Source organism: Protopterus annectens, chromosome 15.part0, assembly GCF_019279795.1.
Source record: "Protopterus annectens isolate FY-2018-M chromosome 15.part0, PAN1.0, whole genome shotgun sequence".
In the NCBI taxonomy this organism is placed as follows: domain Eukaryota; kingdom Metazoa; phylum Chordata; order Ceratodontiformes; family Protopteridae; genus Protopterus; species Protopterus annectens.
In genome coordinates, this window is record NC_056749.1 from 208031425 (window position 1) to 208175603 (window position 144179).

The following is a 144179-nucleotide window of genomic DNA, read 5'->3' on the forward strand; positions in this document are numbered from 1 at the left end:
CGGAATGGAGAACAGCAACAGTTATTTCTCTTCACAAAGGTGGCCTAGCAACAGACAGAGGGAATTGCAGACCCATAAGCCTGACAACCTCATCTGTAAGGCCATGGAACATATCATTATGGACGTCATAAATAAAGACATAGGTGACCTCCAAACCCTTGATCCTACCCAATCTGGCTTCATGAAGGGCAGATCCTGCCTCTTAAATCTGGTTGATGTCTTTAAAAAAGTGACCAAGGCCATTGATGAGAGCAAATCTGTGCACACAGCATACCTTAACCTGGCAAAGGCTTTTGACACAATCCCACATTCAGGCATTAACGATAAACTTAGCAAACTGAATGTAATCCCCTTTGTTGTAAGATGGGCTGCTAATTGGCTCACAAACCGAACACACACTATCAAAGTGGGTGGCTCCACATCAACCAGTGCTGGGACCCCTACAGTTTGCTATTTACTTCTCAGAAGTTCAGATCAAAACTAAGGGGTTGTGGCTGACCAAGCTTGCAGATGACTGCAAACTAGGTGCAATCATTGAATCATCAAATGATACCAGTATACTCCAGGAGTGTCTCACGCATACCAATGACTGGTGTATTAGTCACGGTCTCAAAGTGAATGCAAAGAAATGCATCATCATTCCCTTCAGCACAATGTCCCTTCACACTATCAAATCAACAACAATACCCTAAGTACCCATGAAGTGGTAGGGGACCTGGGATCACAAGTTGACTGTGACCTTAATTTTGACCACAATGTATCTACTGTAGTAAGGAAAGCTTTCTATGTAGCATGCTTGATTGGTAAATGCATTACCTCGAGAGCAAAAGATGTTATAACCCCCCTATACTTGGCACTTATCCTGCCCATAATTGAGTATTTATAATGCCCTGTTTGGCATGCACCATACTAAGCACCTGCAGCAATTAGAGAGACCACAGAGGTTTCTAACAAAGCAGATCAAGGGGCTCCAGCATGTGCCTTACACAGACTGTCACTATACTCCATATTTTATAAACTTCTTAGGGGAGACTTATGCATATCCATAAATCAAATGGGACTCTGGTTACTCATTCCAGGGATCTATATATGTCCTGTGACTTAAATAGGACATGCTGGAGGGACAGATTTATCTCTCAGCAACTGCCATGTCTTTGGAACAAGCTACCAATTCATGTGAAACAGAGCACCTCTGTGACACTGTTCAAGAGGAAGTTGGATGAGTGGATGGGATACCATAAATTCTTACCAGGAATAGAGCATTGAACCTTCTTTGACTTGGGCGGTCCTCACTAAATGCAGTCTTGGGTAATGACTAACATTTCTATGCTATTACATTGGGATGAAATGGCTAGGCTTAAAATGACCTGCTCTGCTAATTATAATACTTAAAAGAATTGGCTTTGGAGAAGGGTCTATACTTTTCTTATGGAAGATAAGACCTGCCAAGTAATTTCTGACCAATCTCCTGAGATATAGCAGTCCTTAAATTATGAATTCTTTCTCCACTCATCAATGACTTGCCTCTTGAACCATCTCAATTGCAAATTGTACCAGATGCTGACAGCCTGCTCATTTTCAAGCCTGGAGGTAATATAGGAAGCATTCACTTCAGATGAAATTATATATTAATACTTGTTTTGCAAATTAATCTCACAGTAACTACTAAAAAGACTGCTGTCATATTGTTTAGAACAAAACGTGAAAACTGAAAGGACTTGCATCTAAATTGTTGATCCTTCAGACTTATCAATCCCCAGCACATTTGAACAAAAGTACATTGGCTATGTTAAGGGCCAATTGTATAATTTAAAATTCATTCTCACAGTACTGTAAAATAGGTTACCAACCAAACTACTAATGCAAAAATAAGTAGTCTTTTTTTACTTTTTAAGAACATTTTTAAGTCTTTAAATTGTTGAGACCAGAAGAGACTTTGAAATTAATATTTATTCATTCTAAAACTCAAATACTCACTCCTAGTTAATTGAGGCTAGAAGGGAATGTGGAGTTTACTTTATCTAAAACTCAAGATACCCACTCCTACTGATCAATATAAATTTCACTTAAAATACATAATGTATATTTGTGCCCTTTTATTGAGATGGTCTGGTTTTATTTGTCCTATAGTTATCCCTTATAGTTTATTACACAGCTGTTCTTTAATGTATTCTGTATGAAGTATTATTCTTGCTAATAAATTTATAGTCTGCTTTCTCTACCCTCAGTCATGTATCTTGTTTTGTTATCAATGTGTCATGTACTTAAAGTAAATATATGTCTGTGGTGTACTGTTTGTCACAGCTTGGGATTTTTTTCCCTGTTGCTAAGATGAAACAGATAGGACAGGAGCAATATTAAAGAAGCCTGTATATATTTTATAGAACTCTTCATTTGTACACTTATTGTAACCTTGTAATATTGTATTTCATTAAAGCAGAAAATACTCATACTCAATAGCATAGAGGTTTGTATAACTTTATAGTAATTACATCAGTCATGCTGAATAACCTTTTAAAAAAGTAAGCCCAGCCATTCAGTATTGCAATTTTCTCAGTGTACAATGAAGTTAGGTAGTTAGTTAGAAACCTGCTCGGTTTGCCCTGCAGGCTCACTCTGATCTCCTACCCAGCCCTGCCAATTCCCACTCATCCCCACTACCTGTACATTTATTATTATCACACCTCCTATGCCTACCAAGCCGCGGTGGTATAGCAGTAGTGTTGTTGCCTCACAGCAAGAGGTTCTCCTGTTCGATTCACGTCTCGAGTGCCTCCTGTGTGGAGTCTGCATGTCCTCCCCGCGGTCGAGTGGCCTCCGAAAGACATGCGTGAATGGGCATGCCTTCGCTGAAGGTTGGGCGTTGGGCTGGCAACTCGGCACCATAAAAAAATCTACTGCCAATCATTAGCGGACTGGAGTTCTGCTATGGCGACCCCTAACCGGGAAAAGCCGAAAAGACAAAAAGACAAAAACACCTACTACACCTACCAGCCTTGCTAACCTCCCTCACCTGTCTTACATTACTTCCTTACCCCTGCCATGTCCCACCTTCACATTCCACAGCCACTTCCCAACCTACTTCCAAACGATCTTTCATCTCTATAACACATGGCCTCTACTCTTCTAACCCAACCATGCTATTCAAACACAAAATCCTACCATCCCACATTCATCTAACTCACCCCTCCAACTTCATCCCAAAAAGTCCACTCCTCAAACTCTCCATCCACATTAAACTACTGTGGTGGTGCTGCTGTAGCATTGTCGCCTCACAGTAAGACGCTGTCCAGTTCGATTCTCAGCTAGAGCGTCTTCCGCGTGGAGACATGCGTGAATGGGCGTACCTTCATTGAAGGATATGCATCAGGGCTGGTAACTCGGCACGTAAAAATCAACTACCAATCATTAGCGGACCGGAGTTCCGCTGTGGCGACCCCTAACCGGGAAAAGCAGAAAGACACAACAGCATTCTCATTCTCCACCAAATGTCCCTCTCACTCTCAGGCGACATCCATCCCAATCCTGGACCCACTCCCACCACACAAACTCCCCTCCCACACTCCCTCAGACACTCAAATCTATTCACCTTACTACACTCAATGCCCAAAGCCTTTGAAATAAAATCACTAACCTCCTGCCTGGCTCACCCACAATCACCCTGACCTAGTAGCCATCTCAGAGACCTGGCTTAAACCCTCCATAAAAGACAAGAAAATTCTTCCACCTGGCTACCAAATGATTCACAATGACAGACTTAAAAAAGGTGGAGAAGTAGCTATTATCTACTCCTCTATCCATACAGTTACTCCATACTCCAGTCATATCCCACACTTTGCCAAAGCTGAAATTACCATAGCTCTAATAAAAATCAATAATCACAAATCCATATGTATTGCCACCCTCTATATGCCTCCAGGCAACAATATACCTATGAATAACCAAAAAAGCAACAACTAGTAACCCAAAAAGTCAAATGATATCCAAGATGAACGAAAGCACTTCCAGAAGTTTGTTTCACTCAATTTAATATTGCACGAAATATAGCAGCCACAAGCAAGACGTTTTCAACCACATAATTGTCCCCCTTCACATTCCTTAATATGTCTGTATAATGCATTTGTTTCTCTATTTCTCAAGATATCGTAAATGTGTTCATAAATTCTCTTCCTCAGGGCCCGTTCCGTCTTTCCTACGTAGAATGAACCACATTGCTTACACACAGCCAGATATACTACCCCTTTTGTCTCACAATTATGGTAGCCATTACTTCTAATAATCTCACCCCTATTAGGTATGTTAATTTCATTGACATTCATCATGTATCCACATTGATTACACCTATTACATTTGTAACTTCCTTTCCTTTTTTGTCCATCAATAGTCACATTAGTCTGTTCATTGTTGTCAAAACTAAATTTTGGTTGTGACTCTAATATTCGTTTCATATTCCACGAGTTTTTATATACTATTTTTGGAACTAGTTTGCTCATGTTTGTTATATCAGAAATAGCAGAAAATTTGCCCCATTCCTTTCAAAATATCTCACTAATTCTCATATTAGAGGTATTATATTCCATAATTAGTGCTTGTTCATAGTTATCCTTGGTTTCAATGTTATTAGATGAACAATTGGCAGAATTACTATTTATTCCATCTCCTTTGATAGGTTTAAATCTAGTAGTTCTACCTATTTCTACCTCCATTCTTATCTTCCTAACAAAATCACTAGGATAACCTTTCTCTTCGAACATTCTTTCCAGAAACTCACATTCTTGTCTGTAATCTTCACTAGAACTAGTCATCCTACTACCCCTCACAAATTGTCCCTTGACAATGTTCTTTTTACAATGTGAGGGGTGTGCACTAGTAAAGTGGAGAAATGAGTTACAAAATGTGTCTTTCCTGTAGATTTTTGTTTCAAATTCTTTTCCAGTTTTATATATTTCCACATCCAAATACTGTAATCTCTCTACTGAGGTATTATAAGTAAATTTCAGGAAGTTTGTAGTATTGTTTAAATATTCATAAAATTCTTTGAATTTTTCCATACTATCCGTCCAAAAGATAACTATGTAGATAAAAAAGCGGTGATATAAAGTCCAACATCCTTTGTACTTGGAATCTAATATGAAATCCTCCTCCCATTTGGCTAGTATTATATTAGCATATGTGGGGGCACATGCTGCCCCCATCGATATGCCTTTAGCTTGTTGGTAGTACTCTCCATTGAACATTAAAAAATTGTATTTCAAAACCATTTCTACCAAACCTACCACCATAGTTTTTTCTGAATGTGTCAGTTTCCTGTCTCTGTAAACCATATCTTCAAACATGCTTAAACCTTCATTGTGTGGGATACATGAGAAGAGGTCAATTACATCTATGGTGATAAAAATCAAATTGTCTTGAACTAGTTCTGGTGTTATACATTTTAATAAGTCCCACAAATCTTTTAATATATATAAATTTTCACTACATATATGTTTTACCTTTTTATCCACCAATTTAGCTAATGGTAATGTCTTAGACCCATCCGCTGAGACAATAGGTCTCAGGGGAGGGTCTTCCATATTTTTGTGGATCTTGGGTATCCCGAAAATGATGGGCGTTTTGGGTTTAGCCACCTTTAAAAAATCAAATGTTTTCCTATCTATTATAGCTTCAACCAACATATCATAAAGTAGGCTGTCTATTCTATAATAAGCTACATTCATTTCATTTAGTGAGACTTCTGTATATCTAGCTGTGTCGTTAAGCATATCTTTCATCTTTCCTTCGTATATGATATTATCCATAATCACAACCCCTCCCCCCTTATCAGGTTTCATTATTCTTACTTCTTTATTCGTTCTAAGTTATTTTAAAACTTCATTTTCTTGTTTGGAAAGATTAAATTCAATTATATTTTCATCGTAAATTAATCTAATTTCCTTTTCCAAAATTTTTTCAAAATTCCTGATTTGAGGGTGCAAAGGGGGGTTGTATATACTCCTACGTATAAGAGACGAGCCCTGAGGAAGTGAATCCATTCTACTATCTTCAGAAAACAAAATCTCTAAATTAATTTTCCTAAGAAACATTTTCAGGTCTATGATAGTGTTAACCATTTCTCCTTTCCCAGAGGGAATAAACTTGAAACCCTTACTTAATAGGTCAAAATGATGTTTTTTGAGCACAATATTACTAAAATTGTAGATGGAAAAATTGTTGCAAGTATATTTGATACCACTATTGTGTATGATATCTGATGTTAGTTTGTTAACAGGGGTTGGGTGAGTAAACTCTAATACCTCCCTCTCCCCCTTCTCCCCCCCATTTCTGAAAATTCTGAAACCTATTCTGTTATTCTATTCTTAAAAAAGGTGGAGAAGTAGCTATTATCTACTCCTCTATCCATACAGTTACTCCATACTCCAGTCATATCCCATACTTTGCCAAAGCTGAAATTACCATAGCTCTAATAAAAATCAATAATCACAAATCCATATGTATTGCCACCCTCTATATGCCTCCAGGCAACAATATACCTATACTAGAAGATATTCTCTCCTGGCTTTCCTCTACCATTAAAAATGAAACAACATCCTAGGAGACATGAACATTAACTGGGTCAATATAAACTCAGAAACCCCATCTAAGACAATCAACCTCTTCAACTTTACCCAGCTCATAAACTCTCCCACCAGACCCAACAAGGATGGGACCTCTGGCACCATAATTGACTGGATCTTAACATCCCATCCCAACCTTATTTCAACTGCTGGAATCCTTATAGACCCACTCAGTGACCACCTACCTGCCTTTGCTGATCATCACCCATCTCCTCTTCAAAACCAGCACCACTACCTTCAGACTCATAACCTCTCCCACTTCAACCCTCAAACTTTTTCTGAATGTCTAAAACTTACTGACTGGACCCCCCTAAGAACGCTACCCCTCAACACTGCCACTAACTACTTCAGTGAAACTTTCTTACCCCTACTCAACAACCATGTTCCTCTAAGAACCAAACATGTTAAAGCTATAGCCTCCCCCTGGCTATCAAAAGAAACTATACTAATCATGTTCCAAAGAGGCAAAACATGGAAGCAATACCAAATAAACAAAAAACCTAACACCCTACTTGAAGTCAAACAACTCCAAAACACCATAAAAAAAACTAATAACCAGAGACCACAAAGTATACTACTTCACACTTCAATCTAAGTACTCTACCAACCCTAGAAAATTCTGGGACACAATCTCCTCTCTCCTCCACCCTGGAAATAAAGATAACCCCTGTTCCAACCCCAATCTTACCAACCTCAAAACTGCCACCAATTCAACTCCTCCTTTGTTGATTATATAGATAAACTATCCTCCTCTTTCTCCAACCCACCCCCCCAACCCCAAGCCCACTTGCCCCACCCCCCACACCCCTCTGACTACAAATCTTCTCCCTCCACTTTTAGCCTAAAACCCATCCCCACAGGTACAATAAAAAAACTTCTCTACCAGCTAAAACCTTGCTGCAATGCACCTGACAATCTACCATCAACTTTCCTCAAAATTGCTGCAGATAGCATTGACTTTCCCTTCTCCATCTTTATAAACCAAGCCATCCAAGAAGCTTACGTCTCTTCTATGTGGTGACATGCATACATCAGCCCTCTACATAAGGGTGGTAAAAACAATGACACCACCAATTTCAGGCCTATTGTCTTCTTTTCCCCACTTTTTAAAATCCTGGAAAAATGTATCTATTCACAACTATTGCCATATCTAACACACGACAATCTTTTCTCCCCCACTCAACATGGATTCCGCCTGGGCCACAGTACCATGACTGCCCTCCTTTCCTTCCTTGAGACCATTAACCAAGCACACGACTCTGGCAAACTCATATCTACCCTGTTCCTCAATCTATCCAAAGCTTTTGATACCGTCTCCCACCCCATACTCCTATCTAACTCTCCTCTCTCAGCCGCTCTGCCTCCACCATATCCTGGTTCTCTAGCTACCTCTCTGAATGACAACAAGCCGTGCAATGGAAATCCTCAACCTCTTCCTTCCTACACACCCCTACTGGTGTTCTCCAGGGTTATGTTCTAGGTCCCTTACTCTTCAATATATTTATCAAAACTATCACCACACCATCCCTGATTCATCACTTATCCAATATGCAGATGATTCAACAATCTGCTCAGCTTACTCTCTCACCAATCTACTTCTAAAAACCCAATTAGCTTTCTTTAATACAGAAACCTGTATGCAAAGCAATCACCTGGCCATGAAACCCTAATAAAACCAAACTGATGATTTTTTTCCCCTTCTAGAAACTCCCCTATCAATACAAACTCATTCTCTACACTCAGCCAGAACCACATCCCCATTGAAATTGTGTCAAATACTAAACTGCTCAATGTTATCATTGATGAACACCTAAACTTTGGCACTCATATCCAAACTACCATAAAAAAACACCAAAAACTAGGACTCCTGCACAGACACAACTGCTATCTCACCCCCTCCACTGGAAAAACCCTTGCATCATCCTACCTTCTCCCCCCCTTATGTATGGTGCTCCTCTACTAACTAATCTCCAACTCAGCCTGCAATCCAAACTCAAATCCTGCTACAGTGTTTTTGTCTTTTGGCTTTTCCTGGTTAGGGGTTGCCACAACAGAACTCTGGTCCGCTAAAGATTGGCAGTAGATTTTCACAAATGCTGAGGTGCCAGCTCGATGTCCAACCTTCAATGAAGGCACGCCCTTATGCATGTCTTTCGAACACCACCCAAACTTATGGAGGACATGCAGACTCCACCCAGAAGCCACTCCCTGCACTCCAGCCGAGAATCGAACGGGAGAACCTCTTGCTGTGAGGCAACAACACTACCGCTGCACCATAATATCAGCAAATTTGCTACCAACTCAAAAAACTCATCCCACCACTGCGACTCTCTCCATACCTTGAAATGGCTCGAACTACCCAATTAGCTAAGCTTTATTAAAGTTACCACTGCCCACAAGCTCATCTTCAAATCTTCCTATTGCCCTTCTCTCGCTGCCAGCCTAACCCCCTATATTTCTAACCGCTAACTCAGATCAGAAAACCAAATCCTGCTGCAAATATACAAACCCTCATGACCCCCTGGCCATCTCCTGCTAGCTTGCTCCATATCTAAACTATGGAACTCTTTACCTCCTTCCCTGCTCAATACCCCTAACCACACCAGCTTCATATCTCTCCTATTCTCACATCTTACTTCAAAATGGACATGCCCATGCAACTCTCCTACATAAATCTCTCCACTAACTATTCTAACTCCCACCCCCTACCACACCCAATTCTCTTACCACTACATTGCCTACTACTACTTTCCACTACCTACAAAGGACAGTCTCCTGTTGCACTGTGGCTAACCTTGTTAGATCTCTTTTTATATCTAAAACTATGATTTAATTACATATAATATGTACTATAATTGTGTACTTACAAAAACTTTCCACCACTGTTTTATTATCTGTATTTCCTTGCAAGTATTATGCCTCATATATATTACACTGTATTCTCAGATTGATGTAACTAATCACACTGCTTTGTATATATTTGTAATTTACTTAGGATCATAAGTAAGAACTAGGCTATCTGCCTGAAAGTATCTATAAGCCTAGCCAAAATGTGTTGGCTTTTGCTACCCCCTTAGATTAGTTCCCTGTGCCTCTGTCCAGCAGAGCCATTAGTTCCCTGTGCCTCTGTCCAGAAGAGACACTGCAGTGATACCCGGGATAAATTTTCTGTTTCCCATCCACTCATCAAGGTTTCTCTTGAAGAGTGTTAATGAGGGGCTCTACCTAGTGTAGATTGGAATCCTGTTTCAAAGCATGGGGAGTCTCTAGGACAGGAATCTATTCCTCCAGCATGTCCTATTTATTGTTGCGGTGAGGTTTAGATCCCTAGAGCATGTGGCTCTTGGGGATTTGATTTTTTTTTAGGTGGAGCATGTCCATCAATTCTGGGTTGGACATGGCCTTGTATGTCAGGCAGAGATCACCTCTGAGTAAACGATATGCAGCTGAGTACAGCTGGAGTTTCTTCATTCGGGCTGCATAGGGCATCTGTTTGAGGCCAGTAATCCTCTTGGTGAGGTACTTCTGTGGTCTTTCCAGCTGTTGCAGGTGTCTTGTAAGGTACATCCCAAATGGGGAGTTGTACTCTATGATGGGTCTGATGAGTGATGAGTAGAGGGGCACAATAACCTCTTTTGTTCTAGATGCAAACCCTTTTGTGATTAGGTGGGCCACATAGAAGGATTTTCTAACCACCTTGGCACTTTGTTGTTTGTCATTGGAGCTTTTCTCCCCGTGCTCTTCTTGGCCCAGTAGACTTCCCCGGTCAACAAACTAAAATAAATAAATACATTAATAAATAGTTTTATGATTTGATGAGTTCTAACCTTAAATTTCACATTTCTGTTAACATTTTAGGAGCTGTGGATTCTGAAAAGGGCTCACTGTTCATGGTAATTGCCCTCAGGACAGTTAATTATAGTAACAGGGAGAAAAAAAATGTGATTCAGAGACAGCCACGGCTGCATTAAGTGATTGCTCATTATCAGCTCACTACAATATTTCCTTGAATCACACACTAGCCCAAACTAGTGCTGTCAAAGATAATGGTAGAAGTATTTTCCCGACTGACCCAAGAATTTGGTTGTCAAATGCATCTCACACATACACACTCACATTCAGACACCTGTGCATACACACACACACACACACACACACACACACACACACACACACACACACACACACACACACACACACACACACACTAACCCATCAATAAACAAGCCCCCTCACAGTCAATGACACTCATGAAAACACTACCCCATTCACTCTTACATGTACGTGTGTCTGTATGCTTGAACATTCACGCACATGCATGCTCAAGCATACGTACAAACATACATACTTACACACTACTGATTCCTTACCTAATCTTCTGAGTGCAAACACCCATGCAGATGCCTGTGAGTTTTCTACAGTTGCTCCAGTTTCCTTCCACATTCTAAAACACATGCAGTAGGTGGATTGGGCACACTAAATTTGCTATAGGTGTTTGTATGGGTTTGTGTGGCATGGAAAGACAAGAGTGGCAGAGCTAGCCACCCACTGTGGATTGAAAATGTGGTTTAGATATTTGTCAGTATTGGTATGACAACTCAACCCCATGCACAAAAATGGGAAGAAGGACTTATGGATGGAGGAATGCATGGATGGATAAAGGAGAGACAGACTACATTGTGGAAAAAATATAATCTAGCTGCAAAACAAAAGCATGTCAGTATTTAAGTTCTCCACAATGCATTTAGAAGCAAAATTTACATTGTAGTGAAAACACATTACAATTTTGCAGATGCATCAATTCTGCATAAAAGAAAAGCTGTATAATTTTTAATTTCTGACATTTCTTGATAAACATCGTACAAGCTGAACTATATTATTCCAGTCAGCAAGGTACAGTTCTCATACTTTTTGGACATGTATAAAAGACTGCCATTGGAGGCATTAATATTCTGGTCTGACTGTGTACCACTTGGCATTGCTGCATACGAGAAATGTCAGTAGCTTTATGATTTTCTTAACTTTCTTAAACATGCTGCTGGAGTACTTTCTAAATCTGATAGGTATGGATAATTTGAAAGTCTTATGGACCAGGTAAACAGTTATAGATGAGGTCACACAGCAGTTCTTGCAGTTTCCGCAGTATGAGTAGGCTTATTTTAATTAGTTAAAAGCCTACAGCATTAGAACTCTTTTCAGGTGTAACACAGTCTGCTGACAACTTTATTTTATTTTACATTGGCAGTGCTTGTAGCTAAACAGAAAAATGCACTGCAGTATTCAGATTTTGTACATTCATATGGTTGGAGGGAGAGAAACAGTATATTACTTCTAATCATAATGGCTATGCTAATCAAATTTGCATTGAAATATTGTACTTCTTATCTTTGTGATTGAGGAAATTGTCTTACAACCAATATAAACAAGCTTGGGGGAGCTTCAGTGACTGGAATGTTCTTCAATTAATATTGATTCATAAATCAAGTTATCATCTGTTGTCCTCATATGCTCCAGCAGTCATGGAATTTATTGAATCTCAGTGAGTTCTGCATTGTGTTCAACTGTATAACAAATCATACTAAGTACAGTGATTTAAGTTGCACATAATAAGAATAAACAACTATAGGATGTTTGCACCAATGCATATTTAGCTGGAGCTACAAATCTTAATTAATGTAAACTTTTCATAATAAAGTATATATATATTTTAATATTATGTGCTTGTATCAGGACCTAATTCTTGTTTATCAATTCAGTGAATGTTTTTAGCAGTTTAACTGTTTCTGCTAAGACTATATTATTAGAGTATATTAATCTTTGAAAAATTTTCGCCATGACTAGAGAGTAGCAGTATTATCAAAATAGGTACCCTTAGGCATTTTTCTCAAAAGCTCTACTGGGTCCTTGATTTATATATTTAGACCATTCATTCATTCATTCATTAATTAATTAATTAATTAATTCATTCATTCATTCATTCATTCTTTTAATTATTGAAATAATTGATTTTAAGTTAATTACATTTCTAGACTGGGCTGTACTTAAAAGCATAGCCTTTTTCCACTGAAGGACTGTTAACAACAGTTCTAAAAATACAGAAGAACTAATTGTAAATCTAAGAATCAAACATTTAGCATGCAGAAAAATCAAATGAAGTACATATGTGCAATATAAAACTAAAGAAAGATTATTCTTTCTTTTTTTATTACTAAATTTTTCTAAGTTAGTTAACAACAGGGAATAGTTCTAAAGATAAACTATGTTTCTAAGTAAAATCTACAGTCTGCTGTGACATATCAACAAAAAGAAAATATTTTAATTCCATAACTTTTAACTAAACTAGGTTAGAAACATTTTACAGTGTATTTTCAGGTAACCTAATAGAGTGCATAAAATGAAAATGGAGTAACAAAAAATAATGCTAAAAAATTAAGTAACAAAAATTAGGGTGACTCATTTCCAGTAACTAGAAAACAGACATGATAAAATAATGATTTATATGTGGTAATAACTCATAAAATACAAGAAGCAAAGTTTTCCTCATGAAATGCATATGCAAGTTTCTGAGTAAATTGTGAATAGCACAGTATCAAGCTATCCCACGTGAGAACGTAGTATGTGAAGCTGGAAACAAAATATGTGCTTAGTACAGTAGCAGCGAGAGATGATTAACAAAATGAGTAGAACTAGTACCAGATTAAGGAAGAGGCAAGCAAATCGTACTTGGCTTTTGTGAAGGACTTTTGATAGAAAGAGTGGTTTTCTATCATTTGCCTTGTTGTTTTGGAAAGCATGCCTCAGATTCCAGAAAAGTAGCTTTTAAACAGCCTATGTCTGTACATACGTTGCTCTTTTGATATTTCAAGCAGGCAGATAGTTTTGGATTTAATCTCCTTTTATGGTTCATGCAAGGCCAAGAAATTAATTATGGCTGAATTACACAGCCATGCACATGCCTGTCTCTTCTACCTTGATAACTTTTAGGCTTAATGATGTTAGGAGCTTTACAGTAAGGGATGGGAGTTTCCTTGAGAGCCACAACTTGTATAATAAATAGTACTTTGAGCCATTCCCTCTCCCATTCCAGCCAAATTCAGCCTGCTGGCTTTGCAGCAGCAGTTCAATTCACTTTTGTTGGGGGTTCTAGTGCAAAAGACTGCATGATAAAACCTTTTCTGTTAACAAGGACATGAGTTTCGTAGATTGTTTTTAACAGGTATAGCCACATTGTGTTATTCCATCTAATGTTTTTGCTGTTTTCTTTTGTGGGATGGTACAGAGGAAGGGGCTAATGAATTTTGTTTTGTGAACAGTTCCACTGAATTCTTGGATTTTACATTTACACTGAATACGAATGAGGTGCATTTATTGTATATACCACTATTACTATTTATGAAAAAGGATTTATGTCCAATATGTTTAGGAAACCTTTAGCAGTACTTGTATGCATAATAAGAGTTCACACACATTTCTGCTAAAGAAGGGTTTGGTCAAAGGTCAGTTCATCTATCTAGCACTTATAATTTCCAGAAGGGAGATTTTTAACAAAGGAAGGAAAAAACTTGAAAATGTATTTATTTATAGAGTTTATCTCACAAAGATGGTTAGGGACATTAATAATGAGATTTTTGAAAAATGGGGAAATGTATATAAATCACTGCTAAGTGTGGGACTTATGGCTACAACGAAGTCCAACTTTAATGGGAAGGAAATAATGTTGGATTATATGCCATTGGATACAGTTTTAGCAGCTGAGTGCAACTCAAACTCATGGGTTATTAAGAACATTATTAGAGAGAATTGGCGCATTTTTAAATCAAATGAGGGGACTTTTAAACTAGTGGGAGAAATGGATATAAAACAGGAATTTTGAAAGATTATTTGAACAAGTTGGTAGCACATTTGACAATAATAAGAACAATAATAGTGGCTCCAAAAATGTAGTAGTTGTTCCCAGTGCTATTATATTTAATCAGGCACCATAATTACATTAAAAAACTTTAACAAGAACAAGCTACATTTATTTCCCGGGAACTGTAGAACAAAAAAGTGTTATCTACATTGCCAAGTGTAGCACCTGTTCATGTTTTATATAGGAAAATTTGAAAGGGCCTTTAGGAAAAGAATTTATGAATATGTAAAATAATATTGGAAGAAGCAGACCAGGATCCACAAATGGTCTTTATTAAGTGCTTTTGTTTTCTAAAATAAAAAACTTCATCAGAATAAGGCAAATACAAAGACTCATCAGCTGACCCAACTTATATAACACTCTTAATCACATAGGTGTTGATTGTCAATCCACTTAAAGGTATAAGCCTCTAAAACACATTCACACTTACACACAAACAATAAATATACTCCCTAAAAAGTGCAGAATAACGTCTACAATTTAAAAAAATGATTTCATTACTAATAAATATTAATGCAGATAAATAACACATAAAACTGCATACAAAATTATGGAGAAATTATGTAAAGATATAAAAACATTGTGAAATTTCCTATAGATATACTTAAATATCTAGCACATAATAACTGCATATTGTTTACATATAGCCCTCTGCCCTCAATCTAAGTATAGAGCTAATGGAAATATTGCTATTGAGACCTGGTTGTTTGGTGGCATTGGTCCTCATCTGCCACCTTAATTCATACAAGTCTAGAAAATCATTAACTGGACCCCCCCACCCCCCATTTTTACCTGTTCGAAAACTGTGAATTTAAAGGTATGACCCTCATTATTGTAAATATGCACAGCCAAAGTATTTTTCAAGTCTTGCTTTTTAATATGGTAATAGTGCTGATATATCCTACTTCTAAGGGCATTAATAGTCTTACCAATATAAAAACTTGGACATGACTGGCAGAGAGCAAGATAAACTACAGATTTACTACTACAACAAAACTTCTTTTTGTGGAAATGTTTACCATAATTTGGAATAACAATCTCCATGCCCTCCATAATATATTTACATTGAAGACAAAAACCACATTTTGACATCCCCCCACCCCTAAATTCGTATTCATATTTATCTCCAGCATATTCTTGAAGGTAATATCCTTCTGATACATAATCTTTGGGGCCTTCCCCAAAATTTCGACATAATCTTGACTAGTGTAAAATAAATTCCAATTATGTTGAATGATCTGGGTAATATCACTAAATTGCCTGTTATACTTAAAAATAGCTGACCTTTTAAAATCAATTTCAGCCTTGAGAGCCTTAAAAGTACTCTCATTTTGAGAAATACCTTTTCCAAGTTAAGGGAAAAGGTACCCCCTTTTTCTTTAATCTATTACTACTTGTAAAATTTGATCCAAGAAGACTTCAGGGTACCCTCTTTGTAAAAGCATGCCCTTCAATACTTCAATTTGATGTATAAAATCATCCCATTCAGAAATCAAACGGGCAAGACGAACAGCCTGGCCCTTTACCAATGACTTTTTCTGGTGTAAGGGATGAAAACTATTAAAATGTAGAAGGGCATTTGAATAAGTAGGTTTCCTAAAAATTGTAGTACTAAAATCTTTTTTCTCCACATTTTTCCTAATTGTGATGTCCAAGTAATTTATCTCATCATTCCCTATAGTGTAAGTAAAATCTAAGAAATCTGTACTATGCTTTATATAGGATAAAAAGTTGTTAAGCTCCTCATTATTTCCATGCCAAAAAATAATAATATCGTCCAGGTACCTACCATAGTACTTCCAATATTGGGCATACTGGCTGTTAAAAATAAATTCTAGTTCCCAAAAGGCCAGGATGATATTGGTTTTTGTCTTCAATGTAAATATATTATGGCGGGCACGGAGATTGTTATTCCAAATTATGGTAAACATTTCCACAAAAAGAAGTTTTGTTGTAGTAGTGAATCTGTAGTTTATCTTGCTCTCTGCCAGTCATGTCCACGTTTTTATATTGGTAAGACTATTAATCCCCTTAGAAGTAGGATATATCAGCACTATTACCATATTAAAAAGCAAGACTTGAAAAATGCTTTGGCTGTGCATATTTACAATAATGAGGGTCATACCTTTAAATTCACAGTTTTCGAACAGGTAAAAATGGGGGATAGGGGGGATCCAGTTAATGATTTTCTAGTGTTGTATGAATTAAGGTGGCAGATGAGGACCAATGCCACTGAACAACCAGGTCTCAATAGCAATATTTCCATTAGCTCTATAATTAGATTGAGGGCAGAGGGTTATATGTAAACAATATGCAGTTATTATGTGCTAGATATTTAAGTACGTCTATAGGAAATTTTACAATGTTTTTATATCTTTACATAATTTCTCCATAATTTTGTATGCAATTTTATGTGTTATTTATCTGCATTAATATTTATTAGTAATGAAATAATTTTTTAAATTGTAGACGTTATTCTGCACTTTTTAGGGAGTATATTTATTGTCTGTGTGTATGTGTGAATGTGTTTTAGAGGCTTATACCTTTAAGTGGATTGACAATCAACACCTATGTGATTAAGAGTGTTATATAAGTTGGGTCAGCTGATGATTCTTTGTATTTGCCTTATTCTGATGAAGTTTTTTATTTTAGAAAATGAAAGCGCTTAATAAAGACCGTTTGTGGATCCTGGTCTGCTTCTTCCAATATTATTTTATTTAGTTTGCTGTTCCGTTTATTTGTTTTTGAATTTATGAATATTTGTAAAATCTGAAGAGAAGGAATATTAATAATATCCTATATAAATATTCTGTGGGCAGTCTGAATTCTAAGGACTATAAATTTGTGATCGTGGAACAAGTCCCACTTCCAAAAAGAGGTTGGCGGGAAAACATAATTGAACACAGGAAATTAGTGTGCAGTTGAGATTAGATGCCAATACCCCTCCTGGGTTGAATAATTTTATATCTATACTGTCTGTGTTAAAAATACACGCAGCAATGTTATTTCAAATTTAATTTAAATTTGTGTATGTTTCTTTGTGGGGGTTATAGTTGGTGCAGCTATAATGAATGTGTTTGATGAATTTACTAGGATACTAGGAATTTCATTATATATTTTCCATACAATTATATTATTGTATTATTGTATTGTATTTCTGTTATCAACTATTAATCTTATATATTTTCCTGTGTTGGATATACAACAGTTAACTTTGCATTGAATTTTCTCTCTATATGGACATGTTTATTTTTTATTTATATTTTTTTATGTTTAAATGTTGGAGTATGTACCTTTCTGAAGTGTTCATTGACCTGCCTGTCTTTAAACAAGGTTGCTGGAGTGGTAGAATTAGTTCTAAAGAAGTTAATGAGATTTTTTCACTGAACGAAAGTGATCATTTTGTGGTTACACTGAATGTGTCTTTTACTTGGATACACCATTTTGGTTTTCATGGTTTGAATGATGGGGATGATGGAGACAGTTAACCTCAGGTTATGAGGGGTATTTCCCTTGGATAATCTGCCAGCAAAATAGGGGAAGAAGTTCAGACTCTCAAGGTTGTTGACAAGGAGAACTATTAGTAGTAATGAACAATGCTGGGCATGAAGCGAGTTTGCCTTGGAAACGACTTGAAAGTTGTACTGTCTGTTTGGTGAATAAGTTAAACATCTGCAAATATTATTTGATGTGGTATGATGTAAAGTCACCTTCTTTTTGATGCAGCTCAAATTATTGGCAGTCCATAATATAGTTGTGGTAAAGGGAACTTGTAACCTAGAGTTGTTTTTCCCTTCTGGGAGGAGAAAGTCAGAGACTGCCTTTCTTTAGCCTAAAAGGAGAACTTGTGTACTTTAGCTGAGTTTTTTTGGATATGATTTTGAATGTTAAAAGTTACATCTAGCCAAATGCCCAGGTATCATAGGTTCATAGCTTCATAGATAAGTCTACCCTTGTGGGCGATTTTAAGCTCACCAAATTTCCATTTTGGTGGTTGAATTAACCTATCCCATTTTTGTTAGATTTGGCTTACCCATCCCATGGTGGGAAGGTGTTTATTTTCCCTAGTGAGAATATCTGTGATTATACCACAGATAATTTGAGGGGATCCATGCATGGAATAAAGCATTTAGGAGCTGCTTCTGAAGAGTAGTATTACAGGGGACAGTCCTGGGGTACATTTTCTGTTTACCATCCATATATCCAAGTTACGGTTGGATATGAACAGAGATAATTTGTTTTTATTCATGGATAAGGAGTCTGTTCCAGAGCAGTGCTATCCTGTGCAGGATAAACCTATCCCTCCAAATGATTCTGTTAATGCTGCAGAAGAGGTTTAAATCCCAGAACCAAGTATTTCTGCTCCCATTTGACTTGCTAATGTGCAATAAATCCACCAATATTGGGTTGGAGGATGGCTTGTATTCCAGACACAGGTCACCTCTTAGCAGTGTGTAGGATACCGAGTATTGTAACATGGATTTGAGTCAGTCTATGTAGTACATAGTTTAGGCCATGTATCCTTTTACTAAAGTCTCTCTTTGGGTATTCTAGTTGTTGCATGTGTCTGGACAGATGCATGCCAAAGGGGGCATTTTTTTTAGTGATTAGCCTAATGAGAACTGAGTAAAGTTGGACAATGACATCACTAGATCTAGACACAATCCCTTTGTTTATAACCTCTACAGTATCAAAAGACTTTCTTCACACTAGCGCACACTTGTTGGTCAAATGTTAGGTCACTGTCCACATAAGTTCCCAAATCCTGAACAACTGTGTCAGTTCTTAGGGGCATACTGTCAATTTAGTAGTTTCCCATGGTAGATGACTTCCCAAAGGATACAATAATGCATTTAGGCATTTACTTTCAGTTCATGATTTTGGCACCAGTTATTTATTTGGGACCAACTTCCCTTCAGGATAGCTAAGTCCTTTGAAGATTCAATGACTTTTACTAGCTTGCAGTCATCTGTCAACGTGGTCAGCCATAGCCCTTTGGTACTGGCTTTTATTTCAGAGAAGTAGATGTCAAACAGGAGAGGATCCAGCACAGAAACATGGGGGGACTCCATTGGTGATTGGTCTCTGTGGAGATAACATTTCCTATTTTAATTTTCTGCATCCTATCTGTAAGCCATTCGGCAATCCAGTGGGTGACATACAGATTTATTCACAGTTTATTTAGATTTTCTACTGTGCCTGATTGGGGGATTTTGTCAAGAAGCTTTGGCCAGGTTGAGGTATGTTTTATTTATGTATTTATTATTTATTTATTTGACATTTGTTGACTGGGAATGTCTGACTGAGCTTGCGCCCTTTTTCAGCAGAGGCCAGAGGAGAAAAGCTCCACAAAGTATTACATACACCATAAAAATGTTTACAAACAATACAGTATGCATGAGGTAATATAAACATGCATTATAATGCTTGGATTCACAATTGTAACATGAGAGTTTAAAGGTGTTATTTACAAAAAAGACAATAAAACCAAATGTTAAAGTCTTTCATATATCTCCAATACATAATGACTCCATCATATAGAGAGGAAGTAATGATAGTTAACTCAGAGTTTAAGAAAAGAGTACAGAAAGTACTGTATATCAAATTCTAGTTCTTACAGGCAACAGCATGTACATCAGTAATCAGAAGCAGAGGGGAAGTTGACAGAGAGAGCAGGTAATAGAAAAATTATGGCTATGGATAAAAGAGGGAAAATTGGAGATTTTGTTAATTTGTAAATAGGGGAGGACAGTAGTAGTAGTTAGAATCAAGTGAAAACATACAAATTGAGAAGGAGATGTATGCAAAGAGGGTCAGATGATTAATTTCACAGTGGCTGTGTACAGGAGCAAGTCCAGGTATTTGTAAAGTGAACTTTTAGGGCAGTTTTAAATGGGAGGGGCTGTGTAATAGATCTGATTGTTAAAGGTAGCTTATTCCAGTGGATAGAGGGAAGATAGTTGTAGAGGGTTTCACCAATTGATTTTTTAAGTTTATAGATGTCAAGAAGGTTTTGGTGGGTGCTTCTAAGTTTTCTGGTTGGAAGGTAGTAATTTAAGATGTTGGAAATGTTAGGGCAGAAGGAGGGTTTGTAGAGGATGGAGTGGATAATATTAAGTTGATAGAAAAGAAGTTGATTGGGGAACTCAAGCTAATTCTGTGTTTTCAAGGCCAGACAGTGATGGGATTTAAGTTGAGTGTTGGTGGCAAATCTAGTTATTTTGAGATATGTATTTTCCATCTTATTCAGTAGTGTTGCCTGTAGGTTAGTGTGGATTTGGGAGCCATAGAAGAGATAAGGTAGGAGATAAGCAACAGAGAGTAATCATCTTGCCTTTGGTGTGAGATATCTTTTGTTACTTTATAGTAAGCCAAGCTTTTGGTTAGTATTTTTGATACAGTAATTTATATGAAGGTCGAACTTAAGTTTATCATCAGTTATGACCCCTAGTAGTTTGGTATGGGATTCAACATTGATGGTGGTGTTGTCCAATGAGGTTATAGTGAAAACTGAGGTGTTATGAGAGTGTGATTTAGGCAGGAATAGAAGCAGTTTAGTTTTCTTAGCATTGAGTATTAGCTGGCTATTGGTTAGCCAGGTCTCAATTTTTGTGAAAGTTTGATGGGTTTTGGAAAGCAGGTCTGAGAAATAATCAGAGGAGGTGATGACTGTAGAATCACCCACATATTAGATGAGAGATGAGTTGGGGCAGGATTTATAAAGATTGTTAGTAAAAATATTGAATAGAAGAGGTTCTAAGATGGACAGTGTAGAAAGCCATCTAACAGATTGTTGCCTACTGGACAGGTAGCTGCTGAACCAAGAGATAGTGGATGGGGGACAGGTTAAGTTCTGTTAGCATTGCTTTAGTGACTTTTCAGAAAAATCCACCAGGTTGAGAAAACACGAACGTGCCCATCTCTGGCAAATCTAAACTGAGATGGGTCCAGTGTTTGGAGGTACCCTATGTCCTTCTTAATTATTTCCATGATACGTCTTTCCCTGGCTTTGCATATGAGGCTGGTCAGACTTGTGGATGTGTAAGTCCCTGGGTTTGTGGAAGGTCCTCCCTGATGCAGGGGGAATGACTGTAGCGGTTCTTCATTCATTTGGTACAAAACCTGTAAGGAGGCTGAGGTTGAACAGTGTTACTGGTGGGGGGCTAAATCATGCTTATAGCTGGAAGTGACACAGGTTCGGGTATATCTTGAGGGACAGATGGAGTATCTAAATATTTCCATTGTTTCAATAGGCTCAAATTTGTTGAGATGAATAGTCCAGTATTTGGTACTTCTGCTAATTTATGGATGGTGCATCAAGGACAACTAATAAATCCCTAATTTATGGATGGTTCATCAAGGACAACAAATAAATCCTACATACTGGAGAAGGCAAGAATATAGCTTCCCAATTATATTGGAAGCAACTGAAATAATGTTCAAATTACATTTTGCCTACAATTGGAGCTGCCATTTATGTTAAACCTAATTAAATACAGTCTATGTACTGTGTCTGAACTCCATTAACTTACTTCAGTAAAAGTGAAATGAAAAATATATATACTATACTCTTCTCTTAAATACATGCTTCCTGGCTTCTCAATATTTTACTTCTCCTTTAGGATCTTTTTCTAGTTTTGCATCTTTCTTTTCTTCAGCTGTAATGTCTCCTGTTTAAAAATACAGTTCCTCTCCTTACCATAATCACTTAGTTTTCAGTCCTTCCTATGCCATCAATAACTTCCTCCTGTGCTCTTTCTCACGTTAACCACAACACTAAAAATATGCATTTGTGCAAACACATGCATATATGTATGTATATATGTGTGTGTATGTATGTATGTATATATATATATATATATATATATATATATATATATATATATATATATAGATATATATATATACACACACACACACACACACACACATATATATATATATATATATATATATGTTTCTTGTTATTGTACTACTTTCTGTGATGACTAAAATGCTTTGCTGTATATACTATCTGTCATTATATCTGTAATACAGAAATTACAGTTTTGATTTAGATCACTACTACAAACAACTTTGGCATTTATTTGTTTTTTAATATTAAAATTATAATTTATACATACAGTGGAACTTTTTACCCTAGGCCTCAACGGAAAAGGCACTATTTTTAGTTCAATTGTACTATGTACTTTAACAAATGGCATGAATAAATGCATGTATCAATTACTTAATTACTCAGTGAATTAATAAATAAATGCAACATGATCCTAGAGGTAATCAGTTTCAGGTTGACAGCTTTTACCAGCATACAAAAAGATGCATTGGGGCTATTCAGTAATCTTGCTGACAAAGAGAAACATATTCAAGAATTCCATCTCCAGGAACTTACAGGAAGTTAATCAGTTTTTCAATTAAAATAACCATTTGCAATGATTTTACTGGATCAACAAATTATTATTATTAATAACCTTAAATACATTTCCATAAATCCTCACAAATAATAGTGGAATGAGGTTTGGCAGCATATAATTTCTCAAACACATATCCTGAAAAAGCTGCAATAATGTAATGCCATGTAACAAATGTCCTGCAGGGAACTGTAGTCAATGAGATACGTTTACAAATTGGTGTAAATTATCAGATAACATGACTTGTATTAGGAACGAATGAAACTGCATCATACACCTGGTTTAACTCATAGCAAAGCCATTTACTTTGCAATGACTTTCAATGATAAATACACATGTGCAGTGAAACTATGAGAGAATGAAGGCTGCTCTAAGCCAGGGCAGCCATCCTGATTACTTCAAGCCATTTTGCAAAAAGGAAACAGAAATGCTGCAACATTTAAGAGCAATTAGTGTTTGGGACATGCAAGCATGTAACTTTGATGATGGTAGAAGGTCTGTGAGCAGTTATTGCAGCTACCACCTATGTAGCTGTGCACTGCCTTGAATTATCCTCTTGCCTGAGTTAAGCATGCTTCTCTTGCCACACACTGGAGCTGTACACCTGCAGTGCATTCAAGGACATCATCTCCCACTCTGTCAAGCAGTGTTCCCTTAAGTCAGTACTCAGTATTATACTTAGTATTATAAGTCAGTATTCCCTTAAGTCAATACTCATTATTACATTTAGTATTATAAGTCAGTATTCCTTTAAGTCAGTATTCAGAATTATACTCAGTATTATAAGTCAGTATTCCCTTAAGTCAGTACTCAGTATTATAAGCCAGTATAGACTTAAGTCAGTACTCAGTATTATACTCAGTATTGTAAGTCAGTATTCCCTTAAGTCAGTACTCAGTATTATAAGCCAGTATTGCCTTAAGTCAGTACTCAGTATTATACTCAGTATTGTAAGTCAGTATTCCCTTAAGTCAGTGCTCAGTATTATAAGTCAGTACTCAGTATTATAAGTCAGTATTCCCTTAAGTCAGTACTCAGTATTATACTCAGTATTATAAGTCAGCATTCCCTTAAGTCAGTACTCAGTATTATGTTCAGTATTATGTCAGTATTCCCTTAAGTCAGTACTCAGTATTATACTCAGTGTTATATGTCAGTATTGCCTTAAGTCAGTACTCAGTATTATACTCAGTATTATAAGTCAGTATTGCCTTAAGTCAGTACTCAGTATTACAAGTCAGTGTTGCCTTAAGTCAGTACTCAGTATCATACTCAGTATTATAAGTCAGTATACCCCTAAGTCAGTACTCAGTACTATAAGTCAGTATTCCCTTAAGTCAGTACTCAGTATTATAAGTCAGTACTCAGTATTATACTCAGTTTTATAAGTCAGTATTCCCTTAAGTCAGTACTTAGCATTATAAGTCAGTGTTGCCTTAAGTCAGTACTCAGTATTATACTCAGCCAGTATTATAAGTCAGTATTTCCTTAAGTCAGTACTCAGTATTATACTTTGTCAGTATTAGAAGTCAGTATACCCTTAAGTCAGTACTCAGTATTATAAGTCAGTGCTCAGTATTATACTCAGTATTATAAGTCAGTATTCCCTTAAGTCAGTACTTAGTATTATAAATCAGTATTGCCTTAAGTCAGTACTCAGTATCATACTCAATATTATAAGTCAGTGTTGCCTTAAGTCAGTACTCAGTATTATACTCAGTCAGTATTATAAGTCAGTATTCCCTTAAGTCAGTACTCAGTATTATACTCTGTCAGTATTATAAGTCAGTATTCCCTTAAGTCAGTACTCAGTATTATACTCTGTCAGTATTATAAGTCAGTATTCCCTTAAGTCAGTACTCAGTATTATAAGTCAGTATTGCCTTAAGTCAGTACTCAGTATTATACTCAGTCAGTATTATAAGTCAGTATTCCCTTAAGTCAGTACTCAGTATTATAAGTCAGTATTGCCTTAAGTCAGTACTCAGTATTATATTCAGTCAGTATTATAAGTCAGTACTCAATCATTCTCCTTCAGCTGAAGTACATAGTCCCTTCTATATCTCCTCCTTTTCTATCCCTACATTTCCTTTTAACCTCCTAATTGACATGTGGAATTGTAATTGTGTCTTCATCATATCACTCTGGTTTTCCATCTCCTCTGTTTGCAACATCTGAATGTTTTGTTTATTAAATCTCTTTCCAGACAAAGTCCTGTCATTCCTTTCACTGCTTTGGTAATGCAGCATTACATACTTTCTGTTATCTTAGTCACCATTCCCCTCTGTCATTATCAGAACAGGGTATAATACTGTGGATATGGCTTTCCAGTTCTCTGTTCCATGAAAAGATGACGTCAGCATCATTGAAATCCATTATTTAATGTACATACCCTTGTATCCTTTTAAAGATTGTCATTGGTATTTTTATTGCAATACAGGATTCAGCCTTTATAGCACTAAAGGCTTAACCTTATTTTTGTTATCTAAGGGAGCGACCCTCAGGATGCAACAGATGTCAGTGTAAAATGCCATCACCATCAGGGATTTCTGAATTCATTGTAGTTTCATCCATAAAACAAGCTAGTGTTGCTCTTCAATCCTAATGTGAAAAATAAATAGCAAACGAAATATAACGCTTTAATCCTAGTGATGCCATACTATTTGCCTAGTTTTCCAGAAAGTTCTCAGTACACAACTAGACTTATAGTGTGTCTGTTTATTGGGCTATAGATAATACTTAATCTTTTCAATTTTATATTATCTGATATGAGTTTTTGAGTAGCTAGACTGCATTTAAAGACTTTGTGTGTTTCAAATGTTATAGTTTACATTTTTGTTAATTATGCTTTATCTGATGTTGAAGCTTGCTGTTCATTTATATTGTCTATAAGTATTTTGTAACAATTTATATAACTGTAATGATGAAAATGTTATGAATGAATAACAAATAAATGAACTCACCTGCTTGGGTGTGTGGCATAGAGGAATAAAGCTCTGACAACTAACATGATTTAGACAACATAAGTTTGAGAAACAGCTTTATGCTGGAAGACATACTCATGGGAGGATGAAAGTGAATGACTGACACCAACTCACTCACCTGATCATTACCTTAAAAACAGAGGCTTGCATGTCGCCAGAATGGCAGGACCAAGAATTTAGGGTTAGTCATGCCAAGTAAGTGATGGCAGCCCTTATTATAAAGTAGGTTGTAACATGTGGATGTATAGTGAAGGTACAAGAGGCTGCATCATGTCAAAAGTGCTCTCATCAGCCTCCTGATATGGGTTTATGACCTCAGTAGAAATTCCATCACTGCTAGTGCTAGCATGCTGGTAAGGTCAAAAATTGCCTTCATGGCTGCTTGGATGTTGGTCTCCCACCTCTATAATGGGGATACCCAGCACTGTGGTGCAAAGGTATTCTAAAGCAATGGGGGAGGGCTGATGCTCAGCACTTATGGCAATATAAAGCATATAGAAAAAAAAAAACACGTCTGTTTACAGAATTACTCGTGTTGTATTCTGATAGTTTGCTTTAAAATGAAGACTCTGTCTCTGTAGAGAGAATGAAGAGCAAAACTATGGATAATAATATACAAAGCGGCATATTATCTGTGAAAAGAGGCTAGTAAATTGACAGATTAAAAAAGATGCTTGTGTCTATAGTGACTGTAGAAGCAAACAACTTTTTTTTCCTTAGGTTGATGTGTATTTTGCAGTTTCCATATGCTACATTATAAAGTATGTGGGTCCACACAACCAGAAGTTCTCAGAGAAATGAATGTGGCTTCAGTAAGATTCCATTTTTTTTCTTAGTCATAAAACACGACAATGCAGTGACCATCCAGACATTGACTGAGCATGGGTATCCAAAATTTGATAAACAACTAAGTCACAGTGCAGTTTAAGGCAGCAATACAGAAGTGGTCAGGCTCTATTAAGTCTTGTGCTGATTTCCTATGGGGCTCACGTAATAATTTGTTCCTAGAAACCGTGTGGGACTGAATAATTAGAACATAATTCGATGTATACTCATTTGCAGTTATTGAGTCAGGTTTACATATGTATTACAAAATGTTCATTTAAAGTGAAGCAGACAGCCATTTCAACATACTCTGCATTTTAATTTTCTAGTAGGCTTTTATTATGGTCTTAAATAAGGAATTGTAATAATTTCTTTTCATACTAAGATACATCTGGTTTCTAGTATAACCATCAGTGTAATTCGGTTATGGTATATTGCCATTCAATTATTCTATGACTTGATTTTCATCATCACATTTCTGGTGTAGTACGTTATAAAATTCATCTGTAACATTAGGAATAATAATGAATTTAAACTATTGTGAATTATTTCAAGCAAACACGAACAGGAGTCACTGAGATTTGAGTTTGTTAGATAGAGTAGAGATGCAGTTCTTGAAAACACTGACTCATTTGCAGAAACCCGTTTGAATTAAACCCAGGGGCTTCAGAAAGATTTAATGTCACTAGTCTGGAGAATGCAAAATGTAACTATGGGAAATGATAATTGCTCACATCAAACAAATCCTTTGACATTCATGCCACAAGCATAAGTTCACTGGCTTCAAGAATGTTTATTTGCCTGTAGTAGTCCAGAATGTTAAACAGCTTTGTGCTTAGAATAGGGATGGCCTTAAAAATATACAACTTAAAAAATGTTAAGAATACCATTTAGATTATTCTGGCTGGGTGTAGTTTCTCTACTTTGAAGAAATGTTTACAGAATGAAAATAATTACATGCTCATCATATAGTTTACTCTAGCAGTAGCCTTAGCTATATGGGTTATATCCTGCCAAGGATATAACAGCTGGCCAGCTTCCAAAAGTTCGAGGCACCTTCCATGTGTCCAAACTGTCGGGCAGCTCAAGCTGAGTTGAATAAAAGACAAGTTTGGACATGAAGCCCTTCAGAGATTTTTTTCCCTTGGGCAGGAATGATCCTGTATGCTTTTCACTAATATCCATAGTACTTCTGAAGATTCAGAAGGAATTCCCCCAAGATGATTGTGGTGACTTACTTCTGGCCCATGCAACTGTGATTCTCTCTTTTTTGAAAATGGCCAGGGGCAATTAAGTAAAACTTCCTCACAGACTGGATATATTCACATAAGAGCAGGGGTGTTTGTAAACCCAGACATCAGTCATCTTCAGTTGACTGCCTGGATGATAGGGTCTGAGTTCCTTTTATGCACTTTTACTGAGGACATGCAGCAGATACTAACGGAGATAAGAAAGCCTGCTAATAGAAAATCATATATTAGCAAATGGAAAAGGTTTTCTAGTTGGTGCCAGCAACATAAGTATCAACCACTCAGGGCTAGTTGTTCTCTGTTTTTACAATATATGTGCAAGTTACAATCCTATGACCTCCTCTGTCAGGGTTCATTTATTGGCCATTTCAGCATGTCTTCCCATGGATCCCCCTCTTTTAATGCAGTCACATGTCAAAATGTTCTTGAAATGAGTTTTGGATACGAGGCCTCCAAGAAAACCAGTGGCACCTCCTTGGGATCTTCATTTTGTGTTAGAAAAGCTAACACTTGCTCCATTTGAACATGCTAATATGGCTGATGTGAGGTGTTTAACATGGAATACTGTTTTACTGATTGATCTGATCTCTGCAAGAAGAGCATCTGAGTTGCTAGCTCTTATGGTGAGTCAGCCCTACCTCATTTTTCATAGGGACAGGATTTCCTTAAGAATTATTTTTTTTTTAGCCTAAAATGGTATCTTGTTTACTTTAAGCCAAACTATCCATTATGCTGTTTTTTCCTGAACCTATATATGAGGGAGAATTTTTCCTGTGTTATTGTAAATCATATCCATAAAACGTCCTTCTGTGGTTTTGCATATAAGACTAGTCAGCCTACTGAGTCTGTGATTTCTGGGATCTGTTGATGGTCTGCCCTTGTGCAGAGGGATGACCATTTCAGTCTTCCATTTACATGCCATAAAGCCTGTGCAGAGGCTGTGGTTGAATAGCCAGTGGCCTTGCTAGGTCATATTTCAGGTTATTTAGGAGGCATCCTGGGATAATATCAGGGCACATCAAAGCTGTATTCTTGTTCTCAGAAAGCAAATCTAAGACCTGCTCCCTACTGATAGTTGGAGGAATTATGTTAGTATTTCCTGGGGGGAAGATGAGGGTAATGCTGGAGCTCAATTTTTTGCCAGATTTGCTATATTTCCTGGCTCCATAAGCATGGCTCCATTTGCCACCAGTTTGGCACACTATTGTGTGCTGCCTTTGAGGTTTTGGACAGAGCTAAAGAAAATCCTTTGGTTATCCTTGGCCTGATATGCTATCTTTACCTCAAGATTTGCTTTTTTGGACTTAATTGGTCTTCATAGTTGTCTATTCAGTTTGATGAGAGAGTTTTTATCCTTTTTGGTTTTACACTTTCTAAATTTTTTCTTTTGTTGTACAATTCCACAAGGGTAGTTTGTTTTTGAGTTAGTTTTGGGCTTAGATCTATTAGCAAAACAATTTTTTATTCAGTCATTGACCTGGTTGTACAGAGCTTCTGTGAATAATTCCAGATAGGCTGCTGTGTTATCTGTGTTTGGAGGGGCTTGAAATTTTGACCGATTATCACTTAGTAGAAGGTCATTTCCCTTGGAGTATCTTCTAACTGTTATGGATTTGCTAGGGTTACAGAATTGATTCTTATTTTGAAGGAGACTACTTTGTGGTCTGACCTCACCAGAGCGGGCACAATACTGTGAGTGGGGGTGGGGTGCAGTGTTCTCCCATATTTGTGACTACCGGGTCCAATATGTTTGCACCTCTAGTAGGAGTATGAACTGGTCCAGGATGTTTGTGTTTACAAAGTCTAGGAATCTGTCACTGTAAATTTGAGGTCTTACTGTATTACCAGTTTTTGCTGAGGTAATTAATTAAAGTCCCTCATGAGTATTGTATTCGGTTGAATGGTGAGAGTTTCTAGTAGACCGAAGTATGGGTTCCATGGGACATAGAGGGTGACCTATAGCTTGCTGGCATATCATAAGGGACTTTGTCTATGGTAAGCTGGCCATGGAGGAACTCCAGTATGTCATCCTGTTCAACCAACCTAGAGGTATATGCTTATTATTGTTGTAGATCAAGACACCTCCACCATTAGTCCCTGACTGTGACGTTGCTAGTCTAAATGTATGGAAAGCACTGAAGCCTTGCACTGATGGGAACTCTCTGTGGCTTTAAACCATGACTTGGTAACTGCACCGATGTCCGCATTCTCCAAGGTGAGGACAGCTTGGAGGGAGTGGATCTTCTTGTTCAGGCTCCTGACATTGAACATTAACACCTTTAGATTTCCTTGGATAGCTTTTGATATGTTGGAAAATTTCTCTATATATGTGTGTGTCTATACACACATATATATATATATATATATATATATATATATATATATATATATATATATATCTAGAGAGAGAGAGAGAGAGCGACACACACACACACACACACACACACACACACGCACACACACACACACACACACACACACACACATACACAAAGAGAAATATAGATATAAAATAGCAATTCTAAGAAGGTGATAAAACCATATAGCAGCTGCTACCAATATATTGAGTAGCAAAATAGTATAATAGTTGGGGGTGAAAGTGAAAGGGTAGCATGTCAATGCAGCGAGGTGCTTTAAAGAAGGTATATGAAAAGTACAATGTGACATTGAGATGCTCTGACATGCTGAGACAAATCAAGTAATAACATATTTGGGGCAAGTTAAGTGTTTGGTGATTAAAGATTTGCAAAAACTTTTGAGAAGTTGTTTGTTTCCCTTGCTACTAATGGTAGACGTTCTGAAGGTTTTTTTTATACCATTGTAGCATGGAATTTAGAGATGGGCAAGTATTGTTGCAAAGGATTCTATACCTATGAAACATCAATAATATAACACCCTTAACCTTTTATTGTAAAACCATGAAAAATGTTAAAAAAACATAGGTATTTGGTTATGTTTCATTTATTTAATTGTGGATGTGGTTGATTAATTATAGCTTTGAATCTTGGGGAAAGGGTATTTATACTATCAAATGGTGTTGATCCTGTTTTGCATCTGATGAAGTCCCTTGTTGGATGAAAACACTGTGATTAAGTTAAAACTTTCATGTTTTTAAGTCTTATTAAAGTTTTTCCCACCTGGATCCATGCCTGACCTTTCCTCGGTGCTTTTTGGTTGGTTATGTTTCATTAACAGTTGCTTTCCTCCATGTTATTTGGTTGTGTTCAAGTGTGTCAAATGCCTTTGAAAAGAAAGTGAAAGTGGCACAAAATGTAAAATCCTCTCTCTTAATAATAAAACCACTGAATTCATTTATCATAACAAATTATTAGGGATGATAGTGGATGATGATCTTAAATTTGGCCTGCATATACAAAATTGCAGACAAAGACTCATTAAAAACTAGGGAAGCTCTATAGAGCCAAAACTTTTTCATCAGCACAACCAAAAGCATCCTCTGATCAGTACATTATGCGCTCCTATCCTTAATAACGTCAAGGTGTCACAAAAATCCAGAAAAATGTTGTAGTAAAGTGGCTAGATTTGCAGCAAGTACCCTATTCAGAACCCACCACTGTATAGTACTAAAATGCCTAAATTGGTTAGAACTGCCCAGTCTGCTCCAACACTAAATACTATTCTGTGTAACTGTGTTCCCATTCGGTCATTACGATCTACTGACCAAAAACATCCCTCTGTCCACAAACCTATTAAATCTGCCAAGCATGGCCTTTACTCATACCATGATGATAAGACCTGGAACTCCTTACCTATATCTATTAGATCAGTACACTCTAGTCCTTTGCAACCACTCTGAAAGACTTCCTAGCCCCAAAACTGGCTCTGTTCCTGCTCAAACCCAGTATAAACTATATCCCTAAAATAAACAAGTACCTATTCATACCTTACACCTCATTACTCTCCCTTCTTCACTCAAGTTCTAGATTCATTTTCTCTCCCCTGATTATCCAATTAAATATGCCGTAACCCTATTTATTTCTCTCACTTCATATTGTAGTTCCTGTTTGCATTATGCTATCTTGCCTTTAATTTCTCTAAACTGGTTAAAAATTCTCTAAATCTCAAATCATTGTCATATAATTGATATATGTGTTTAAACAATGTTGGCACATTGTATGTCTAATTTGATATAATTACTTACACTGTAGATGTTTTGTATTATTTTTGAATAGTGTAAGATTGTTGTTCTTAAAATGCTTTTGTAATATTTTGGAGCTTTTCTCCAAGGGCCTTCACAGAAAACGAGCCCCTACCTATTTGAACTTTCCCAGTAATCAAATGTCAATAAATAAAAAAATCTCTAGCATGATCCCCCAGCCAGAGACATATTCACACACACACACACACACACACACACACACACACACACACACACACACACACACACACACACACACACACACACACAATTCAGCTTCATGTCCCTACAAACATCCACACACACATTTACCCATTAATACCCCCCACATCATCACTGGATGGGCCTGCAGCATGACTACTTCCATAGGAGTGACTGTGGAACCACCATCTTTTGATTGTTAACTTTTTCCTAGTGATTTATTCATATGAGTGATTCTGTGAATTGCCTGGCAGCATAAATCATGATCATCCGGCATTTTCAGGAGAGAGTACATAACTAATTAGCAGTGGCTGCTCCCCCCAGATTGCCAGATTAGCATGAAGCTCTGCTAGCCAGACCATCCTCTGTGTTGAGGCTCCAGCTAGTGAGAAACCTTAACGGTATAGCAGTCTAATAATGGGAAAGCCTCACTGTGAGTGGAAAAATGGCTATGTAAGGGCTTACAGTTCTGAATTCTAAGGTATATTTGAAGCAGATGAGAAACTTCTAAGATAAGATGTTTGTGAGCAAGGGGTATAATAGATATGGTGTTTTATCTGTATATTATAAAACATGTCCCAAAAAATAATAGAAGAGTTATTATTTAATCAGGTTAGCTGAACATATAAGTTAGATAAAGATGAAAATAAGATTGTTTCAAAGAAATCTGTTTTTGCCCCTAAACTGAATGCTCTTTCTACAGTTGTGGTATCACTTGTGAAACATAGATGTAATTTTGCTGTAAGATGATCTTTTAAAGTTCATCTTTTATTTAGAAGCACAAATAATATACTGGACTGAATGTTCCATAGCCATTTCAGTAGGTCTGCCTTTAATACTACATTAGGACCTAGCCCAGAGTGGATTACCTATTTCTGTAGGAACTGTAACATTTACAAGTAAATCTGTCATATTTTCTCTTAAGAAATGAGAAATTTACAGTTAATATGAGTTGCATATTCAATAGTGAAACTGCTAATACATGCTTTGAAATGCTTTGTGGACTGTTAGACGTAGGAGAAAGTATAAATCTAAAGAAGGAACAAATGAAAGCAAGAAAGAATGCTAGACTACAAGAAAACGCCAGAGAAAATATTTGTACTCTTAGCAAGATTTTGTTCCAAGCATGCTGGTATCTGGAAAGCTTTAAAACTACAGTTCTTGAACAATGTGTTCTTAACAAAGAGGGCAATGTCCAGTAAAGGAGAACGGCATACTCCTGTCTTAAATTTGTCTTCAGTTAGTCACGGCTTGTCCCTATTTTCTGATATTGGATTTGAAAAAAAAAACTCATAATGCACATAAATGTAGCAATTCAGATTGTTTTTGCACTTTCTGTGTTCCATTATCATAGTATGAAGCACATCCCCTATTCTAACAATTCTCATGAGCTGTAAAATGAGTTCTTGATCACCTGGAAAATGACATCAGGGCAGCCACTAAGAAAACATATATCCATATATACATATACATATACATATATATAATTTTTTTTTTTAATTCCTGTCCATGATGTGAAATCAGTGAGTCAGTTTCAGATAATCACTGCAGCCACACACAGTGACATCATGTATTCAGGGTCTTATTACAATGCACACAACACTAATCACGAGGCACATGACTCTCCTAAACAGTGTGTCACTCAACCAAAGCCCCAAAGGCAAAACAGCATGCCCAACATGCTAATCATAGGTGACTCGATAATGAGGCACACCGATGTCCCACTCACTAGGTTGAATAAGGAGAAAGAACAGTCAGCTGCCTGTCAGGTGCCAGGATCCGCCACATAATGCATGCACTCAGGTCCCTCAACAACAGGTACAAATATGACTCTGTCATTGTACACGTGGGTGTGAATGACCTGAGACGTACCTCCCTGGACAACATGAAAAAAGACATGGAGGAGTTCTTGGATTATGTAGCACAGGCGGGTATGACCCTAGCCCTGAGCAGCATCCTACCATCACCCAAAAGGATACCACAGTACAAGCAGAAAATGATTGATTTCCACAATTGGTTAAGTTTCTGATGTCATTCTAAGGGGGGGGGGTCCATTATCTGTCTGCTTGGGATGACATGATTGACAAATCTCAATGCATTGTCAGAGATGGCCTGCATCTGTCATCCCTGGGCTTCTGGATACTGGCTAAGGCTCTTGCCACCCCTATAGTGCCTTTTTTAGATGGTGTTCAAAAGACCAAATTACCACCATAATAGCTACAAACAAATGCAATCTGAGGGTCATGCTGCTCAACGTTAGAAGTCTAAATTTCAAAATGCACTCACTTGAAGCACTCCTTAAAATGGAGAACATCGACATTTGTGCTGTAACAGAGAGCTGGTTCAAGGCAGCAGGAAGCAGCCCTGCACTACCAGGCTATAACTCATTCCACACCTGTCGGCCCCAGAACTTGGACCAAAGCTCCAAAGGCAGTGGTGTTTCCATATTTATAAAGGATGTGCACACCTCCAGACTGGTAGCCCAACATAACGCATTAGAGATACTTCAGGTGCAGCTAACATTGGGTAAGTCAGTGATTCAGGTCATAGCCTGCTATAGGTCCCCAACCATGACAAGACTCACACTCCACGTTCATAGGTTGGTACTAGGCTATCGGCCCTAGGGCCTATGCAAGCCTAGCCATAACAATTCCCTGGATATTTCTTCCCACAATATTTACTTCTCTGGACCCCTGTCTAGCAGGGCGACTGAAATGATCCCTGGGGTGAATTTCCTATCTCCCATCCAATCATCAAGGTTCCTTTTGAAGAAGGCCAATGAGGCGATCTGCTTGACATGTATGGGCAGTCTATTCCAGAGTATGGGGAGTCTCTGGGTCAGAAACCTATCCCTCCAGCATGTTTTGTTCATTGTGATGACAAGGTTTAGATCCCTGGAGCGTGTGGCTCTGAGGGATTGAGATTTCTTTAAGTGGAGCATGTACAACAGCTCAGGGTTTGACATGGCCTTGTATGTTAAGCAGAGATCACCTCTGAGTAGATGATATGCCACAGAGTATAGCTGGAGTTTTTTTAGACGGTCAGCATATGGCATCTGCTTTAGGCCTGTGATTCTTTTAGTGAGGTATTTCTGTAGCCTTTCCAGCTGTTGCAGATGTCTTGTGAGGTACATACCAAACGGGGCATTATACTCTATAATGGGTCTAATGAGGGATGAGTACAGTGGGACAATGACCTCCTTTTGTCTGGATGAAAACTCTTAGTGATGAGGTGTGCCACATAGAAAGATTTCCTGACTGTTGTGACGATGTGGTTATCGAAAGTGAGACCACTGTCCACCTGTGTCCCTAAGTCTTTCATCATACTTTCGATGTTTAGTGTCATGCCACCTATGTGGTAATTCATGGGTACATGTTTTTTTCCAAAGGGGATAACTGTACATTTCTTGGCATCAAGCTTGAGCCCATGGCTCTGGCACCAGGCATCTGTTTCTGTAAGGCCCTTTTGTAGAATATCCAAATCATTTGGGGATTCAATAATGGATCCCAGTTTGCAGTCATCTGCGAACTTTGTTAGCCAGAGTCCCTTAGTGTTGGCCTGTACTTCAGAGAAGTAGATGCCAAACAAGAGTGGTCCCAGGACTGAACCCTGAGGTACACCACTTGTCACTTCTCTGGAGCTGGATTTGGAGTCTGCTACTTTTACAGTCTAGGCTCTGTCAGTAAGCCAGTTGGCAACCCATCGAGTGACGTAGGGATTTATGCCCAGCTTAGTAAGTTTATCTATGATTCCAGAGTGGGGGATGGTGTTGAAGGCCTTGGCAAGGTCCAGATAGGCTATGTGGACCACCTTACCCTCGTCCACAGCTCTGGAGACTGATTCAAAAAATCAGATTCAGGAGACAAGATCGGCCCTTCACAAACCCAAACTGGGTGGGGTCCAGTGTTTGAAGGTTGCCAATGTCTTTGTTTATAAGTTCCATAATAATGCATTCCATGCCCTTGCAGATCAGGCTTGTCAGACTGATGGGACGGTAGTTCCTGGGATCCAAGGCAGATCCTCCCTTGTGGAGCGGGATAGCTGTAGCTGTGTGCTACTCAGTGGTTACGAAGCCTGAGGTGAGGCTATGATTAAACATGACACTTAGGTGAGGTGCCAGTTCATTTTGTAGTTCATGTAGTACACAGCCTGGGATGTCATCTGGTCCCATGGATGCTGTATTCTTAGCTTTGGAGAGTGCGGTTTCTACCTGTGTGGCCATGATTACCAGAATTTGGCAATCTTTTGGTATTGAGATGGGCCCTTTAGGGGGTGAGAGGGGGTGAAGTTGGCACTAAATCGATCTGCCAGGATATTGGCAATATCCTTGGGATCAGTATATTTAATGCCATTCTGTTGTAGCTCAGAGCAGATCTGAGCATTGCCATTTAAATTCTTGACATAACTATAGAATGCCTTGTGGTTGTCTTTGGAATCTTTGGCAATTTTATTTTCGTAACTAGCTTTTGAGGATTTTATGAGGAATCTCAGCTTCTTACTGAGGCTGGTGAGGGAGTTTTTTGCATCCTGGGATTTTCCTCTTTTCTGCAACAGTTTCTTCCTTCTGTTGTATAGTTTGTTTATAGCAGGGGACCACCAGATTGGCTTCCTTTTTTTGGAGAAGAGCATCTTGGTTCTATTTGGGATGGCATGATTTATGCACGAGTGGATGTGCTCGTACAGTGCCTTAGTGTTAGTGTAGGATTCTGCAGTCGAACTTCCAGATCCCGTCTGCATGGGTGTCGTGAAGTTTGTCACTTCTGACTTCAGTAACATGAAGTTGGCTTTGGAGAAGTTTTTTAAGGAGGTTTCCTTACTGGGGGGTGGGGGTGGGATGTGGATGTCAAGGGTGATTTGTTTATGGCCAGACCTGACCAGTGAGGGGGTGACCACTGGTGTGGAGCATTTATTTCCCATGTTGGTAATGACCAGGTCTAGGATATTGGAGCCCTTGGTGGGACAATGGATTAGTTGATCCAGGGCATTGGAATTTATGAATTCCAAGAACCATTGGGAAAAGGAGTTGGTACCCAAGTAGTTTTCCCAGTTAATGGCAGGGTAGTTGAAATCACCCAGTATTAAGGTGTTTGGTTGTATCTTAATATTTTCCAGTATGTTTAGAAAGGTGTCATGAGAATCTTAGGGCATGGTGGGGGATCTGTAGCATGCTACAATTTGGATTGCAGTCTTACCTAGTGTTAGTTGCACATGGAGAATTTCAGATGCATTGTGTTTGGCAACTAGCCTGGAGGTGTGAATATCCTTGGTGAATATGGACACCCCTCCACCTTTAGTGTTTCGGCCTTGGTTTTGTGGCCGAAAAGTGTGGTAAGAATTGTAGCCTGGTATTGCAGGGGTGCTCTCTGGAGCCTTGAACCAGGTCTCAGTTACTGCACAGATATCGATGTTCTCCATTTTTAGGAGTGCCTCGAGAGAATGCATTTTGAGGTTTAGACTTCTAGCATTGAGTAGCATTACCTTCAGATTTTGCATGTTTGTATCTGTTACAGTGGTGGTTTTATCCTTTGAACCTTGCCTAAAAAAGGCACTATAGGGGTGGCAAGAGCTTTAGCCAGTAACCTGAATCCCAGGGGTAACAGGTGCAGACCATCTCTGGCAAAGCATCGTGGTTTGTCGATCATGTCTTCCCAGGCAGACAAATACTGGATCCCCTTTGAATGACACCAGAACCTTAGCCAATTGTTGAAGTCAGTCATTTTGTCCTTATACTGTGGTATCTTTCTCGGCGAAGGCAGGATGCTACTCAGGGCTAGGGTCATACCTGCCTGGGTCACATGATCCAAGAGCTCTTCCATGTCTCTCTTCATGCAGTCCAGGGAGGTACGTCTCAAGTCATTCACTCCAGCATGGACAATGACAGAGTCGAATTTGTACTTGTTGTGTTGTGACTTGAGTGCATGCATTATGTGGCGGATCCTGGCACCCGACAGGCAGCTGACTGTAATTTTCTACTTGTTCAGCCTGGTGAGTGGGACATCAGTGTGTCTGACTATAGAGTCACCTATGACTAAAGTGTTGGGTACATTGTCTTGCCTTGGGGGCTGTTGTTGGGTGGCACACTGGTGTTGTGAGCTACGTGTCACTTTGGTTGTGACAGGTGTTTGTTTGCATTTCAGCTTCGGAAGTCCTTCTTGCTTGGGCAGGTTAATGTTAAGGGCCTCCATATATGTGGGTTTAGTGTTGCTATGTGTGGGTGTTGATGGTGTGGGTTTTGAAGGGCTATGAGATGCTTGAGGTGTAATGCAGGTGTTAACCTTCTCCTCTTGTCTGTCTAGCACAATCTTGGCCAGAGAGAGCTTTGCTTCCAGTTTGGCTATGTAAGTGCATCTCTCACAGGTTGTGGTGTTGGGTGGTAGGAGGAGAGGATTGTCTGTGTTCATGAGGCAGTTGTCGCATTGCCCCAGTATGCCTAGATTCACCAGGTGGACAGGAGAAATCACCGGAATCTGACCTTTGGACATGCCTGTTTATGGTGCTTTTTTGTAAAGTTTAAGAGCTGTTTTCCCTTACCTTTGCAAGGTACTTTGCAATTATAGACTGTTTGGTGCCTATGATTAATTTCTCCTTATTGACAAGGAGAACTGAGTGCTTGTATCAGTTTCAGGCTTCCTAGTGCTTTCCAGCAGGTTCTAGAGCACGTGCTAGTCACAGGGGTTCAGATTTTAGTGCTACTACTGAGAAACCAGCTAGTTCTACGGGAAAATTTGAAGAGCAGGCTTTCTGGCACCTGGAATAGTTTAACTGTAGCCTTGCAGTGCTGCACGATGTGAAAAATGTGCAAATACACGCGTTTTTAAGCCAGAAAGTTGAAAGGGATAGAAATCAGCCCAAAAAGACTAATAAAATTACAATTTCAGAGCTGGAAACCACTCCTCTAGCGTTAGATAGACAGTACAATGCTCACCAGCAGTAGGACTTCCCTCTACCACAGCAAGGTCTGGATAGCTCTGAACAAAGAAAATAAAGTCCTGAGACAAGCAAAGCCGGGGATAAGGACTGGCTAGGAAAGGTGGGAAACGAGCAAACAAGATAGTATTTTTTTTTTGTTGAAACAGGCTAAACAATGCAATAATACAGTAAATAAACACAGAAAAGGCTAACACACTTGAGTGTATAGTCCTAAACAATAAATGCAATTAAAACTCTACAAAATTAGCAATTTAAAACTTTTTAAATGAAGCAAGGCAAGTGCACAACTGAAAAACGATTTAAGAGGCAGTAATACAGCAGAATAAGTAGCTAGTCTACATATATAGAGAATATTCCTAAGCACCCCGGAGAATATTAGGGTGCAACCTAACACTCTCATACTGGGTGACTTCAACTACCTCTCCATTAACTGGGAAAACTATTCATGTACCAATGCACTTGCCCAATATTTCCTGGAATTCATTAATTCCAATGCCCTTAACCAGCTTGTTCTTACCCCCACTAGAGGTAGCAACATCCTTGACCTGGTCATTACTAACATGGGTGACCATTGCTCTACACTAATAGTCAACTCCTCCCTAGTTAGATCTGACCACAAACTAAATCACCTTAGAAATCCACATCCCTCCCACCTCCGCCCCCCTCAAAGGTAATCACCATAAAAAACTTCTCCAAAGCTAACTTTGGGGTCCTAAAAAAGAGATGGCTAACTTTATGGCACCCATGGAAATGGAGAATAGTTGCATAACCGCCAGATCATACACCAATGCACTGTACGAACACATACACTAATGCATGGATATCGCCATACCCAATAGAACCAAGACACTCTCCTCCAAAAATAGGAAGCCAATCTGGTAGTCCCCTGCCATAAACAAACTCTACAACAGAAGGAGGAAACTGATGTGGAATAAAGTGAAATCCCAAGACTGGAAAAACTCCCAACAAAAAGTTGAGATCCCTCATCAAATCCTCTAAAGCTAGCTATGAAAACAGAATTGTGGCAGATAGTAAAGACCACCACAAGGCCTTCTATAGTTATGTAAAGAATCTCCATGGCAATACTCACATTTGCTCTGAGCTGCTACACAATGGTACCTCCTATACAGAGCCAACAGATATTGCCAATATACTGGCTGACAGATTCACTGCCAGCTTTGCCTCTCTCTCTCCTCCCAAAGGACCTATCACATTAACAGTAGATTGCCAGGCACCCAGTATTACTGCTGCACAGGTTAAAACAGCACTGTCCAAGGCCAAGAATACAGCTTCTATGGGACCTGATAATATCCCTGGCTGTGTTCTACATGAACTACAGAGTGAACTGGCACCTCACCTTTGTGCCCTATTCAATCACAGCCTCACCTCAGGCCTCACCTCAGGCTTTGTCCCTACCAAATGACGCACTGCTACAGTCATCCCTCTCCACAAAGGAGGAGTGACTACAGACCCTGGAAACTATTGCCCCATTAGCCTAAATAAACAAGGATATAGGGAATGTCCAAACTCTGGATCCCACACAGTTTGGTTTTGTGAAGGGTAGATCATGCCTGCTCAACTTGGTTGACTTCTTTGAGTCAGTCACGTGGATGAAGGCAAGATGGTTCACACAGCCTACCTTGATCTGGCCAAGGCCTTTGATACCATTCCCCACTCAGGAATCATAGAAAAACTCAGTAAGCTAGGCATCAACCCCTATATCACTAGGTGTGTTGCAAACTGGCTTACTGATAGAACCTGCAGTGTGAAAGTAGCTGACTCTTTTCCCGGTTAGGGGTCGCCACAGCGGAACTCTGATCCACTAATGATTGGCAGTAGATTTTTACGTGCCGAGTTTCCGGCCCTGATGCACAACCTTCAACGAAGGTACGCCCATTCATGCATGTCTCCACACAGAAGACACTCTAGCTGAGAATCGAACAGGACAACGTCTTACTGTGAGGAGACAACACTACCGCAGCACCACCACCACAGTGAATAAACACATCAAGTAAAATCTTCATATTAAATCACAACTTAAATAAACATATAAACTATTTGCATTGAATTGGTGCATCTTGGATACAGTTAAAACCATGGTGGCCTCTTATTTTAAGCTTATTTCTTGTAACGCAAGATACAATTGTGTCCCAATGAGGTTGATTATTTAGCTTGTTGTATTTCTTGCCCTGTGTTCTACATCAGGATTTTTGAACATGTTTGTGCAATTAAAAAGGGAGATACTACTGATTTGTTGTACTACTTTCAAAAGGTTTATATTTTTATATTGGAAAAACTTGATAAAAATGACAGTGGGTGGTACTGGAAAGATTATTTGGAATACACAGAGCTGTACCGCCAGTTAGTTCTAAATGTAATGTACTCATCAGGAATTGATGAATATGTTTCCATAACCAAACCAGAGTTAACTTGGCTATGAATATGTTTGTGAAATAAAAAGGGTGATAGTATCAATGCATTGTGCAAACACTTGAGAGTACATCTAATTTTCAAAAAGTTTGTATTTTTTATATTAGAAAAAGTTAATAAAAATGACAGAGAAGGGTGTTGGGAAGATTGTTTGGACTACACAGAGCCATATGGGCAGGTAGATCTAAATGTAATGGAAGCAAAAGGAGTCTAAATATGATTCTATAACCAGGTTACCTCATCTTAGGGCAATTAAATTGTAATGGTTTTAAAACTTACAATCTATGTATATATATATATATATATATATATATATATATATATATATATATATATATATATATATATAATCTTATTACTACTATACTGAATTGCAGTAGTTGCTGTACTATCGCAGGATTTCTGCATCAGAGATAATTTTAAGTCTGTTTTTCCCCCTAAACTCCATTTTTTTCTACATGATCTTTTCAAAATTCCCTTTTCTGAACAGGTTTACTTTTCCTGGATCTTCTGCTCACAAGTATAAGAAGACAGGCACATTGAAAGAACACATTAGATAGAGGAGATGGCAAGCATAATTTTAATTAAAAAAGGGAGTGTGTAAAGGTCTTGCAATCTGCTTGGATTAAATCTGTATGCTGTTAATAATCATTTTTGTGTGATCCAAGGTTTGATTCCCTTTAGTCTCTGTCTAGTTTGAGACTCTTGAGCAAGTCACTTAATCAGACAGTGCTTCCACCCTTAGTCTGAAGGCAACTGTATTTATTGAGCCATCTTTACCAACAAATATGCTTTGAGTATTTCCCATGCCTTGCTTTCTGATACAGAATGCCTGACTTTAAGTTGTCTGACTTTCTTGGGGTGGTGCAACTGATGACTTAAAGTCAAAGTTGCCTTTTTTTCTACCATTGGCTGTTCTACCTCTTATCTAAGAGTGCTTACACTTGACCTAATTTGCAGTCTTTAGCTCAGTAGCATAGGCATCTGTATTACATTGAGCTCTGGTTTGTAGTAAAGTATAAATAATGAATAAATCAGGGATTTTTCTTGTCTCCCAATAAAGCCTGAAATGTTCCTTTATTATTGCTATTTTTTCTTCGTATTTTTCTTGAAATGTAAAATATATTAATACCTTCAAGGCTTTTTTTCTTTGCAATGTAAAGAAACCAGGTGCCCTACATCTATTCATCCTTCTTAGCTATTGCTCTTGTACTGATCAACAATATCAGTTTCTGGATCCGCAGCTTCCAGATGCCTTACACTGGCAGAATACCTGATGGTTGCAGTTGGACAACTTTATCTTTGAAAGAGCAAAATGATATGATGACTTTTCGGGAGAAATGTAAGTGAAAGATAAAATGACAACTTTACTTTGAAAGAGTATCCTATCTTAACTGTGAATTACATTTCTGTGCTTAAGAATGATCAACATTTGCAAAATGAATTGATTGAATGTGTTCATTTCTAATATTTCTGACACAGTGGCATCATATATCATTTACTATGTCTGTTAGGATGCTCATGCCAGAGTCAGAATTTATTGTATTCTTGGAAATGTAAGCAGGAATCTAGGTTTAACCAAAGATTCAGAGATAGCCAAAACATTTGTTTTCTTCAGTAGTAATTCATGCATGCAAAAGATGCAGTTTGTATGAACGATTCCAGTGTTACATAAGGTTGTATTTTGGCCACTGGATCAGCTGCAGTCATTTGTGCAGGGAGGAGATGATAAAGGGAATGAATTTAGTTGCTGAAGGTGCATGCATTGCTGAAACACATCTGAGTAAAGAAAAGGATTTTGAAAGTGGTAACATAGGCAAAAGGACTGTGTTTGTTTCAAGACCCCCCCTCCCCCCCGTGAAAGACTGTGGTATACTTTTGTGATATTCCATTTGATAAGCCAAGGAGATAAGACAAGTCACTGGCCACTACTTTTCATTGGCATATACAACATACTACATCTTGTGAGATTCTGCAACAGAACAGTTTCTATAGTATGGATAACACTTAGCCAAAACCAGGTATGGATCATGTAGTTATGTTTGGAAGCAGTTTCTAAATTACATAAATAGTCAAGTTGGTGGTTAAGCATAGGCACATTTATTAATGAAATAGGAAAAAAAAGAATAAAATACAGTGGGGTGATGACGTGACCAGAGGGGACAGTGTATTAATCAAAGCAAGCAGGTCATTGTTAAATACCTGTTACAGTGATGCCTTACTAAGGAAACCTTGACAAAGATAGCTGTCAAAGAGAGAAGGTCATACCATGTCATGATATGGGCAAAGAATAGGATTGTAAGATGATGAAAATCTGACTCTAAAATGAAGTAGTGGATGTGCAGGTAGTTATAAAAGATTGTGGAAGGGTTTGGAATGGCAGATAGGAGCAGTACAGGTAAATGAGATGTAAAATTTAGCAGCTGTGGAGATGTCAGGTGGGAGGGTGTATGTAAGTGATGTGGGATCCACAAAGGAGGCAAGGGGAGAATCAAAGAATGCTATGTGAACAGTGTTTAACTTATAAAAAATGAATTGCAGACATATGCGTGATCAGATACTTTAATGGGTGAAAGAAGAAGATGGCAGCCAAAGCCCAGTAAAGGGCCAGCAGTGCAGAAGAAGGGGTAGTCCAAGTATACCCCAAAATGTTCAAACATTGAAAAGGTACAAGGGGAGCAAAGTGATACTATATGAAGAAATGGAGTGAGAAGGGGGCAAAATAGCCAACCAAAAAGATATGTATAATGTTATCTTAAAGAAATTGGATGCCATTATAGTTGTTGTGGGAAACATGCAGGCTGCAGTTAGATAAGTAAAAGCAGAAACTGGGTGACTTGAGCAAAAACTACTAGAACAAAAGCAAGGATGGAGAACACTGGAGATCAGGAAGAAATGCATAAGCATGATCTAAAAAAGCTTAAAGGCATATTATTTGGAGAACAGACCCCAGACAGAAAATTTGCATTTAACAGAAGTAATGGAAGGAGCAGAGGGACTGGACGTAACAAAATTCATATAGGCATGGGACACTGAGCTGAAAAAAGAGACTGGAGGATAGGAACCATAAGCAGACAGAGTTCACAAGATAAGAAAACCAGGTGGCAGCCCAGATGCAAGGGACAGTCATATAATTGTTAAAATGCATTGTCACTTGATGAAAGAGTAGACATTAAGACAAGCAGCTTGGAAAGGGGTCCTGGTTATGGGGAAAAAGAAAGTGAAAGTGGTGGGTGTTTTTTTAAGTATTCATAAATCAGAAAAGAGGGGAGAATTGATCAGTGTTGTGGCATTTAAATTAGGAGTGGTGGTAGGATGTCTGGTGTACCTGACAATCATAAACATCAGTTGGAAGGGTGGCGAGCAAAGAGGCCGGTATTTACAAAATGGAGCCAATGAGCAATTACTTATACACAGTGGGAATGACCAGTTTAGACTGGAAGATGATGGCAATCACTAAGGAAAATACGACAGGAAAGAAGCAGAGGAGTGCGGAGACCTAGCACAACAATGGCAAAAGATGCTCCATAGTCAGCAGGGAAGGCAACGTCAGTTCTTTTGATAGAGAATGGTAAGGTAGACAGGGCTAAGTCATCAGCATGTGCTCTGATAGGAACAAGTAAGATTGTGGAAAATACTCCTACCAAAGAAGGGAAGGGATAACACACCAGAGTAAGGAGAAAAATCACCTCTAAAGACACCTGAATAAAAGAGGAGGATAGTGTGGACCACCTGAAGTGATTTGTGAGTCAAGGAAGTGATGGAAGCATGGAATGACATGATGGATGAGGTGGTTCCTGATGTACAAGAGTGACAGACGAGGAGACAGTAAGAGAGAGAGCAGCAAGGGCCTTCTGTCATAGCTGGGCAGATGGGAAAAACACAACTACAACAAGCAGGCTGATAAAAAGTGTATCGGACTCTGACCGGTAAGGTGAGCTGGGGCACAGAAATGGAGCCTAGAAAGTGTAAGACTTTTTAAATGAGGTCCTAGAGAAATGATTCTTCACTATGTATGCTTTGTTGTGTTTTGTTCTATTCATATCCAACAGATAAGGCAGCAACCACATTAGGAAAGAGAACAAAGAGAATCTCACATAGAAGGATACTACAGGGGGCAGTGGTTGAGGAGAAGTAGGTGAAGGGATGATCAGAGTACAGTGACAGAAATGCAGCAGAAGTGTAAAACACAGACACAAGTAAGACCTTTCTGCTGTCGAGACAGGATGAGGAGGGAGTAGAAGGCCACTATGCATGAAGGGCCAATGGATGACTGAAGGTTGTTTCCCATATAATTGAAGAATTTGATTAGTATATTATTTAAGCACAGTAAAAAATGGTATTATTATGATTGAGAAGATTCAGGCCTATTATAGGACACTAAATGGATACATGTCAATGGACATCTACAATGGATAATACACGTATTATCTTGGTTATAAATCAAAATGATCTATTATGGTTTTTGAGTTTGGGATTAAGAATATGCATATGGTCAACACAAATTTTAATTTAGATGTAAATTTAAACAGAAATATATTTTATATGCAATAGAAATTTTATTCAGTTTGGACTTCTAGTGTTTCTTAAATGCAGAAAAGTTAATTATAACCCTCAGAGGTGAGAGAATACTTGTGATTCATTCTGTAACTGACAATATGGAGATGCATATATGTCTTATGGATAGCATGTGCTCTAGAATCTCATATTGTTACATTATCCATAGCCACTATGCATTACAGGCAGTAATGGTTAAGCAGTGTCATAAAATCTGAGTCAAGTTAGTTTATAATGTGATATACAGGTAATAATTAAGATTAAAAGGCAAAGGGCAAAAAGGGCAGGAGATGTTAGCTTGAGACTGAGACAATGTCTAGTGTATGGGGTGAAAGTAAGGAGACTTGGCAGTAAGAAGTAGGGATAAAAATATCTCAGCTAATCAAAAGAAAAAAATACCAGGGAGCAATAACCAAAGTGGCTGCTAGGGCTGGTGATTGACAGTCACACTGACTGATTTTGACTGGCGGAGGAGAATACATCTTGGCATTCCAGAGTGATAGGCTGACAGGCCTATAGATTCAGCTTTTGAGGAGCAGAGAGAGAGAGAGACAGAGAGTAGACCTGAAGGGGAGGGAGTTGTAGGTTAGGAGGGTGGAATAGGAGTTAATAATCTATTACAGAGATAATGTGCTTTAAACAGAATCAAGAGGGGAAATATTGGATGTAGTCTGACTTCAGGAGTTGAAGCTATCAAGGAGATATACTGAAGCTTTGTTTGTTTTATGCCCAGCACATTAGATAATTCTGTTTTATGTTTTTCTTGGACCACAACTGCCATCTTATTTATACAACACTTCTGAGCCAAAAGGTTGAGGAAAATGAACAATCTTTATATGAATCAATCCCTCCTTTTTAATTATGGTGGCTCTTAATTCTAGAAAACTGTAAGAAACATAGTGTGAATTAACACTTTTAGGTTTAAAGTAAATTAGAGCATTTGGTAACTAAAGTTTTCAGTCTATGTTTTATTTGGTGATGCAGTACAATAACTTTTTCCTGTGTCAATTATCTGTCCAGAATTGTTTGTATCCGTGGAAAGGCCAAGAGCCATAGGCCTATTGCTGGGTGTTAGGGAGCAGCTTATTCTACCAATCCTGGAGACTTAACAAATCCCCATGTCTGCCAGCATATTGCAGGCTTCACAACTGCTGTCGCTTAGATAAGGCTATGCTGTACTGCCTCATATGTATGTCTCTGTGGGTAAACAGTGCACCACGTATGCAGTGTGGCATTGCTTGGCTGCTTTTGACAATGTTCACACTCCAAGAAGTAGGTGTCACCAATGTGGCCAGCTGAACCCCACACACACACACACACACACACAGGATGGCTGAGACAGCATCAGCTCTTCACTTCTACTGTCTGCCCTTAGATCCTTCAGTGCCTGGGCTTATAAATGACCTGTTGGCTGGGTGGTAGTCAAGAACTTCACAGCTCAGGCCTGAAACTTTTTTCATGAATTCAGCATGGTTTATGACAACATACTTAAAGGTTTAATACTTTCTTCAGTCTGATGACAAATGTCATGTGATCATTGTTGCATGTATTGACCAATGATTAGCATTATTTATTATACCTCTCATTTCACTTCTGTCTATCCCTAACTAGGTTACTGCTCTTTCTACCTAAAACTTAGGCTGCTTTTATGACCAAAGACTCTTTTTAGATAGCTGCTTTGCTATTTTGTACACCATTGAGTTTTATCTAGTACTTTTTCCATTTCATTGCTTATTAATATCCCTAAAATGTACGAGGGTAGTGTGACAGTGGTGAGGTCTGCGGTGGGAATGATGGATGCGTTTAAGGTGGAGGTGGGATTACATCAAGGATCAGCTCTGAGCCCTTTCTTATTTGCAATGGTGAGGGACAGGTTAACAGATGAGATCAGACAGGAGTCCCCGTGAACTATGATGTTTGCAGATGACGTTGTGATCTGTAGTGAGAGTAGGAAACTGGTGGAGATGACCCTGGAGAGATGGAGATATGCTCTAGAGAGAAGAGGAATGAAGGTCAGCTGGACTAAGACAGAATATATGTGTGTGAATGAGAGGGAGGATAGAGGAATGGTGAGGATGCAAGGAGTAGAGGTGGCAAAGGTGGATGAGTTTAAATACTTGGGATCAATAGTTCAGAGTAATGGTGAGTGTGGTAGAGAGGTGAAGAAGAGAGTACAGGCAGGATGGAGTAGGTGGAGAAGACTGTCAGGAGGGATTTGTGACAGACAAGTAAGAGTGAAAGGGAAGGTCTACAAGAGGATAGAGAGATCAGCTATGTTATATGGGTTGGAGACAGTGGCACTGACAAAAAGGCAGGAGTTTGAGCTGGATATGGCAGATGTTAAAGATGTTAAGATTTGCACTGGGTGTGACGAGGGTGGACAGGATTAGGAATAAGTATATTAGAGGGTCAGCCTAGGTTGGAAGGTTTGGAGACAAAGCCAGAGAGGTAGGATTACATTGGTTTGGACATGTGCTGAGGAGGGATGCTGAGCATATTGGGAAAAAGATGCTAAGGATGAAGCTACCAGGTAACAGGAAAAGAGGAAGGCCTAAGATAAGGTTTATGGATGTGGTGAGAGAGGACATGCAGGTTGTTGGTGTGACAGAGCAAGATGCAGAGGACAGGAAGAAATGGAAACAGATGATCCACTGTGGCGACCCCTAACGGGAACAGCCGAAAGAAGATATTAATATCCCTAACATTAAGTTCACTACCCCTCTCTGTCTAGTATTTATCCTTCTGTTTATTTTGCAGTCTTGGTGTTACTGCATAATTATTTTTGTCTTTTATTATTGGTAACAAATAATAATTGTTCTGAAGACAGATCAGGAATGCTTAATTACTCATTCTACCAAAACATCTCTTCTTAGTGGGCAGAATACAGTTAAACAACTGCCAGCATTCTTCTATAGTTCTCCAGAAATTACATATATTACCTCCATATGTTCTTGAATTTTCCACATATTTTGAACCTACTGTGTCTTCAGACAAGCCATTCCATGTGGCTACCACACTTAAAATAATTGTTTACAATCAAAATGTCGAGTGAACATTCACCGAGTCAGAATGTGGAATATCCGAACTCCGAAAACTGCAATTGCGAACACCTATATTCTGGACTGCTAAATCTCTCCCCCTCTTGACTCATGGTAGCGCTTATGTTTAGGTCCAAAACCGGAAGTGAATGTTGAAGTTCAGTGCTTTTTCAGAGATACGGAATTTCGGCAGTCCAGTTTTCACAGATTCCATTCGATAATATAAGTGAACTTCGATATTCACTCGAAATTTTGATAATAAAGCTAAAATAACATATGTTGATTTTGCCCACATCCTTGACAAGTCCTCAATTTTTTTCCCATTTTTTTCATAGCATATTTTTAGAGACATGCTTTCATGCTTGGTATTATCAGCAGTGAAGGCATGACTGTAAGATTTACTTGCATTTAGCTAACAGAGTTGAGTCTGTGAGATGTTAACGAGTTTCATCTTGTATCCCTAGATGTAAATCCATATTTGTAAGTTTTCTGACTGTGAAGAAGTCACATATCTGGAAAGAGTTCCAGATTACTCCAGAAAAGAGGCATATTAACCTAGTGGTTTAATTGTTTAGAAATATTAATATAAATCAGTTTTCTTATTTAGTGTTCAAAAGGGTATCTCCATGGTTAAGCAGGCATTATAAGTATAAGCACTGTACATTTTTTAATCAATTTCTAATTTGTATGTTCATTATTTTTTTAACTTAAGGCAATCTGGATACTATTCTTTCAGAGTTTTGAAACCATTTTGAATTTCCTCACCTCATAGCAGCTCTGATGATCAAGGGAGGCTGCTGCTTGAAGGAAGGCTAACATGTTTCAAATTACTGATGCGGCCAGTTCTGCAACCCTGTACAATTTTATGATCTCTGTGAATACTATGATAAGATATGCTAGAACTATATTTAATACAGGTAGCCAGACGGAAGGGCAACATATGAGGCTTTTCACATTAAAGGCTAAAGCTATTAAGCTTGTTAGCAACAGAGAATAAAACCAAGTATGAATCCAAGGAAAGGTATAGCAAGAGACAGGATCAGCTGCCTAAGCTACTGAATGGATAAAAAAGAACAAGTGCATAATATAAAACGACAGACCATAAACTCTGTTTGGCAATACTTTGTCAAAGGCAGTCATCCAACTTTATGATAAATGAGCCAGACAAGAAAAGACAAGCACAATTACCTCTAGGCAGGGCCAAAACAGCTAGAGAGTAGAAACATAGTAAACATATTAAAGATGTACGTCTTTCTATTTTTCTGACATAAATGTCACTAGGGGACAGCCCAATTTCCTGTGGTTAAATCTGTCTGACACATTCTTTAGCTCAGAGTTTAACTTCACATTTATTTTTCCATATGATTTACAGCCAGCTGTGCAACAAATTATTAGCAAATCTGTCAAGATTTTAGTTGTTCATAATGTACGTAAAGTACATATCAGAAAAGTGATATCAGAATTATCAGAGAGGTCTTAAAAATATTCACCCTAAATTTCATTTTGGAAATGGCCCTTTTCTAGGGCTAGAAGACAGAAAAGTAACACGTTTTAGTAAGTATTTTCAATGCTGTATTCTTTTCATCTACATAGCTGTAAGAAGGCGAGATTCAGAGATACATGCTACTTTGTAAAGTTATAAAAAGACTAAACAAAGAATAAAACATATCCTTAAATTGTAACCCCTGTGAATAGTCTCTTGTTACATAGAAAAAATATCTCCCTCCCCCACTTTAATTTCCCTAGCAGAAGTATGACATATAATGAACCTCTTCCTGCAGCATAGAGCATTCACTGTTGTATTAAACCATTTATTTGTATTTTGTAAAACAGTAATATAAATAACTGATTTATCAGTGCAATTCATTGTTAGCATATTAGCATTGAATAAGGTCTGCATGATATAGTTATATGGCATAAATACTCTACATGCACGTGTATGAACACCTAACATAGGCAGGAGAACCAGAGAGACAAGCATTTCATGGGTGGGGGTGAAGAATCTCCAGCCGTAAAAGCATCTGGAATCAAACTGAGTTATCTTGCTTGCCAGTAACTCTGGGTATCTGGTAACTTCGGCGCACTTGTACATGCTGCTTCCTTTTATGAATCATCATCATTTATTGTTTTTAATGGATACATGGGATGGATTATCAGGAGGATGATACTTTCAAAATGCAGCCTAATCATGCTCCATGAATAATAAGGGGTCATCTGGGTGACCTTTAGAATGATTTTATTGTCTAGTCACCTTAACTATAGTGTCTCCGGCTACCACCTTGGACTTATTTACTAATGGCTGACTACTCAGGGGAGATTACACACTAGTTACATGTATGGTTTGGAGATAGGCCTTTTCCTTGTCCTTTGTAATTGTCACCCACATAGTTTTCTCTGTTTTACATACGCGATTTTTTAATTTTTATGAGTTTGTGGGGACAGTTTGCTCAGTGTCATACTAGTTAACACCAGTGCAATGTACTGGTGCTTCTTTTATGTCTCCCAGTGTGAGCAAGCCGTTGGATAATACCAAAATGCAGAACCCTTGAGCCTTGCTTAGTGATATGGGATGGTCCAGGTGTGACTTGCACAGGAGACACATATGGCTCAAGATCAAGACAGCTGAAACCACTAGAGAGAAAACCCTTTATGCCTCACCTCACAAGACATCCAGTCCAATTGTTGACTAGCTATTGCAGGCAATGTTCATTGTGGCATGGTTATGACTGTACATAAGTGGATGATGATCTCAGAATTATTTAGGTTATAGAATTACTTACCAATATGGCCATCTTAATTGCCCATTGTTATGGACCAAATATGAATACTGTGGAGTATGCAACCTCACTCATATCTCTTTTGGAAAATAACAGATTTTCTTCCTGTATCTTAGTGGAGAACTTTAACATTATTCTTAATCCTCAACTTGATCATAAGGGGTCTTGCTTTCCCAAGAATATCAGTGTTTCAAAAGCTCTGCTAGTCCTGTGCATCACATATGATTTAGTAAATCAGTGGTGGACCCAATAGGACTAGCATCAATAATTAACCTATAAATCCACATACTGCACCTCTGAATCTTACACTGACTATTTCCTGCTCTCAGTACAACTTTTTTCTCAAGATCATAGATGTCTCTATGTATTATGCATCTTGCCGATCAAGGGATTGCATCCATATACTCAGTGATGGTTCTCAATTGGAAGAGGAACTGCACTGGAGAGGCTCATCAGCCTCAATGTGGGCATGTCTGCAAGTATAAAAGAGAGGCTTTCTTTAGACCTTCTGTCAGTTGCAGGTGACATCTCATACCATGCATTCATAACAATAGCAGTTAAAGGCTTAATTATTCTAGTATCATTACCTGGTGGTCATATGGGTGGAGGACTATCATGGACCTTTATGTAGTTTTTCAATGCACATTAAGGAACTTTGGGAAGATTACTGATGATGGGTCTTTACATTCTGATCTAAAGCAAACACTATCTACATGTTACCTTGACAACTAGCAAACCAGATTTACATACTGTAAGGATCAAAACTATTTAACTAATACTACTTAAGAAGCTCCAGGAGAATTCCAGTGACTTTCTACTCTATCTAATTCAACACACTACTTGAACTTAAGATTCTGCCCCTGATTCCTTGCTCAAGAATTTACAACTTTGCATGATTGTATCTGTGCTCCTCTCACCGTGTTGTCATTCCTAGTAACTGTGGAAGCTTACATACATGGTTCATGTCCAGAAGGATTACAAGAGGAAGTAATTCCCAAATTAGATGCCTCACTTTAGCTATCTGAAGTGAAGGATGTTGTATCCTCTGTAAAGCCAACAGAGGATACATCATCAACAGCTTTAACTCTGCACTATAACATCTGCTAAATGAGAGTGCAGTCCTCCTCCTTCAGTTTCATGGTTCAATCCTAACTAGACAGCCATGGCCCCATGAATTATCTGGTACTCTCACCATTATCTTATGGCACTGAAAGGGCCTCTTCTAGAATGGTTTTATTGCTGAGTTTCACTTATAAATAAGTGAGCTAAGATCCTGTATAAGCGTCTGGCACTCAGCAATGTACAGGTGAATCTGGAAAGGAGGGCAATCGATTTAAATATATCTGTTAGGCAATTTATATATTTAATAAGTCCTACAAGGTGTTAGAACCCTGGAAATGGGTAACTCTTGATGCTAAAAATACATTTGACTGTATTGTCTGCACCTTCCTTGCCAGAATCATGAAAACAGACTTCCCATCCAAGTATTGCTAGAGGGTGTTCAGCCTGCATTCCTCCATTTCAGCTGTAGTGAATGTCAGTAATGTTATTTCTAATTAATTCCATTTTGAAATCATAAAAGGCAAAGAGGCTGCATTTTCCATTTCCTTTGTAATTTTTAAAACTTTTGTTCAGGCACATAAAGACTTTTCCATCCGCTCTGTGACTTTTGAAGGAATCCTGTTAAATTAACTAGTCTCCAGAGATTGTATTCTCTTACTTCTCTGTGCTTCACTATGTCTATTAGATGCATTTTTCATTTACTAACTGATTATTCTATGCTATTAAACTACAACTCAGCAGAAACAAAGCATATGTTTTACCACTGTATCCTAACTTAGCCAAGCAAACGTTTTCCACTTTTGATCTGAGATGGTCATAAGTAGATTGATATTCATCTGCGCATGTAAAGGTTGTAATTAAGAAGAAATGCACTCTTGACAAATTTAAGTACAGAGTTCTTACACAGTTGAAAAAGTAATTATTACCCCCCTTTCCTTATTGAATAAAATTTGTCATAAAAATGATGACTATGCCATAATTGGCCTTATATGTTGCCATTAGGGTTTGGACTGGCTTAAGGTTCTTCAGTCTGTGTCAGATTGTATAAATATGTTTGGCATGGTGATTGCCGATTGGCCTTGAATTGCTTTTAAGCCTTTTAGCTGCTCTCTGGCACATGGAATTAAGATTTCAGATCTGTAAGTATGCTATATCAGCTGTACTGTAGTTGCCTTCTTAAAGTTGTTCTCATGACTTCTTGTCAGAAGCCCTTAGTGTACCTTGCTTGACATTAAGCATGTTCTCCCTGTCATCATCATCATTCATTCACTTCCTTGCCTGCCCATTGGGTAGGGTACCTATTGAAATTCCAAAGAAAGTAATCTGATCCTCAGCAGAAATAAAAATTCATTCTGAGAAAATACACATGCACAAGCACTGCTATTAATCTCAGGGCTGATGCTATTTTTTTTTACATAATCTACTTCCTTCTCTGATTCTATAAGCTTCTTTACATTTGCCATGCTCTAAACTCAAGACAGACAAACAGCACACACACACACACACACACACACACACACACACACACACACACACACACACACACACACACACACAGCTGAAATTATTCAACAGTAATTGCAATTTGGTTGATAGGTGTGCAAGATCACACAGTTTCTTGGGGATGGGGAATATGCCCTTTCCCTGATATTTTGTGATCTTGGAGTTAGCATGTATAATTAACGGGAAAGGGGTAAAGAGGGGGGCTTGCCTCCCCTCCAAAAAATGTTTTAATCTATTTTTGTACTGTTTTGTTTTACATGTGTTGAGGTTGTTGCTCAGCGTATGCATAGAATTGTGCTGTCATTCACATTGTTTACCTTTGGTGGTCAGCATTTGGATAATTGACTGTGTTCATAAACCATGCCCATTGGTAAGTACTTGGCTAGCTGCCCTTGTTGGCGCTTTTAAGGCTAGCCAATTTCCCTTTCAAAGGAGGTCAGTATTTGGGTCTGTCACTTAAATTCTATAGATCAATATACACACATTTATATAGAGAGACAGAGTGGAATTTCTCCAAAGGGCATCCATCTTGGATTTACTATATATACTTAAAAGCGCTATTGGGGCACAACCCCCTACATCAGATGGCTACTGCAGGATGAAGCTCATGCAAAAATGGTTTGAAGATATATAAGTAGATTTAAAAATTCAGTGTTTCTTATTTAAATTACAGTTTCTTTTTCAGTGTCAGGACTTGCAAGGTCAGGTCTAACTCTTCTGATAGGGAACATTTGGTAAGATACTGAATCTTAAGAAGAATCTCTCTTTTCAGGTATAAATATCTGTACCAAGATGTATGATACTACTGGTATCAGTCTCAGGGCTGATGTTTCTTTATTTTATATATATATATATATATATATATATACATACATTCCACTTCTCTCCCTAATTTCTACAGATTGATTGACTTTTGCCATGCTCTATGCTGAAGATGGGAATGTCCCAGCCTTTAAAAGGGGCCTCTGCACAAATAAATGTGGTCGTTCCACTACAGCCTCTCTTCTGCTGGTGCACCAGCTTTGGAACAAATGCTAAAAGTTTTATCTTCAGATGAGCAGACACATTTTCTGTCAAGCCTTGGTGAACAAGTATATAGATGCTCTTTCATCTTACTGCAAAATGCAGTATCTGTAACACACTGTATATGAATGTATCCTGTTTTCAGGAGATCTTGTTTGCTTTTGGTGCAGATCATGGTTACCTCTCAATGGTTTCACTTTTGATATTTGTTCCACTATTACAGATGTCACAACTTCATTAAGGCTTAAGCCAATCCAACTAAAATATTGTGTATTGCTGGTTTTTCACTTACTTTTATCAATCAAATCATATGTGAAGCTAATTAGACATTTTCTGACTTTATAGACATATGCTGCAGGGGATCTATTTGTAATTCTGGGTAACATGAATACGAGCCTTGAACAGTGACACTAAGTACAGAAAAAAATGTTTGTACATCTTAAGTCTGAGATTGGGGTATCCTGCATTGTTCCCCTTACTTCAGGGTGCAGCAGTCTAGTGGCTTGTATGTACAGGTAGTGGGGATGAGGGCTGCAGCACAATGTGAGTTTTAATATTTGCTGTACTCCACTTGAATTACTGTTTATTTTTCATAATTGTAGAACTTGCAGTAATGCATCTCATAATTGCAGTATGGAGACAGCATGCGTATGCAAAAGGGAAAGAACCAGTTGGTGACTTGTTCTGTTATAGGTTTTACCAGCATACTTACTAAAAAGGGAATGTTTACCTGCCATTTTCCCACCTGATTTAGCCAGGAAGACAAATAATTTCACTTCTGTCCTGGTATTTTTCATCAGACACTGAAAATATTCAGATAACCTGTTTCTTCAGGACTGGAAAATAAAACTGGAAGTGTATTTCAATGGATAGACTCAGATATGTCAACTGGCCTGTTGAGCTGATCAGCAGTATGTATAGCTCCATTCTTGTCCACTAAAATAATCAATTCTTCTTCTTGCTTTGTTAAATTTCCTTTTTTTTATTTTGTAACTTTACATCACAGCCTTTTCTAATACTCATTAATCCTCCTGAAATCTGTGTACCCATTTTAGTTGTGATGCTGGAAATTTGCTTTGTGCCCAGCTTTGCATTTTACTATGTTTTTATGATGGGCCATTGCTTGTTTGAGACTAGTTTTCAGGGATAATGTTTCTTTCTTTTCTGACTGCCTCTTTAACCTGCCATATATTTTCCATATTACCTTATGTCATTGTACATATTTTTACATATTGTGGCCATGTTGTATTTTTCTGTTTGCCAGTTTCTCACAGTATGAGCCAACATGATTTGCTGTACTTAATATGTCTTATGATGTTATGTTGCTGTCAACATCCAATCGTACATGTTCATTGAAGACAAAGATGAAAAAGTTTCAGTTCCACTTCCAAAACAGAAGATAACTAACTGCTACAAAATTAACGCATTTTTGTTTCTCATGTGTCTTCACAATGGGGTTGTAACCCTGCACTCCTGCTATGTCTACTCCAAGGTCCTTGGAGTAGGAGGGAAACTTCCAGATACCACAACCATGGAAACATTATATATTCCTCCATATGCCTTTATTTATTTCAGCATTGCCCAGAGTGCAGTTGTACACCTTAATGTTAAAACCATCACTTGTATTATATATACATCAAATTGAAATGGCCACAAGTATATTATGGAGGAAGAGAAAGAGAAAAGTAGAGTTTATTTGCAGAAGTCAAAGCTGATCAAAAGGAGAAAACGTCTGAAAAGAAATCCTTATTTTCATGATATACTTTTCATTGACTCAGGGGGGAATGAAGGAATGGTTGCCACTTAAAATAATGACCATTCCACGGTTTGGCTCACAATCAGTGCAGTAGTTATGGGAGTGGTAACAAGGTCAGAGAAATGAGATTTGGAATGAGTTCACTCTTTTAAGAAGCATTATGCAAAGTAATATGGAAGGGTGGCAGAAAATAGCAACAGTGCGAGAGCTGTGAAACTACATCAAAGGCCAACTAAGGAACAGAAAGATATCTTCTGTTAGGAGAAAAAGCAGACATAAGGAAAGGAAGGCATCCGGCACTTATAAAGGGGAAGAATAGTGGCATTATAGGAATGCATACTGGAGGATGAAGACTTGAGAGAAGTAAGGTGAAAACAAGAAAAGTCCCTGGTTAGGCCAGAACAGGCCTAGAAAATAAAAAGGTTACGATGGTGGAGCTTTTCTAACATAAATGTTTCAGAAAGATTTAAGAGTCTAAGAAGATATGATTGGTACTGGGGTACTGGAAATATGAAAGAATCAAGTATGTGTGCACTCAAAAACAGCCAAAATGCTAAAGAACTTTTTTTCCTTCACTTCAGTAATTATGGAGGAACATAAAGGTAAAGTGAAAACACTGAAATGGTAAAAATGGAGGGGATTGGTAAATGGAATAGTGCCTAGAGATGAAGCACAGCTTGAATCACTGTGTGACGCCCCTGTCTGTGCCAGTAGTCAAGGAGTCTGAATCCTCACTACTGACACTGGTGAGGGACGTTCATTTGAAACAAAGATAGGTACACATAGTATTTCCAGAAGCAGCTGTCTACACCAAGTGCAATTTCCCTTAAGAGCACACAAGGAACACACTCAGTCCGTGATCTGGGTTTTTCTCTCTCTCTTTCTAGGCCCCCAATAAGACTTCCCACTGGCACAGCTATAGAGTTGAGTCCTCAGCCGAGTGTCCCAGGCCAAGTGCTCCATCACTGTCTCTATGAAACCAGTGCTCTTTGTCCCTACCTTAAGTAGCTGACATGCATGCACACACTCTTTGAGATTTGATTTTCACACACAAATAGGTTCATAGGTTGGTACTAGGCTATCGGCCCTAGGGCCTATACAAGCCTAGCCATAACAATTCCCTGGCTATTTCTTCCCACACTATTTACTTCCCTGGACCCCTGTCTAGCAGGGTGACTGACATGATCCCTGAGGTGAATTTCCTTTCTCCCATCCAATTGTCAAGGTTCCTTTTGAAGAGGTCCAAGGAGGCGCTCTGCTTGACATGTATGGGTAATCTATTCCAGAGTCTGGGGAGTTTCTGGGTCAGGAACCTATCCCTCCAGCATGTTTTGTTTATTGTGATTACAAGGTTTAGATCCCTGGAGCATGTGGCTCTGAGGGATTGGGATTTCTTTAAGTGTAGCATGTCCAACAGCTCTGGGTTTGACATGGCCTTGTATGTTAAGGAGAAATTGCCTCTGAGTAGACGATATGCGACAGAGTATAGCTAGAGTTTTTTAAGGCAGTCAGCATAGGGCATCTGGTTTAGGCTTGTGATTCTTTTAGTGAGGTATTTCTGCAGTCTTTCCAGTTGTTGCAGATGTCTTGAGAGGTACATACCAAATGGGGTGTTGTATTCTATAATGGGTCTAATGAGGGATGAGTACAGTGGGACAATGACCTCCTTTTTTCTGGATGAAAAGCCCTTAGTGATGAGGTGTGCCACATAGAAGGATTTCCTGACTGTTGTGGTGATGTGGTTATTGAAGGTGAGACCACTGTCCACCTGTGTCCCCAAGTCCCAAATAACCCATGGGAAAGGCTGGCACAGATTTACTAGCTATGCCCCTCTGCCCAGACTATAAGGTAGATACTGTCACCAGGACACTCCAATGCCAGCTACTCTTCTTACAGAGGTACCTAATTATATTGAGTGAAGTTAAAACTGATACAAATGGCAGTGTTTGACCAATGCAGTAATTCTTCCAGGAGTGGCCACAGTGTTACCAAATAGATATAAGTACTCTCAAAGGTTAAAACATTCTCTAAAATACCAGCCACAATGAAAGGTTTAATATATTTAATAATAATTAATAAAAAAACATGAAAATGCTAAATATCTATTTACAATAAACAGAGTTTCAGTCATAGGAAATATTAAAATAACACAGATACAGAAAAACATTACTTAACTAATATCACTATATTTTTCTGACTGATCTAAAGAATTACTATTTCCTAGTTACTTACTAAAGCAAGGCAAGATTCATAGGTAGTTACTAGGCATGCAGTCCAGCAGAACCATTGAGGAGCCTAGCCCAGATTCACAGTTGTCCCAGATTACTGTCTGATTAAGTGACTTGCTGAAGGTCACACAGCAGGCTGAGGGAATCAAACTCTGTACCCAAAGGGAATAGCTCATTGACAACGCATAGCCTTAATCCTCTTTGCTAAACACCAGACAAATGATTCCTTTTTTACCACAGTCAACAGAACATGCTGGAGGGACAGGTTCATAACCCAGAGACTGCCCTTGCTCTGGAATAGACTTCCAATACATGTCAAGCGGAGCACTGACTGGCCCTCTTCAAGAGAAATCTTGATGACTACTGGATGGGAAATAGAAAGTTCACCCTGGGGATCATTCCAGTGGTTCTACTTGATAGAGGCACTGGGAACTAACATCTAGCAGCATGATGCCAGGGCACTTCTATGGGCTAGGCTTGTAAAGGCTCCAGAGCTATTAGCCTAGTACACACCTATGAACCTATGAAGATAAAGTCAGTGAGTGGTCTTCCTTCTTTGCCAGGTTTCAAAAACAGACTGTACTGAGACTTCTGTTTCATCTAGTATTAAAACTTAATTTCAGTGCTGTATTATAGAATGACATTACATACATCTGTTCATCTGACTTCTGGTTCCCATATTACCCCCTTTTACTAGAAACTGAACCAGAATCTCGCACATATGTGTTACCATACACACAGATAGAGCTTTGATAAGATGCATTATAATTCTTATTTTTACAGACATTTTGTCTCTGGATGCAATCAGAACTGTAAGAGAGAATATTTGTGGATTACCAGGTAATTTAAGTTTAGACTATTTTTCAAAGTTAGCTGGACTGAGATTAACCTATTCTCTTCCAGTTTTCTCTGTTACAATATTAATTTCAACAGTTATAATACAGCCTGACATACAGGTATATTTCTTTTTTCTGTCCAGCAGGACCCACTGTTGGTACATTTTTTTGACACCAGCAGCTTTCCAAATGCATTTTCAATAAAAGCACATGTACAAATCAGTTTCATATACAAGTGACATGTAATTCTTTACAAACTTCCTGCTAGCTATGCTGGCATATGTTACATATCCATTGCAATATTTTCCTGGCATAGCTGGTAATATCTCACATCATCACACACTACATACATAAAAAACTGGCAGCGGTGTCTCAGAAAATGCTAGCAGTGCTTTGCAGACTGTTGTTGTATACTGGAGAGTGTCATGGGTGAGAAAGATAGGTCGTAACTCACTTGCACATGTTGATCCAGAAAAGAGATGCAACATAGTAGGCTTTTTGACTCACTTCCTTCTGAAGAAAAACATTTATGGAAAAAAATGTGAGATGCATGTTGGAGAAGTTCAGGAACATTAAGTCCTAATTTACACTTAGTGCAGTATGGTATAGTTTTGGTGTTCTGCCTTTGGTTGCAATTGTGCAATCAGAAGGGGATACTTGGACAAAGACCCCATGTACAGCATTGAGTATGAGATGCCTTTCTGTGTTTGTAAGGCACACCTCTTGCATTCATAGTCCACGATTGTAAGGCACAGCTGTTGTGTTTATAGCCCATGACTGTAAGACACAGCTCTTATGTTCATAGTCCGTAATTGTAAAGCACAGCTTTTGCGTTTACAGTCAATGATTGTAAAGCACAGCTGTTGTGTTTACAGTTCATGATTGTAAGGCACAGCTCTTGTTCTCATAGACCATGATTGTAAAGCACAGCTCTTGTGTTCATAGTCCATGATTGTAAAGCACAGCTCTTGTGTTTACAGTCCATGATTGTAAGGTACAGCTGTTGTGTTCATAGTCCATGATTATAAGGTACAGCTTTTGTGTTCATAGTCTATGATTGTAAAGCACAGCTCTTGTGTTCATAGTCCATGATTGTAAGGCACAGCTGTTGTGTTCATAGTCCATGATTCTAAGGCACAACTCTTGTGTTTACTGTCCATGGTTGTAAAGCACAGCTCTTGTGTTTATAGTCCCTATTATAAAGCACAGCTCTTGGGTTCATAGTGCATGACTGTAAGGCACAGCTCTTGTGTTTATAGCCCATGATTATAAGGCTCAGCTCTTATGTTCATAGTCCATAATTGTAAGGATCGGCTTTTGTGTTTACAGTCAACAATTGTAAAGCACAGCTCTTGTGTTTACCATCCATGATTGTAAAGCACAGCTCTTGTGTTCATCGTCCATGATTGTAAAGCACAACTCTTGGATTCAGAGTCCATGATTGTAAGGCAGATCACTTATGTTCATAGTCCATGATTGTAAAGCTCAGCTCTTGTGTTCATAGTCTATGATTGTGAGGCACAGCTCTTTTTCATAGTCCTTGATTGTAAGCCGCACCTCTTGTGTTTATAGTCCATCATTATAAAGCACAATTCTTGTGTTCATAGTCCATGATTGTAAGGCACAGCTCTTGTGTTCACAGTCCATGATTGTGAGACACAGCTCTTGTGTGTACAGTCCATGGTAGTATACACAGCTCTTGTGTTTACAGTCCATGATCATAAGCACAGCCTTGTTTGTTCGTAGTCCATGACTGTAAGGCACAGCTCTTGTGTTCATAGTCCATGGTTGTAAGGCAGAGCTCTTGTGTTTACAGTCCATGATTGTAAAGCACAGCTCTTGTATTTGTAGTCCATGACTGTAAGGCACAACTATTGTATTTCTGGTCCAAGATTATAAGACACACCTCGTGTGTTCATAGCCCATGATTGCAAGGCATGGCTCTTGTGTTCTTAGTTCATGATTGCAAAGTACACCTCTTGTGTTCATAGTCCATGATTGTAAAGTGCAGCTCTTGTGTTCATAGTTCATGATAGTAGGACACAGCTCTTGTGTTCATAGTCCATGATATTAAGGGTCATAGGTAGGTACTAGGCTATCAGCCCTAGGGCCTATACAAGGCCAGTCAAAAAGGTACCCTGGCTTTTGCCACCCAAGAAAATTATTTTCCTGTGCCACTGTTGAGCAGAGCCACAGAAGTGATCCCCGGGGTGAATTTCCTATTTCCCATCCAATCATCAAGATTTTTCTTGAAGAGTGCTAATGAGGAGCTTTGTTTGACATAGATAGGTAGTTTGTTCCAGAGTATGGGAAGTCTCTGGGACAGGAATCTATCCCTCCGGCATGTTCTTTTTATTGTGGTGACAAGGTTTAGGTCCCTAGAGCATGTAGCTCGGAGGGATTGGGATTTCTTTAAGTGAAGCATGTCCAACAGCTCTGGGTTTGACATAGCTTTGTATGTTAGGCAGAGATCACCTCTGAGTAGGCGATATGCGACTGAGTAAAGCTGGAGTTTTTTTAGACGGTCTGCGTAGGGCATCTATTTGAGGCCGGTAATCCTCTTTGTGAGGTATTTCTGCGGCCTTTCCAGTTGTTGTAGATGTCTTGTGAGGTACATACCAAAAGGGGCATTGTACTCTATGATGGGTCTAATGAGGGATGAGTAGAGGGGAACAATGACCTCTTTTGTTCTGGATGAGAAACCTTTTGTGATGAGGTGTGTCATGTAGAAGGATTTCCTGACTACTGTGGCAATGTGATTATCAAAGGAGAGACTACTGTCTACCTGTGTCCCAAGGTCTCATCACACCACGGCTCTTCTGCTTACAGTCCATGATTGCAAGGCACAGCTCTTATGTTCATAGTCCATGATTGTAAAGCACACCGCTTATGTTCTTAGTCCATGATTGTAAAGTGCATCTCTTGTGTTCATAGTTCATGATAGTAAGACACAGCTTTTGTGTTCATAGTCCATTATATTAAGGCACGGCTGTTGTGCTTACAGTCCATGATTGTAAGGCACAGCTCTTGTGTTCATAGTCCATGATTGTAAGGCATACCTCTTATGTTCATAGTCCATGATTGTAAAGTGCAGCTCTTGTGTTCATAGTCTATGATTGTAAAGCAGAGCTCTTGTGTTCATAGTCCATGATAGTAAGGCATGGCTCTTGTGCTTACAGTCCATGATTGTAAGGCACAGCTTTTGTGTTCATAGTCCATGATTGTAAGGCACATCTCTTGTGTTCATAGTCCATGATGTAAAGTGCAGCTGTTGTGTTCATAGTCTATGATTGTAAAATGCAGCTCTTGTGTTCAAAGTCCATGCTTGTAGTTTAATAATCAGGCACAATGTCTGAAGATTTTTGCATTAGTATGAATTTTCTGAAAGGTATAAAGTTTGGAACATTTAATCTGAGATGTGTTTTTGTTCTCCTCTTTGTGTCCATATTTCAACAATCAGGTGCAGTGCCTGAAAGTTTTGTATTAGAATAGATTTTATAAAGGATACTTATAAAGTCTGGAACTCAAATTTATGTCATTATCCTGATGCCAAAATAGTCACCATTGTGGAAAAATATTACAAACTATTGAGGGAAAAGAAGGGGAACACCTCAATATAATGTTTAAGCAGCTGCTGGTAGAGAACAGTAATTCATTTCATTTGCAAGGTCTAATATTTCAGAGGTGTGGTAGATTTTGTGTCTGGATTTTGGCTGAGGATGCATGCTGTGTCATGTGTAAATGTGAAAGTCTATCTGAGTCAATGTGAAATTTTAGTTATAGGAGATATTTTTAAATGGCATTTTCAGGAAAATGCAGTTCCCAGTTTTTGTGATGTATCCTTTTGACCTTTAATAATGTACAGTTCTTATTTCTGCAGAAAGAATAAGGATTCATTCTGGCTGATGCTGGTATTTGATAGTCTTTTAATCTGAAAAATAGGTTCTTTTTTACTAATAAATTATTTTTTTTTACCAGTATGTAACAGCATGCAAAAAGGTTTTGGCTAGTTGCATGTTAAGTATTATCTACACTAAGATGTTGCCAGAAAGCTTGGATGATATAATAATTGCTGCCAGAGTGGAAGAGAAGGTCAGTTTATATTCCATTCCTAAAAAGGTGCAATGTTAAAGGGTGCTCAAATTATCAAACAAGTGAACTTGTTTCACTTGCAAGGAAGGCAATACTCAGGATTCTTTTACTTAGACTCCAGCAATTTATGGATCAGGTATGGACATATGAGCAAGCTGGTCTAAGAAGGAGCAGCTGTTCCAGAGATCATGCATAGTATGATGGAGAAAGCAAGGGAGTTCCAGAAGAAAATATTTACTTCTGCTTTATGACTACTCTTTTGACCCTGACTATGTAGACTATAACAAGTTTATACTGAAATGGAGATGCTGGGCCACCTTATTTGCCTCCTGGGGGATTTGTATATGAATTTAAATGTAGAATATAAAGCAATAGTTAGAAATGAATAAAGAAAAACTGTCTACTTCAAAACTGGGAAATTAGTATGCCAAAGATGTATATCTTCACTGTACTTATTCAGTCTCTAAGTTGAATATATATTGCAAAATGCTGAGTAGATGAGTCATGATGAAATCAGGACTAGTATGTGATAGAAAAAAAAAAACAAGTAAATCCAAAAAAACGGAATGGAGTCCACTGGCAAGTATATACCAATGAAGAATAGTAGAAACAGTCCTTTATTAGAATAAAAACGATTATCAGTATTCACCAACGTAAAATAAGTGCTTTCGTCTCCAATTATACAATTCAGGAGACTTTATCAAACAAGAACTGAACATTAAAACAGAGTTTAAATATTAAAACCACTAAAAATCTCCCTTCCAAATTACATCATTTCCTGGCAAAGCACAAAGTTCTAATTAAAGAAACAGTGCATCAGGACTGCCATTTGAAAGATGAACAATCTCAGATACGGAGATGATACCCCAATGATGGCTGAAAGGGAGAAGTTGAACAGCCTGTTGATGTAGATGAAGGAGAAAGCAAAGCAAAGACAGATTTTCTGTTCAGCATAAGCTAATACTATGCTCTTAGTCCATATCAATTTTTTATAGATGTATGGGAAAGGAGGAGAAGCAGTAACAGATTTTACTTTTGTATTCTCAAAGTTCTCTGCAGTCATAAAATTAAAAAACACTTATTGGGGAAAAAGCTATAACAAATCTGGTTAAAATACTGAAGAACAAAGACATCAATTGCAACAAAAATCTGTAGTTACAACTATGTTTTTTTACAATAATAAAAGATTATGAGAGCTGCGTTATAAGAAAGTATGAGAGTTGGGTTATAAGAAAGAGCTGTGCACTGTAAAACTGGAGGTTATGAGGTATGGTCATGGAGAAAACATTTTATAATTCTGTGTTCTGCAAAAGGATCAAATCAGCAGATACTTCAGGAAATAACCCTAGTTCTGTGTTATAAAGGGATAAAGCCCTGAATACAGCTCATATGAGTAGTAACCACAAACAGAATATGCTGAGAGTCGTACCACAATAAGTATATTTACTTAAACGAAAGCTGATGAAAAGTAGTAGACAGGTTGTTAAGTGCTTTCATTCCAATGATAAGGAACTTCATCAGAACCTTCTGTTGCAGTTGTAGCTGTTTGGTTTCTCCTACTGGTTATTTCATTTGTATTCCATTTTAGGCAGTTTTGTTGTATAAAATTGCTTCATCCAGTTTTGTGAAGATGACGGCACCACAGTAGGAGTAATGTAGTCCCAAATTGTGCTTCACTTCATACAACATCAGGATATTCACTACACAAGAACCTTAAGACATACTAAAGGAAGGTGTGATAAACCTTTTTATAAATTTGTCTAAATGGATATTTGGTATATGTTTTAATGCAGCACTGCAGTAGCCCTTAATTTTAGATGCTGAACGACAGCCATGCAACAGACCCTGAGTTACCGAGGTTAGGTTCAGTAACTTCCTAGCTAAGTAGGAAGCATTTTGGCATCAAACAAGTAATGGTTGATTCAAAACGAGTGTGTCTGTGTGACCAGGTAGGGGAGAGTATCTTTGAGAGAAAGAAAAAATTTGTTGAGACTGCGGTTTTGTCAGCTAATAGAAGCTAAGTGTATAGTCTACTTTTAATGACCAGGATGGCTCATGTTGTTAATACAGAAGCATGTAATAGAACATTCTATCCTCCTACTTCCAACCTGGTAACAGTTACAAGTCAACAAAAATGTCAGATACCCGATGAAAAGAAAAGAAAAACTATTAAAAATATCCACTTAGGACATATCTTACTCGCACAAATAAGTGCTTTCAATTACATTTTATTCAAGGAAGCTCAACAGAGTAAAAAACTAACTTTTACTCCAAAATGGAAAAAATGGTGGTCACATGGTATTTTCTACAACCAAACAATTAAATAATTTTAAGTTTCTTAAAATGAAAATAATTTTTATGGTTGCAGAGTCATTCAATCGAGGAGGTAACATTACTGAATTTGCTGAGCAGTTTGTTTGACAGTTTTGCTGATATCCTGTGATAACCACCTCTTTAACAACTATCAGATTTTTATAAATATTACTGAGTATCTAGTAAACCACACAGCATCTGAACTACACACACAAAAAAAAAAACACGCCATACTAGTAGTCATATTGAAAACTTTAATTCAATGTTTAAGCACTTTCGTTCCTTGACAACTGGAACTTCATCAGAAACAGTGTAACCATTGATTTCCTTCATTTAAAAAAACTTAAAGGCTTAAACATTGAATTCAAGATTCCAACATGAGTGCTGGTATGGTGTTTTTTTTTATTTTTTATTACTGAGTATCTCTTTCGACAATGGTTCCTTCCCGTACTATCCTAAACCAATTGTACTAATCCAGGATGGTCACTTGAAGGGTCTTTTAAAAGGCATAGCTTGGCTAACCTTCATGACAGCAAAGTAAATCCTTGATTTCCATCAAAAGCTTATGCTTTGTAATCTATCATACTGTTAATTCCCAATAACTGTTTCCAGAAATTAGTTTCATTGCTTTTTCTAACTACTGTTATTGGTTACTGCTCAAATGATCCCCAATCCCTTAACTCAAATACAGGTGTCAGATCCAGGAGCCAATTTATGACTCCTCCTTGGACAATAGCCATTTTGACCTGTTTTATAATGTTAAAGGACACTTCTTTATCAGGAACTAGTTGATAATTATGAATCTCCTTGATAGTCTTGTAAAGTGGTCCACAATTATTAAACTGAGTTAAAATCATCTCCTTTCAGCTGCCAGTAAACGGGATAAAATTTATTTGATAAAAGAGTTTGAGACTACCAGCTGCCAGGTAGGTACAAATCATTGTCTAGCAGACCCAGGCCCTGCAACACCACTGGGAAGGTGGGGACATTCCAGGCCACTCTTGGCATAACCCCTACTCACAAAAGCCTCTGAACCTTCTGGGAAATCGACTTAAGACTATTTGTCAGAGGGAGAACTGAGAGGTCATGTGAGTAATTTACCACCTGGGGCAGAACAAACCATTTCATTGCCAGTATTTATTGTGTTATATTTTTATTTTATCTTATTTTACATTTGTTGACCAAGCTAGTCTAACTGGATACATGTCCATTTTCAGTAGAGGCACGGGGAGGTAAGCTCCAAAACAGAACAATGAAAACAACACATAACAAATAAGCAACAGTAAACAAGAATCATATTTACAATGCATATTATAGGTTAACACAGAAAATTCAGTGAGGACAACAGCCTAGCAGTACAGAATGCAGGCATAATATAGCATACTGGTACAATATATAATATTCTAGAGGGAGATAGTAATTGTGGTCAGTAAGGAAGGAATAACAGTTTATGAGTAGAAAGGGTAGGTAGAGCCAAGTTTGAAGAGAGACATGACTAGTCAGGTTTAGTACAGGGGCATAACCAGTGTGTGAGGAACAGTTTCAATTTGTTTTTGAAGAGTGATAGTGAGGGAAGTGAGGAAAGTTCACTGGGGAGAAGATTCCAGGCTTTTCCAACAGTATTAGAGAAGAGAGAGTCGCCAACCTTGTTGTTTGGTTTAGAGGTATGTACTAGAAGTTTGTGAGATGACCTTAAGGACTTCAGATTTTTATAGGGGGTGATGAGGGTGGATAGAATTAGGAGTACTGGAAGGTTTATAAAGAGTGTTATGGGCTATGGATAGTTGGAATTTAATCAGGTTTTGTAGTTCAAGCCATCCCAGCTGCTTTATATTAATGCAATGGTGGGTTCTAAATGGGTTGCCTGTAACAAATCTGGCAATGTTATTGTAGGACATTTCCAATTTGCTGAGGTTATTTTCAGATAGCTTAGTAAAAATGGGCAAGGCATAAAGAAGTGTAGAGATTAGATGAATGTGAGCTATAGTGGTTTTAGCTGTAGGTAAAAGGAAGGTTTTAATCCTATAGAGAGCCAAGTTTTTGTTGACAGTTTTTATAGTATTGTTGATATGGATATCAAAGTTCAGATTGTTGTCAATGGTGATACCCAGTAGTTTGGTGGTTGGGTCTGGTGATATAATAGTTTTATTCGTGGAGATAACTGAGAAATCAAAAGGAGAGGTCTTGTGAGTAGGAGAGAAGAGGAGGAGTTTAGTTTTTTGGAGTTTAGGAGAAGGCACCACTGTGTGAACCATTGTTCAACTGTGTTAAATACTTTCTGGGTAAGAGAGTGAAGTTCAGAAGAGGAAGTGGCTGAGCATAGTGTGGAGTCATCAGCGTATTGTATGTATGTGGCTTGGGGGATGACTAGATGAAGGTCATTAATAAATATGGAGAAAAGTAGAGGTCCTAGAATAGACCCTTAAGGGACACCAAGGTTAACGGGCAGGAGTGTGGATAGAGACTTGTGCCATAGTACAGCCTGTTGTCTTTTATCTAGGTAGGACTGGAACCACTTTATGGAAGATGTATCTAGTGACAGAGATTTAAGTATTTTGATGAGAATCTGGTGATTTACCATGTCAAATGCTTTAGACAGGTCACTAAATAGTGCCGAAGAAAGATTGTTAAGGTTGCGTTTTTTATTGATACAATCAGTGAAGGAAAGAAAGGCCGTGGTAGCGCTATGTGAAGGCCTGAATCCATGTGGAAAGAAGGGCCGTGGTAGTGCTATGTGAAGGTCTGAATCCATGTGGAAAGAAGGGCAGTGGTAGCGCTATGTGAAGGCCTGAATCCATGTGGAAAGAAGGGTATTGGTAGCGCTATGTGAAGGCCTGAATCCATGTGGAAAGAAGGGCAGTGGTAGCGCTATGTGAAGGTCTGAATCCATGTGGAAAGAAGGGCAGTAGTAGCGCTATGTGAAGGCCTGAATCCATGTGGAAAGAAGGGCAGTGGTAGCGCTATGTGAAAGCCTGAATCCATGTTGACAGCTGGAAAGTAAATTATTTTGGGTTAGGTGGTCAAGTAATTGTCTATGAATGCATTTCTCCATGATCTTTGCAAAGGAGAGAGAAGGGCAATGAGGCGGTAGTTAGAGAGTTCAGTGGCGTGTCCACCTTTATGGAGGGGGATAATATGGGAGATTTTCCATAAGCTAGGGATATAACCTTCGGTAATAGTTCTATTGATCAGAATGGAAATGGGATGAGCGATAGCTTTGGCTGATTGTTGTAGAAATTCAGGAGATAGTTGGTCTGCTGAGGGAGAGCATGGTTTTAGTTTCTGTAGTAGGGTTAGAATATATGTTGTTGGGACAGGTTGAATATGAAAAGGAGGAGGTGAGGTTGATTTATAGGAAGGTAGAGTGAAGTTATTAGGTGATAGCTGACTAGCTAGTGTTTGGATAGCATTAGTAAAAAAGGTATTGAAAGTATTGGCTGTATTAATGGGATTTTTGTGGTCAGTATTTTGAGGGTTTGGAGTAGTGGATTGACCTGGATGGAGTAGTTGGTTAATGCTAGTCCAAAATTTTTGTGGGTTGTTTTGGTTAGCTTGTTGAGATTGTAGGTAGTAGTTTCTTTTATCGGAAGTTGTAGCTTTCTTGGTATCATTTCTTAACTGTCTAAAAGTTTGTTGGTCTACAGGGTTTTTAGTCATTCTCCATTTTGCCCATTTTGTATTTTGTGTTTGGTTTCTTTTGATAGCCATGGTGCAGAGTTGGTTTTAATTCTAATTAATCTGGTTGGAGCATGGTGGTTAAGAATGGCAAGAAAGTTAGAGTTAAAGTAATTAACGGCTTCTTCTAAAGGGAGGTGTCGTAAGGGAGACCAGTTGCAAGCTCTAAGTTCCATTTGGAGTAGATCAGGGTTAACGTTCTTTTTAGATCTGATGTTTCTGACAGATGTTGGAAAGGGAGTATTGGTTTTATGCCTGATGATGTTGGTAAGTAGGTGGTCACTTATATCATCAGGGAGGGTTCCAGAATCATAAATGTGAGGATGATGGTTTATGAGAATCCAGTCTAATAAGCTTGCTTTCTTGTTAGATTTATTTATCCTGGTGGGGAGGTAATGGTTTGTGAATACCCATATAGGTTAATGTGGGTTGTAGGGAGGCTGCTACAATAGCAGTTCCAGTCACTGTTTATATCACCTAGGATTAAGGTTTCTTGGGGCAGGTGTTGGGAAAGCCAACAAAGGATATTTTCCATGGTGGCTGTGTTGTTACCAGGTGGTAGATACATACAGATAATATAGATGGATTTGGTATTGTTAAGATGAAGTTTGGAGATAAGAATTTCTGCATTGGAATCTAGAGGTAGTTTACAGTTGTAAGTGGTTAACTGTAAGCTAGATTTATATAGAATAGCAACCCCACCACTTTTCTTGGCTACTCGGTCAAGTCTCAGGATATTATATCCAGGTGGGTTGATTTCATTGTCTTTGGTTACAGGTTTTAACCATGTTTCTGTTAAGCAGAGAACATCAGAGGAGTACACTACAGCTAGTGCTTGGAGTTGAGTTACTTTATTGTTAATGCTACGTATATTAAGATGAGCTATTAAGAGGGAGTTAGATGGTTTAGTAAGGGCATGAGTAGGTGATTGTTTGTGGTTATGGAGAGAGATAGGAGTTGTTGTTGGGTTAGGATGGATGTCACTATCCTTTAACGAGAGTAGTGGACTTAGATAGTTTGGGTTAGGGAATCTGCTGTATAGAAGTAGGCCTTTCCTGGGATTTAGATTGTTGTATTTAATGTGTAGTGTTCTATGATACTTTGGAAGTATGTAGTTGGGTGAAGATGTTATATTAGCATGGATAAAAAGGAGAGGAAAGGATGGAGTGTTGGTTTCTTTATTAGGGTAGTTTGGGTGTGTGGACATAGTGGGTGTTCAAAGGAGGTGAGTAGATAGGTGAAGATTAAAGGAGGTAGTGAGAGTGTGAATAAGAGTAGGCATAAGATGGGGTGGGTGGTTTATACATTGGATGAATAAGTATAGATTGTCTGTAAGTAGAATATAGAAGTATAAAGGGTGTGGATGGAAGGATGGGAGAAGGGTGTGGTATGATTAAAGGGGAGTGGTGAGAGGGTAGATATGAGAGAAGTTGGCTAATAGAAGAGTGTTAAGAGAGTAATGGTGAGAGGAGGAGGTGTGGTTAGTAAGTATAAGGGTAGGACCCCTGGGGGTGGGTGGAAATTGTGGGTAGGGAGGGGAGCGGAGTGAGCTCACAGGGTGAATGGAGCAGGTAGAAATAGATACTGAAGCAGTTAGAAAAATCAATCAGCAGGACTGACTCCAGGTGGCAGGTTGGAATAGTATAGAGGCTAGAAAGGTGGATGTAGACAGTAGAAGTGGAGGGTAAAAATGAGAGGACTAAATAGCAATTCGGGGACTACAGAACTGAAGAAATTAAGGTAAGTAGCTGGCCATGAGAGAAAGGTAAGAAGATTATGGCTGGAATACGGGTCCCACCTAGTGGACAGTTCAAGTATTGCAGGCTTGTATCAGAGGGAGTAAGTTGGTAGACAACAAGGAACAGTGAGTGTAAGGCAAAAGGGGTATCTATGCAGGTTGGAGGAGAGAGGTAGTGAAGATATAGAAGAGGGGAGTAGAGACTGCTGGCTGTCCTAGCTCAGGACTGGCTTTAACACCTATGTTAGTGGTACAATAATAGAAAGTCTTTCTGGTAGGAATTATTCAGCAGACATACTTTACTGGTGTCCTTGAGAGAGGGATTGTAGGGTAGTTATGCAGTAAGGTATATCTAGATAAATGCCATCCTATCTTTTTATAAAAGAAGTTACACTTTTCACCTCTCCTCTTAATGTCACTTCTGACATTTCAGTCAGCAAAGCTGCCAATGTAATCTCCAAGTATTACAGTCTCTGAACACCTGACAAAAAGAGAAATCTGAATATGAAAAAACTAGGATAGCACTTAATTTGTACAGCCTTAGTTTTGTCCCTGTTGAGCTTATATCCTGCAACTCAACCAAAACATTCAAGCCCTTCAAAGATCAGGCCAAGATCCCTCTCATGATCTGCCTTAAGGATCAACAAGTCATCTACAAAAAGGGCCACGTTTTGGATCTTACCATTCAAGGTTCATATATATATATATATATATATATATATATATATATATATATATATATATAGGTCTACCTTGTTTGATTGAAGTTTCAAAACTTTGAAACCCATATGGCCGAGCCCATATGATCAAAGTTTTGAAACTTTGAACACTTTGAATTGAGATCGCCATACAGCGCGGAATGGGAGATTTACCATTTATCTCCCTGTAGTGCGATCTCGGAGTTGGTATATTTAAGTTGCAGGGGGTGTGTGGAGTGCAGGGGGCTTGTCATCCTGCAAAGAGTTAGAGGTGAAGTTTTTTGTTTAGGCTTTGGGCTTTTGTTGTATTTTAAAAATTTCAAAACTTCGATGATATGGTCTTGGCCATATGGGTTTCGAAGTTTTGAAATTTCGGTCAAACAACGTAGACCCATACACACACACACACACACACACACATATATATATATATATATATATATATATATAGATGTGTGTGTCAGGAAAAATTCTGTATCCTGATTCAATTTCCTGTTGAGAAATTCAAACCATTATTAGTGCTGCCTCACCCTCAACAGTTGTAGGAATATTCAGTAGACTCATGAATAAATCTAACTTTATAGGTACAAAGGAAGAATAGAAGTGGACATAGTACTGGCCAAAAACTGTTCAGGACCTCTTTTCAGTTCCCCAGTTATTAATTCAAGGAGCTTTGCCTCCCACCTGTCTATAGTGTGACATCTCAACCTGAATGTTAATATTTCAAATTGTTAGGGATTTCTCTTATAATTTATTTTTAAGGCCTTCTCCCTGAAGGCTAATTTCTAATCCTGCATAAGTTAATGTACTTCCTGAGTAATTCAATCCTTTGTTCCACCCCCTGCCCTCCTGCAAGCATTTCTCCCTGGGCTGCCATCAATTCTGCTTGCAGTGAGCAGACTTGGGTATTCCTTGTGTTGTCTCCCTGCCCCCCCACACACACACACACCTAAAGACATAGCATAAGTAAACTCTGATTGACCTCATCTCACTTATGTGGAAATAAAACATGAATGATCTTAACAAATGCTTGTTTATTGAAGGTTATTGTGCTAGTGCATAGAAAAAACACTTTCACCATCCAGGCTTCATCAGGCTTAAACTACTCTAAGCAGTGGTTTTTCTATGCACTAGTACAGTAACCTTCATTAAACCAGCATTTGTTAAGATCGTTCATGGTCCCATTTGCTTTTGTTTGTTGATACTTTAGGATTTAATTTTAAAAAATTGGACTTATCACCACACTAATACTGACTATTTTCACCTTGGGAATAAAATATCTGCCCCTCACAACCAGGGACCATTTTGTCTGTGAACTATGCTCCTCTAGAGAAATATAAATTAACAATTACCTGCCTTTCATATCTCTCATAATCCACAGTAAAGGTGACTTGTAATGGGCAGTGATTAGAGAGCCCAGATGGAAAGTAGTTGTGTACTTGTATTGATTGACTATGTTCCTTTGATACAAATAAAAAGCATTAATTCTAGAGACAGTTTGGTATCCAGATGAATAACAAGTATAAATATCCCTTGGTAGAGCCAGCACTCTATGAACATCCTCCATCCCCATTGCTGCCAAGAATCTTTTGATATAATTTCTCAACACTGGAAGTCTGAACTGTCTGGGATGAGAATGGTCCTCTCTTGAGGGAAAGACACTTATTCCAGTTGGCACCTCAAGTATTCTTACTGCCTTGAAAAGTTAGCCACTCTCTTAGCTTTCCCCTGACCATGTCCATCGCCATGCCAGAAGGAAGGTAATCATAACTTGCTTATTAGGTGACTTTCCCTTTCGAGAGAGAAAACTCCTATCCTGAGGAAATACCAAAGTTCGGAATATGCCCTAAGAGAAAGAAATTCAGAGATATTTTAACTGTGTCATTTACTTCATATTTAAAGAAATGATAGAGTATATCTGACTTCAATAAATTCCTTACATTTATGCAAATGGCCCACGTAACTTGGATGATTAGTGTTAACCCATTTCCATCCACTAGATTATTGAAGAAATGGATTCAGGTCCCGTATCCATGATGAGGACTTTAAACATACAAAATTTGGTGTATGGCAGAATGACATATCTCCCCAACTACCTGTCTCCATAGGGGTTCCCCAATGATCCATCCTTGGACCCCTACTCTTCTCTGTTTACACCAATAATCTAGCCTCTGCCACCAAACATGGCACACTCATACAATACGCAGATGACTCAACCATCATCTGCTCAGCCCAGTCCCTACCTAAACTGCAAAAAGTCATACAGGAAGCCTTTTCCTCTGTTGAAACATGGTTATCCGATGCCCAATTAATACTCAACCCAAACAAAACTAAACTATTCATCTTCGAACCCACCAAACATACTCAAAACAACTCTCACTTTAACATCACAGCAAAAGACAACACCACTATATACCCAACTGAACACACCAAATTGCTAGGAGTGGAAATAGACAATAAACTAAAATCTGACATTCACATATCCATGACCATAAAAAAAGTCCACAAAAAACTAGGAGCTTATACAGAAATAAGCAATTTTTCACCAAAGCAGCAAAAATTTCAATAGCAAATTCCCACCTTATCTCCACCCTACTTTATGCCTCTCCAATATATACCAACCTAAGGCAATGTGATCTAAACAAGCTAGAGACCTGCTACAACAAAATCGCCAAATTTGCCGCAGGGGCATCCTTCCGTAGTCACCACTGTCTCTCACTTGCTGAACTGGGCTGGCTTGAACTCCCTCACCTCCTTCAATGGTATCACAACTCTCACTCGCCCACAAACTAGTAAACCATCCACTAAATGTCCCATCCCTCCAGAGTCTATTCCAAACCTATCACACCACAAGACCACTAAGATCCAGCAACAAAAATCACTTGCAGATCACTAAAGCCAATAACTCTGCTGGTGAAGCACTATTCTCTTGCGCCATAGCCAAATTATGGAACTCACTCCCACCCACAATTACCTCCATACCATCATGCATCCACTTCAAAACTTTACTAAAAGCACACCTAAAACATGCTAGCTATGCCCTTGCAACTCCCACTCTAATATCATCCACCCCATCCAACCACTACCTTTCTTTCCACTCCACTAACTACCTTGATTATAGCAAGCTCAGATGCTCATAGCCTAGTACTTATTATACAGCAGGAACTTCTCATTGTAACATTTGTTAATGTCTGTTATGTACTTCACAGATAAAGATTCTAGTTGTCTACTGATGTACTATGTTCTTCATCTGTAAATATGTTGTAAGTAATTGCTATGTTAAATTGTTAATCGCTATGTAATCCAATGTAACTACTGTCTGTTTATTTTACTGTGGAGCTTTTCTCCCCGGGCCTCCGCTGAAAATGGACCTACATCCAGTCGGACACTCCCGGTCAACAAATTTAAATAAATAAATAAATAAATAAATAAATTTGTTGATTAAAAACAGAAATTCACTTTCTTTTACATGGTACTTGTAGTGATATAAAAATGTAATCAGTTGGATTAACAAAAACAAAGATTAAACAAACCAAAGAACATGTATTTACAAAGGTATGTACAATTAATCCCCCATAAGGATGTAAACTACTACTATAAAGTATGTCAGGAAGGATGAAATCTTATCAACCAAAAGGATGTGGATGGAAGAAACACAGCACAGCAACTCCAGTCCAACATACCCCCCCCCCACAAACAGCTTTCCTTCCTTCAACAAGAGTGATGTATGTTCAGTCTCTATAAGTGGATGAATAACCCAGTTTTACTACTGTTCAACTGATATTGGTTTCACTTCCTTACTTCTTCTATAAGTTCAAAGTCTTTTCCTTCTTCATTTGCTTGCTATTTAATTCCATTCTTGAAATGCAGTAGCTTACTGGTGTCCCATACCCTTGCAGAGGATTTATCTGTCCCTGTTCTCCTTCTTATTCACAGTTCCTTAATCTCACAACTATTTGCATATCTACTGCTGTTGCCTGATTTGTACTATTAGGGCCTTGAGTTGGAAAGGACTGTTTTATTTATTGCAGAGTGTCCTCCACAGATGTGAACATGACTAGACGTCATGGTGAATGCAGATTTAATAAAGCTGAATATAACAATTGGAAGTACCAATGAGACTGTCTACACACCTTTATTGCAGCTTTAAATGCAGCACATTCCAACTGGATATCCCCTGAGTAGTCATGGTCACAAAAAAGTTGGATTTGCCTACTTTTATACTTTACCTTGGGTCCCTCGCTGATAATATTATGTAATTTAAAAAGAAAGAGTCAAAGTGTTCCAATATCGACTTTGCCATTCTAGAGTATAAGTGCTGGGGAATAAACACCTGTTGTGAACAAAATATTCTTATTTCATCAGACTGCATTCTAGTACAAGAAGCTACTGGGCCCTTCATACATGTAAGACAAAACAATTTTTATACATAACTGTTGTATACAATCTACTAAGTTGCATGTGGACTTTCTCTTTATTAATTTCCACCTTTGTAAAATCATAGAATGTATAGATGTAACTACTGTTTGTGTATAAATGTAAATATAAATGTAACTACTCTTGTGTTGGAACTGAAACTTAGTATAATGCAATATAAGCAAATGGAGCTTTTCTCCCCGAGCTTCTGATGAAAATGGGTATTACCCAGCCGTACATTTCCTGATAAACCAACAAATAAATAAGTCAGAATCCTACTCTCACTTGGGAACTCTGTATCTCTTGCTGTCCAGGTAATCCAAATTTACCTACATTTCCTGAAGCTGGGTTTCACTTGAATCAGGCAAGTGCTTAACATCTGTGATCTCTGAATCCATATAGAGAAGTTGGTCTGAGTGCAGGGTGAGTGTTCCATATCAGAGAGCTTAACATACACCTTCTCCAATGCTGAGTTGACTTTTTGGATCTCTTGCATAATTTGCTGTTAACTCACTTAAGACAGCTGGACTTCCATTGAGTTCTTCAGTGCTGCTTTCAGAGATGGTAGACTAGTCCAGGCAAATGTCCTTCTGAGTGAGAAGCTGATACTGCCAATGCCATATTCTTTTTTTAGATGTCTTCTTCATCATTAGCAATGTACTCATTTACCAAAATCACCATTTTCTTTCACTGCCACCTCAAGGAAATGGAGAAACACTCATGCCAGCATTCATTTATCCTTTTTGCAGGCATTAACTAGAGGAGACCAGGGGCAGAGCTACTACTCTGTGTCTACTTTAAACTGGAGTGTCCTAGTTTTTTATGTTGACTAACAAACCAGCTTTTCTCCTTTTTCAACTCTTCAACTATGCTTCAGTTTAGCCATCAGAGTGGTATCATCTGTATATTTAAGGATGTTAGTATTAAATGAAAATATTTACCTTAAGTTTGACCCGCTACATTGTCAGTAAAACAAGAAACATGACATATGAATCAGCAAACTGCTGGAATACTACATTGAACCATTCTGTCATTTTCCAACTTGCGTTACCAGAAAGTTCTTTATTAGCTTATTAGCTTTGGACTGCAAATTATTATATATTATATATTGGGGGACAACTAACAATGGTGTTGGAAATACAGAAGTGTAATTTACAGTAGAAAATGATTGATGGTCAAACATCAGGAATTTTCTCACTGCAAGTGGAATATTTGGAAACAGAAATCGTATAACGAGGGCAGAATCTCTTCCAGAAACCGTTGATGCGTATCTCACTCATCTGAATAATCATGCTAGACTGCGAATTTGTGCGTATTGATATTCATTAAAACATAATGATGGGATAATCAAGACAAGCATTGTCAAAAGCTGTGGATCTATACAGAGCAAGTAAAACGGCTTTACTTGCATGTAACTCTGAGGTTAAGCCCTGCAGAAAAAGAAAAAGTAATTTCATTTCTAAAACTGACTGTTCATTTTTCTGTAAGATTCAGTGACTAAGATACTATTAAAGTGTGGAATGGAATATGAGTAAGGTTCAGGAGATTTGTCACATGCAGAATTTATATGCTGGTTAGCAGGTTGTGTGGTATGGAAATATGGATCTCTGTCAGTAGTCCAGATGGTGTTGCTACCCAAGGAAGGATGGAAGATTGTGGTTGAGGTCTGCTCACCCATCTTAAGAGACAATGTTCACTAGTGCATGCATTTTTTTAATTTATTTCCATTTGTTAAATGGGAGAGTCCAAATTAACAGTATAGCCCTTTTTCAATGGTGCCATGGTGAGAAAAGCTCCAGAGTAATATACATTAGTAAAGTATTGGAAATCAGCAGTGAAAACAAACACAATTATAGGATGTAATACTAATACAATATTATTATACAATGGCATTGCATAAAATAAGGTGCTAGGTACAACAATGTAAATGCTTAAATATGCACATAGTTTTTGACTCATAATTTTACTTACCTAATAGGAAGAGTCTGGAATAATGGTAAAATGTTTAGACAGAGAGAAATATGTTTTGTTAGCTTGAAGAAAAGAGTTTCAGCTGAACATTGTGGGTATATGTGGAAGAATGTGCTCACACCAACTCATTACAGCCAGGTATGGAAATGTATCTGCTGGATGATGGGGAAGGCTGTTATAAGTATCAAAACATCTTCTAATTCCTTCTAGGATGTCTGCTGTCCCTGGTTCTCGCCTATTTTTACTGCATCTCCTGATGCCCAAGTCAGGGAGGAATGAATGAATTCATTTGGAACATTGCTTCTAGGTCTTAGGAGGGGTAGTGGGACAAAATGAATTATGTATAAAGGATCTTTAATTTATTTTATTTTATTTTTTTAACCAGAGTAGACTACTGGCCCCAGCAAAGCATTTTCAAACTCAGCTTGGGAGAAGACAATAGATAAGAAAGTTGATATTTTCAAATGGATGCATGAATAAAAATAAACAGTTGAGAATATTTTATACACAAGATACCAGCACTATAACTAAACATGCAACTATAAAAAAAAAAAAAAAAAATCAGTATAACAAAAGTTATTTGTTGTATAGGGGAAGGGAAGGATACGTTGATGCGGAGTGAAAGGAGATGAGAAAGATAAGGAGTGGAGAAGAGAAATGATTTCATAGGTCAAATAAAGTATAGTATGAAGAAAATAATTGCCTAGAGGGAAGGGAATGGTTTACGTTATGCTGCCTATAGTTAGCACTTACAGGAAGTTAGTTGCATGTTGAAACTGAAAATGTTGAATTCTGATACTTTTATTAAATTGCTATGAGTAATTTCCATTTCCTTGAATGTATTTTACTATAGTTCCACTGACCCCATTGAAAACATGGGTCCTGAGTTTTTGGCAGATGTCAGGGCAGTTAGAGAAGTGGCAGTACCCACCAGTGGTGCGGTAGTATGCAAAGCCAGGAAGCACCAGGTATTCACAGCTTCCTATTCTAATAGTGAACGAGCATCCACAAAAGAGAATAGCAAGAAGCAACCAGATGGTGCACCTGAGGAGGAAGTAAGAGAAGACATCAATGGCCCATCAGACAACTTTCTTCCAAGAGACTTCACTGGAAGTCCCTCATCCTCTGCCATCATCTTCATAGTTAGATAAATTACAGGATGTTTCTTGTCCTCGGTCATCTCAGATGTCACAGCCCCATCTCCATATCTGTAGGAATCCATTAATAAAGATGTACTAGATCCTACCCAATATATAGCTAAACTAATGTCTTTCAGCTTTTCTCGGTTAGGGGTCGCCACAGTGGAACTCCAGTCCGCTAATGACTGGCAGTGGATTTTTGTGGTGCCGAGGTGCCAGCCCGATGCCCAACCTTCAAGGCACACCCATTCATGCATGCACCTATCTGCTTGTCTTTAAACGTCACTCGACCATGGGGAGGACATGCACCTACCCAATATATAGCAAATCTTTTTTTTTTGTTTGTTTGAGGAAAACACCCTGTCCATCTCTTCAGTCTGTTTCATGTGATTTTGCTGCACTTAATCATTGAAAAGCTATAAAGAAAGAGTACCAGCTCATCTTTCTGATAATTCTTTTTCTAATGAATGATGCTTTGGTTCAGCTTCTTGCTTCATCAACATAAAGTGGCTCCATAGGTTACTTTTATAAAAAGATAAGAATCTCTGAAATATAGACTTTCACCACTCACTCTGCTCACAGGTGTCAGGTTTCTTGTCTCCAAGTTTAAGATGCCCATTCAACTATAGCAAATATGTTTGTTAACATAGTCAGCTCTGCAGTTTCTCTTTTTTTTTAACAGTAAAAATATGTTTCTGGCTGAAGTGGGAGAGAAAAGATTCAGATCGTAAACACGTTGCTACATTTTTTCTGGAGTATACTTTTGAAATGTAATGGCCATTACCACTGAAGAGTAAAGCAAAAAGCTGTAGAGAAAGTGTTTTCAGTTTCCATATAAAGCAAACACAGTGTGCATTGACACTGAGGGATATGAATAATGGAGAAATATCACACAAAGGAAAATCAACTAAGTCAATTTTTATTTCTGTGTGAAAAAGTAAAGATCAATTTGTAGGATGATAAATCAGCTGCAGAATAAGGAAAGGTGAGATTAATATACATTTGTCATATTACAACACCAAAACTTCACATAAAACAGCTCTTCCCTTCAATAATGGATTCATCATTACAATAAAAATAATTAATAATTAAAATAAGAAAACATTTTTAATGCAGAAAAAATGACAACACATTGCAAGACATAATCACACAATTTGGCCACAAACCAGTTTCTCTTAAAGAAGGAAGAAATTACCTAAAACTCAAAACCATTAAATCACATAAAATTCACAAAGAAATGGAAGCAAATTAAAAAAAAAGTAAAACTGCAGCTTACATAATGAAAGACCTGGCCACACAAATTGGAGCTGACATTTTCATTATAAATGAAGCTGGTAAAAAAATCTATATAAAACAATTATATAAGCAGAATAAATGCTTACATCTTTAACATAAACTGACTACATCTTGTGTAGATCCACTCAGACCATATGATCTGAGGCCAGAGCTGAAGACTGACAAGAAAAGTTTGCTTTAAAGCTTACCAAAGTAAACCATTTAACAAATCTCAACAGGCAATCATTATGCAAGTATATCACACAGCTTTCTAGTTGCTAGGTCAGGTTACTTCAAGCACTTAACTAAGAAGCATCCAAGCACAGAAAAAAAATCCTACTATATGTTTCTCCTATGCTTCTTAGCCACTTCAAACAGTAAATGCTACACGTTACTTATTACGTGTGTGTGTGTGTGTGTGTGTGTGTGTGTGTGTGTGTGTGTGTGTGTGTGTGTGTGTGTGTGTGTGCGCATGCGTGCGTGTATAAGGGGGAGGATAGTACTGAAATAAAAAGGCAAGGAACTGTCATGAATATTTCCTTGCATGTGGGATGGCTGTAGTTCTGAAAGAAAGCCTGTACAGTTTCCTAAGTGGAATATGCAAATGACAAAACCTTTATACCCAGATCCCATGATCCCATTCTTTATCTAATTTTCAAGAGAATTCGTTTTTTTTCCCTAACACTGGGACAAGTATAAATTGACAGTACATGTCTGCAAAGTCATGCATGTCCCATTTGAAGCCTTTCTTGATGGCAGCATTCATGCCTCCACAATGTAAAACATTTTAAAACAATTCCAAAGAGTTTCCACTGCAGAGCACATTTAAAAGTGACAAAGTAATGTATGACTGTGCATCTGTAGTGATATTACTCTGCAGCCATTTATTTACTGATGCAGGCACCAAGAGCAGCAACAGATAGGTGAGCTGTCGCTGTATATATGTTTTTAATTTTCCAACCTACAGACTCTATATATTCAGTTACTCTTGTTATAAATAAGTATTAGTGGCAGATCCGGGAGTTTGAAGAAGGGGTGGAGGGTGCTATCTGGAAAGTAGGGCTCCACGGATGGAGCACTGCAACTTAGACCACCTCGGATCAGAGTGCTCCTTATGTGCACTATGATATGAGTTAGTATATAAGGGGGTGATAGGTTCAGTATACAGTGTATGAGATCAACTACTTGTAAGCACACACACATGACTAAATGACAACAAAAACCTGTAGAATCATACAGAAAAAAATATAAAAAGAACAACCAAGCTTGTTATATAGCTTACAATTGATACTGTCCAAATGACAAACGTCAGAATTTTATAAGTGCACAAATGCTCTTTGTATGACTCTGTATATGTACAGAGAGCAGAAGGGTGTACATAAACTGTCCGACTATTCACAGACCTTCATAACAAATTCCATCAAAATTATCCCTTATAAAATAGTCAAGTACTTCTTTGGTAAATTATTTCTGTTGAATAGTCAACAAGTATTTCAGTTATTCAACTTATGTTCCCTTGGCCTGTGACCAATGGATGCACTAGTGGTCTTGCTAAGTTTGCCCCCAAAGTGGTGAGACTCGCTCTCATCCCTCCCTGACTAGAGCAGCAAATCAAACCTGGCTAACCTGCACCACAGTCGGGGCTTTACCCCTCTATGACACAGAGCTGGCTGCCCTTTTTATCCTTATTCTTAACTCATTTAGCTTGTTTGGGTTCAATATTATAAACAGCCTCAGAGCATATTAATGTGAATCAAAAAAAAAGCTGTAGCCTCACAGCCAAAAATATTAGTGGTAAAACCAGCATTTTAAATCTCAAACTGCCAGCCACATTTCTTGCAGTATATACTTTTTAAAATAAAGTTTAGTTGTCTCTATATTCTTCAAAATAGGTTTACAGTTAAACAGAAGGAAAATTCAGACTCTAAAAGAAACTAAATATTAAAGATGAATACTATGGCATATAAAGAAGCCATGGTGGTGCAGCGGTAGCATTGTTGCCTCACAGTAAGAGGTTCTCCCATTCGATTCTCTGCTGGAGTGCCTTCTGTGTGGAGTCTGTATGTCCTTCCCGCAGTCGAGTGGCGTTCGAAAGACATGTGTAGAATGGCCGTGCCTTCGTTGAAGGTTGGGCGTCGAGCTGGCACCTCGGCACACGTAAAAAATCTACTGCCAATCATTAGTGGACCTGAGTTCCGCTGTGGTGACCCCTAACTGGGAAAAAACCGAAAGAAGAACAACTATGGCATATAAAGCTTTATTGTGTAGTACTGACTGGAAGACGGTCTTTTACTATTCTAACTTTTCCAGAACCACTTTTGAAAAAGAGTATGTTTGCTATCCTGTCTGGAATGTTACTTAAACTCATTGTCTACTGTCTGTATCAGTAGAAAACGGCACCTAATAATGTCTACTGAATGAAACGGGAAAAAGACACAATACTAACCACAGATGGATTAAAATGTCCTTTTTAAACAAGTGCCAGAATGCACCCCTACACATATCCAGTACATGCAAGAGTCAATTACATTATATTAACTCCTTCTCTACAAGGTCGATCAACGAGTCTGAGATCATAGAAGGCAAGAAAGGAAAAAGTCGGAATATCCTTCTCTGTTCTAAAATTTACCAACGCTCATTTGTATCAGTCATTCTGTACACATTGTTTCATTATACTCCATTGTCATTTGTATAGTTTTTTGTTGGGTTATTTGACATTATTTGTACAAATTGTCTGTTTTATTTGATTTCAATGTGGCAATGTGTAAAATACAATTGTTCCATGATCAGTGTGTTATACTGTATAAAACAAACCGATTAATGTCTGTAATGTCTAGAGTTTTTCTCTTCAGGACTACAATGAAAATGGATTTTCCAAACTAGAAATTCAAAGTTAACAATTTGTAAATTAATACATACATTTGCATTAGACATGCCAGTTTAGATTTCTGAGACTAGCTTAATAATGTATGAATAAAAACAGCGTGTTCCTTAATATCTGTTATGAGCAATTCTACAAACCTCTGTGACCATACATGCATAAATGATTTTTAATAACTGTGATTGCGTCTGTTGAAATGATGAGCAAGTAAGTGCCTATGAGCAATAATTTCAAATTAATTACAGTTATACAGTACATACCAAAGCTAACGAAACACAACCAGGCTGTCCTAAGAATGTTAGAGAACACCATATTACTTTCCAGTTCATTTTTCTGTTTTGTAGTCTTTACCATACCTCTCAACACAAAAACGATGGACAAAGCCTGACATAATGGGGGAACAAAGGTCCAAAAATAGGGACTCATTTTACATATTGCTTTTATAAACTCAGACAGTTGCTAGAATAACAGGATTTGTGTTTGCTTCCATTTTCTGAAGGATATAAAGTCTTTAACTCAAATGCATGTCATTATTTAGTAACTTTAATCCTTAGATCATCTCAGTGATTTGCCAAAAAAGTTTTTATGAGGTACAGACCAAAAATATGAGGCAGAAATCTGGACATTCTGTGAAAATGTGTACAGTTGAGATCCTCTTTAATGGTATTTCAGCTGATCTAATGAGGAGACAGGATATAATTCTTCATAATTAAGGGCTATATCCCGGGATTCAGAAACACATTAATGCAGCTGAAGCACAATGCGACAAGGTCAGGAATTTTTTAAACCATACATTCTTCACAGACTAAGGATAATGGGTCTTGCTCGTTATTTATTTAAACTAAATGTTATTACACTTTGGTACAATAGCATTTAGTTTACTGTATATCTGTCCCCATTCTGCGAATAAGAGACAGCTTAAAAAAATCCCAGAAGTGATTTGCAGCTCTTCAGCCACACAAATGCATTTCTAAATCTCAGAGATATTTGGCAAATTAGAAGTTACCATAGTGAAATAGGTCTGTTGTTAAAATGCAAATGTCATTTCACACGTAATCTGATAAAGATCTAGCTGCCCTGATAAGCAGTAGGATTTGTACATATGCTGCACATAGAAACAGCTGAAAATCTTTGACAAAGTAAGACTGGAAAGCTACTACATACTCCTGTAAATATATTTGGCTGTTGCTTGTGAATCATAGATTCTGTCTTGGGCTGGGCTCAGATTTGAACTGGTGCATACGCCTTAACATGTTTGCTGTTTCACAAATTCTTAACTAATCCAGGTATGATCTAAACTAAAAAAACAAACAAACAAACAAAAAAAAAACACCTGGTTAGTTTGTGACATAAAGTAAAGAAACAAAGACCACCCTATCATCTCCAGCCCAACACAGCATGCAGTGTTGCCATACCTCTCAACTCTCCAGATTTTTGCAGACTGCAGAGATTTTTTTCTCATATTTTTTTTTTGTTTGTTCCTCATAAATTACCTGATTTTCTGGCTAATCACGGAGGACTGAAGATACCAAATATTGACATACATTTGCGTTTTATAGATTCATATGTGTTTACTAGGCTAACTACAGCAAGAGTCATTGTATACCTAGCCATGCATCCCAAATCTCAGTAAGTTCTGGTACCCTTGATAAGTGTAAGCAGAGGCTTGGGAGATGAATCATTTACAAGCAGGAGACTGGGAGATAAACTGTTTACAGGCTGCCTGTCTCCATTAGAGACATAGGTGCCAAACCAGTGATGAATTTCCTGTTCCTCATCCAATTGTTCAAGTTCCACTTGAATTGGGTAAGAAAGAAACTCTGATTCACATGGATGGGGAGTCTGTTCCAGAGATGGGGTAGTCTCTGGGATATATATATAAAGAGTGAGACTAACTCATTGGATGTTTTATCTGGATTAGGACAAGGATATTATATCAGCCTGCATGAAATAGGGAATTGATTGCACCCCAAAATTCCCAGTTAATAGTGGGGTAATTAAAGCCACACATGAATATGGTATTGGGCTGGATGGTGAGTGTTTCCAATAAGTTTAAATACATGGTATTGGTTTCATGGGTCATTGATGGGGACTTATAGCTTGCAAAGAAGTGGTATTGTATTTTGCCTGGGGTGATTTGAACTTTGAGAAGCTTAAGTCCATTGACCTATTTGACCAGTTTTGAAGTATATTTATTTTTGATGTAAATTAAGAAACCGCCATCTTTAGTCCCTGTCTGTGTAGTAGCTGTTCTAATTGTGTGTAAGACATTATAACCTGGCACTGTTGGTGTGCTATCTGAAGCTTTAAACTTTGTCTCAGTGACCACACAGGGTGAAGAGAGCTTCTAGGGAGTGGAGTTTTTTTTTAGACTACTAACACTGAACAGTAACACCTTTAGATTTTCTTGGTTTTGATTTGCTATGTTTAAAGTACTTTCAGTTTGGCATTGTCTAAAAAAGGCACTATGGGGAAGGGCAATGTTTTAGCTAGTATTCAAAAGCCTAGAGGGGAGATATGCAGACAATCCCTGAAAAAGCAGCATGGTCTGTTTACCATCGCCTTCCATGCTGGCATATATTGCACCCCCTTAGAAAGACAGCAGAAACTAAGCCAATTATTAAACTTTAGTCAGTCATATTTTGTTCATATTATGGCATCATCCTTGGAGAAGGTAAAATGCTGCTCAATGCTAGGCTCATACTAGCCTGGAACACATATTTTGAGTGCTTCATGATGTCTCTTTTTATATAGTCTAGGGAGATACATCTCAGGTAATTTACAAACACATGGACTATGAATGAGTCATACTGGTACTTGAAGTCCAATGACTTGAGTGTGCGCTTAATGTGGTGGATCTTGGCCTCTGATAAGCAACTGATCCTGACTTTCTCCTTACTCAGATTGGTTAGAGGGCCATCAGTGTGCCTCACAATGGAGTCTCCAAAGACCAGAATTTTGGATTGTTTGGTGGCTTTCCTTATGGGCTTAGAAGTACAGGTTCCATGATATGTGTCTGTATGTGCTGATGTGGGTGTTGTTTTGAAAGAGTGCCTTTGTGAGGGTATAAGCTCCAGTTGTTCAAACTCAGATAAACACAGCAGTTCCTGAAGCTAATAATTCAGCTTCACGTCATTCAAACTCAAACTCAGATAGCTTTGCAGCCAGATAAAAATAGAGCAGTTCCTGAAATGAATAACTTCTGTTCAAACTCAGATAAACAATCTGCATCCAGATAAAAATACAGCAGTTCCTGAAGCTAATAACTCCGTATGAGCTAATACTACCTTAAACTAAGCGATTGTTCATGTTGTTCAAGCTCAGGTAGCATTGCAGCCAGATAAAAATAAATACAGTTCCAACTAAGCTCCAGTCGTTCATGAGCTCTGCAGCAGTAAGTGCTCTGCAACAGTCGTTCAAAAAATCCTTCCAACTTGTGTCATTCAAACAGACAGTGAAGCAGCCAGCCGGAAGTGAGCCCTTGAGCTCAATTCCAACAGGCTGACATCACCGCACAAGTGATGATGTCAGCTGAAAAAGCCAAAAAAAAAAAAAAAAAACAGAAATAAAGGGATGCCACTCGGGAATCGTGACACCCCATTATTTGGACCTCATAACTCGGTAAAACCCAAGTAATTCGGTATGGTTGGGAGGTATGAGACTATTTGTTATGTGCATGTCAACTAGGAAGTCCTTGGGGTTTAGGAAGGTTACATTTAAGTGCCTGAGCATATGTTGGTCTATGTGCGTGCTTTGATTTGAGTGTGATGGGTGCAGAGTGTGTACTACTGACCACTTTGTTGACACTAACAATGCTTTTATGTGAAAGCTTTGCCTCCAGAAACATTGTGTAAATACATCTCTCATATACCATATCAATTGTTTGAGAATTAACTGGCTGTCAGTAAACACAAGACAATTTCTACATTGACTCAGGATGTCCATATCCACCAAGATGGTAACAGAGATAGTGGGAAAGTTCATATTCATGGCAACATGTCCTTTTTATTGATTGGACAGTTGGAGTGAGAATATATAGTAATGTCAGGCATATCCAGTTTGCAACTCTGGGGGCAGTGCTTGTCACTGCAAACTAGTTGTCCTGTGTGCAACTAAGTGTTGCTGAAATTTCAATGTTGCTTTTTCAGGAGAAATGTCAACTCAAGGTGTCTGCATCTGTACAGGTTACTGCCAAACAGTTGAGGGGGAAACTAATAAGAACACCCCGATGATTTATGGCTGAAGTATTTAGGCAGATATTCTGAAGTTAGAAGCAAATGAAGCACCACTTACTGAAAAGAATTAGCTTGCCAAGAATGATGAAAAGAGGGGAGTCACCTGTATGGGTATTGTCTGGCTACTACTAGTGCTGGACTCACCATATCTTTCATCCTGCTGGAATTCAGGGCTCCTTTGCTTCTTCTGTCACCAGACATAATACAGTAGCACCAATCCCAAGATGAGAAGCAGGCCACAGGGTGTTTATTGATCCACAGTCTTGTCCCAGATGATGTAGGGGTCTACAGGCTTGTTATAGCCTTTTCCTGATAGATGTCTTGAAATGCAACCAGACCAGTCAAGAAGGTCAACACAGACACCCACTACCCAACCAGGATTCAATGCACTTTTCTCATTCTTTCACCAGGAGCAAAATATAAACACATGTTCCAAGCTGGTACCTATAAAGCAGTTATTAGGCTTTCCCATCATCAGAAGTCTCCAGGAAATGTCCCTATGCTCCTACTCTCACCAGTAGCAAAATAGGAGCACTAATCCCAAGATAACTACTGAAAGTCAGAATGTGGGCTCTCCAATAATTGGCGATCTTAGAGTAGATGTTGCAGATTTTAAAGGTGAGATAGAAAAATGGGTTAATATCCTAAGAGCTGCAGTGTGTGCAAGCAGTTCGATATGAAAGAGGGGGCACTTAAGTTTTAGCTATCTTAAGTGGAGAGCCACTAATTTTTAAAGAACAAGATAGAGTGGAAGGGGATAGACACCTTTTGTATTCTGGTTCTATGGAATACAGTGGGATGGCCAAGAAATTTAAATAATTGAAGAGGAGTGATTTCACAAAATGATAATTTGTGCTCACAATATCCAATGAAAGAAGACAGGGAGGGAGATATGTAGTCAAATTAACATAAGGGGCAGGCAACTAGAAAGACAGTTACGTTGAAAAACACACCACCACCTGGGTGGGGAAAACTTAATTTCTGTGTGACTCACACAAGACACAGCTGTTGTCTCTTTTCTACTTTAAACATGGGATTAAAAGCAGATTTTAAGTAAAACACGCTGTTAAGAAAATAAATCACAATATACAAAATAGAAGAAGGCAATGAAACAATGCAAAATACTAGAAAGCAAAAACAAACTAACCTTTTCATCACAGCAAGTTTCAGCCTTCATGTTCTTCAGAAAATGGATAACATAAATCATATTATTCTAGTAACTTTCCAAGTTTATAAGATTATAAGAGCAGTGTTTAAAATCTGTCCCTATTTTGGACCTTTGTCCCTGCATTAAGACTTTGTCTGGATTTCTTGGGCTATGAAGTTTAGAGGTATGGTCTTGGTGTGTTGAGGCCTCTAGCCCCAAGGAGTTCTGAAGGTCTGGGTATTCTGTAATGCATTTATTCCTTACTTTTTGTGAAATGAGTGTTAATCTGAATAAATGACAACAGGGTCAATTACATTCATCTATACACCCCACCACCAAGCAGTTATAGCCATTTATATTTACACTTCAGATGTAATATCGAAATAAGAGGATGATTTACCTATGCTGCAAACAGACAGTTGCCACACATCATTGCACATTGCTTCACATAATCACATTAGTCCTGCAAAACCAAAATCATAAGCAAACAGCAGCAGGCAGATAGTCTTTTCCCAACAAATAATACAGCATCATTGATTATGCTTTGTCTGTCTGTGCATATCAGGTGTCCAATTAAGTAGTTCATCTTACTTTTTACAAATGTACACTAGTTGTGCTAAGCCAGAATGTGACTGTTTAAACTGTGCAAATGACAAGAGGATCAGTTACTTTCATCCAGCCAATCCTAACTTCCACCTAGCCATGACATCTGATGGCACACCTCTCTTCTGTACTTGATTTTAACTCAAATTTTAGCTTTGTCCCTCTTAATCCCTTCTAAAAATGGTGACTTTGGAGAAAATATGGTGAATTACACTTAAATAATGATGGTAATTAGTGAGCTCTTTTTACTTCAAAAATGTATATTAATTCACATTTTCTTGTTCTGTCAGTCGTAGTTGATCACTACCAGCAATATTGTAAAAATACTTATATGACTAGTATACCATTTCTCTCATCTTGACTGTCCTCACTGTGAAGGCTGCCAGCCTAGCCAGATAGAATTGTGCAGATAATTCTATCATTTGTAAATATGAATGTGGAACTACAGACTTGTTTTCTTAAATGAAAGAATATGCTGTGAAATGTGAACTTAAAACAATGTAACAACATTACCCTTTGCTGTAAAGAAACCTAAGACAAGCATTTCTTGTTTGTCCTTTGAAATTCAAATTATTTCATGACTGTCTTTGATGTTTACAATTCGGCTCCGGCCGGGCTAGATGAAGGCATCCTGCCTATTGTTTTAACTTAAGGAATAATTACTAGAGTTTACATATGGAATGTCTTTTATTGATGTAGTTTCCTGCAGCTGCAAGATAAGAAAAGAATGTAGCATCTGTCAGTTTGGGAACCCCAGGAAAGTGTAAAAATTATGTAATGGGAATCATGACTGAAAATAGCAATTTAAACAGAAAGAATCAGAAGGCATTAAGCATTTTTGTCTTGAACATCCAACTCACAGCACTGTCTTGCTCATGTGTAAGTTATCTTAGACTTGTGTTTTCTTTTAGAGATAGCTAGGAACTAGAAAGATTAGACTGTGTTTTTCTGTGATGTCAGAACTGTACTACTGATTTATTTTAAGTATTTCTGTGTGATCTCTGAACTCTTTGACTAGCACTATATAGTAGAAAGTATTGTCTTGTGGTTTTAATTATTTATTATTAAATATTTTAAAACCTTTTAACTGTGGCTGGTTTGTGTAGAGATAATTTAAGCTCTTTAGAGTACTTGTATGCCTTTAGTAAAACTGTACAAAGCCACTCTAACAGCTTTAGCCCTGGGTTATACTACCAATTGGATAATAATATTGCATAGTAATAATTGGACATCCTTTTAAGGGTCTTTGAGTAGCTGGTAATTATTAGTGGGTGGTGGCAGCTGGTACTACCTATTAGTCTGGGGAAAAAGGGGCACAGCTGGAAAACCTGTGCCAGCCTTCCTTAGGAGTGTCTGTGTGGTTGTATAAACTCTTCTCAACGTGTGTGTGTGTCAGCTACTTGGGCAGGGACACAAAGCACTGGTTGGACAGAGAGGGTGCTAGAGGTTTTAGCTTGTCCACTAGGCTGAGATCTGGACCCTATAGCTGTGGCAGTGGGGAGTCTTATTGGGGATCTGGAGATCAAGGGAGTGACCAGCCCCAGACTGACTGTAATTTCTGTGTGCTCTTAAGGGAAATTGCACTTTACTCTGTGTATTTGTTATCCTTTCCTCATATATGAGACACCCTCTCTGGTGTTAGTGGTGAGGAATGAGGCTCCTTGATTGCTAGGCCAGGGCATTGGCATCACACTGACAAAGGCAAAATATTTTTAAAAACCATTTGGTTGATCACTACCAATGTTATTTTAAAATAATAGTAACACTCATGACACCACTAATCAATGTCCAGAACTCTGCAGAATGGACCAGATTTTATTTTATGAAGTATATATTGAAATAATAACAACAACAAAAAAATAAATAAATGTTTCCTTTAGCCAGTGATTTTATTTCAAGTACATAAAAAGCTTCCTTTAGGCACTCCTTCACACCTACATTTGAACTCTGATGTTTTTACTCCTGTTACCTTGCCACACTTAAAAACATCATTTGCACTATAAGTGGAGCTGAGCACTGCCACCGGATTGCCCAATGCTCCTGGGCACATTTTCTTCTTCTTTTGAGGTGAATTATTAATTAAGTTATTTATTTTTAGAGCAAAAAAAGATGATTGCTATAAAAAATAAATAAACAGGGAAAGATACCCCATGCAAAAACTACAAGAACGTCAAACATGGTGTCCTAGGCTATTGCCTAGTTCACCTATGACTAAGGCCAGCCCTGGGCATGTCTGCCCTGATTATTAGTCAAATTTTAGTTTGGCCCTCTCTAATGCCTCCAAAAATGTTGACTTTTGGAGAAAATATAGTGAATTACACTTAATAAATAATGACAATAATTAGAGAGTTCTTTTACTTCAATATATATATATATATATATATATATATATATATATATATATATATATATATATATAGATTCACATTTTCATATTCTGTCAGTCTTAAGTTAATAGTACTAATATTTTAAATGTGTCCATGATTATTTCTGAATTCATCCCAAATTCTGTTCAGATTTGTCCCTGATTCATGGAGAGCTCTGTCAGACAGATGTGTACTATTTCATTTACACAGCCCACACAAAGAAATTAGCACAGACATATTAAAGTATACCATTCCAAATTACACCACATAAACCACAAAGACAGAGAAGTATTGCCAAAATATCTGGTTGTTCACTTCCAGCATACTTGTAGAAAATAACAATACTTATCTCACCTCAATTGTCCACACAAATCACAAATCCAGAAATAATGCCAAAAAAATATCTGGTTGATCACTAGCAGCAATATTGTAAAAATACCTAAATCACCACTTGTCCATTCCTGTGATTTTAGTTGTCCACACAAAGCCAGAATATTATCAAAAGGTATCTGGTTGAGCACTGCCAACATTATTTTAAAATAACAATAACATTAACTCATTGTGCTACTTCTCGACATCCAGAACTTTGCAGAATGTCACAAATGTTATTTCACGTAGTATATATTGAAATAAAATTTAAAAAAAAGCTTTCTTCAGCTATGCCTTTGCTTCTGTATTTTGAATGCTGTGCAGTCTGTACTCCTGTGACACTGCAAAATTTACAAATGTCATTTACATAAGTACAACTGATCACTGCCCTACCCCCATTTACCAGATGTTCCTGGGATTTTCTTCTTCTTATGAGGCACGGCATTTATTTCTTTATTTTTAAGAGCAAAGAAACAGTACTCTAAAAAATATAAATTAATAAATAATCAAACAAAGAAACATGGAAGGCTTGCCCCTCCGGTTTGCCTATGCATATGGCTGGCCCTGCTTATGAACTATGCATACTTTTAACTGCTGTATTATTTGTTTTAGCATTAATATGCTTTAACCACCTAATTTGCCAGGTTGTGCCAGAAAAGCACCTGTAAACAAGCCGACCAAATAAAAAAAAAAATACATAAAATAAACAATGACTTCACAAAGCAAAGTTTTAAAGTACCTTTCTATATGAGTAATTCTGAGAATGTGGTTTATTTAATGCAATGTAGGCAATGTCTAAAACCAGGTTACATAGGACAAATAGGGCAGTACAACAGAGGCAGGATGAATTCTCATACTTAAAATGATTACTTACAGAATGGCGAAGGATCAAGTGGGAACTTGCTTTGCACTCTGACATTCAGTTATGATTCTTCGGTGACATTTCAGTACTCGTCTTGATAGAAGTATAATGCAAGTAAGAGTATTACTATTACTGGTCTGCAGTGCAATATTGTAATATTTAAAATCTTTTCTATCTCGAGCAATAAAAAAAGAGGACCCATATTAGGTATATTTAATGGCAACAAATACGGTATTTTTGCTAATGCATGATTTTATGATTATTTTGTGATGAATTCAAAATATTGGCTTCCCCCAAAGGTAGGAGTACATGAAATATGTTGGCATCATTGTTTGATTTATGCAAAAAAAAAAAAAATGCTTAATATCAAGTGATGTTAAATTTTAATTTGAATCCTAGTAACCATAGGTTAGCAGTATAAAACTCTTAAATTCAGTAGATATTAACATTACAATAAAATTGTGATATCAGTACTGCTATTTTGGAAGGGTAAGGGCTAGGATTTATGCTGACATGTTTGCACATGCATAGTCTGATTGCAGGGCAGATAAACGTACTGTCTCAGCTGAAGCGCAGACCTGTGTCACATGCCCACTGCACATAGCATTATAAAGTCCTGTTCCCATATATTCAAATCAACAAGGTAAAGACATCTATTGATTCTCCTTGTAGTTCCTGTTTTTCATAGCACAACACTATGATCTGGACAGTTTTACTTTATTATATTTTTATAATCAAAACATCCTACTAATGCAACATTTACTGCTACAAGAGATTAGTTAGCTTAATACTACCACTTTTTGTTTTTCTTCTGTAGATTTAAACAATCTTCCATCTCATCTGTATACATTGTGATATATTTCTTATTAAGTGTCAGGCTAAATGACTTTAACTTATGTTGAGCTATTTCCTTTTTCTCTTAAAGAAACACTGGTTCTAGCTGAGAAAGCCTTCACTTTTTGTGATAGATTACAATCCATTCATCAGAGTTTTCAGATTGTCTCACGCCAAGACACGTACACACACGTATTTATACAAACTCACACATGCATGGATGTGTGTACATACAAATAAATGCACACTCTAATTCCAAGGTTTATGTGTACCTGACCTGAAGACTGAAATTTTGAGCCAAAGACTGATTTTTTTTTTGTTCTCACTATTGTTTCTCAAAGTGTTTCTTTTCATTAAATAGAAATACATTATGTACTGTCCTATCTTGTCCCTTTCTAGACATAGTTTGTATTAAGGTACTGAACCCAATATCAATACCTTTATTATCTCATAACAATGGGCTTCTGTTAGTCCACAAGGTTTATTAGTTTTACAACTTATTCTTCTCCAGTAAAAGATATCAGTTCACCCAAGGTGTTCCAGAACAGATGGCATTCACTGAACTTTTGTCAACAGCAGACAGCAGAATAATGTATAATAAATAACTTTATTCTATCAACATCTCTTACTCTGGCACCTCAATTAACTTCTGCAAATCATTTAATTTCTCTCTACTGCTGAGGTGAAGTTCTTGACAAGCTGTATCTCAAACACATGTGTATTATGCTTAGTTATTTAACATGTAACACATCTCCTAACATGCAGAATTACTGTTGTCTGTACAGAAAGTCTCACAGATGCATCTGCTGTATGTGAATACTTTAGTGGAACTAAGTTACCGATGTAGATAGATAACCTTGTTGTTACAGTAATGCAAATATCAATATTATGAACATATGTGATGTGTACCGCTTAAGATAGTCATGCTTGAAGTCATGTATTATGATGGTGAAGCATGTACTACATTTGTTTATTTACTGATTTTCAGGCAGAGAAAATCAAAGGAATCACTGTAACACATTTATAAGGAAGCAGGAACTGACAAAATCATTAATGCATTTCATTTTGTAATAGAAGAGAGAACATGAATTTGGATTTTTCCCCATACTCATATGTCTACAGTCACAAATATTTCATTCACCTTTCACATGATGAAGAGAACGAAGGCAGACTCCATCCAGCAGTCATCATAGCTCTGTGAGATGCAGTCCTAGAATAAAAAAATCTAATATCAGTTTTGTACCTTCATGGCTCTGTGAGATGCAGTCCTAGAAAAAAAAAATCTAATATCATTTTTGTACTATTGACCAAATGTCAGGTGTAATCATGAAGCATCTGTACAATGCAAATGGCCTGTATTTATGTAATCAGTGTTGCAGACATGCATAGTGGACAGTGGCATTTATATTTGACAATATATATTCACAGGGATAGAAGAAAGGAATCTGTTGCATCAGATAGCCTAGTCAGAAAGCCCGACTTGTGCGAATGACAAACTCAGCCATTTGCGAAACATGACATTAGAAAGAATACTGAGAACAAAAATCATGCTTTTAAAGTGTTTATATGTTTTCCTGCTATGTAAAAAAAAAAAAAAAAAACAGGTAGTTAATACTACCCAAGTTAAACATGGACTAAAAATATTATGCTGTTATATATTTGTGCAAAACTCCAATTCAACCAATGCAATAGTCTGTTCTTAAACTCAAATCTGTACTAAGTTTGTTGGAATCCGTACAAAGAACATGCACAAGGAAGTTATTCCTGCTAAAAAGGCAATCATCAGTACAACCTTTTGTAAATGAATTACCTTTACAGTGTTAAATACAGCTACTGAATAGGTAAACAGTATTATGCTTTCAATATCATGAACAAAGCTGAATTTGCAACTCTGGAACTCTGTGAAAAAATAGATACAAAGTTTTTAGTTCAGACTAAATAATACCAGCAGGCAAGATATGCTTATATCTCAGTTCACCCCCCCCCCAGATTGTGGAATAAGGGTGCTTGTATAGATTGCTGTAACACCCACGGTGGACACTTTAATACATTCCCTTTTGATTAACTTGTGTGTATATTGATGGAGTTAATGACTTCAAGTACTTGGAGGAGATGTGCAGTAGCAAAGTAAAGTTTATAGATATGATTATTTCAGCTACTGTTGTTGGGGCCATCATAAGAATCACAGCCTCATAACACATGATAGGTATGGGCTGATCACAAACTGTATACACTACGTTCTGAGTCACTCCAATCATGTCCCCCATAAAGTTTTGGAGTGTTCCATATGTGAATATATCCAGCAATAGACACATGTTTAGTATAATAGAAATAGACTGGCAAATTGGCTGTGTGGCATCACATGAAACACATAATAACAGGCAGCATCAGTCCCTTGTCCAGTCTGTCAGTGATATCATAGAGAGCTGGTTTAACTTGAATGTCTGGTGTCACATACATGCTTACTTCTTCACTATAGACTGAAGTAATTAAGAACAGCTACTCAACAATTGGCTCAGTTCCATGCATGGCAAGTAATTACTACTAAAATGGGAACTCATGTCTCTCTCTCTCTCTCTCTCTGTTGTTATTTAGCAAAAAAAGGTGTCATTCTTTTCCAGTGTTTCCTTTCAGCCTTATAAATGCTAATTATTCCTCTGTATATTTATCAAATCATACACAAGACAGTGAAATAGGCCTGCAGCTGCTTGTATACTTCCAAGTTTGCATCTAATAGCCATAGAGTATTTACTGACACCTCAGCTCCTCACAAATGTTTTTCACTCTGAGTCAGTACCTTACCCTAAGCATAAATTGTTTTGGATCTGGCTGAAAGATTTATAATAATTACATTCTCTGTACTTCTTGTACTGATATTATGATGATTTGTATATATGCCACCAAATAGTTCACCTAAAAATGCATAATAACAGGCTAAGGGGACAGTGCTGAAATGCCTCTTTTTTTTCTTTTTTATTCCCTGCTGTGCCACCTTTCCAAAAGTAATACATCAATTTTATCATACAGGAAACACATATGAATAAAAATGTATGGTCTTTTATAAGAGGTTATACTTACTAATCATAACCTTTTACATATCAGCAGTCGGTACTTTTATATCTGCACCCATTTTTCCAAATAAATACTGTTCTTTTTATTGCCAGAGTTTGAATTCCCTTGTGCAGTATACATCATATATTAGCCACTTGTATTTTCTTATATTAATAATTGCTGAAATTATTACAGCTGCTAGACATTTATATGATTTCATTAAATACACTGGCATTTAGTATACCAGCTGCTGCAAGTTAGTCATTTGATGTGAACAAAAACTGTTAGATATGCTAATACTAATTCTTGATACTAGTAATCTTTTAAATTTCATGGTAACATTCCAGAAACAGAGCCATTGTGTGATGCATCACACTCAGTATGCAATGTGGCCCTGCTGGCTTCAACCTCTCATTGGTCTTTTGTTTCTTAATTATGTCCCATACTTCTGTTTTCCAGTATGTTCTTTAACTATTAACTCATGGTTACCATCTTGTTTTGCCAGTCTATGTTTCCCTATTACCATAACTTTTCTTCTGTCATTGCATCATTCTACCCTTGTTTTTTTGTCCCTAGGAAGTTAGTATAAATTTATGCTTTCTTCATATATATATTTTTTCTTTACTTTACTTTTGAACTACTTTTATCTCTTCACATCTTATGAGTTTCCTGCTGTCTAAACACAGACATGTATTATTTATCTGTATTTTGGTATCACCTGTCAAAATCAATCCAGTATTTAACTTTACATCAACACACCATGATTACATAAACATTTCTTGGAGTCCCTCCAGGTATACTTTTAGTTTGATATTAAAAACAATTTGCTACTCTTTAGAAAATTCTTTTCTTCAGTTTACTTCATATTTGTTTTATTTTTATCCATATTAATATAATTTCAAGAAAGTTAGCGATCTAAGTTTAGTCTGTGAAGAAATGCTCTTTCTGCATCTTGCAAATCAAAACTACAAAATCTTAGATATTTTTCTTCTTTTAAAAAATAGTTCTGACTCGTAAGAGAATCAAAGATTATCAGACGCCACTGCTGTTTCTTCTCAATCTCAGACACTGGGAATTGCTCCTAACCTACCTGGACCTGACCCAAAACTTTTCCCATTGCTTGAGAAAAGATTGACACATCTTAGTGTGGTGTCACACTCGCAACCATTTTTTTTTGTTTGTTTTTATATGCCATACCATTCCCTGTTCCCCACTCTCAGTATGCAACGATACAAGACTGTAACATCTAAGAACATCTGTCCATGCGCACTTTGTTTTTATGTACGCGTGGAATGCATGTCCTAGTATCACCAAATGGGCTGCTGTCCCTCTTTCTGATTCCTTTCTTTCTTGGGAGGGGTGTTTTAGTAAAATGCCATTGTATTTCCTTCCCCTGATTATTTGTTGATGTGCTGTGCTTGCTAGTTAAACCCAGGTTGCCTGTGTGACAGTAAATGTTCCATTCCTCTGTACCACAGAGCTCACGATATTTTTCTTCTTCTTGGCTGGAATATAAATGTAGTTTCCTCAGATTTAATTAGATTCCTAATAACACTTCTTTTATCTTTGTACTTGGTATTTATTATACGTCACTATACTTTTTCTACTATATTTTTACTTCATGTTGTTTATCCACTAGATCTCCAGTCAGTTGTTTCTTTATCTCCTTACTCAACATTTATACATCTCTGTATTTTTCTCTAATACCTTTACTTTGATTTGTTTAGACCACAAGTAAAACCGTAAACCAGTAACAGAATGTTAATTGCACAGATGAGCTAGTATCATTATTTTGTGCTTAGTTCTCCCTGCATATGGTAATTGCAGTAAAGCATCCCTGATCATGTCTAAATTCCAATATTGCTTTGTTGTCAGCATTTCAAAAATAATATTGACTCCCCAAAATTAATTCTGAAGTAATATCCTAAAGCCATGTACAGTGTTGCCACCTTTTGGTCATTGACATTTTTTTAATATCCCGTCTGCCACTTTAAACATGCCAAAAAGATTAACTTTTCACTAAAATGCCTATAACTTTATGTTGAATATCAGAGGTGCCTGTTAACCACAAAACAAGGCATAGGCCAGAGCTGCAGGAACCAACTGAGTAGATGGGGCTAACTGGAGTTTGATGTTGGTATATTATGGTAGATCAAAGATAATCTATCTGTGATCAAACAGCAGCTGGATTAGGTCACTTTCATGGCCAGACTGCCTCAGCGTCTTCTCATTCTAGCCAACTACAGACACCATAGATGTCCTACTGCTATCAATGGGGATGGTCATAGATAAAATGAAGAAATAGACACATTCTATATAGCACCCACGCAGTTGCATAGTGGGCCGCCCCCACAACAGCAGTGCCCCCAGTTTTGCCTCTTTTCTGGCCCTACACTATCCCGAAAGATTACTTCTTTTTTTTTTTTTTCACATGTTGTCTTACTCTTCATTCTTTTCCTTTGTCCTCACACAAACTGGTTAAGGCTGCACTTTAACAATTGTACATGAAGAAACTGAATTAATCTAAGTGGATCTGGGAGCCACTAGGAGCTCTCAGAAGTCATGAAACTTTAAATTGTATGAGGTGCATTCTTGATCTTTCTTTCCCCAACCTTTTGAGCTAATGACCTGAACAAAAATCCTGAGTAAGAAATACATTTAGGTTTATTTACTGTCAAAGTAATAAAGAAGTTTCATTTTCAAATGTGACAAGCTAGTAGTTCCCAATAGAATGAGAAGAAAATAGCATCTTATGAAATGTAAATCAAATCTGGAAGTAGTGCCTATCTCCCACCCCATCTACCTTTCTAAAAAGATTTACCTTCTTTGTAATCCTCAGGTGTTGCATGGGAAAAAACTGAAAGAACAAATTGCTACATGCAAAATTTCAACTTGATCCAGTCATACACTTAAACAGCACGCCTCCTCATCCCTTTCTGAAAAGAGTCACCTTTTGTGCACCACTGTGATGTTAAACTGGGGGAAAAATGAAAGAACATGTAGTCACATAAACAGATTTTAACAAGTTGTTAGATGTATACACACACATCCCTTCTCAACCCTATCCACAAATGACTGCCATCTGCATACATAACCACTGCAAGCAAAGTTTAGGCAGGCATGTAGAGTGGGTTACAGATTATTTGGTGGTAAATATAAAATATCTTATATGCAGACAATCTTCTTTTGTATCTGTCAAATCCAGAGATAGATTTTCTTGAGGTATTCAGAATATTGAGAGACTAAAGAACGTTCTTAGGCTGTATTAATACAAATCACAGAAGCCCTTAAAATAAATGTCTTTCCCTCACAGGCATTAAGGCAACAATACCCTTTTCTGGAAGGATATTCGCCTAGTAGATTTCTAGGGCTAATGTTGGTGTCATGTCTACAGTCCTTGGTGAAATTCCGTAATGAAGTATCTGCCGGTTTACCTTTGAATAAGTGAAACTCATTTACTCGAGTAGCTGTTTGTGTGAACCGTAAGACTGAAAAAAAAACATTACTGAGTCACAAAATGTCGAAAATAGGATAGTGGAAAATCCTTTTTCTACATATTTCAAATGTCCCTGTACAACTCATAAATCCAGTGCATTTAATGATACATAACTGATCCCAGGCACCTGCCACTTTAAAACAAAAGTACTGTATGGAACAGTAATTGGTTCCGTAACAAGCACATTACATGTACGTCACTTTGGCGGTTTGAAGATGATAATTCAAGAGCAGTCATGTCTGTATAACAAAACCATTCCACCTCCAAATATGTTTGATATGTTAATACTGCTACGAGTCAAACATCTTGAAAAATCACCCAAGTTAGAACACCGTATTTAAAAAGAACAGTGTTTTGCAATTAATTTCACAAACCCCTGAGCCATAAATTCAGCCTTGTTACATAAGAGCCTTTCCGAAGAAAGCTTCCTTATCCATTAGTCATTTCCGTTTAGGGGATGATAGTAAACACAACTGATGCCTAATCCATAGATCATCCACATGGTTTTGCTCCAACTGGATGGCATGTAACACATCTGATAAGTACAAATGCTTCTTTCCCATTAAACTACGTAGCCTTCTATGCCATCCTTCAATGGCATTTTGGCTACGGGGATAGCCCATTGTACAAGTGTTATACTGATTCCAGAAGGCAATTTCAAATATTGGTGGCAATCTTTCGAAAGTTGTTCCATGCATGCCGTATCTATGTGGTCTACCTAAAAGGTAATTCTCTTTGAAGAAAATACATAGTGACTTTCCATTCTCTGGCATATCTGCCTCAATTTCAGCAAAAGTGCCTGCTACGTCATCTGGGGAAACAAATGCCAGCGCTGATATTTCTTTGCAAAGCATAGCAAAAGCAACATTACTGCCAAATTCAACGGCCAGATGTAATTTCTGAATCTGACGCCAGACAATCTGGCAGAAATGAAACCAGCAACCCTTTGCAGCAGACCCATTTATTTGCCGTTTGATACAATTTAAAGGTGTCCATTGAAAATCAGCGAGGACCATATTAGGCAACAACTGCAGATCATTACGCATGCATAACTCCAAAACAATAGTCCAAAATGTATCATAACACTGCTCAGATTTGTTAGGCAAAATGCCATAGACCACCGGTACAACTTTCTGACTATTTGTACTATCCAGCATACAGTGTATACTATATACCTGGTGACATTCTGAGGTGCTGATCGGAAATGTGCCATCTGCCATTATGCATTCAGAACTACAAAGCATTCTCAAGTTATCTAAGGTAGTTATGACTACTAAGTGACAAGCACTCTCACTATCACTGCTATGCTGTCTATGGTAGTTATGACTGCTAAGTGACTAGCACTATCACTGCTATGCTGTCTATGGTAGTTATGACTACTAAGTGACTAGCACTCTCACTATCACTGGTATGCTGTCTATGGTAGTTATGACTACTGAAGTGAAACAAGGTACAGCTGCTCTCCAAAGGTCTCGATTCCAGAAAAGAAACCAAACAATGACGAAAATACAGGACAAGACCACCACTACGATGCACATAAAATTCCAAAGTTTAATTGTAGACAAGAATGAGCGCTTTCACGTGCCAAATGCTGCACGCTTCATCAGATTTCATTTACTAATCACAGAACAATCTTTAAATATACTAACCAATTACACTTAATTAAATTCAATCAAGTAATTCATTTAAATCAAGCAAGTAGTCATAGTGACTGTTACAATGCTGCTAGTTCAAGTCATTCATAATAACCACTTATATCAAGAAAGACCTAAAGCCATATAGAACTAAAAATATATATATGTTTCTATACAGTATGCAACATGATATATGAACATATATAGATATGTATGTAAAAATATAAAAATTTTATACATATGTTAATGTATAAAAATGTGTATATATATAAAATATCTATAATATATATAAATAAGAAAATCATAAAATAATAATAAATTCATAAAAATAGAAATATAAATTCATAGAAATGGTAAAAGCCCATGTAGAAGCAAAAATAATAATACTAAATAAATAAATAATGAAAATATATTTATATACATAATTTTTATCATATTTCCTGATACTATTTAGTATTTGCATGCAATTAATACTGGCTTAATACTAATGAATTGGTTTAAACCAGGTTCTATATGCGCTCGTAATTTGAAAATCCAACACAGTTCAATAGATTCTAAGTAATTCTTGTTATTCCCCCCTCTCTTATTTTTGGTTATCAGTTGTAATACTCTGAACTCAAAAATATGGTCTTTAAAACTACTTATATGTTTCGCCAATGCATTCTGTTGATTATTTCTCTTTATATCATATATGTGATTGTACATCCTGTTTTTTAATTTCCTGGATGTCATCCCTACATAAAATGCTGAACAGCATGTGCAAGTTGCTAAATATATAAGATTTTCATCTTCGCAGCTAGCATGAAACTTAGGTTTGAATCTATAGTTGATAATGGGATGAATAAAATCTTGTTCCTTCGAAATAAACTTGCACGTTACATTTATTACAAGGATAAGTACCTAACCTATCATAGTGCCTAATAATGCTGCTATTAAATTCATCATGATAGTGTTCAGTACAAAGAATTCTTTTTAGATTCTTACTGTTTCTATAAGTAAAAGAAGGAGTATTTCCTACTATAATCTGAATCTTGGGGTCAGCTATAAGTACCTTCCAATTCTTATTAATGATGCAAACAATGTTTTTATTATCATTAGTGTACCTGGTAATAAAGATGGTTTTAGTAGCTCTATTTGTATTCAGTCTACCTCCTGCATAACTGGCGACTCCCCCGATGTAGTTACTTTTATCTCTAGGGACATCCATAACAATTTCCTTAATTCTACTTAGCATAGAAACAGGATAATCCCTATCTAACAATAGGGTGTACATGGTATTAAGTTCTTGTTGCTTGTTAAGGTCTTCTTTGCAAATTCTCATAATTCTAAGGTATTGTCCCTTTACTATGTTAGAAAAAACAAATCTAGGATGCATGCTACTAAAGTGCAATAATGCATTTTTCCAGCAAGGTTTTCTATATAAAGTAGTATAAATATTGCCTTGACTATCTTTCATTATACTTATATCCAATAAATTTACTTTATTGCAAGAAAATTCAAGAGAGAATCTTAAAAAATCAGTAGTAGATTCTAGATAGTTAATAAAGGCTTGTAATTGTTCTATACTGCCTTGCCAAAAGAATAGAACATCATCAACAAATCTTCTATACAGCAAAACATTCTTAAAAAATGAGCTGTCAAACATAAATTTCCTTTCCCATTGATGTACAACAAGATTTGCATACGAATTTGCACATGGGGTCCCCATGGCGACCCCCCCATTTTTGAGCATACAGCATATCTCTATATAGAAAAACATTATTGGACGATACTAATTCCAAAAGTGCACATATCAAAATGACCTGTTCATTATTAAAATTCTCCAATGTGCATAGATATTCCCTTATGGCTTCTATACCAAAATCATTAGGAATAGACGTGAACAAATTTTTTACATCAAGCGTCACCAGTATGCAGGACGATAAATATTCTGTGTCATTGGGTAAGTTATTTAAATCATTAATAAGCTGATAGCTATCTTTAAGAATTACAGGTATATTTCTAACCACTGGTCCCAATAAACTTTCCAGATAGTTGGAAATTCTCTCAGTAACCCAGCCATCACCTACCACTATGCTGTCTACGGTAGTTATGACTACTAAGTGACTAGCACTCTCACTGTCACTGCTATGCTGTCTATGGTAGTTATGACTACTAAGTGACTAGCACTCTCACTGTCACTGCTATGCTGTCTATGGTAGTTATGACTACTAAGTGACTAGCACTCTCACTGTCACTGCTATGCTGTCTATGGTAGTTATGACTACTGACTAGCACTCTCACTGTCACTGCTATGCTGTCTATGGTAGTTATGACTACTAAGTGACTAGCACTCTCACTGTCACTGCTATGCTGTCTATGGTATTTATGACTACTAAGTGACTAGCACTCTCACTGTCACTGCTATGCTGTCTGTGGTAGTTATGACTACTGACTAGCACTCTCACTATCACTGCTATGCTGTCTATGGTAGTTATGACTACTAAGTAACTAGCACTCTCACTATCACTGCTATGCTGTCTATGGTAGTTATGACTATGAAGTGACTAGCACTCTCACTATCACTGCTATGCTGTCTATGGTAGTTATGACTACTGACTAGCACTCTCACTATCACTGCTATGCTGTCTATGGTAGTTATGACTATGAAGTGACTAGCACTCTCACTATCACTGCTATGCTGTCTATGGTAGTTATGACTACGAAGTGACTAGCACTCTCACTATCACTGCTATGCTGTCTATGGTAGTTATGACTACTGACTAGCACTCTCACTATCACTGCTATGCTGTCTATGGTAGTTATGACTATGAAGTGACTAGCACTCTCACTATCACTGCTATGCTGTCTATGGTAGTTATGACTACTAAGTGACTAGCACTCTCACTATCACTGCTATGCTGTCTATGGTAGTTATGACTATGAAGTGACTAGCACTCTCACTATCACTGCTATGCTGTCTATGGTAGTTATGACTACTGACTAGCACTCTCACTATCACTGCTATGCTGTCTATGGTAGTTATGACGACTAAGTGACTAGCACTCTCACTATCACTGCTATGCTGCACAATAAAGGAACCATTCTTAATCGGTAACATCAGGACTCAAATCCCTCAAAGAGCGCATTGCTTTAAATGTGGCTGCTTTCTGTTTGAATCTGTGTCTAGTAATTGTTTGTTTTAATGCTGTGGTGTTAGGTAATTTATTAATGACGTAACGAGGTAGTGGCTAGCACTTCAGATACCACCTTGCATGGGTGGTATACAGAATATAGAGTGTTCTGCTCGTTGTTTCAGCTGGTCGTGAACCCTAAATATTTCTAAGTACATCAGGGGCATGATAGTGCTCAGTACTTTTTAACAACTTGTATCCATCACATTCCCCTTCGGTAACACACCTGCCTTTACATCTTTCTTTATTCTTTTGTATGCAATACTAATATTGCTTGTGATTTACAGCCTTTTCCTGATAATATTGGTAACCATCTATTACCAACAGCTTCCTTCCTTTCTGTGTAGTAGTGGTGACATACACAGCATTAATTATTCCCGGCGTATAATCTGCCATACCTGCATCATCAGCCTATAAGGATATACATGACATGCTGTTATGTTATACCATGTGCACGTATTTCACATTTAATATCTGCCTTTCTGCTATTTACCTGCATTTTGTTCTACAGTCACTTGATATGATTTCCAACTCTGTCAGCTAAGCTATGGAGATCTTTGAATCTATCACAGATTGGGTTGTATACTGGATATACGTCCTTAATACTGCAGCACTGCTTTTACTCACATGCGTTTATGTGAATCTAACTTGTGCGATTGACAGTCAGTATTCGATTACGTGTAATTTGCACATTTTGTTTTTCGAGCTAATGTAGCTTTGCAGACGTATTTTCGATTGTGTGTGTTGACCATATGCCTTTCTACTAAGTAAAGGTAAACCATACCTGCCACTAGACTGAGGGATCTATTTCTGCAATGGACAATATTGTTTTTGGACATTCCCCAAAGAGTGCATGCTGTTAGCTGTTTTTTTCTTCCCATGCTTCTTTATCATGCCCAGGCCATCTTCACTCCCAACAAGGGAGGTTTCTGCAACAACTGAAAAGTCAAATGTTACATTTTAAATGAAATGGCAAGAAATACAAAACTATCAGCTGAGATTTTAAGTTCATCAGCAAGCATGGGAGAGTTGCAGTATAAATACTTTTTAGCTTTAATCACCAGTGGAAAACAATATCCCTTACCATGTTAGATGGAGTATGGAGAATGTATGTTGTCTACAAAGGAGGGGTATATCAGGAAGAGAAACTTCCTTTAGAATCGGCTGAATGCCTAGTTCCTCCTTCATGCAGTTATTTGTGAATAACAGTGTGGGACATTGGGAGAGGGAACATATCCCCATTCCATTCTAAGCATGTGTCAATTTTATTATGACTGGGAAGGACCAAGTGTTAAAGGCATGCTGGGAACTCTTTTACTGGGACAGATAATGTCAGATGGGAATGTTGTTTCCTGACAAATGCTCTCACAGCATTATGACCTTGATGAAGAAGTGGAGGAAGTTACCACAAACTTGTGGGAGAATTTCAAAGTTTGCAATTATGCATGATCCCCACAGGTGGTACCCTGCATTAGTTAGTTGGGTTTTATCTAACAGAAAGTACAATTATCTGCATAAGGGGCACATTAGTAGGTCATACAGGCTTATGCTACAAAGTAGTTTAGGTTGCACTGAGCAATTTAAATTGCAAAATGAGAAAGAGCTTAGGATAAATATTCCAACAGAAACATGGGTTCAGGTATTAATTCCACCTGGGTATGTGACAATATCTAAAAGATACAGATTCTTTGGATGGCAATGTATATACAAATATGTTTATACTCCAGCTCATCTTGCTAAGATTTTCCCAGTGTTTACTGAGTGTTGGAAATGTGAAAACTATGAAATAGCCAATTGGATCCACATTTTCTGCACTGCCCCAGACTGTACCTATTTAAGATCAGTTGCAATTAAAGATACGGGAAATGTGGAGAATAGCTATAGCACACACCTCCAGAGTTGTTCCTGCTAGGGATTTGTAACATTAGCAAACTAAATAAAATGGAACTTATGGCTCTTGCCTTAATAATGCTTTTGGAGAGAAAATGTGTAACAAGGAAATGGAAGTAGCAATCCATTCCCGTGTTCCATGTTCCAGCACTTGTTGAAGATATTATCTGAACTTAAACACATAGAGGAGATATAGCTTAAGTAATTTCCACGACTACCTGCATCTAGAAAATGCCATATGTTTGTCACATGGCTAAAAGAATACAGTTCTGGCATCACTGGGTCATTTATTTGCCTATTGCTTCCTTTTGCAAGCCAAAAATGGGAGAGAAACTAATAGCTTTCCAATAGGTATTAAGTGATATATATTTGAAACAGTAACTTACAGACAACACTAAGGGGGCAGGAAATAGTTGAGCTGTCCTGTCACCAAGTTCCTTTGATCCAGATTTGGACATATCTTAAATCTTAGACTCAAGTATTAAAAACACTTTATTACAGTTTGTCTGAGAAAGGATGTAAGAATAAAAAAATGCACTACAGTACTACAAAAATAAATATTACATTACATGGCTATCTACAGCTCAGACACTTTTCTGAGAAGGCATCGTCTGAGTAGTTATTTAAAATTTCTTAAATATCCCTTCATTCCAAGATATGAAGGAAATTGATTCCAGTTGGATGGAAGGACTGACTGTAAAGCCTTATTTCCCATTTTGGTGAGCATTTTCAGGATAGTCAGAACTTCTTGGGTTGAAGATAAAAGTCCCTTATTTGTCTTATCCCAGGATAGCAGCTTATGCATATGAGGATATCTATTGCCATACAACAGTCTAAATGTTGACACTTGCTGATTGTGAAGTGTACTATAATCAAGCATCATCCTGTTAATTTTACAGGGCTGTTATAGTAATGGATATACGAGTAAAATTGGAAAAAAAACTGTAGTTTTTGAGTTGTCCTAATTAACATAGCTTTTCAACTTTGCATTGATAGGTAGGGCAGTATGGAATAAAAGTCCCCGTTTTCAAAAGATCACATTTCTTAGCTTCTCTGGTAAAGTGTATATAAAGCAATATAAACGAGACTTTGTCAATAGATGAATTAACCAGTCTTCTGTAAAAGAATCAATGAGTCTATATACTTTATAAATAAAGCCTCAAGTTACCTCCAGATAGAAGTTAGAATCACTCAACAATTCCTTCATTTCTGTAAAGTAATCATGCATATTTGGAATGGTTAACAGTAGATATGATTAATAATGACCTAGATGAATACTTAAATGTTAAATCCTCTAAAGATTAGTTGAATATTTGGCCAGTGAAAAAAATACATAAAAATTTGGATAAACCTCCTATGAGACTGAAGGTGGTAGTGGTGGGGGAAAACTGAAGCAATAGCTATATTTGTTGATACGTTTCTGTAAAAGGACTTTATGAAAAAATATATTGTTAAAGATTCATATGATTTTAAAAGTAGAATTGCCAGTGATGATGTGAATGAAATGGATTTCTTGGTAACTATTGATATTCATAAATTATATACAGTGATACCTAATGAATTGGGAATTAAGATCATGTCCACATAACTTTAAATTGATGATTATTTCTCTGATAAGGTTTGTAGGTATTTTAATGACAGTTTGGATCTTATTTTGTCTTTCACTTTCATTGAATTTGATTCCCACTTTTATAAGCAATTGAATTGCATAGCTATGGGAGCAGCAATGGCCCCAGCTATGTCCATAATTTTATGTCAGGACAGGAAAAGAATGACAACACCAGCAGCTCCCAAACATCAGAACTGAACAAAATAAAGGAAAATGTGAAAACAGAACAGTCCGACTACCATGGCCAGGAACATAAACTTTAATAAAACAAAAACTAATAAAAACAGATGGATAAGTGCTTTCAAAAGTGCTTACCCAACTGTTTTATTATTTTTTTGTTTTATTAAAGTTTATGCTCCTGGCTGTGGTAGTCGGGGACTGTTCTGTTCTTGCATTTTCCTTTAGGATGGAAAAAGGAGCATATTTTGAATTATGTGTTCAAAGCACACATGGCATATTATGCATGCTTTATTGATGATATCTTTGTTTTGTGGCAGGGTAATGTACATGTATTGAATATCTTTAATGGCTATATAAATAATGTATGTGATTTTTGCTTGTTTATATTTCATAATGATTTAAATTCTATCATTTTTTTTAATTTAGCTATTTATAGCAATGGAACATCTATTTTAAGTAAGATACACAAAAAGAAGTTCAAAGTAATGCATACCTGTTATATAGTAGTATGCATTCTAAGTATTTTAACAAGAATATAATAAAAGGGATGTTCTTACGGGAAAGCAGGCTGACTGACAATGAGCAATTTTTAAAAAAGGAATGCTCTCTATTAGTTACTAAATGTTTTAATACAGGCTATCCTTGGAACTTGGCATTTGAAGAATTAAATGAGGTTAAAAGTAATAGAGAAGCATTTTTTAAGCCTTGTGGACTTGCTTCACCTATAATATGTAAAGTAGCGAGAAATGTATATTCTGAGTAATATAATTTGGAGATACTTCATGAATCATTAGTAGATGAGGGAAGTATCAAAAGAATTCTTCAAATAATTGGAAAATGTTCAATGGATTCCCCTGATACTATTGAAAATATAGGGGAAGTACTACTTTTAGTTAAAAAAAGAGGGATTAACCTAAAATATTTTTTTCAAATGGGTCTTAATAGACACTGTTCTGTAAATAAAATTGCAGTTAAGGGGATGCTCAAATGCTTTGACTATAGCTACTATGAGTATATTAATACTGGTAGTGCAGAAATAAGTTTTAAAGACTTTAAAATAAAGATTCCTGGTAAATTTGACTGAAAACTAGATTTGTTATATATGTCACATGCTGTCATTTATGTGTGTCTTTTTTGTAAAGGAAGAACAAGGGAGTAATTTTACAGGATTTATGAACATTTGCATGTGATAGAGAGAGGTAATATGAAGAATGCACTATCAAGGCATTCTGGAAGTTGTGGGAAAAGTAAAAGTTTATTTTCTTTTCTTTAATAGATGTTGGGAATTTTAGTAACAGGTTGCATGCTAAGGATGAGTTAGACTGTAAAGAATATTTGTGGCAGTTGAAATTAAAGGCATGCTGTTATCCAGGAATCAATGGTAAAGAGAATTTTAAAATGTATTTAAAAAAAAAGATGTTGAAGCGCTAGTCGTGTTTTTTTCATTTGCTATTTAAATTTATGTTACTGGTGTTTTCAATTTTGCCTGATGACGTTCTCATTGGAACGAAAGCACTTACAAAGTGTATGTTTGAATTTTAGTTGCTGTTTTTTCTGGTTTAAGAAATATTTAGAAATTTGTGTCTGGAGCCATAGTCATCTAAAACTCTGTGATGATCTTCTGAGTTGGAGATATCTTATCACACCCACTTTTATCATACTCGCTTTTTCAAAATTTACTTTCTTTCAGAATCACATGTATAAAGTCATTTTCAGGCCGTCTAACCAATTGAAATCAAATAGATACAATTTTGGAGTTGATTATAGCATCCTTATTCACTAAGTTCAACATCTCCCTCAAAGACAGTGCAGGAAACTTTTCAGAATCATCATAACTTTCCACGGACATTGACATACTCTATTTAAGATGTACTGTTACAACTGTATCTCCAAACATCTGCTCCATATTCAATCAACTTGTTTATTTCTGCTTTAGAAGCAATAAGTAGTAACTTTCTTTGGTGATGAGCAAAATCTTCACTGAATGAATACATTGCTGTAATTGTCTCATCTTAAATTTTTGTTATTTTTGTTCATTAATTATTTTCAACAAATATTAGACCCAAACATCTGAAATCATTTTCAGCTGTAACAATTCTATTTGCTAAAATTTGTTGGGATATTTCATTTTAGAAATGAAAACCATTAATTTAATTTTTATGACATTAATTACTAAAGCAGAGCTAGTGAAAACCTTGACTAAGTGTTGAAATCCATTTTACAGTCCCAAACTACTTAATGCCAGAATGACTAAGATATCTGCACATGCAATCATTGGATATCAATTTTTTATTACTTTCAGCTTGTCACCTGTAATCATCAACATTTTTTGATTACTTTTGCATATAAATGACAACCAAGGTACAATCATGCAACAATGATGCATAAATTTCTCAGTAGGATAGCACGTTTTGAAATTTTACCTTTACCAATATAAACAGCAGTGGGCTCAGAGCTGAAACTGAGAATCTGCTATTTGAAAGTAAATGGCGACTTCATACAAACTGTACAAATGGCTGAGGCTGAATTATCATGTTTCCCCGAAGCCCTGCATGAATAAAAGTAAGGAAATTTCTATTGCAGCCAGACCTGGCCTTCAGTTCCTTCTAGAGCTTCTTTTTAACCATACTCTGAAAACTGCGTCATAGTTAACATACAAATTATATTTAATATTTCCACATTTGTGGCTGGATGAAGTTGAACTGTTGCATGTCATGTCTAATGGCTTACAAGCAGAACTGCATTTTAACTTTTGCATGATGGACGAATATTGTCTTGAATCCAAAATAATTGTCTTCATAGTTTCAATAAATGATTCCATTTTCTGTACAACCTGAATGCCTCTTCTTAATTTTTGGTTCCAGGACTTTTGTAGTTATTATTTTAACAAAAACCCTTACATTTCTTCAATAACTGCTACAGGATCTTAAATGTGTCCCTGAGTTAGCACCAACTCAGGTGAATGGAATCTCTGTTTCCTCTCTTATTCGATGGATAGCACCTCAGGAACAGAGATTTCCTGCTTAGGCTAAACTATGACAAATAGGGGAACATAAATTAAAGACTATGTGGGGATGAAACCCACAAATATATGAGCTTCTAACAGATTACTATATTGAGGTTGTCATTCCAAACATTTTAGAGCAGTTTATGGAGTATTATAATAGCATGTAATTTGATATTGTTGATAAAAATGCTGCATATATCCATAATAAGAACTAGAACTGCTAGGTAAACAGAAAACTATTGAGAAAGGCATTACTTTAGAAGTAATACATCACAAGAATTAACATGATGCAGCATACAATCATTCAGTACATTTCATAAGCACTTCTTACAAGCTGTTTCAGCTGGAGTTACTGCCATGAGCATTCAAGTACAAGTTACTACAGAACGTCCTCCCACTGGAATATTCGAGTAGGTAATGAAATATTTGTTCTCATTAGAAGTATTTATTCATACCATTTTATAATAATTACCTAATAAACTATTTGTTTTATTAACAAACATACAATATAACAATAAAACACTCTACTTTATAAACAAAAACATTTAAGTAGCTCTTTCTATTTGCTAGTTGTAATGTGTATACAAACAGATGTCACACTCATTCTTATATTAATCTTACTCACTCCTATGCAGTGAAACATTATCATTGTTGTCAGTCACGTAAATTAAATTTGCAATAAAAAATGTTCCTAAAATGAAATATCCAACCATCCTGGTTTTGATGTCCTAATCAAGTATATTACTCTACATCCAGGACTGTAAAACTTCAATGTCCTATTGCCACTTTACTGTGAAATAAATTGCACTGCTCATATCAATTCATACAAATTACACCACTGGAGCAATAAAAAGAAAATGAGTTACAATCATGTTTTACTATTAATTTTACCAGCTTCTGAGGTATAATGTCCAACTGCATGAACCACATCTGTACATGCCTTGGTTTCAATGAAAAAAAAATATCAGTAGTTTTCAATATGTCTAGCCTGTGTGACATGTTTTGTTGATACATATGTGATGAGTAGTATATGCAGTTGAGATAATGGTTAAGGTCTTCACCTCCCATGCACAAGGTACAAGGTTCAATCCTGACCTCTGACCAATGCTTGTTTGGAGTTTGCACATTCTCCCTGTGTCTCCGTGGGGTTCTCCCATATCTGAAAAACATGCTGAGTGTTTCCTTCTCAAACACCAATGAATGGAGCTGTGGACAGCAGCACAGACTCTACATGATGCCCTATAGGGGGAAGAGTTGTACAGTCCAACCACTTTGGGCATCTACTATGGTGCACAGTATCCTCAAGATAGGAGAACACAGATCACAGACTGGGTCAATAAGCTACTGGCTAGCCGGTGTCAAGTTGCTCAGCCTGGGTTACCTGGGATAGCTCTGCTGAGCAAAAGCTGGACGTAAAACCAACAAAACTGCCAAACATGAACTGAGAATTGCTACACTTAATGTAGGTTCACTGACAGGACACAGCTTGGAAGTGGATGACATGATGATACGGAGGAGGCTGGACATCCTATGTATCCAGGAGATGAGATGGAAGGGCAGTGCAGCAAAGCCACTTTGCTTGGGATCCATACTCTACTATTCAAAAGGGGAACAGGCTAGAAATGGTGTAGGAATTGTGGTGAGAGAGATGCTTCAGAATGCAGTGAGGGATATCATTACAATTAATGACAGACTCATGGCAATCAGACTTCAGTGTAATGAAAGGGCAGTATTCATAATATCGGCCTATGCCCCACAGCAGAGTTGTGATTGTGATAGTGAGGAAAACAGTGCATTCAGACAGCAGTTGCAGGACCTACTAAATAAAGCAGGACAGCATGAATTGGTGTTAATAATGGATGACTTGAATGCACATATTGGGACAGACAGAACAGAATATGAGGACTGCCTGGGTCCACATGGTTGGGGCAACATGAAGAAAGAAAGAGAAGCCATTTTAGACTTCTGTCTGGCAAATGGCTTGATAGTAGCCAACACATGATTAAGAAAAAGAGACAGTCACAAGATCATATGCAACTCAGGTAGACTTCTTCCTAGTAGGAAAAGGCACTGGGGTAGAATCCATAATTGCAAAGTCATCCCTAGTGAACTAGTCGGCCAACAGCATAAACCACTAGTTGCCATAATCATCTCCGAGTAATGGTCAGAGAAGGCTCTAAGGTCAACAGAGACCAAGCTGAAGACCTGGAAGTTGACTGGAGAGAAAGTATAACAGTTCAAGGAATTACTCAGGGTTCTAGCACCCCCAAGAAGAGGGGGAAATAGGTGGAGTTGAACAAAAATGGCAGTGCCTAAAAACAGCATGTGTTAGGGCTACAAAAAAGATATGTGGCCAAGTCAGGTATGGAAATAAGGTACATAAGGAAATTTGGCAGTGGAATGCAGAAGTCCAGAAAGTCATTAAATGAAAGGAGAAGTGCAGGAAGAAGTGGGAGATAGAAAAGACTGATCAGGCTAGGAAGGACTACTGGTTGACTAACAAGCTAAGAAAGAAGTTGCAATAGCAAAGAATAGGGCATCAGAGGCACTCTACCAATGTCTGGAAAGTGACTCAGTAAGTGGCACAAAGAAACTATATCAAGTTGCAAGGCAAAGACAGAAAGATAAAGAAGATAGTCAGACACCCTTCATAAGGGATGCCAGCAACAACCTCCTGACTAGTCCACAGGACATTAAAGGCAGATGGAAGGAGTAATTTTTTAATTTTATTTTATTTTTTTATTTATTTAACATTTGTTGACCGGGAAAGTCCGACTAGATTCCACAGATCCTGTTTTCAGCGGAGGCCTGGAGAGAAATGCTCCAGAAGCATGTCTTTAAAATGGAATTTCCAGCAGCTTCCGAATGAAAAAACCTCAAAGAAGCTGTACTGCCCCAGAAACAGCCTACAATGAGAGAAGAAGAGGAGCCCACCCTAGAAGCAGTAAGAACAGCAATATGGAAAATGAAGTTACGGAAAGCAGCAGGTTCAGATGAGGTCACAGCAGATATGATAAAGATGCTGGGTGAGATAGGGGAGAAATCGCTCCTGAGAGTACTAAAAGCAGTGTGGAGAGAAAGACATACCCCAGATGACTGGAGAATAAGCATACTCATGCCAGTGTACAAGAACAAAGGGGTTTCACACAATTATTCTTATATGGAGTGGAAATTATGTTTACTTAATCAGATTGATATGCTTTTTTAAACAGAAGATCTCAAGAGTTTTATCTTGTACAGGCTATCAAGTCTTGCTTTCAGATCATTAAATGCTGCACACATTTTGTTTCTATAACCTTCCATTTTACAAATGGAATGTTGCATGTAAACTGCAACTGCTGCATTGATATCTTGTTTAGCTAGGGGCATCATAACCCGGACAGACGTATTCTATTTATCTTTTGTTTGAACTTATTACAATTGTTTGAAATATTTTAGAAGTATCAATAATCATGATGAGCTGTACATCTGAAAATCTCTCTTGTTTTCCTTCTTATGATTGAACTGAGTGAAGTAGTACAATATTGGAAGTTGTTGTTGTTGTTGTTGTATCTTTCGGCTTTTCCCGGTGAGGGGTCGCCACAGTGGAACTCCGGTTCACTAATGATTGGCAGTTGATTTTTACCTACCGAGTTGCCAGCCCTGATGCACAACCTTCAACGAAGGTATACCCATTCATGCATGTCTCCACACAGAAGACGCTCTAGCTGAAAATCGAACAGGACAATGTCTTACTGTGAGGCGACAACGCTACCGCAGCACCACCACTGCAGAATCTATTTAAATGTTTTGATTAGTCTTCAACACTGGCTTTGGACTTTGTGCTTTGAAATTTTAATCTTTTTTAAATCTTTTTATTGGTTCACAGATTAACTCATTTGTTAATTCTTACTGCAGGTGGATTGTGTTGTAAGAAGAGTGTTCATAATTCAGGAACATTTAATTAATAATTTTTTTTCTAAACTTATTTTGTAGAACTGAAAGATTCACTGGTTATTAATATACCACATGCTAATTTCTCTAAAGCACAAGTCCCCCATTATTCTGTTCTTCTTTAACCCAGCTAATTTTCAGAAAGTATGTTTTTATTTCAATTGTTTCCAGCATAAAATCCCACTTCTGTTTTATGCATTTTACATATTTTAACATTATGGGCTCAACAGGTACTGCACTTGTTTTGATGCTTCAAGATCAAAAGGCAACCCAGGGGGTTGGAGTAATTTTCCATTACAGGTACTGTAGTACAGCATAAATGGGGAGCTGCACTCGAGTGCACCATCCTCTGGAAGAGACATTAAACTGAGTTTCCAGCTGCCTGAGTTGGTGGTAGGACATCTGTATAAACAAGAGCAAACATCACTTATCAGAAAGCGAAGGTGTTGTTTTATTATTATAAATGTATTAGTATGAATTATACTTCAGTCATATACTCATACTTTCATTAATAATATTTACAATACCATTTCCCTTTTTTCATATACCCAGAGGGCAGTTTATTAGAGCCAGCCACATGAGTGATAATCATTTGCTGGCAAGCGAATTTGCGTATATTATAAAATTATTTATTGACAGAGGTTATGATGAGAACTTATTGAGAGTACAAGTTAAGAATGTTTGGGACAAGAGAGATACTTGGTATGCTGCCATTTTAAAGAACGTATTGAAGGATAATTACAACGGTAACGACATGAACGATCAAGAGCAGTCATTTGTATTTTAGTATGCAAATGACTTTGGATGGGGGCATTATTCGTAATGTTGTTGAGAAAAACTGGAAAATTATTGAGTAGAACCAAGAATTATTGAAAGTTGTGGGGACAAGACCTATGTTTGTGTATAGAAATGACAGCAATCTTAAAACTTTATTAGAAAAAGGAGAGGATACAATGAGTCTAGAAGTGTCTTCCACTAATAGGCCACATGGCATGTATAAGTGTTATGGGTGTACAATGTGTAGGTACATCTTGGAAAGTCCATATATTGAACTTCCCCACATAGTCCATAATATTAAAGTGTCAGGAAATTGTTGTTGTAAAAGTCAAGGGGTGGTTTATGTAGCGTTATGTGGCAAATGTCAGGAATTTTATGTCGGAATGACAATTAGGAGTTTATATATAAGGATTAGAGAACACATGTACAGTATGAAAAAGAAAGATAAAAAGACTGCTTTATATAAGAACAGCCTGGAGTGTATTGGGTTCAAAAAATTCTTATTTACAGTTTTGGAACAGGGCAAAATGAATTTGAGAGAGGGCAATTTTAATAATTATTTGGAGCAGAGAGAGGCCAGATGGCAAATTAAGTTAAATGCAGACAAAAAACAAGGCCTAAATGCTGTAATAAATATTAAATGTTTTTTAAAAAAAAACATAAGGTATATGTAAATAAATAGGGGAACAGTAATATAAACATTTTATGGGAGATTTTGTAAAAGTTTTTAAGATGTTCTTAGTTGATTTAAAACACACTAATTTTATTTGATTAATTGAATGAATTTTATTAGTGTTTCATTAAGCATCAGTATCTGTGTGCTATTTTTTGTTGTTTTTTTATTATTTCTGATAAAGTCTTGCTGACAAAAGCATTGAATAAAGGAGGTTTACACTAAAATTTGTGGTGTTTCAGACTGGGAAGGTGTTTTTGTTACTTTACTTGTTTTCTTTGGGATAATTAGCACGTTTCATTTTTTATTAGTATAACTTATACTTCTGTCATCTACTCATGCTTTCATTAATAATATTTACAATACCATTTCCCTTTTTTCATAGCCATTTTTTCATTTCCATCATTACTTCTTCACCTTTACTTTATTATATGCCAATACATCTGATCTTCTTTTCCTCAAATTCTGTTTTGTCATAAACAATGCTATGTCTCTTATATCTCCATCCACTTTGCTCTCCCTGTAAACTTCACTGAAACATGTTCATATCAATATTCTTGAAATAATTTTCTCTAAAGAGGACCAAAACACATAATTCTTTTTAGAATCCATAAAGTAATGCTAAGATCTTTCTTCCACTTTACAATGCATAGTCTCACTACTTGAACTTTATATTTCGCGTTCCCTTTTACATGTAATTTATGCAGTATTGTTCTGCTTAAAAATCCCCACATTTGTAAACCTCTTCGATAGTTTTCCAACAATCTCTCATTGTGCCTTCATTTTCTTCCTCCTTTTAAATTTGTATTCTAACTTTTCACAACTTCATTTTCCCTTCATATTCCTTTCCTTTACAAGTCACGCTGTCTCTACTTTTTGTCTTTCCACTACTTCTTTTCACATTCTTTTGTACATTAACAATGAAAGTTTTCCACCACTTCATATATCCTTTCTTTCACTGTTTAAAACCTATGAAAGATTAATTGATGCAGTGAGTACCACTGGTTTAACGAAACTCACCCGTTCATTTTCCTTGGTGTAAATACTAATCCTTTTTTAAAAGAATTCAGCTTTACCTCTCCAAAATGGAAATGTATCTCTAAGAACTCTCTTTACAGTTTTGTAAGGAAAAATATAACCCCCTTTTAAATATGCCAGTTTCCGTGATGCTGTTTTCCTTCTTTCTTCTTGCATTTATTTTCATAGATTCACTGCTACTCTTTCATATCATCCAAACATCTGCACTGATATGGGGATCTCATTTATAGGAAAATAAACACCGCCCATCTTCATCTGTTTACCAAAATCTTTACTTTTTCCTTAATCAAATATATTCCTGTTTTCACTAATAATCTATAAACTCTTTCCACTGCCTGTTTTGTTCACACTTGATTTCTAATTGTCATTATCATTAAATCATCCGTGTAAGATAAACACAAAGATAATTTCATTCCGTTCTTTATCTTTCGTCTTGCTTCTTGCATCTCACTCTTATATGCCTCCATCATGGGAAGTATGGCTAAGCTTAAAAAGGCACTTGTCATTAGCCTAGTAAACACCTATTAACCTATGGACCACAGTATCAGCATCATTTTCATCACCATCATCATGCACTCATTACATTTCATATACTGACTGCAACACCTTTATAACTTCCCTTCCTACTCCTTACCCATTCAGTACCATCCATATCTGCCCATGACATACATTGATGGATGTTTTCACTGCATCACATGCAGCTAGCCTGCCCTCACCGTTCCCCCTTAGTAAACAATCTATTTCTTCTTTCAATATAAAAAAAAAATCATTAAGCTTCCTTTCTTTATCCCAATGCACTCACTGTCCTTTAATTTATTGTAATATTGTTTTGAAATAGTTTCTGTAAAATTCTCATAAATAACTTAAAATCTATATTCCCTAATGTCATAGGTCTTCATTTTTTAATCTCGTCTCTCTCTCTCTCTTCCTCCAAATATATTTTATCACCCTTCTACATAGCTCTTCATCTATAATATAATTTTCCCACCACTCAGTAATTTTATACACACCTGCGCAGACACACACACACACACACACACACACACACACACACACACACACACACACACACACACACACACACACACACACACACACACAATGTCTTTTCTTCTTCTGACTTTCACTTATAAAATCTGTAAGTTAGGCAGTCAGGCCCTAGAGCTAACTTCTCATTTGCATATTTTAGCATCCTTTCTAATTATTTCCTTTTTTCCTTTTTATTTTCTTCTCTAACTCTTCAGATGACTCCTTCCATTATATTTCCCCTTGCAGTAACCTTCTTTCACATTACTTTCTTCATACATTGTTTGGCTACATATCTCATCAATATCTTCACAATTTCAACCCGGTTTTACCTTAATACTCCTTCTTTATCTTCTATCATATTCATTTTACCTTCTTCATACTTTATTTCCTTGCCCCCCAAAAGGTGACATTTCTCATTTTTTCTTTAAAAACATCTGCTTACACATTATAACTTTCCCTGTCTATATTAAGCTCATATAACTTTTGTTCCATTTGACTAACCTCTCCATTCTTTTCTCTAAAAATGTTCACATTGTCTCTTTTACAACAGCTTGACTGATGCTTATAAAATGGCCTCATTGACTGATCGCTCCATAATACAGTTCTCTTCATTCTCATGATAGCCTTTATTAATATCTTACCTGTCAGTCTTTGTAACCCTTCCATCTTTAATTACCTCTTCATTTTCTCAGTCCAGCACAGACATATGATGAGAAAACTTTACCAACCTTGTACTTTCCTTCACTTCCTTCATATCTTCTGAAAATAAAATAAAGTCTGTCTTTGTTTCTAAGATTCTAAAACATGTAGGTAACCTTCCTATCACTCCCTAAAATTAATCTCCCACTCCATTTTACTTCTGTCATCATCTTCACATCTTGCATTATTCTGCCATTTTCCTTTCTCAATCAACTGTCACTATACTACTTACATTAGCAATTGCATACCTCTTTATTTCTGCAAGTAGTAGTGCTATAGATCCCACATTTGTATATACATATAGTACAGTTTTTCTTACTGTTCTGTTTTTAACTCTTACATCAAATACCAGTAAACTTCCTGTCACACCAACCATTGCCTTCTGTTTGCCTACTGCATTTGAAGTGTGGGTACATCTACCATTGCTCATTACTTATTTTCACTTTACAAACCCATTATAAAATGCATATTTTAGATCAGCTATTCCGCCAGCCATATATGCCTCTTCCTGCAAACCATCTGAACAGCTGTCACTCATCTCATCAGCTCTCTCAAGATTTCTACACCATTCTTCTTCTGCATGTATTACTGATGGTTTCTGTCTTTCTTTCCTAATCCTTTTTTTTCCACTATCACCATTTTATTGATTTGTTCTTCCTTGTCTAATTGTCTTAATAGTACTGCATCCTCTAAACCTCTGAAACCAATTTAATTTGCATATTCTCAAACATCAGCACCCATTTATTTTCTGGCTCTGCATTTATCAGCAACAGATTACAACAGTCATCTTTCTCCGTCATTTCTTCCAGCACATGTAGCAGCCCTTTAGCTCCACCTAGTTTCTGAAAAAGGCTATGCGAATTTCCCTGCTGCTCTGTATAAATTGCTTGCAGTCAGCATGAATACCACCTTGGGTCTGCTCTGAAGGGAGGACAGTGGACTAAAAGGAATAACCCGGTCAGCAACGGAGAGATAGAGATCGCTAGATAGAGAGATAAAGAGATAGATTGAGCGATAGATAGAGAGATAGAGAGAGAGATAGATAGAGAGATAGAGAGATAGACAGAGAGATCGATAGAGAGAGAGAGAGAGATCGATAGAGAGATCGATAGATAGAGAGATCGATAGATGGATAGATGAATAGATAGATGGATAGATCAATAGAGAGATAAATAGAGAGATCGATAGAGAGATTGATAGATTGATGGATAGATGGATGACTAGATAGATGGATAGATCAAGAAAGAAATCAATAGAGAGATGGATAGAGAGAGATAGATAGATAGATGGATAGATAGATAGATGTATAGAGAGATTGATAGCTTGACAGATAAGTACATACAGTGATTAATTAATACATAGATCTGTTTTTCAACTATTTCCTTTAAATGATGTGAAATGCCCTATTCCCTTAATTTTACAAGTCTATCTGCAGTCTTCTAGACTGCTATTTTGATTATTAACATTAACTGTTCTACGAATGATCTTTTAATTAGTGAAACTGCTGATTCATAATTTTGTGCCAGCTTGTTCAGAGATAGCATTATCAAAAATGTACTTTTGACATCTGATGCCTTTTTTATGAATTTGCTGTGACAATATCTATGCATGGTTCTTGTGTGATTATGTTTCCACGTTTATATATACAATGTGATCCTTTTCATTTCTATCTTAAACTAGAAGTGAACACTTTCATTCCTTATATCCACTACATTACAGAATTTCTGTTGAGTTCCCTGCTAACAGCAATATAATCATTAACAGACTTATGTTTGCCAGCCATCTTTTGTCAGAACCTCTTGACCTCTGATATCCTTTGGGTACAGTTTGGTCGTTCTTTTCAATTAACTTTAGTAATTTTATACAAAATATGTTAATTTTATTTTCTTTGGAAAATGTATTTTTCTGAAGCTGTTGGCATACTGTTTCATCACTGAAATTTTGAGCTTTTTTTTTTTTTTTTGCTTTTTCCTCATCTGTGGACCTCAGTACCACTCCTCATTTTCCAGGTCTACCTATCCCTTCTGGCCTCCTCCACACTTACTATCAGAATGGACAGGCTTCCAAAGTGATTAAGACTGTGTGCATCCAAATCATACTGCTCCTAGAAATATTTTTACCTAATTTTCTTCTCTGCCCTCTATGTACCATGGGTGGGGCATGTGGTGGCAGACTGTGCTAAACCACCCGTCACTTGCACAAAGGGTTGATATTAGCAAGCCAACCAGTGGACCCTCAGGGAGCATATCATAGTTGTTTCCCCTGCTTCCATCAGGGAAATCAAACTGCACCATATACCCTGTGTATGCTCCTGTCTCTCTTCCCTTCCAAGAATGAGCATGCTCATCCTCTCCTGCCAGCACCTTGGAAGCCTGAGCCACTAAATGCACATGGTTTACCTGTGTTATAGTTATACCTTTATCCCCCTATGCCACAGTGCTAACTTTAAATGTTTAGCTATGAGTAATATTTGATTCATGCAATCTGTGCAGCAGTCTTTGATAAACATGATTAATGGTACCCAAGATATTGTCCAAGAATCTCCTTTATTGTTTTTAAAAAGAAAGTGTCAGATAGCATGTTTTCTTAGATTTACAAATGTAAATATTTGTGTATTTTATAAGATATGAAGAATTTATATTTGTTTCTTTTAATCTTATGAAATAGTTTACTGTTGTCATGCACACTGTTTTGTTCATGCTGTTAACTCATCGTGGAATGAGACTGCCTTAGCATTTTAGCAGCTTCTTTTAAATGGAAAGACATGTTCTGTTTGCGTCAGGACTCTGTAAGTTATGTGAAGTATACTGAATCTTAACTGCTGCTTTCCTTTACTTCATTTTTTAAGATTAAAAAACCTCGAACCACATCACACAACTGATTAAAAAACAAAAATGTGAACGCGTGAAGAAGTCAAAGGATTTTAATAAAATAAGTGCTTTCATTCCTAATTAACTACAGAACTTCATCAGACAAAAGCTATCAATAGAAATGTTGTCATTAATTCCCTGCTTGTTTGTTGCATTTATTAGTAATTGTTGTCAGTGTAATTCTCTTAACTCCAGTTGTGCTTCCCAGTTCCCTCTTATATCAAAGGGAGAACCTTCTCCAACACAAAAAAATGTTTTTTTCTTTTTTTAAAATTCTATCATTCAAAGGAATGGTTACTCAAGGCATTAAAGTTATCTCCCCTGGAAATTCTATAAATATGTTGATATATTCTTTTTTTGGGGGGCATTTTCAGTTTTGACGGCATAGAACACTGGACATGTCAAACATTGGGTGACATACACTACCCCTTTGTATTACACTTAAACTTACCATTTTGTGACATAATCTTAGGAAGGTTAGAAATTGTAAAATGTACTCCTCAAAAATAAATCTGTACTGATTGCAGCTACCAAACATCACTATTCCTTTATTAGCTATACAATCTTTAACTTGCTTATGTTGTCCTTTTTTGAACAATCTTTTTTAATTATATGCAAACCAAACATCTTTCCCCCTCAAAAAAAATAAGACTTAAGGCCTTGTGGATCAATAGAACTTTTCCAGTTGTTTTCCAAAATGTTTCTAAATTGCTGGTGTTGTCATCATACTCACAAACCACGGCTCTACAATAAAGTTCCCCTTTGTATCATTATTACTTATAATGTTGCTAATAAAACCTGCATTCAAAACTGATTGATAATAAAGAGGTCTTCCAGAAATTATTTCTGTTGTAACTTCCTCTATGAACTCAGAGGGGTACATTTTGTCACTGAAAATCTTACCTACAATGTTCATTTCCTCTTAAAACACATTGTCATCTGGTACTAGCCATGACAGTCTAAGTATTTGTCCCTTCAGGGCATTTCTTTTCTGCCATGGTGGGTGATAACTGTTACAATGTAACACAGAATTAGAATGTGTTTTCTTTCTATGAATAGTAGATGAAAATCTTTTAGCATTTTTGTTCTTGTAAATCTTAGCATCTAAAAAGAAGATCTGATCTGCATTAAGCACTCCATTAAATGACAAAAAGTTAATAGATTAATTTATGTATTGCAAAAAAAAAAAAAAAACAATCAATGAAGATTTATCTCCTGACCATAAAATAAATATAAACACAAAAAAAAGCCAAAATGGGTGGTAAAGGTCAGGTGTAGCAAAAGATAAAATCAAACAGAACTAAAAAAGTTTACACCAAAGACCAAACACAGCTGAAATAATAAAAATATATAACAGATCCTTTATTATAACGTAAGCACTTTCATGCTTGTTGTAGAGCACGAAAACACTTACGTTATAATAAAAGATCTGTTATATATTTTTTATTTCGTATTATATTTATTTCATATTATATATACGTTATAATAAAGGCTCTCTTTTATGTTTTTATTATTTCGTATTATATTTATTTAGTATTATATTAATTATTATAATGTAAGGCCTTTCATGCTCTACAGCAAGCACTTAAGTGCTTGTTGTAGAGCATGAATGAGCTTATGTTATATTAAAGGATCTCTCATATATTTTTATTATTTCAGCCGTGCTTGGTCTTTGGTGTAGACTTTTTTAGTTCTGTTTGTTTTCATAAAATAAATATGCCAAGAAAACAAAAGTATAATTTAAGATAGTTATCAAATTTGGAAGAAAAGCATACATCTTCTCCTGCCACAAGAGCACAATATTACCAAACACAGGGGCAGCAGAAGCTCCCATTGCAAACCCTGTAATTTGCTTAAAAAATTAATGTTAAAAAATATGAAGTTATTTGACAAAATCACCTACATACGTTCCACCAACATGTTTATAGACGCCTGCTTAAAATCAATGCCCTGTAGTAAAGCTTCATTAAACCATTTAAGACCAATGTGCATGTCCTCCCTGTGGTCGCGTGGGTTTCCTCCGGGTGCTCCGGTTTCTCATCAACTCCCCAAGAACAGAAATGCTGCAGGTAGATTGCTCTTTGGCTAATTTGTGTGAGTCGTGTGTGTGCCTTCTGTGGAAGGTTGGGTGCCAGGCTGGCAACTCGACACTGTAAAACTCCACTGCCAATCATGAGCGGACAGGTGATCTGCTGTGGCGACCCCTAACCAGGAAAAGCCGAAAGAAGAAGAAGAAGTCATGTGAAATGACTAAAAAAAGATATTTAACAACTACTTCTAAAAATAAATCAAGGGATTATTATATTCAACATTATGTAGCTCTTTCAAAAAATGCCATGTGTCTTTCAATATGTATGTTTTGTCATGAAAAAATGTGTGTAAACTATAGTTAAAAATAAAATGTGTCCTTTTTAGAATGGTTTAAGCTCACACTTGAAATGTAACAGAAACAATGTTAGCAAACACAGATACATGATAGTGACAGTGATTCACTGAAGAAATAAGCACTTATTTTCTTAGACAGTGAGTGGATGTCAAGTTACCACTTTTGAGATAGAAGTAGATCTTTTATAATAAGAGAACAAGCAAAGGATATGAAAATCAAGTTGACAGGACAGAAATATGCCTCAGCTGCAGGTATGGGTAAAAAGACCTTTATTTAGCATCAGGGTACACTTTCTTAAGAAAGGATTACCTATCTCTATACATGGGTGAAGGGGAGCTCTTGAGTTTAGATTATCATATAAGGTTTCCCAGGTAAAAGGGTAAGTCAAAACATGCCAATGTACTGGGACAGATGTTCCTAATGTAACTAAATGAGACATTTTGTAACTGAGATATTAATTATCAAATTAGTAATCTAACTGGTTGCATCGTATAACGTGAATACAGGAAAGTGTATAGTCACTGGAGAGTAGCCCCTTTTGGGAAATAGTGTGTGTGTGTGTGTGTGTGTGTGTGAAAATAATTTGGTTATGTCTCAGTTACTGTTATACGATTAAATAGTTTGGTTAAGTCGCAGTTAGTGTTGTAAGATTGCACTAAAAGGCATCAGATTCAGACAGAACTGGGAAGTGAATGATTGTAATGTTATACTGTAGCTGAAGTTGTAAAGCTTATTTGGGTGTGAAATATGTCAGTCATAGACGAAGACAGTAGTGCACATTTGCCATAAGCACTTAAGCCCATTCACCCTTTGCATGCATACAAGATGGCAATGGTATGAATACGGACTCCATAGTCCCTGTGTTTTTACATTATTTTTGTGACAGCAATAGAATTGAAACTGTAACTGTTTGTCACATTATCAGATAACAACAAGGTAAGATTTAAGGCGTACACCTTTTTTCCAGATACAGTATATACATTAAGCATAATAAACTTGTCCCCGACATAGGTAACATCAACTGTATGTTTATCTGATTTAGCTAATCAGTGGTAGTAGACCTTTAATCCTTTTTACTTCCACATGCATCTGAGCCATGCTTTACAAAATTTTTCAGTATAAGATATTCAAAATCAGTAATCTACTTCTCCTGAAAATAAATAGAGAATATCAAGTTTTTGTTGTACATATGTTACAATATTTCTAGATTATTCATCTTACTACATAAACAGGCAATATCCCATGTTCCCAGGCTAATCTTAAATGTACACTTGTCTGACATAGTCGTTCCATGAGACCTTTTGCTTCCACTGTTTTATCCAAAGAGTTATATAGATTTTATGCGATCAAATATCTATAAACTGTTTTCTGTCTTTTGCACAAGTCTTCCAGTATACTAGATATCAATGTGCTTGGCATATTGATAATCTATACTGACCCATTAATTTTTACCTGAATATATACAGATTTCCTCAGAATTGTTTCCAGCAACCATTTGAATATTTTTTGTAAATCTTTTCAGGGTTTCCTTGTCTATCAGATACATGTTGTTTATTGGCATCAGAGCAGTTCCATTTTCTGTTAAATTAATTTTTCTTCATTGAAATATTTACTATCCTCCAAGAGAAATGTGTTAATTCCTTATTTTCTGTTGATCTTCCTTTTTATTCTTAATATAAATGAACTTTCTTGCATGTATCTAGTAGCATTTTCTAGTCCATTATCCTGTTTAGATAAACTAAAGGAAAGTTTCTTATCATTGATGTAATAAGTCACATTAGAAGATCTCAAAATGGCTTCCCACTGAGAAACCATGCCAGTGATTTTCTTTAATGTAACTATGTCTAAATATATTGGCATGTTCCACAAAAGCAAGTTTATTGTTTTCAAAAAAGCGCTTTTAAGTTTTTACCACAAAGTACTTTTTATATTGTGTTTGATAAAAAGCCATCTTGGGAAGTAACTACGATTCTCCAGAACTTTCCCTTGCCCCGTGTCACAATCCTCTTGACTAATTGCATCTCATTTTTTTCTGTCTTGAAGTTTTCTTGCAAATAATTTTTGTACATCCTTCCAAACTCCCCATCCACTCTTGAATATATCTTTTTATTGTTTAATCATTTTGTTCATTACTTGCAGCTCATTACTTAATACATACTTCAGCACTTTGCACTGTCTTGTCTGATACCTTTTTTTCTTGTCCTTCTCCACTTATATGCATACTCTGTAATTAGGAATATCATTCTTCCTTTTCACTCCACAGTAACTTAAGCCCGCTCTTCTAGCGTACTCTCCCATACCTATCTCTCTCCTTCCCTTCCTTCCAGTCGGTCTCTTAACTTATTGATCTTTCTGAACTGAGCTACAATTGTCACCCATTTCTCCAGTTCCATCTATCTTATTTCTCTCCCCTTCCTTTCATCCCTTCATGGTCTTCGTCTTAATTTCCACCTCTATCAATATAGCTTTTCTTTGTACTGCCTGATTTGTTTATACATTCCAACCTACGCAGACAAATGTATGGGACTTCTCCCCTTCCCATATATACCTCCTCTATTCCCAACACCACATTCTAAACTACTTGCACTCTCTGATTTTCTCAGCACATGTGCAACTCATCTACATCCCCATTCTGTACCTGAATCATTTGACATTTCATTACCACCTTTCCTTTCTTACTTTTACCAGTGCTCTGTACCACCATGTAGAAATCTCCATTGTACATCTCCCACTAGACCACACCATGTCTTCCTCCTTGCCAGTCCCTACACCTCCTTCCAAAACATATCATCCTTCCACAGCTTATTATCTCTTTTCCATTACTTTCTCTCTCTCTTTCGCAATTTTGACATTGTCTGCCATTATCCTTTCTACCTTAAAGGTCTATAAATAAATCCAGTTTTTCCTTTATGGGTCTTATTGTATTCTGCCTCTTCATTCCCCTCTCTTTCCCCTTGCTGCTTCCTGTCTCCCTTCTTCAGTTTCTGATTAACTCACATATCTTCTTCACTAGACCACGATAAAGCACCTCAGCTCACTCTCCATCCCATATCTTTCTACTTTTCAAAATCCTTAAACTTCATCATCTACTTTCTTTTCTTGCCATTGTCCCAAAACTTATTTTTTATCTGCACCATTCCCACAACTTTCTGTTACAACCACCTTCTTCCTGCCAACTCCAGACATCTTAATCGCAGTTCCCCCATTTTCTCCATCTCTACTTTCTTTCCCATGTATATCTCCATCTTATCACTGCTCTCCGTTTCCTCTCAAACTCCTCTTCTTATTATCCCAATTCCTCTTCTTCACAGTGCAGTCATCTAAGTTCAGCCATTTCTGTTTGGCTTAATATTTTATCCACATTCAAACCCATCATATATCATCCTGTATCTAGCAACTGCCTACCTCCCTCTCTTTTTCTTACATGTATAATCACCCTTGTATTCCTACGCCCTTTTCCTCTCCATAAAAAGCTTTCACACATTTATTTCTTATTTTTTATCTTCTTTTGAAATTTTCCATATGTCTCCTAGTATAAATTACATGAGAAAAAGTTACAGTCCTACCCCCCCGTAGTCCTCCTTAAATACAAGTGCTATTTTACCAGTAGTCTAATGACTTCCTTATCCTGTCCTTAACTTCTACCATTATTTTTCCTGACATCCTCAAACATTACTGTCCCCATATGAATATGAGTAACCCACCTCTTGTCTGTCTCCCTCAGTTTGACCACCAGTGGCTTCTCTGGATAATACTTTAGCCCTGATTCTTACCCCAAACCACTGAAAGACCTATAATATATTGGCAACTGCTTTCTTGCATCTTCTACTAACACCATGCAGTTACCCACAAAACAATGCACACTGCTTCTCACAGTTACCCACAAAACAATGCACACTGCTTCTCGCAGTTACCCACAAAGCAATGCACACTGCTTCTCGCAGTTACCCACAAAGCAATGCACACTGCTTCTGGCAGTTACCCACAAAGCAATGCACACTGCTTCTCGCAGTTACCCACAAAGCAATGCACACTGCTTCTGGCAGTTACCCACAAAGCAATGCACACTGCTTCTCGCAGTTACCCACAAATCAATGCACACTGCTTCTCGCAGTTACCCACAAAGCAATGCACACTGCTTGTCTTCTCCAGTTCATGAACATCTCTCGTCATTGTTTTTATTCTCTGGATAACATTCTTATTACTAGTCAGAGTAAGCGTAGGGAAGGTGGGCATTGTTGTCTTGTCCCTCTTCCTACGTTTACCTTCCCTATCATCCTTCACCTTCTTTACAATGCCTGAACTCCTTTTAATCACCTGCTATGTTTTGCAACAATCCCATCATAAATTCCCATCCTACACTGTCAGATGCTTTCTGGATATCCATTAACACTATTCCAGCCTGTATTTCCACCCATTTGACAACATTTATTAACATCCTTCAATAGTCTCCTGATGTTCATCCTTTCACAAAGCCTACTTGATACTCCCTAATGATTTCTGGCAAAACCTGTTCTATATATTTTGCCAGAAGTTTTTTGTATAACATTGTGAAATGGCATATAGTTCTGGGATCATTTACATCCATCAAACAATACCATGGCTGTTGCTTTGTGTCCTGATAGGGGGAATTCTTCCCTGTTCAATACATCATTAAATGATGCCTTCATCCCTCTTTCACTAGCAAACCCACTTTCTTTTGGAACTTAGTGGGAAAGCCATGTGAATCCAGCTTTCCCTTCCTTCACATACCTAATGGCTTATACCACTGCCCCTCTGCCTATCCCTGCACCTGCTTTCTTTACGCATGCTTTCTGCCTCTGATTCCTTCAACTCCCAACTAGTCAACTTACCAGTAACCTACCCCTGCCCCACCTCACTGCCCCGCTCTTAGCCAACTCCAGCTTCACCTTTGTATATATTTCCATTTTTGAATTCAACCTTTAATTGTTCAAAATCTTCTTTTACTTACTCCTGACACTATCTTCCCTCTCCTGACATATTTTTCCAAATCTTTTATCCTTATCTCTTTGTGTTTCCCCTCTCACTCATAACCCTACCACTCTATTTTGCTTTTATACAATCCTAATACCTATCTTCCACCCCCACCACCCTTCTTCTGTCTGGTTTTATAACAGCACATGTTCATCCATTCCTCCATATCATGTAACCATCCCATTTGACTTACATCCCACCAGTATCTTGGATTCCATTTCCACTGTCTCTCATCCTCCACATCAGACTCCTAGTCCAAAATCATCAAGCTATGATCAGATAATTCTCTTTCCATCACTTCTATACCCCCCATGTTCACAGAGTCACTCTGTCCACTAGAAGTCTATCCAGCCTACTAGCTCTGGAAGGTCTCTTCTATATAAAATGTAAACCCCCTTCCTTTCTCAACACCCTCCATGGAACTATTACCTCAAAGTTCTCTATCATTTCCTTCAATGCCAACTGACATCCTCACGATATTCTACTTTTCCAAACAACCTGTAATGCCTCATTTCCAGTACTGCAGTAAAACGTTTCCCTAACAAAACTCTGTCACACACTCTCCCCTGAATCTCTGCTGCTTCCATCCAGATTTCTGTCACCTCTCTCTTTTCCACATTGTCTCATAAAGCAAATTCATAAGTGCTTCCCTGTCTACCATCTTAGATACTGTCTCCATTTACTTACCTTCCCAATCGTGTTTTATCATTTTCCTTCAACATGTAAGACCTCACTGTACATGTTTTAATACCCTTCTTTTCTATCCCCTCTGTCAACACTATTGCTGTGTATATAGTCCTCATCTTATTCATTCCTCTTCTCTCTTCAATATGAATTCATGCCATATAGCTATGTCTACCCCCTCCCTTCCCCAGTCTCCTTATTATTCTTTTGCTCTGTATCAGATGTGCTACAACCACTACCTTTCAGGTAGTTACCATCACTTCCTCCTTACTGCCCTATCATGCTAGATCCAACAGATCCTTGGATGAAGATCATGCATATCTGTGTACCTCCCTGCTCAAGAATGATACCCAACCCTGGTGCTCATCTCCAAACATGACATATCCAAGGTCTTGTTTCCTAAGTACCACACCTCCCTTATGTCCTACTTTCTTCCCTTCTTCCTTTCCAGAAATTGCCTGTCTTCTTAGCTACTCTCTAAATCTTCCTCTTCCTCAAGCCACTCAATGTTTATCACCTAGGCTTTTTGGTAAGTTATAATTCTGTCTCAAACATTTCGCCCTTCATGATTTTATATAACATTTAACAATAATGGTTAACATATGACATTACTGAAATTTGCAATAGTATAGTATATAACATTTTTAATTATTTATAAAAAACTCTCGTGTACATTTTGAGCCTCTTCAACCTTTTATTCAACTTTCTCTTTTGATCATGTTCCCTTACACTAAAAATTTCTTGCCACTGTTTTAAAAACTCCTTTATATATTCATTGTATGTCTTCATATTTCTTCAGTAATCCCAAAAAGATAACACCCTTTTCCTTCCTGTATCAAGTAGCTCTATTCCCCCCTTGATCATCAGATACAGTCTTCATATGCTTTTCCTAATTCAGTATTGCTAACATAGTTGCACACTTACATTTAGTTTCATTTGATGTACCCCTGTCCCATTGTCTATACTTTTTTCATTTAAATGTTCAATATTTTCATTTCCAGTTTGTCCTAGCCCCCTTAAATAATGCACATGAACAACAAAAGCCATTTGACAACCTTTATTAAATCCAACAGAAACCAATAACTTTATTCCAAAACTGCAACAATACAACTGAAACATGACATTCTTCTTAGACCAGGGCAGCGTACCCACTCACTCTACCCGAATAAGCAGTGTACATATTCCACTTGCTTATTCTTATCAAGCAGCATCCTGCAGCTCACTTGATCTCAAAACCCAATAACATCAACATCAACACCATCACGAAGAGGGGGACAGAAGAGGATAGTCCCGTCCCTGTTCTCCATTCTTCTTCACCACATAAACACTTGATACCCAACCAATAAATGAGAAAGAAAAAGAGCGAGAGAGGACTGCAAGATTATGCCAGAATATGATACTACTTCCCCCACTACACTATTATAACACTTTAACCTCTCCCTAAATTTATCTCACTTCTACTGAGTCCTACAAAATTAACCCATTACCTCCCATCGCCTAACTATCCTATCACATGACTAAACTTATTCCATTTATCCATCCCTACTCCTTCCACCCCCACCCACATTACCCTTATACTAACCCCCTAAAATGGCCCTGGAACAAATTAGTTTGTCCCAAACTTCATTTGCTTACGTTGTCCAACAATTGATGTTGCCTTCCCTTCCTAGCTTTTAGTAACTCTCTCCTTCATCATACAGTTGAACAACATCTTCATACAGGTTTTCCCCTTTTAATACTTTCCAGAAGCTGGCATTGTAAAATGTAAATACTTCAGATATTTAATTATGCTCATCTAGTAATATAGGTTCATATGCAGTTACTAGGGGTGCAATCCAGGAGAACATTTAGGAACATAGCCCAAATTCCCAGTTGCCCAAGAACATCATCTGGTTATATGGCTTGCTCAGCATCACACAGTAGGAAAATGGAGGCTAATGGAATCAAACTCTGAACTACAGCAAGTCGATTGTTAACAACTCATAGTCTTAATTTTCCGTGCTATCTTCCACACTTCCTCCTCCATTACTTTAATGGCTCCTCTCCCCAGTGTCCATCATACACGCTTTACATTAAATGTCCAATACATACAGTCAAAGTTAGTTCACATTTTACTCCTAATGGCCTTCAGGTGACTGAGGAAAACCATTGTGTCATTTTTCTCCACCTTTCCACATTTCATCTTCTCCCTTCCTCAGTGTTACATTATTCCTTGCAGATGGCTTTTTCATTATCTCTTCCCTCATTACCTTTTCCTGTCCTGCAGCACTCCAGCAACATGTACTAAGAAGTGAAATAACATGTCTGCCAGAAAATCTCATACATTTCTTAGCCTGACAAGCCCCATTATCACACAGCTGATAGTTAACAATGGCCTACCTACCATTGTTCAGGTTGCTCAACTTGTTGACTGCACTCATTGATCCAAATGTTCCTTTCCTTTCTCAATCCATATTCATCTTACTCTCTATCTTTTCTTCCTCTTCAAAAAAAAAAAAACTTTTCTATCCAATTATTTCCCATTGTTTTCTTGTCATTGAGTGGGCAGCCACAGTGGTGCAGCATTTAGCATTGCCGCCTCACAGCAAGAGGTTCTCCGGTTCGATTCTCGGCTGGGGTGCCTTCTGTGCGGAGTCTGCATGTCCACCCTGTGGTCGCATGGGTTTCCTCTGGGTGCTCCAGTTTCCTCCCACATCCCAAAGACATGCAGTAGGTGGATTGGACATGCTAAATTGGCCCTAGGTGTGAGTGTGTGCATGTGTGTGCCTTCTGTGGAAGGTTGGGCGCCGGGCTGGACAGAAGATCCACTGTGGTGACCTCTAACTGGGAAAAGCCGAAAGAAGAAGAAGAAGTTTTCTTGTCATTGAGTGTAGATCTGTCTCTGGCTGGCTAGACTGAGACACTTCCCTCTCTTCCACAGTTATTCACCTGTGAAGGTAAATTTCTTAGGCTAATATCTCTGCAGCCCTTCTTCCATTCTCTGTTATATTTTGTTCAAGGCCTCATTCTGCTTGCAATCCTAAGTGACTGCCCCTCCTCCTGTCTGTACTTCTTCATTCCTGGCCTATCTAGCAGTGTCTGCAATGCACTGATCACACTATTCACTGTTATCTTCTTCTTTATTTATAATATCCCTTTGATTTTTAGGCAAAGAACATTTCCCTCTGGCATCCAACATCTCTGTTTTCCTTCTATGATTCTACTTTAAGCATGCACCAGTTCCAGTACCATTTTGGCCTAGTACACATGCCCCTCAGGTTATTGTGAGCAGACAACGGATATAACATCATCACAATGAATTTCTGCTTCCACATACTCCACATTGCTGGGTCAGCTGATTCCTTCATGCATAGATCATAGGATCAAATTCCTCTAACACTTTTACATGTAAATTTGCAAGGTAAAACCTTTCATCAGCATGGCCACAGCAGCCTGTCCTTGCACATATAACTGTGTAATGTGGATTATCAAATGATGCCATGGTCTGCCTGTATTTGTTGGTGTCCCCAATGTATGCACACTGTCTATTTGCTCATTCAAATGTGGTGGTTCTGCTCTTAATCCTATAGTCACCACCCTACAAAGACTTTGTGGTTCTGTCAACCACCCCTTCACCAGCCCAAGTAAAAAACATTTTCTTACCAATTTTTACTTTTTAAGTCTTCAGCCTTGTCACAATGGGTTTCAGTAATCTGTTTTAACCTCTTTACTTCCTATTCCTTTTGACTTACAACATGTTCCAGCTCCTCTATTTTCCTACCCACTGTCACCACTGCTTCTTGGGAGGCATTAAGCCCTCACTTGACTTTCAACAGCTCCATCTTCAAGTTTTTTATCTTCACCATCAGGCTATGAAGATGCATTTTATCTCCAAAGTTTTGCACATCATGGCAAAAACCTAACTCATCAAAGCCTAGGAGAACTTGTGCATTCATCCTGCACTGCTTTTTGATCCCTTACTCTTGTGACTTTAGCTGATTTATAAAATGCCCAGCATGGGAATTTCACATTGAAGATGACATCTTGAGTTAACGCCCAATGTTGATTTTAATGTTTGCCCCATAGCATTATATTTTGTATGCATTTTGTCCAGGTGTCCAAAGTCATCTGATGCACAAATTTCCTTCCCTTGGTTACACTCATTTTCTTTTCCTTCATTTCTTTTACTTTTTTGATATTATTATTTTCTTCATAAAGTCCATTCCTTCTCTGTTTTATTTTCCTTTGCTAACATGTTTCATTTTTTTCTTTTTGAAGCTGAACATCCCTTCTTTGTCCCATGATTCTCATAAAGCTTTCATTAATTTGCATTGATATATCCCTGTCTGTTGATATCTCATTGCTTTATCTCTTCTTTATTTCTTAGTTAACCCCCTTTTTCTTTCTCTGTTTGTTTTATATTGTCAACCACCATTGTTCTCATGTATTTATTTTCTTTGTTTACTTTTTTAATAATTAGTTGTGGCACTGTCAGTTTATGTGCTGCCTTTGTGACCACTAACTTACTTATAAAGTCATGTGATCAATCCCACAATCAAGAATATTTACCATCTCCTGACTCCGTTCTACCTTTTCTCTAATGCTTTCATTTCTTTCCATGCCTGTACTGCTGTGCTCAGAATATGAAGTGTGAATTCAATTCCACTCAAATCTATATCATCTACTACCCACATTTCAGAAAAAAAAAAATCAGGGTATCCCCCAACTGATATTTCTTCCTAGGAGATTCTCAATAAGCTGGAAGGGCTTTTGTTCAATATCTGGAATTTGATCTGAACTTTCTTGCAGTTTCTGATATGTGAATGCTTCCTTATGCATCACCATCTCCTGTTGCTTCTGATTCGTGTGTTTATACTTTCCTTTATTTGTATCTATTTCTCTTCTACTGTCCCTTACAACTATAAATTCCCTTTTACCTGTTCAAATTTCAGTGGACATGTACTCTTTTTCATTTCCTGTTTCCCTTTCTTCTCTTCATACAGGTTTAACCTTTTGAAGTCAGTGAGTTTGCCTCTTTGATCTTGTAAACATTTACTACAGTCAAATTAGGCTTCCCTCTTTCCTGGTTTGATATTTAAGGAGGTATTAGGTTTAAACTAACTTTTTGTACAAAGAAGTTGACATCCATGCAGTTTTAGATCTCATTTAGGATAATATCCTATTATAAACTGATAAAATTAATAGGATGGCTAATAACTAAAAACACAATAGAAATGTCTGCTTATCAGATAACATGTTATCAGCTCTATACAATCCTGTAATGTTTGAATGCCAAACATGATGAAAAGGATAAATATTAAAAGTTATCTAAATAATGGCATCTCATTTCTTGCTAAATCACTACTCACTTAATAAGGTTTATGCTATTGATAACTTCAATTAACTAATGCTATTAAAATACTTAGTAGGTATCATGTATATATGAAATAAACTTGGTTTAAAATAAAGTATGTAGATATAAATGTGGAGGTGTGTCCATATTCATTGATTAAGGATATCCACACCTCCAAGCTAGTTGCACAGCATAATACATCCGAGGTTATGCAAGTGCAACTAACTCTGGACAAAACTGCAATCCAAAGTGTAGCTTACTACAGATCCCCCACCATGCCCCAGGATTCCCACTCCTCTTTTCTTCATATACTGGAAAATATTAGGGTTCAACCAAACACCCTAATATATGGCGATTTCAACTAGCCCACCATTAACTGGGAAAACTACTCATGTGCCAACTCTTTTGCTCAACACTTTCTGGAATTCATAAATTCCAATGCCCTGGATCAGCATATCCACACCCTCACCAAGGGCAACAATATCCTAGATCTAGTTATTACCAACATGAGTGACCGGTGTTCCACACCTGAAGTCAACTCCTCATTGGTCAGATCCGACCATAAGCTAATCACCCTAGATATCCACATTCCACCCCAACCCACCATTAAGGAAACCACGGTAAAAATTTTCTCCAAAGCCAACTTCATGCTTCTTAAGACAATGCAGACGGACAATACAGTTACGACTGTTGAATCCTACACAATTGCACTCTATAAGCACCTACACAAGTGCAAGGATCGTGCTATCCCAAACAGAACCAAGACATTATCCTCCAAAAAAAGGAAGTCAATCTGGTGGTCCCCTGCCATAAACAAACTCTACAACAGAAGGAAGAAACTGTTGCAAAAGAGAGTAAAATCCTATGAGTAGAGGAGCTCCCTGGTCAGCCTCAGTAAGAAGCTGATATCCCTTATATGATCCTCTAAAGCTAGCTATGAAAACAAAATCACCACTGATTCTTAGGGCAATCACAAAGCATTCTATAACTTTGCAAGAATCTCAATGGCAATACCCAGATCTGCTCTGAGTTACAGCACAACAGCACGGAAATTACAGAATCAACTGATATTGCCAACATCCTGGCAGATAGGTTCAGCACTAGCTTTACCCCCCTCTCACCCCTAAAGGGCCCATATCTATACAGGAAGAATGCAGAGTCGCTGTAATCACATCTATGCAGGTAAATGCTGCACTCTCTAAAACCAAAAACACAGCATCCATGGAACCGGACAACATCCCAGGCTGGTTTTACATGAACATCAGAACCAACTGGCTCCTCACCTAAACACCATGTTCAATCATAGCCTCACATCAGGCTTTGTGCCCACTGAATGGTGCACAGCAGCAGTTATCCCACTCCACAAAGGAGGAGCCACCACTGATCCTGGGAACTATTGCCCTATTAGCCTGATGAGCCTGGTCTGCAAGGCCATGGAATGTATCATAATGGAACTCATAAACAAAGACATTGGTAACCTCCAAACTCTGGATCCCACCCAGTTCGGGTTTGTGAAAGGCAGATTATGCCTTCTGAACCTGATCGACTTTGAGGCAGTCACCAAAGCTGTAGACGAGGGTAAGGTGGTTCACACAGCCTATCTTGACCTTGCCATGGCTTTTGACACCATCCCCTAGTCTGGAATTATAGCTAAACTCACTAAACTAGGTATAAATCTCTACATCACAAGATGGGTTGCCAACTGGCTCACTGACAGAACCCACACTGTAAAAGTTGGAAACTCCAAATCTGACTTCAAACCAGTGACAAGTGGAGTACCACAGGGTTCAGTCCTGGGACCTCTCCTGTTTGGTATCTACTTCTCTGAAGTACAGGCTAACACAGAAGGCCTCTAGCTAATGAAGTTTGCAGATGACTGCAAACTAGGAGCCATAGTCAAGTCCCCAAATGATGTGGGCATGCTACAGAAGAGCCTCACTGAGACACAATGCCTGGTGTCAGAGGCATGGCCTCAAGCTCAGTGCCAAAAAGTGCATTGTCATCCCTTTTGGTAAAAACTTTGTACCCATGAACTACCACATAAATGGCAGTCTACTTAATGCCAAATGTGAGATAAGAGACATTGGGACCCAGGTGGACAGTAGTCTCTCCTTTGATAATCATATCACCCACAGTAGTCAGGAAATCCTATGTGGCACACCTCATCACAAAAGGGTTCTCATCCAGGAAAAAAGAGGTCATCATTCCCCTCTACTTGGCACTCATTAGACCCATTACAGAGTACAATGCCCCTTTTGGAATGTACCTCACAAGACATCTGCAGCAGCTGGAAAGGCCACAGAAGTACCTCACAAAGAGGATTACTGGCTTCAAACAGATGCCCTACAGCTTTACTTTGTAGCATATTGCCTTCTCTGAGGAGATCTCTGCCTAACATATAAAGCTATGTTAAACCCAGATCTGTTGGACATGCTACACGTAAAGAAATCCCAATCCCTCCAAGCTACACACTCTAGGGACCTAAACCTTGTCACCACATTAAACAGGACATGCTGGAGGGATAGATTCCTGTCCCAGAGACTTCCTATACTCTGAAACAAGCTACCCATCTGTGTCAAGCAAAGTTTCTCATTAGCGCTCTTCAAGAAAAATCGTGATGAGTGGATGGGAAATAGGAAATACACCCCAGGGATCACTTATGTGGCTCTGCTCAACAGAGGCACAGGAAATTAACTTTCTTGGGTGGCATAAGCCAGGGAACCTTGTTGGTTGGGCTTACTTAGGCCTTTGGGCCGATAGCCTAGTACCTACCTATGAACCTATCACTTACCCCAAAATCTTTATCGGTGACATCACATTAATTTTTTCTTTATAGTCACTGAGCTGTTATAAACAGAGTAAGTTGAGTAACAAAGTTTGACCCTAAGACAAATGATTAAAACCAAGAACTGGTCTTTCGAAAATTGAAAAGGGTTCATAAAGTAGAACTGGGACAAACCCTCTAATACAAAATATAACTAATTTATACCCTCATAGGTTAGTTCCCTTATATAATAACGTATAATATTCTTATAGCAGTATTGCTGTACCTAGCTATTGATCTTTCTTTGTTAGGCTTGACATGTACTGTTTCTATTAAATATGGAAAATAGTCTAGAAAAAAGAAAATATTGGCCGCTTAGTAAAATGCTCTCCCCTTAATATAATGCAGTTAGTTTATGGAAAAGTTAATGCAGGGAGAGTGGCAAAATGAACAGTTAATGACACACACTATCAAACCTTGAAAATGGCGCCAAATGTATAAATTCAAAATCTCAGCACTATCGGCAGTTTGTCACTTCACCGCAAATATATTCAAACTAATTCATGTATCTTCTTACATACATAAACTCACCGGTGCATTAAATAAAATAAAGATATAGTTTATTGAAATATGCAATCGCGCTTTCACCCACAAATTCTAAGTGCTGTCTTTATAGTACTAAAACATGACATCACTTCCTTAGAATCAATTAGTATAATACATTTGTATTTAAAAATATAAACATCAAAATATTAAAATAATTAAAATACTCAATGAGTAATCATGCAAGAAAATCATATTTACATAAAACCAAAATATAGTGTAGAACTCCACTATCTTTTAGAAACATAGATGAACTAAAAAGCTTTCCTTTATAATAGTTTAAAGAATATTCTTATGTACTTATTATTTAATATGTCAGTTTCTTAAAATAAGAATAGACTACTATAGCAGATGACTAATAACAAAAAGTTTTTTCATTATAAACTACAAGTCCCATAGCTAATAAGAAGATAATTATATACCCACAGGACTGAGTTAAATTGGGACAATAATTCCCCCTGCAGCTTTAGATTGCGTGTATAAATCATTGCATACATAGTATACGGAGCAATATTAAAACAAGACAGTTATAAAGGATAGTAATGTAAGACTTCACCTTACAACCTTGTACGTGTATATATATATGATCGTCATCTTTATGCTTAAATACAATTTCTAGAGCTAAAAATCACAATATCCGGTTTAAAACAGTTTGGCATTTCACTATGAACTTCAAGTTCCATAACTAATAAAGAGCTAGATATACATAACAAACACATAACTAAGCTATTATAAAGTGGGACGAAATGTCCTTTTACAGCTTTCATTGGATATATAAATCTTTACGATCTTCTCTCTCGTAATAGCAAACAAAACAATGTTAAGACAAGGCAGTTATAAGGGATGATGATGTAAGACATCCCCTTGCAACGTACGTTACATATATAAATATGTAGCTGTCATCTTGGTACTTAAGTACAGTTGTTAGAGCTAAAAATTCACTATATCCAATATTAAAATAATTTGGCATATCAATTATGTATTTCATAACTCACTAAATATGATCCTACCCAAATTACTAATTAAGCTTGACTTATTTAAATATTACTAATAACTAATAAAATAAAAATAAAAATTGTAGAATTATAATCATAATATATTATTAGTTATTTAATATGTCATGTATACAAGTATAAGCTCAGCTTACTAGTACAAAAATACTAGAATGGATATCAATGGAATATGTATCAATTAAATATATGATAGTGTAAATACCAGGATGGATGTCAATGGAATATATATCAATTAAATATATGATAGTGTAAAATATTTATTACTTAATCATACCATATATTACATAATTGCATAATCTTCCCCAGTATATATATACTAAATAACTTACTAGGAGTGAAATGCAGATAAACAGATAAATTATTATAAATAAGAAATGTATATTTATCTATAGATATAGCCCATATAGGATGGATATGACAAATGTACAAAAATCTATAAATATATATATAAAATATAACACGATTATATATCATGTGTGCAACATAAGATAAAAAACTAATATATGTAATTTGCATATGTAATAAAACATATGCATATATATCTAAACATTCATTAATATAAAAAACTATATAAGCTATATGAAATATAATGCAAAATAGATAGGTAATAATAATGTATTATATGTACATATGATGAAACATATATTTATATGCCTAAATACTCATATATATATATATATATATATATATATATATATATATATATATATATATATATATATATATATATATATATATATAAGAGCTATATCTTAAGTCTTCTATCTTTCAACATAGGACGAATCGGTATCCTATCATTCAAACCTGGATCTCTATCAGCCCTTAGTCGTATAATCCATTTTGTTTCATTTTGCTCAGTCTGATTGCATATAGGCCCTCTTCTAATTGTAGGATAATTCACATGCATCACCAGAAATCGAAATGTATGTTCTATAGATGTAATCATAACATGTTTCGATAATGCATTTTTATCTGATTTAATCCTAATATTGTATAGATGTTCCCTGATTCTTTCTTTAAGTCGTCTGTCTGTCTTGCCCACATAAAATGCTGGGCAAGACTGGCAGATAGCAAGATATACAACATGTGAAGTATTACAGTCAGCTTTAGGATAAAACCTAAAGTATTGTCCTGTTATTGGATGCATAAAACAGGCTGTAGAATCGATCATCTGACAAAAATTAAATTTTTTTGCAAGGTTGTGTTACTCCCTGTTTTGTGCTTCTAGATATTTGAACATTAATAATTTGAAACAACAATTTTTGGAGAGAAAATATAAAATCAATGAAATTAACCTTGGGCTATCAGAAATGACTACCCTTAGGCAAGGTCGAGCCCTTCCACATTTTGCTGATCAAAGTAAATCTAATATAAAACAAGATAGTAATAATCAATTTGAACATCAAAATCAAAATATTTCAATTCATTACACTGAAGACGTTAAAGACATTAGAGAAGCTTATATAAAATATTGGGATATATTACAAGTGGATCCCACTATCCGAGAGGTAGTGGGCAAAACACCCAAATTTATTTATAGAAATAAATTTAACTTATATAGGATGCTTTGTAACCCCAATAGAACCAATATATGAGTATTTAGGCATATAAATATATGTTTCATCATATGTACATATAATACATTATTATTACCTATCTATTTTGCGTTATATTTCATATAGCTTATATAGTTTTTTATATTAATGAATGTTTAGCTATATATGCATATGTTTTATTACATATGCAAATTACATATATTAGTTTTTTATCTTATGTTGCACACATGATATATAATCGTGTTATATTTTATATATATATTTATAGATTTTTGTACGTTTGTCATATCCATCCTATATGGGCTATATCTATAGATACATATACATTTCTTATTTATAATAATTTATCTGTTTATCTGCGTTTCACTCCTAGTAAGTTATTTAGTATATATATATATATACTGGGGAAGATTATGCAATTATGTAATATATGGTATGATTAAGTAATAAATATTTTACACTATCATATATTTAATTGATATATATTCCATTGACATCCATTCTGGTATTTACACTATCATATATTTAATTGATACATATCCCATTGATATCCATTCTAGTATTTTTATACTAGTAAGCTGAGCTTATACTTGTATACATGACATATTATATAACTAATAATATATTATGATTATAATTCTACAATTTTTATTTTTATTTTATTAGTTATTAGTAATATT